We start from the raw sequence: 144,179 nt of genomic DNA, 5'->3' as shown, positions 1-144,179 counted from the left end.
ACCATACCACACCACACTATACCATACCATACCAAACCATACCATTCCATTCCATACCACACCACACCACACCACACCACACCACACCACACTATACCATATCATACCAAACCATACCATTCCATTCCATACCACACCACACCACACCACACCACACCACACCTCTCCATACCATACCATACCATACCATACCACACCATACCACACCACACCACACCACACCACACCACACCACACCACACCACACCACACCACACCATACCATACCATACATGATATGTGATATAAGCGATATGTGGCCTACTATAACAATTATGTCACAATACAGAGATTCTGCAATTCCTGATTGTTTGAAATAAATTCAATTAAATTCAAGTCATGAGTCATGAAGTAATGAAGCAATGAGCCAAACTGGCATGAAAATTAGACACGCACTGATGCATCGGTTCAACATCCATATTGGCTGATAATGTGGAATAAATCAATGTCATTGGCTAATGTTCGTTTGTTGTGCCAAATCATTTTAAAGCTGGCATTTAGTACACCTAACTACTGATTCAGAGAAGAGGTTTTTATTTGGCAGACGAATTCACCTGTTGAACAAACTCTGACTTGTTTTCATTGTCAAACATGAGAGAAAAGGATGGCATTGTGGGAGTCATTACACCAACAGAAGTCAAACATCAGTACCAGAATCAGCAAACGGCTAAATTGTTATTTCAAACATTGGTGATGGCATTGGCCCTGATTTTCCCAATCGATGCATCCCTAACGGAAATGTGTTAAGAGCGCCTCCTTCTTTTGTATTTAAATATCGATTTCTGGCACCAACGAGTTGTTAGTTGAACCACGCGAGTTGGAATGACAATATAATGCGGTATCAGTTTTGTGTCTCACCCCTATACAAATTTAAATCTGGTAAAGGAAGCAGGAGATGTTGTTACCTTTACAGTGTAGAGAGTGTAGGGATAAATGCCAGTGCCGCGCTGCTCCATTGCGTTGACGGTACCAGAAATCTGCACGTTCTGGATGTTCACCGCTGAAGCCTGGTTGTTTTGGGGATCAAAATTGCAGGGGCTTAGACAAAATCTTCTTGGAGGACTAACTGGGGATTTCTCCTGGGCTATGCCAGCCGGCCACTGGGATTCCTCAGGCACCACCACCTTTGACCCGCGATTTAACAGAGGAGCGAAGCAGCCAAAGTCTTCGTCATCCTTCAGAGGGCAGAAATTCTTTGGAGGACCACAGTCACAAAAGCCTCCAGGGAGATCATCGTCAGAATCCGAATGAATCAGGGAGTCTAAACCAATCAATTTGGAGTCTGATGAGCGGCAGTAATGCCCAGATGAGAGAGAACAGCAGCTTACTTTGCACGGTGTGAGTAAACCTGCATGGCAACCTTCTAGTCTCCCAGCAGACAACAGGCTGACCATGCTGCCCTGTGACGAATCCCTCAGACTCTGTACATCCTCACACTCTGAGGAGCTTCTGCCCGCTTGATCAGAAGAAGAATCTGACCTGCACGTTGTCCAGGACTCCTGCTGGATCGGACATCTGTAGAGAGCGTGTGCAGGGAGCTCATCCACGTTGATTGATTGGTTGATTGGTTCTCTGGACCTGGCGATTATGTCCACAATAGTCTGATTGAGCCAGTCAGGATCAGACACCCTGCTTATGAGAGGCAGCAGCACATTGCAGGTGATGAGTTCAGTAACTACGTAACCTCCAGTTCTTGTTTCCATCTGTGGGTATGGAACTAGCACATGTAGGACGAGGTTTACTAGAGCTCTGGCATAGCTGAGCTCAGCGGCTGCGCGGCTCACAGCCGGGTGAGGGGAGTCTACCTCGCTGTAGAGCTGCCATAGGCTGATTCTCTCTTTTTCAGTCGACTGTATCTGTATTGCTGTCATGTAGCTCTGCAGGTGACAGCCGTACAGCTCAAGCAGCCGTTGAACAAGCGCTTTTCTGTCCAGGCGCCTTGCACGCTCCTTTAGCTCCATTACTGACTCCAGCATGGAATTACGCACCGCACGTTCAAACTCCCCCTCCACCTCTGGCAGCAGAGTTCGATACCAGGACGACACAAAGTCGCGCACAGCTTTGTGGACGGCACTGTGGATCTCGTGGTTCAACCTCCACTCATGTTCAGGTGAATACAGAGGTGGGCTCACTTTGCCGAGAGGCAGAAAGTGTTCCAGGTGGAGAAGGCTGTTTGCATCCAGGACAGCACGGGACCCCAACCAACCCCCGAGAACCACCAGGAGGCTGGTGAAGACGCAGAGTAGCCAGACATTCACCAGGAGGTGGAAGAGGATGAGCCAGGCCAGCAGAGCTCCGAGTCCCAACAACCTCCGCTGACCCAGGACCTCTGACAGAGTCCAGTGAGTAGGCATTATTGTCTGTTATGTCCTGCTGAAAAGAAAAACAGTGCTTTATCCTGTCATAGCACAAGTAATCAGAATAAGGAAGGGGAGCTTAGAATTCCTTACTTTGATTTATTTTAATTGTAAATAATCAAACACAGCCTGAATCCGATGATGATAAAGAAGACTGCAACACTTGGTTGCACAATCTTAAGTTCACAATGTTTTTCAAAATTGAATGGACGTTTCGCTTTTGATTATGGCTGCAACTACAAAAAAGTTTTGTTTTTAAGTGACCTGAATATTTCTAAAGCATTTGTGTGATCATTTTGTCAATCGAATTTTAGAAAACATAGAAAAAGTGTACTGTTCTGTCTAAAGTTTTATGTTATTCAGAATCCATTTTGATTAGGCACGGCCAGCAGGTGAATCTGTGTCTGGCGGAACAGTAGCACAAAATATCGATTCATCAATGCGTTGCAATTATTATTTTCCCAATTCAATATCGATTCAGAAAAACCCTAAGATCGATTGTTTTTGTTGTAATGACACCCCTCTCCACTGGGGGCACTGTGAGTGCTGTGAATTCAGCTCAAGCACAATTGTTCACTTTACATATAGTTTTTGAAAACATGAGGAAAAATCTTATATGTATTATAAACTTGATGTGCACTATCACAAAACACATTTTGCTTACAAAAGTTCCGTCATATATGTGAACTTTGATATGAAACCCACCTATTTGTCAGCAGCTTAAGCAAATGGCTTTGACCCCCTGACCCCTTGGTACTAGATCTCAGTGGAGGCGTGAGGCTCTGTCGGCTCTGAGGTTGTCAAAATTAAATAACATCATGTTAACATATTACTGTGAAATGTATACATGTGGTTTTTTTTGTGAGGACAAATGTTCATATTCTGACTTCATTAATGAAAAATATAAAAAATATATATTTTTAAAGCTTTTCTGTTAAGGGTGTGTGTGTGTGTGTGTGTGTGTGTGTGTGTGTGTGTGCGTGTGTGTGTGTGTGTGTGTCTACATGTTTAAAATGATGAAAGTGATTGACATGGTGTAACTCAAAGGATTTACACCATGTGAATCACCTGTAAAGCACCCTTCAAAAAAGTACTTCCCTCATGTAGTGTATTGACAAACAGAAAGGAATACCAGTTATTATCATAGAGTACATGGTATAAAGTGAATTACTATAAATACTGTTTGCTGCAATGTTGTTTCAAAAATTGGAATAAGGGAACAAATTACAAATCTCATTCTTGCAACATGGAAGAGCTAGCTTAAATTTTGCAATTCATCAATTATAACAACTAGCACAAAGCCTACTTGTAGCTAGCTTGTTAGCCTGCAGTCTGACAGTCAGGTATCTGACGGTCCACTGCAGGTATGAGATAAATATTCTTCCTTGTTGATCGAACAGCTAGACAGTAAAATATGCATTACCTCAAAGGTTGTAGGAGCTTTATTAGCCGAGTACATGCTGTAGAAGACGTCCTCCTCCTCCTCCTCCTCCTCCTCCTCCTCCTCCTGCACATTGCTTTAATCCTCCAACAAAGATTAACTGGATCAGAGTTAGAGGACACACTTGGCCCATATGGACAGTAGGCTAGGCTAACTAGCATTTAGGTGTCCATTTGGCCTCCCTGTGTGTGGAAGAAGAACAAGTGGTTTAGTTCTTAAACAAACACTTTTTATGTAGTTTCATAGAGTTTGCCTTTGACTATATATTGAAAAACAAACAATAATATGAAACAGAAATTGATACAACTTAAGTTTGCAATATATAATGACAATATTTATATCTTAATAAATACATGCATTCATGTAAACAAACACATGATCAAATATTGTTCATCAATTAGGACATGGAGAAGTGTCTATTTATTTCCACTTTTCTTCGGCCTCAATGCATATGTTTTGTGTATTTAATGTTATTCCCTCCCTCAGGTGTAATATAAATACTAAATGTGCAGCCTTATGTGTTGACAGTGTATGAAAGACAAGCCCGAGGTGAGAGCTGGGCACAGCACAATGTACAAATATCGTATACTAATGTTTGTATTTTCACTTTATCGACTCATAAATGCACTGTTATGTAGATGTGGGAGGCTTCTTCATGAACAGGAAGTAGATTTATTTCACTCCTGGTCAAACAGGTGTGCACTGTGCAGCTCAGTAACTTTTCTGCATTACAAACACTCAATGGCTTACTTCCTCTACATGCCCAACCCTTAGGAGGCAAAGGTATTAAGCGACAGTGTCACCTAGTGGACTCCTGCAATACTCTGAATTCTCCAACATCCCTCCCCCCTTAAGCAGGTTCTATCCACCCCATGGGTTCATTATAACATTTCTTTTTATAAAACACAAAACATGACAACACTATCAGCTTTAAGCTTAGTGTCTCCATGCTGGACATGTTGCCTACTTGAATCTGTCTCTGGTGGTAAGCATGGATCCGGTCCACATGTCTCCTCACTACTCTCCCATCACAAGACTGAAGTTATTGGTCAGTCAGTACTGAGTCACCTGTTCTCGCTATTTTGATGTGCTCGCTCTTTGTCCTTCTTGTTTTTCTTGCGCCTTTCTACAGCTTGCATCTTACTGAAAAGTGACAACAGTGGTTTGGGATCTGTCACTATGGTGAACTTTCGTCTGTAAGCACTTCAGCACCAGCACTTCAGCTGACAACATCATCTTGAAAGGCTGCTTGTTGTTCCTTCCCCCACTCTTTTAGAAGCATATCGTGCACAGGAGCCAGGATTATGGAAAGATTTGACAGGAACTTGTTATGTCCTAGATATGCCTTCAGCTACGGCACATTTGGACTGTGGGTCCACCCTGTTGCATCCACCTTCTGTCCCAGGAACATCTCGTCCTTACTCATGAACAAGCACTTAGTCCTCTTGAGCCTGATACCAGCATGCTCTAGCTCAGTGGTGTCCAAACTTTTTTTCTTGAAGGCCAAAATTATTTTGTTAGAATCGCTCGCGGGCCACAGGTTTTGTTTTCTTAAATATAGTTGAAAAAGTAGTAAGGCTTTGTAGATCAGAATCAAAAGGCTCGCTAAAGAAACCCTTTAATAAAAGGAAATCAAATATCTTGAATTCTTCGTTCTACTTTATTTGTTTTTTTCTCAGAATCAAGCCTGTAACGTGGTTCATTTTTTTGAATTTTTTTTTTCATAGTTTCCAAAAAAATGTGGAAAATAGTAAAAGCTGTAAATTAAAAAAAAAAAAAAAACATACATTGTACTGAACATTTTCTATTTTTAGGAATAGTGTTCAGCCCTTGCTAACATGAAAAAGAAAAATAAGAAAATGTGCCAATCTTAATCAAGGCCTCGGGCCAAAATCTAATGATTTTTCATTTAAGTCACGGGCCGCAAAAAATCCCCTCGGGCCGCACTTTGGACACCCCTGCTCTAGCTGCTTCAACACCATGGCCAGAGTCTGCAGGTGCTCTTGCTCATTTTTCCCTGTCAGCAGGATGTCATCCAGAAAAAAATGCCTAATAAGGGATACCCCTGCAGTAGTCCCTCCATGGTAGGCCTACTTTGAAAATTGCAGGGCTAGATGATACTCCACAAGGTAACAAACTGTTCGTGAACAAGCCTTTGAGGGTATTAATGCTCACATACTTTTTTTACTTCCTCGTTCAAAGGGATTTGGTGGTATGCATGACTCGGATCAAGCTTTGTAAACTGTTGTCACTCTGAAAGGCTAGAGTAAAGAGGACCTCGATTCTGGGGATTTTGTTACCTGATTTACAGTCAGTTTGTAGTCTCTGCACAGTCTTTCTGTGTCATCTGGCTTTAACACATGGGACCACAAGTGCTGCTCACTCTGCATGTTTTATTGGTTTAATTATCTCCTCTGTAAGGAGACCGTTGAGTTCAGCCTCAACTCTTCCTCTTATGGGGCAGGCCTGGCTTTAAAACATGGGGGTTGCTTCCTTGTCCACATAAAAGTTAGCTGGGGGGGGACTCTCTGAATTTCCTGAAAACCTCCCCATATTCCCTGATTACCTCCTCTGACATGTCTTCTCTGACATGGTAGATATGTGGTTCTGGTCTCCACTGTAAGCCACTTCCAAATGCAGTACCTTCCTACCAGACTAGCGCCCAACCCATTCCACAAATACCAAAGATAGGTTTTTTTTATTAACTGTTTGTGCTGCACCTTGACCATATCTGCTCCTAAAACATTAACATACTGTGTATATTCTGAGTCACCAGAAATGGCTCTTCGGCTGATACCTCTATAGTTCATCTATCTTGTAGAATGTGAATATGACCTCATCTGCATCTTTGTCATTGTTGTCCTTCTCCGCCTGGTTGACAAAGATTGCATCCTGAGTTTTTCCATGCTTGCTTGAGTTGTTGCACTTCAGCGCCTCTGAACCTTCAAAGTGCTTGCTGAGCCTCTATAGGCTAATTAAAAATAAAAATCATAAAGTAACATAAAGATACCCAGTATAGTAAGACGCCTATTTAGAATAACCTTCAATAAGATGAAACACAAAAGTGTTGTAAGCCTCACTGCATCTACAAGTATAGTCCAATTATAGGCTATCATTTATATTGTTCTGAAATCAGACACTGCATTTGTCCATCAGCTTATGATATTTAGCCTACTGTAAGGTTATTACTATTCTACTAATTTTCTCCTACTATAGACGCAAAAACTTTGGATTCACAAGATAACGTGGGGGAGGCTAATGTGGAGTATAGATCCTGCTTATGATAAACTGATTAGACCTCCTCTGGCATCTGTTTTCATAAGAGTTATATTCTTAACTTGCTGTGTTTAAAGGGTTGGTTAACTCAGACGTGTTTATAAATACAAAGCCTATCTATAAATACTTATTGTTTTAATGAATGGAAATGTGTTAATAAAGTCTATTTTCTTATCATCTACTCAAATGTAGTGTGAATGTCTCTCCTCTGACACCGGACCAGACAGGGTTAACAAAAGTGTTGGCAGCTTAAATCTATCTCTAGATGTTTGAGTCTACAGGACAAGAAGTCCTTGTTCCACTATCGTCACATGTTATAATAATATTTTTACAGTCAATGGTTTTTAAAGTTTTTTGGGGGGGACAAAAGGCAGAAAATTACACAAATCATGCTTATAACATGTGTTTCAAACAGGTTTCAAACCTCTTGCCCCCACTGTCCCTCCCACTTATTCTTCCTCTCACTGTTTATTGTATGACGTGACCTGCGTTTAACAAGTTACGTAATAGCGTTGCTACACACACACACACACACACACACCCACAGCTGATGAATTTCTGGTCCGGCAGCGCGCAGATGCAGAGAGCAGAAGCTGTATCCATCCACGACGATATCTGCCACCATGGCCCCTGTGAAGCTCGACAGCTCAGGTTGGAAACCTCCATTTTCCCTTTTTGGTCTCCCACGCATGTACATGTGCAGAGAGGAAACAGCTCCGTGTGTTCATCTGCTCATGGTGTCACTGCGCTGAAATTACAGACACATTTTAAAGATGCATGAGAAGCGCATCACCTCATCGTTCCGGCTTCCGCACAGTCATATTTAATTATAGCTGATAGCGGATCTGTTGTTATTGGTAGTGCTTACTGGTTACGGTGGAGGAGACAGACGGAGGCTGCTTGTGTCCTTGTGGCAGTACTTACTGTACTCTCTCCATGAACTGCTGCAGGCTCAAGTTTCGTCTCCACTTGCAGCAGCTCTATTTTGTTGTTTATTATTTGCAAGCTGTAACATTCAGTGATCTTGACGACCAATACACGGTATGCACAAGATAAAAACACTTCAGTTCACTTCCGTTCAGATCAGTTTGGATTTTCTATTTATTTTAAATAAAGCTTATTATTATTATTATTATTATTATTATTATATAAAATGTGTTTTACAATGATGGTTTACTTCTGAACCAAATATTTAAGCTCTACAGGGACAGACACTGCAGCTGTTTTATTACAATGAGCGTTGATAATAAGGATGCATGTCAGCTTCATGTGGTTGAAGTGGTGTGTTGTACAGTCTCTCACAATACGCCCACATGTTGCTGGTAAAGGAAGTCTACTCGCTTCACAGAGATTAGACTCTTAAGTCTGGAGAGACGTCTCTCCTTTGAGAAAGATACAGCATGCATTCATTTTAGTTAAGGGTCTACTTTATGCCAATAGTTTATATTTTCCCTCAATGAAGGTGTTGACCATATTGTGAAGTTTTGGAAGGAAATCCAACTTTTCCTCCCAAAAAAAACTATACAAAGGGAAACACTGCTTTCAAAAGTATTAAATATTTCAATACACTCCCTTGCAGCAGTTTTGGGGTTAAAGTGGAGCTGACTGTGAACAGTAATTCAACTCATGTGTCAGTAGTATAAACTGGAATGTGCCATAAGATGCAGACGCCCTTTGGTTTTGTTCAGCTCTGTCATTGTCTGGAATTGTTTGTTTTCACACCTTTCACGCTGAGTTTCACAACAAACTGCATTTTTACCGCTGCCTTTCTGTAAACACATACCATAGACAGAGTTGAAATTCAAGTAGAGCGATATTTATTGGTTGTTGATGGGATTGAATGTTTGATCATTTAATTCATATATGTATCTACACAGCAAGTAAGATACCACTGATGTCTTTGTTTTGTGCAGATGAAACCGTGCCTGTTGAAAATGGAAAAACAAAGGCATGCATCACTTCAAAACAGAAGGGACTGGAGACGATTGCCCCTCTGGTTCGCTCCGTAGAAGAAACTCCTGAGCCCATCGCCACTGAAGTTCACGGCACCATCCCCTCCTGGATCAATGGAAACCTGCTACGCAATGGGCCGGGGAAGTTTGAGTTTGGAAACACACAGTGAGATCACCTCCACACACTGCTACACAACACACAAAATAAAACTTTTAACAGATGTGATGACATATTATCCTCCTTTTCAACCAGCTTAAATAAGTCTCAGAGCTCCACAAAACATGTCTGTGAAGTTTCTTGCCCAAAGAAATCCTGTTTTTGATCATGCCTATAAACCTCTCTGTTTCAGCCCTGTTCAAAACAGACTGTTTCTGTAGCTTTAGATGCGAATGAGATGTCTGACCACGCCCCTCTCTGGAAGGGCTTGGGTGCCTCGGGCTTTCTTGCGCCATGCCCAACTGTTGTTTACAATGGAAAGGTGGACTCATAGGACAGAACAAACACCTCGTTGTATGTGGGTCACCCATCTGGAGGAAGAGGTTACTGCCCATTGTGATGTCACAAAGGGAAACTCTCTGATCAGCCAGTTGGCCTGAAAAGTGGAGCAGGCTTAAAAAGGAGAGGATGGACTTTTCTCATATTTGGGGGGTTTATAGACAGACTAGGGACACATGTTCGTCTAAGAAAACAATGGTAAAGTTTATTTTGCACAATATGTGACCTTTAACCTTTGGGTTTTTTTTTTATCACAGCTTCAACCACTGGTTTGATGGGATGGCCATGCTGCACAAGTTCAAGATTGAAAACGGCCAGGTGACGTACATGAGTCGATTCCTACGCAGCGACGTCTACAAGAAGAACAGTGAGAGGGACCGCATTGTGATATCAGAGTTTGGAACCCTCGCCATGCCCGACCCCTGCAAGAACTTCTTCCAGCGCTTTCTGTCTCGCTTTGAGATGATCCGTGAGTACAAAAGAGAGGGAATTAGGTAGGGACAGGGAACAGGACTCATTACCAAAGCTGTACTTGGTTTGTTGACATATTGTGCCAGAACATTGCTTGACTTTATTATTACAACAAGCTCAAGATTGGGACACAGTGGGATCAGCTGAGTAAAATGAGGAGCAGCTGGACATCTGGAGGAAAAAATGTATTGGCTGCAAAAAAAACCACTCGATCATGTTATAGCTGTGTTGAGGCCTTGGTTGGAACCTCTTAAGTAAATAATGTTATGTAAACCCTGTACACGCAAGGCTTACATAATAACATGTGCAAATACAGCGGGGAACCAGAGAGGGGAGCAGGCCTCTCCTACATGGTTCACATTCCCCACTGGACTTTTATAAACCACAAATCACAGAGCAGAATGTTTAACCATTGTTTCTGTTCATTTAAACGTTGTAATTTATCCTTTGTTTCTCTCTTACAGAGCCTACTGACAATGCAAGTGTTAGCTTTGTGCAATACAAAGGTGACTACTATGTCAGCACAGAGACCAATTTCATGCACAGAGTGAACCCTGAGAATCTGGAAACTGTGGAAAAGGTACCGTCATGATCATTGTGGAATTACAGATGTAAATAGAAACGCCAGGGAGGCAATTTCATTTTGTAGCTGGGTATGAAACTGACTAAAATTAGAACGGATGCTTCTTCATAAACCACAAGAGCATCAGAGTAAAGCTTGTCTGTTTTTATATAGTTGTGATAACTGCCTGAAACAGCTGCTGTCCAGGTAGGTGTCAGACCAAGTGATTGACTGCACACTGCCAAAACAGTGTTTGTTCGTTTACATTTTCAGGCACATATGTTCTTTACTGGGTGATACATAAGAAAGAGCAGGATGAGGTGTTTTGTTACAAATCACTACCTTCACATATACAGGACAAAATTATCCAAGATATGAGAGGTACCCCTTTGTCCACAGGCGGAGCCAAAATAGACACAGACTCGAAAAAATACTCACAGAAGCTTTAAGTAGAATAATTTTTTTAAAGGTTACATATTACGCAAAATACACTTCACCATGGTCAACTAATATGTGTCCCTGGTTTGTTTACAAACCCCCCAATTATGAGAAAAGTCCATCCTCTCCGTCTTTTGCCAACTCCAAAATGTGTGCTCAAACAGGCCATTTGGAGACTTTGTGATGTCACAAAGGGAAAGTGGGAGTGTCACCCCAGGTGGGTGACACACATGTTAACAGCCTGGCACAAAAACAAAAATAATTGTATTGATTAAAACTGAACAGGGAATGATTTTGTTGTTGTTACTCATCCGCTTTGATTATATTAAGGCGAAGAGTTATGCATACATTTACATAATTAAGGGTAAGGCTGGGCTGATTGACAGGTGGATGCAATGTAACCGTTTCCCGGTTGATCAAAGGTTTGGTGGAGACAGCATTTCCAATTTGGTGGCTGCCATCATTGGCCTTCAAAACATCTTTCCAGAAACCAATGCACAAGGTCAATGAGACTACATCCATTTGTTAGTCAGTCTCTGATCTATTTTAGAGTCAACCTCCCATGGTGCACTCTGCCCATACACTAGTCAGGCACAAGTGTAATCTTGCACAAGCTCAGACAGGAGAACTAGCTGTGCAAGAATGTCTAAGCGCCTCCCCCTGACACATTTGGACAATAATTCAAGCTCAGTCTTTTTTAGTTTCTTCAGATGCCCACCCTTAGCTTTAGTATGGGTTTTTATCATTTTGCAACATTTATACATGTTTTCTTTTTTCTTCTATCCAGGTATAAAACCTATATGAATCCACTCAAACTGCAGCATCGACTGATCCCTGTCTTTTTTTCCTGTATTTTGTAGGTAGACTGGAGTAAGTTCATTGCTGTTAATGGAGCTACCGCTCATCCACACTCTGACCCTGATGGTACCACCTATAACATGGGAAACTCTTATGGAAGCAAAGGTTTGTCCCATCATACACTACACTTGGTGCGGGGCAAATTATAAGTATAAGAATATGTCATGCCTTGACTTGTGTCAAACGATAATGAATCCCTGGTGCCAAATATAGATATTTCAATATCTAATCTAAACAGATTTCCCTGCCAATTGATATTACTACTTAATATCATATATCATATCGTATGTCAGATGTGTGTACAAGCTTTTAAGAGGTACACTTTTATCCAGGGGCCCTGTACAACATCATCAGAGTCCCGCCTGAGAAGAAAGACGCCACAGACACCCTTCAAGGAGCCAAAGTACTGTGCTCCATTGTGCCTGCAGACAAGTCCCACCCCTCCTACTACCACAGCTTCGGTAAGAAAGCCCTCCTGGACATCAGAGGTTCTGCCTGTATCCTTTACGCCTCTGCTAAATAATCATCTTCTCCTGCTCACAGCCATGTCTGAGAACTACGTGGTGTTCATCGAGCAGCCGATAAAGATGGACCTGCTGAAGATAGTCACATGCAAGCTGAGGGGGAAGGCTCTGAGCGAGGGCATCTATTGGGATCCAAAGCTGCAAACTGTCTTCCACCTCGTCGACAAGCGTACAGGCGAGGTGAGAGGTCGCTCTTACTGAGTGAATACATTCCCCCTCTGTGGATCCTTGAGCATCTAATCGTTGCTACTTCACCACAGGTCAGCTCAGTGAAGTACCACACCAAAGCCATCTCTGTCTTCCACCAAATCAACGCCTTTGAGGAGGGCGGGTTCTTGATGTTGGACATGTGCTGCGCTGACGACGGCAAAGCCATCAACAACTACCTAATCCAGAACCTACGAAAGTCAGGAGACGCTTTGGATGAGGTCAGCATGTGACGATGAAACACACAGCTAACGGAAGGAAGGAATATAATGACCTCTGAGAAATCATCATGACAGTGTATTTTGTAACGTGACATTTTATTGTCTCATTGCACCAAGAAACAAACCCATATGTATAGCTACAATAACATAAATGATCACCTGCATTGTTTTTTAAATGTCTTCCACAGGTGTACAACACCGGGTGCCGGGCTTTCCCTCGCCGCTTTGTTCTTCCTCTCAATGTGACCCAGGAAACCCCGGTAGACCAAAACCTGAACACTCAGCCCTCCAGTAAGGCAACCTGTGTCAAAATCAACAAAGACAAGGTGAGTTTGAGATGAACAGTGTACTTTTCTTGTAGTTCTTTTTTTTTTGATTGACATTCAGTAAACTTCTCAATAAAGTGTATCTCTGTCACTTTAAATATTCAACAAATATGTCTGCCAAAAAAACAACCTACCAAAAGTGTTCAGAACAGGCAAAGAAGTTGCAAAGAAGCAAAGATATAAAGTTGTCCTTTTCCCCGTTTACCCCATTTAAAAAAAAAGAAGCTAAAATCTCTGCTGCTTTAATGACAGAAAGTAATGAAAGGTACCAAAGCTTTAAAAGTTAACTTCAGGCCTTCAGTCATATTTAAACAAAAGCTGAGACGGCAGCAATCGGTCCATTCATATTTACTTAAAATATGTATAAAATCCTTGAATACAGACACTTCTCAAATCCTTCTTTGATCTCATGAAAATGCTAAAGTGTTTTTAATTTCTCATACAGAGAACAGAGGATGTGACCCTGTCAAAAATACATCCGGTATTGAGTCTTGTATTTTTGATGCTGAGGTACAGTAACATAATTAGAATTTGATAATGATTAATAATCCCTTTAGAAACTGTGCAAAGAAAATATGAAAAGGTTGTTCATTTGTTCATATTCTCTTCATTATATGTCTTGAAATTGACCCATCATGCAATCCTAATGTAACTGTCTTTTTTTAAATCCCATTGGCTGGATAAAGACTCTTATTAGAAAACAGCTATGACAGGAGAGTCTCACTTCAAATGTTTAGATGGAAAACAGTTCACAATTACAAAACAAATAACAAAATGAAAAGAATAACGACAATTCACTCCCTAACTTTGCATAGTTTTACTTAATTTGCTTTTTAAGGTTGTCATAATTCCAGAAATTTAAATTTTATATAATACTAGTAAAAAAAACAAATAAGGACTATACATGCTTCATGTGCTGCAGTAACTGAGAATACATTTTAAGTTTTTCACATCTACACTCCTTTTTTGATCTGAGACCAGAAGGAAAAACACAGTTTGTTAATTATTTAATATGACTAATGTAATTGTGTAAAATCACAAGATCTTTGTCATGAAAGCAAAAGCACTGATTCAATTTATTAAGACCACACACAAAGTACACGAGTATCATAAACTGCAAGGTCAAAAACTCATGCAGCATTTCTCTACATGTTCAGTCAAATAAAAATCTGACCGAGTGACAATAAACATTCGATCCTCTGTGTAAACAGGTGTTTTGCCAACCCGAGGATCTCCATGGAGACGACCTTCAGGAGTACGGTGGCCTGGAGTTTCCACAGATAAACTACGCCAAATATAACACAAAGCCGTACCGTTATTTCTACGGCTGTGGCTTCAGACACCTGGTGGGAGACTCTCTGCTCAAAATGGACCTAAACGACAAGACGTTCAAGGTGTTGTGTGTGTGTGTGTGTGTGTGTGTGTGTGTGTGTGTGTGTGTGTGTGTGTGTGTGTGTGTGTGTGTGTGTGTTCTGCTTTTGTTTAAGTCCACATTATAGCTTCTCCTTGAAAAAACACTTCACATATGTCTTTGTTGTACATTTTATGTTTTAAATGTTTTGCTCCGCAGCACATTTAGAGGAGCATTTAACCCTTTACTCGTGTTTTTGATAAACAGACTCACTTACAGGTTCAGCCGACACAAAAACCACGCTATCCTGTTTGTCAGGATTCCCTTAAATTTACACAGGCCAACTGTGATTATTTAACCAACCATGCTGGCTGTTTCCCCTGCTATCAGTTACTATGTTAAGCTAACTGCAGACTGGCGAAAGAGACGACAAGTGTTGTTGTGAGCTGTCCTAAAATATCAAACTAGGTCAAAGGTTAAAGAACAGCATGGACACCAACAGACACCATAGTTTAACTTGTGTTTACTCCCTCAAAGATGTAAAAATACAGAAACCCACTATGACTGGACTGGACTAATAAAGCAGTAAATATACAATGCTGTCCTACCAAACTGGTTTTTGGGTGAATATAATGAAGCAGCGCCCTCTGGTGTTTTAAAAGAAGGCCAGTTGTTTATCTACTTGAAGCTGGCATTAAAAACTCCCCTTTAGGTCCCATATGAAATAAACATGTTTACAGTCTGGTACAACAAAAAGTTTCACTCTATACATCTCACTTTTTTATTGGTTAAAACTGTGCTTAGCCCCGCCTCTTTACCTGTTTCTTTATTGTTGACAGTTATTTGGTGAAAGCATTTACAATATGGTAACCGCCAAAGTTTGGCTTCATAGAGCCTCTAAAGAAACCAATAGGTGACGTCACAGAGACTGCATGTATTATAAAATCTATGGGCAGTTTTTACAGTGAATTAGGGTTGAAATAGAGAACTGAAAGAATAAGGACTGAACAATGAGTGTCTGAGAACGAACATTATTTTTCTTCATCCCCTGAAAAAAACAATTCTCTCCTCAGTCCTTCCTCTTCATCTTAGATTAACGAGTCCAGACGAGCTGCAGACAAGTCGGCCTCTTGCTCAAAGACACTTCAGCAGGGTTTAACACTCTCCGCTGACAGTAGTGTGTGTGTGTGTTCAACCTCAGGTGTGGTACCAGAAGGGTTTCTACCCGTCAGAGCCCGTGTTTGTGCCGGCACCTGATGCTGTGGAGGAGGACGATGGTGTCATCATGTCTGTGGTTCTCACCCCCTCACAGGTAAGACTGTTTCTGAAGAACAAAGATGTACAACAGGAATCATAGGAGAGCCCAAATGATGAAACTTAAACATTCTAAGATTTAAGAGTAAGGTTGCTTAACTGTCAATTCTGCCTTATGTGCAGAACAAACAGTGGACTGAAATCATTTTTCCAGACCGAGTGTAACAGAAAAAAACAGATATTTGTCAGTTTACAAATATAACTACAGTAAAAGAGCAGCAGACACACAGAACCTGCTGGAGGAAAAAGTGCTAATAGATGGTGTGAATATATTTCTTGGTGAGTTAAAATGAGCCAGTTTATAAAATGAATCTCCGGGTATGGAGCATACAAGTCCTGCTGCTTTCTGGAGTTAAAATCAACAGCAGGCAGCCGGCCTGTAAGTCCGCCTGAGCTTTGTTAGTTTTCTCTAAAGTCTACATGTACAACACTACGGCTGAATCCCGATGTCCTACCTAAACACTGAGCCCTTACTGACTTTATTGACGTCACCTGGAAAGTCAGTGAGTGCATGAGGCTGCGAGGGCTCCAATGGTTAAATACAAATGGGACAGCACTTTGCAACTCATCTGTAACCATGACTGCATGATTTCATGTAGCAAAAGCTTATTTTACGTTTTTTTTACTTAACTCACTCACTGCCATGGTACTTATAAAAAGTTCTACTCAAAATAGGCCTATATATAGGCCTAAATGTCTTTGTTGTGGGATAAATATAGGTTTATCTTATCCTAATATAACAGGACTAATATGCTCTGTCTCTCTTGTTTTTGTTTATAGACTTGCAAATGAGTTCTGAATTAGCTGTATTTTCCAAAGAAACTTTTTTAGTACACTGTAAATAGAGCGTGGTTTCACCTTCCTGTTTTTTTTACTGTCTCTACCTTTTTTCCGTTTTATGGCGTTTGTTTACCTTTCAATTGTTGTTGGCTTCCCCGGGAAATCATATGTTTCACATCACAATGCTGTGAACTATGGGTAATTCCCTCACGTTAAGTCTGCAGATATGCCCACTTACGGAGAGGGTGCATAAAGGGCTCGTATAGTCAGCGAGAGATCCCTTAAACACTTTTTGATTTCACAGTGGGACAGCACTAAGCCCTCACAGATTTATCCGGGAACGCGCACCAAAGTCAGTGAGTGTATGAGGGTGGATTGGGCCCAGGTTGTACGTCTTTTAACGTACAACATGTTTCTCTAAAGCACACAGCAGCTGGGTCTGAAGCTGTTTAGTCTAACTGAAGACTTTTTTGAAGAGTTTTAAATTCTCTAGTGTTTATTTTTTTATTTTTTTTATCTCAATTTCAGTTTAGAATAAATACGTTCAGACTGAAACACTCAGTGAAGAAAGTCAGTGAAGGCCTCTGAATATTTTTCATTTCATTTCAGAGTGTCGCTGACAATAAAGACAATCAACCAATGAAGTGATACGTGTCGGGGGGGGGGGGGGGGGGGGGACCCCAAAGGGCCAAAAGCATCTTGCAATACAAACTTATAAACATGTTAAAGAGATGTGAGGATGTGTGTCAGAAATAATAATAATAACTTTATTTATATGACACCTTTTAAAAACACAGGTTTACAAAGTGCTTTGACAAACAAGAACAAAGCAAACTAAACACAGAAGAACATAAACAAAAACAAGAACAAACTAAACCAAACACAGAAGAACATAAACAAAAACAAGAACAAACTAAACCAAACACAGAAGAACATAAACAACAGCAAGAACATAACAAATGCAAAATACTCAAAATAATTAAATACAATTCAACAGAAAAGAACCCAAAGTGCACGATACACAACAGACATATATATAACCCCGACCATCACAAGAACCATCATAAGAACCCAGGCAACACAAGAACCCAACAACACGAGCTGAGACCAAGAGGAACCAAAGATTTAAAAAGATGTAAGAAACTAAAAGAGCTGAAAAAAATAAAAAGATAACAGCAATAAGAAGGCAAGAGCAGTAAAAGAAATAGAAACAAGTGAATAAATTATCAAAAAAGTTAAGATCAGTTAAGATATGAGCATAAATAAAAGGACAGTAAGAAGTAAAAGAAGATAAAAAAATAGTAAAACCAGTAAGAAAAGACATGAAGAAGACGACATCACATAAAAGCAAGTCTGTAAAAGTACGTTTTAAGAAAGGGATTTAAAAGAGTTGAATTGTGTGCAAACTGTGCTTGTGTCATTAACAAAGACAAAGATGAAACCAAAAACTCTTTCTTTATCATTTTATTTGTATTTCACTCGTTATGTTTACACATGAAACAGTCAACTGTCTCTTTTTGTTCAGTCAACAAAAAGGTCTTGACAATCTAGTTTCTGTTCTTTAGTTATTTTCCTGTTCACAACACTTGACTGTCACTGACATTATTCTGAAGATGAACTGTCTGTTGTTTTTATAACACTTGGTGATAACTCTTCTCTGCAGGATAAAGGATCATTCCTCCTGGTTTTGGATGCCAAAACGTTCGAAGAGCTGGGCAGAGCCAACGTTCCCGTGAACATGGCTTACGGCTTCCACGGCACCTTCAGCGCCTGTGCTTGAAGCGGATACTTTGAAAGTGTTTCTGATATTCAATATAACATGAAGAATACCAGCGCAGTGTATAACCACTATACTCCTGATGGTACTGACTCACCGCTGCACTATACTAAACATTGATGCAGTGTAATGTTACTGAACTGTTACTCTGGTTTGTAGCAACACACAACTGTGATAAACTCAAAGATACTTAAAGGAAGAATGTGGGACATTTTTACACTTAAATCCAGCAGAAATCAAGAATATCCTCTGTGAATGTCTCTCTGAGTCATGACTGGCTGTATTATTGTCAGAGCCGTGTTTAAATCATGTTTACATGGACGGGTGTATAAAGCTGTTTTAGTCGAGGACTAGAGAACAGAAGAATAACATACACACTGCTCATCTGGATGTTACCTAAGCGTTTTTAGATCTCGGTCATTGTGTGTCAATTTATGTGGAATATGAAGCTATGAGTTAACCAAAGTGTGCTAGCATTAGCCTGCTAACACGACAAAGCAGGTCACAGGGGATTACAGCTCCAGCCAAACAATTTTGTCTGCCGCTTGTGCTTAATGGTGCTTAATTATGGTGCCTTCTAATTGATAACTCGTAAAGTTTGGATGTCTGGAGGAGAGCGGAGGTGTGGCCAAACAGCAGTTTGTTTTGGTTTCATGCTGGTGCTCAAGGGCGACATCTGCTGGATCAAAAAGTTGCACATTCTTCCTTTAAGTTGAGTATTCAATGACATTCCCTTGGGGTTAATAGAAGCTGAAGTTCTGCATTAAAGAGAGAGCTAATGACATGATGTTCTGTAGCATCAAACCTGTGATTTCCAGGCTGTGTGATGTTCCAGTAAAGTGCCTCATGACCTTTTCTTTTTTAAGAAATGATAATTTGTGAGGTTTGATGACTTTTGTACACTTGGCATTCATTAAACTTGTAAACTGTTTAAAGATTGTTTAACGTTTTTGTATCTTTAACACACAAACACTTTTAGAACTTTTGGCTGAAATTAAAACAGCTCTTTCAGCTGCTCACAGAACTTTACATGGAGGAGTATGGATGAGATTTCATCAGGATGTAACACAAAGAAAGCCTGAAAGCAGAAAGATAACAGATATATGTTCTAAAGCTCTAAAAGGATTTATGTATTTATTATGAAACTAGATTTGATTCACATTCTTACCAATTTAATTTTTGTACATAAATGGTGCATGACTTCTTCTGACTACTCAAAGTGCTTTTACCCAGCAGGTCACACCTACACATTCACACACTAATAACAGAGGCTGCACTGTAAAATCCCTTTTACACACATTCATACGCCCCAGACCAAGCAGAGGGAGAAACTTTGGGTTAAGTGTCTTGGCCAAGGACACATCGGGCATGTGGCTGCAGGAGCTGGGATCGAACCCCCGAGACTTACTGGTCCAGAGACGACCGACTCTACCAACTGAGCCACAGCCACCCATGACCAACATGGTCAAGGAGAGAAATGTACATCCTGTTGTAAAGGACATAAAACTGCTTTTCTGTTCTTATAAAGATTTATTTTTTCCTTTAAGCCTTTTCAAAACTCCATTTTCCATTTCTCTGCTGTTTTACACTGAATAATAATTTATTAAACAATCATCTCTTTTTTCTTTTTCCCATAATTTCAGCAGGAAAAAAAACAAAGTCAAATCATAGAGAGAACTCCTATTAATGTAGACATGTTTGATTCTGAAACAGCAAACATTAGGGTTTTTTTTAAATACCAGTGTTAAGTGTTAAAGCACAGCTGATGATTTATTTTGTTTTATAATATGGATGAATCCAAAGACAGACTAGAAATGAGCTGCTCTGCATGGACACAATATCAATGCAAGTACTACAATTAAGAAGTAAGGACTGCTTGAACAAACCAGGAGTCTGATTATATAAATATATCTTCAACTCTTCAGGGATGTACGACGGAGGATTAGGGCCACCTTAAAAAAAAATAAAAAATTTGAGATTAAAGTCGTAAATTTACGAGATTAAAGTCGTACATTTACGAGATTAAAGTCGTAAATTTACGAGAATAAACGAGTAAATTTACAATTTTAATCTCGTAAATTAACGACTTTAAAGAAGTAGAACTTCTACAAGAAGTAGAACTCTTAAAGTCTTTAAAGAATAAAAGAATAAAGTTGTTATTTGAGTCTATATCAGAAGAGCAGCAGCATCCTGTTCTCAAATGACAAACATGGAGCATCTTGTCTTAAAGGTTTCACTAATAAGGAAATAGGCTACTTCCTTGTGTAGTCGGTAAAAACAGTTAGTTCAAGAGAAGTTTTCACTTCAACTTGCAAGACCTTGTTCATCTGTAAAATGATGAACAGGACATAAACTGTCTCTGCACATGAGACACTTTAACAAGGCAGACCGATAACAGACACAAATAGTTGTGTTGGGGCTTTACTTGTGCAGATATGAAACTACACATGCTTTTGGCACATCATCATCTTCACATTGTCTTAAAATATCAGCACCCTGAAAAGATACTGCAAGAAACTGAAGAAAGAAGCACACTGACTTGGAGGAAGCTGTCTGCAGAGGAAAATATTTTAAGAGTTCTACTTTCATCATTTTGTGCAGGCTGGTCTCGAACTCGTTAATTTACGAGATTATTTTCTTACATTTACGAGTTTAATCTTGTAAATTTACGACATTAATCTCAAAATTTAATTTTTTTTTTTACGTGGCCATAATCCTCCGTCGTAGGGATGAACTTGTGGAATCTGAAAACTTCAAACTCACACAAATAGAAAAATGTGCTGAAAATCTCTGACAGTCTTTTTGTGTGAGGTAAGAAATACACACATCATCCACCAGGGGTCAGCACAGGATCTAATTTTTGACGCAGGGAGTGAGAACCAGTCAGTGAAACACAATCAGAACTAAAAGTGTCTCTATATTTTCAAAGAGCGAACATGAGTGCAATAAGAAATGTGTTAGTGTGTGTGTGTGCGTGTGTGTGTGTGTGTGTGTGCTTCTGACAACAAGAAGATCCAGGAGTGTGTGTGCACCATAAAGCAACTCCTCCATGCAGTGATCCTTGTTCTCTTTGTGTTATAACCGCTGAGAAGAGAGAAGCCTTCTCTGCTTTCAGATAGGGAATCTTAACAGATCCACTTTCTGCCTCATTCAACTGTTCCAACAAAAGGGTGAGGCAGGAGCAACGTCTCTGAGGGAGGCGGCCTCAACACGGGCGCAGCGGCCGTAAGAGGGATCAAACCTGTGACCTTCTAACTGTTGGGTGGACTGTAACCGTCAGCCCCTCAATGGCTCTTCAAAAACACACTGCAAACACTGGAGGAGCAGGGCACTGAACCTAAGAGGGGCTATTTCAAAGTCTTTGACCTTAACAACTACATTTAAAGGACACTCGAGACACACAAACACAGAGACAACATGAGAGGGAAAATCGATGTGTTCACCTCGAGTCTAAACTCAAGACAGGAGAAAAAAAATAAGAGAACATGTTGGTTAAAAATAATAATAAGATTTTGAGAAAATAGATTAGAGAAGAAGACTAACTGCAGCTTGCTTGTTCATTTTTTTTCAGCTGTGTGTGTGGTCAGAGAACAGATGCACGTTTCCATAGAGGAGTGGACAAAAGAGAGAGAGAGAGAGAGAGAAAAAAAAAACGCTCTGTGTGTTCTTGACAGCCGGTTAAAGCAACAGGAACCAATTTCTTTAGAAGAAACCTTGAAATCTGACAGTTCAGTGTAGCCAGTAGAAGTTTTTGATGTGTCAGAGAAACTGCAGAAAAATGGATTTCTTCACCAAAATGTGTGTAATCATTTTTTTTAAAATCTGGAACGCAAACTTCTCGTACACATCACCTTCGACCTGAATGTGCATTATTCAATGTGCGAAGCTCCACAATCAATTCATGTGTGTACTTAACTTTGCAAACAACTTAAGGAATGTGGCATGGCAAGAAAAAAAGTAAATCAATCAAAAAATAATTGCAGTGATTTATCAGAAGTTTGGACGTGATTTTTCATTGATCCGCTTCAGTCAGAACAGCTCAGTGAACAGGAGTCCAGCAGCTGCCTCTTTTGATTTATTCTGCAGGGAGAAGTGCTGACAGATATCTTCCTCCTGCAGCAAATCTTCAAGCAAACTCATTTCTGCTATAATCAGCATTCTTTATTTAAGATATGCAAAAAGATCTGTATTTGACAAAATAAAACTTTGCTTGGAACAATTTCCTTTGTGCTGTTGCTAAGCTCAGTCTGCTACAGTATCAACCATTGAGTGTATATACAGATGAACAAACTGTATCCACCTCCTCCTGTTGTAAAAAAGTGAAACAAAATACCCCCAACGATGGGCGCTCAGATATTCTGCTGGTGACGTCATTTGGAGCTACAGCTGTGCAGGAGAAACTCTGCGTCATTTTTGACATCCTGCCCCTTACCCCAACCAAATCAAATATTTTAAAACATATAATAAAGCAACAAAGATCCCTTAGTCAGGTACAGGTTGGTACAGTCCACAGAAGAATAGATTCTCATGTCAGTTTGAAGCAGAGACTCACCGTTATGGAAAGTTAAATGACTATCGTGCAAGTAGTTGTTACATTTTCTTTCAATGTTTCACCTCTAATCTGTTAATCTGTTGCACCTAGCAACAGGAGACACATTTGACCACTTGTATAGCATCACATTACTCTAACTACCAGAAAGAGGAACACTTTGACATAAAACAGCATGATAAGAACTTATAACTTATAAAGACAGAAACTATGTTGAGAAAAACATATTTGACATGTAGGCTATGTTTGACTGATGTCTCTCTGATGTGTGGTTAAAAAAAAAAAAATAACGAGGAGGACCCAAGAGCAGAAAACCAAAAGTATTTATTTGAACAAAAAGGCAAAATATGGCTTACTTTAAAAAAAGAAAAAGAGCCACAAGAAAACACAGGGAGTTAAGAGTTTTATCAGAGGAGCAGTTCCACCAAATTAATTGACAACAAGAGGGAAGGTACACTGAAATGAAATAGACACTGGGTGGGACACAGGTGAGACTAACGACACAGGTGAAGACGATCAGAGCTAACAAAATGGCGGGAAACCAAAAACAGGGAGGAAGTAAGACAAGTGAAGAAACACTGGGGACAAGAACTACAAAATTAAACAGGAAACTCTAAAGACACACAGAGACCTTAAGAATGTAACAGTAAAAACACACACAGGACATAGAGAAACACACAGACTAAACATGAAAATAAAGCATTAAAAAAAAACACAAAAGGGAATCAAGAAAAGCAGGAAATTAAATTCAAATACTGAAAGAAGCTAAAAAAACAAAATTAAACCAGAAATTCATGGCAGTCCCGTTTTAACAGATATATTAATGCAGCCAGTAGGGGGAGCTCCAGATGTTTTGGCTTCACTTTTTGGGAGCTTTCATGGCATCCATCTTTTTATCAATCAATTTCAATTTTTATTTGCATAGCGTCAACTCATAACAAGTGTTATCTCGAGACACTTTACAAAAAGCAGGTAAAATACCTTACTCTTTGTCTGTTAACATTACAAAAGAGCAGGTAAAAAGACCTTACTCATTGTTATGTTACAAAAAGCAGGTAAAAAGACCTTACTCATTGTTATGTTACAAAAAGCAGGTAAAAGACCTTACTTATTGCTATGTTACAAAAAGCAGGTAAAAGACCTTACTCATTGTTATATTACAAAGACCTGGCCTAGCCATCATGAGCACTTTAGCAAAGCAGCAAAAGTTACAGTGGTAAGAAAAATCTGCCTTATTAAAAGGCAGAAATCTTCAGCTGGATCCCCGGCTCATGACGAAACAGCCTTCACAGGGCTTGGAAGGGGATCGGGATAAAATGCAGGAAGAGGGAAAGGGAGCAAGGAGGTGGGGTGTTTATATAGTCTACATCAGTGGTTCTTAACTGGTGTAACATCAGGACCCATCACCAACACTTCAATGACAGCAGCCCCATTTTCAGAAAATGTTCAACCACCACCATTTTTTAAAGTAACATGGTACAGTTAGGACATCTGACCGAAAAAAAAACACAAGAGTGTGTCGAGCTCAACAGTCTTCTTTGAGACTAGTCAACAGGTTTGTCTTTATAAGCAGTGATTTGTTTCTAAATACTATGTGTGCTCTCATTAGCCGGCACTTTGCAGCACATAACATTGACTTTTTGTTCCTGGGTCCACATCCCAAACCCACAAAAAAATTGCTCTGCGTCCCACTTTTTGGGTCCCAACCCACCAGTTGAGAACCAAGGGTCTATGGTTTTTACATGTACCAGAAAATATATGTTGGAGAAGTTTTACTTTTCAGCATGGACCGACTGAACTTTATGAAGCAGCTGGCAGCAGGTTTGTAGTATTTTTAAAATCAGTCAGTGGTGTCTGGGGTCAGGAAGTGTGATTTTCTTGTGATCAACTGTGTCAAAAAAAAGCACAGCGTTTATTTTTAGCTCGTTTCTCTTTTGTGATATGAATAGCTCTGAAAGCTGCTGCCTTTTGAGTGAACTCAAGAAATGTTTAAAGTCAGACCAGACAACATCTGTACTGCTTTAGTCTCCAAACCCTTCTAAAGACCTATTTTAATATCATACTCATGATTATTGTATATCATCTGTTGTAGTCATAGATGGAGGGCTTACAGTTAACTACCAGAGAGATATCTTTACGTTTAACTCTTGAGCTCCAGAGATTAGTGATAAAGGTTAGTTTTGTAACAGCAGTACTGTCATAAAATGACCATAAAATAACCCTAACCCATCAATCAATCCATCTCTCTATTTTCTTCCGATTATCCGAGGTTGGGTCGCGGTGGCAGCAAACGCATTAAGTCAACCCAGACTTCATTACTCTTTCTTTGAGTCTACATAAATTCAACTGACACACATACAAAAAAAACTTCAAATCCACCATCTTTCTTATCGTTAGCCTCAAAGCAGAATTGCCTAAGTCATGTTTTAAGGTTTTCAGAAAAGAAAGGAAAAACACATTCCAAGTCATGTGACTCGAGTCCACACCTCTGCAGTTCATAATTCCTATCATCGACTGAAAGTACATTTACTGTAGAAAGTTGAAGAAAAATGAGCCGCCATCTTTGCATGTAGCGTCAAAAATGTCTAAGTCAAAAGAGATGACTTAAGCCTGGCTCACACTGTGCGAGTGAAATCGGGACGGAGCGTTGACAATTGTTAATAAAGTTTCATTTGAAAAAAACAAAGGACGACGGCTGGTGAAAGAGAAGGAAGTGGAACTTGTTGTAGGATATAGAAAAGTTGATATAATTGTAGATATATGGATACAAGTTTCAGTTCTGCACTGATGATCTGTACAGAAAATTAAAAGAAAAAAAAACGCTGGATTGTGTCCTGCCACTGGTCGCCATGACTACAGTCCTCCCTTGTCTCTCGTGATTATATTGTAGTCACACACAACTTCTGCCGGACCCTTTCATGACATAAACGTCAAGATTTTAAATGCTAAATATTAAACATGTTTGAAATAAATCCCCGACAATCGCCGGGCAGATCGGCCTTGAGTGTGAGCCAGGCTTTAGGCGGATGGTGATTTTGGAATGTAACAAGCATTCTGATAGGCTGAGGACATAGCCAATAATGCACAGTGAACCAGCAGGGTTAGGAGAGTAGAGTTAGGCAGATATTACAATTTGGCCAAAATATGACTTAGACAATTATGCTTTAATTATGCCCAAGTTATTTTTTGGGCTTTTTTTGCCTTCATTTTAGAGATAGGACAGTGGATAGAGTTGGAAATCAGGGTGAGAGAGATGGAGGAACATCATGCAGGAAAGGAGCCACAGGCCTGACCAGAACCCGAAGCGCACACTTTGAGGACCACACAACCAACACCAACCACCAGGCTACGTCCCCATACAAGATTCTTTAAAAAAAAACTACTAAAAAAGCATCTATTGCTGCTTTGCCATTGCAAACTCATTGAGAAGCAATTTTACAGTACTCGCACAGCCAAACAAAACATATTTTTTGTAAAACAAATACTTACATACAAAAACACTTTTTCATTGTTTGATGAATGCCTAATTATCTGCAGATATCTGTCAGCTATACTGAGCCTCAGTCAATGCATCCCTAACATTGAGACACACATCTGGACTTCATCATCTACAGACTGAACGAAAAAAGTCCCTCTTGTCAGCTGACTGAAGGTAAGACGTTAAACAAAAATATGTTGGTTTTCCTTCCTTCAGTTCTGTTGTAAGAAAGCAGAGAAGGATGTTTTCTTACATGACAGGGTAAAAAAAAAAAATAGTCTCAAAATTCCCTTGTCCGGTTTGTTTTGGGATCTGGGGCATGTTAACATCTGTACAGTGCGTTTTAAATATAATAGAGCACATAAGCCTCTTTTAAGTGCCATCAGGATACAAAAACAGTTTCACTTCTGTTTCTCTTTTGTGCGATGCATTCTCTGGATAATCATGCACATGTGAGGAGTATGATTTTCTATTTCCACTCTTTGATCGTCTGTTTTCAGTTAGGTCATTACTACAGTGAGATGTGTGTATGTTAACATTTCTCAGATTGAGAGCAACACTTGACCTCAGAGTAGAGTGTGTGATATGCCCATGTGGTGTGTTCCCCCGGCACACTTACTGTATAGACTTACACATGCGCGCACACACACACACACACACACACACACACACACACACACACACACACACACACACACACACACACACACACACACACACACACACACACACACTAAATCCACACTGCAGCCTTTTCAATACATCCAGCCTGATTCACGTTAACCCATAAAACATGTCTGACATATTAATCAGGTCTGCATGTGGGGGTAGCTCTACTATTTCTCTGCTGCTATGAGGGGGAGGGCTCTTATTGGGCCATCTTACGCATCCTAGCGGCCAATAAGAGAAGGCTGAATACCTCCTCTCCTAGCAACAAGACTCCTTTTTCTCTGTGCGGTGCAATCAGCAAATCGTCACCCGTCATTTTACAAAACGAATAATTACAACTTAGCAGCTGTGCGGCAGAATCAGGGAAACACAAGTTTATCTTTTTTCCTCATAGATAGAACATCTCTGATTTCTCCTCCTCTCCCTCCCTCTCTCCATCTTGGCGGCAGCTCCGACTGAGCGCATTCAGGCAGCTCCTGTCTAACCATCTTAAAGGCACAGCCCTGCATATTTAAGTTTTTTTTTCTCCCCCTCTGTTCAGGGGCATTGTGGGTAATGGTCTGTACTTGTTGACCTCAGAGCGCTGAATGGAGGGGCCTCTCTCAGGAGGGAGAAGGAATACCTTGGCACAGAGCTATCATTTCCCTGAGACACCACCAACCTCTCAGCAATGAGCTTCTCTCTCTTTCTCTGTGTGCAGATGTTACACTCGCTGTTTGCTTAACACCCAACACTTTGACAAAAAATAAACAAAAAATAAGGCAGAGTATGCAGAGTTAAAGGTGTCTTCTTACACGGATTTAAAAAAATGACATAAAATAGACACATCCTTGAAGGTAAAATACTATAAGAGACTTATAGACACCTTGCTTGATTGAAGGTTTGCTGCAAATGACTTGGCTGTCGCTCTGGTACAGCACCTGTTGCCAGGATACAGCAGTGCATGTGCACATGGCTGTCCGACCCCTGACCCTCGCTGCATTCCTGTTCTTGCCCCTCTGGGAGTGCGGGAGAGTCGAGCACATGTTACATGTCTGCACAGCAGCCTAAGACAAACCAGAAACATGCAGAATTTTTTTCGGCTAACGCGTTGCTCGTAGTGAGCTCAGGTACGGGTCAGAATAGTCTTCAGAATTTGAGTGAATTTTTCCTCAGCCGTGGTTTTTTGTTATGGCTCATTTGTGAACTTGCTAGGGGTTAATTGTGCGTTCAAATAAGAGGAGGAAGCTGCAGGGTTTAATATGTTAAGAGAAATGGGGGCACGTAGTACAACGTCTCCATCTCACGTCTGTGTGAAATTTGACATGGAGCAATTGTAGGGACAGTTTGACCTTACACTTGCGAGACTTCTCAAATTTAGCAGAACAATATCTCATGGTCATTATGAGTCAATTGGGGAGTGGGGATGCGGAAAGCGTCTGGCAGGTTGAGAAGCAGATAATTAACTACCGTTCTGACCTCCTGTCCTTTTCGGCATCTTCCGTCCAGTCTCTGAATTGTCTGACAGCAGGAACAAAAGCCCCCACAAAGCTCATTTAGCCCGCTTTCAATGAGGACAGACAAGGAAAGAGTGCTCTCCCTTTGAAGTGTGTTCCCTCCGTCCTGTTCCGGCCCCACCTCCTGTCTACCGGATCAGACCGTTACAGTACGAGTGGCTCGAACACACAACCGGCGTTCAACCTTAGCTGACCCTTGCTCTCGTCAGACCCGCCCTCCTCAGGGGAGGAATGCTGCTGATGGTTTTTAATATTCCCCGGCCCTGCGTGCCCTCAAATTTGGCGGTGCGGTGTTAACACAAGCTGACACCACAGATTAGCCACAGACATCAGGAATGCTGCTGCCTTTTTGTGCCACGTGGACTTTGGCCAAGAGGGTCTTTGGGTTGCAAAGGCCACAGAGACCTGCGAAAAAAACAGGTCCAACGACGGAAAGACGGACGCTTTTCGTCGTGGTCGTCTTAATGTTAGCTGGCAAGCCAGCCACAGGCCGTGGACGTCTACGACTGTTTTCTTTCACATATTTGTGTTGCGTATTACTTTTTTTACACAAGGGGTCAAAATTACAAAAGAGAAACTGCTTCACAAAATAAGAAAAGCAAAAAAAACGGAATAATTTATGAAATGTGTGAATTTTAAAATTAACTTTGAACAGAGACAGACGCCCCTAAACTACCCAAAGAGTAATCCAGACCTTCAAATGAGCATTCACAATCACACATTGAGCCTAATTTACTCTTTAGTAACTGCAGGGTTTGAACACAATCATCAATACAAAACTACCTCAGGTTATGAACACCTCATTCAGTAACAGCATAAATATATATTTAAAGAAGCCGGCGTGTTCGAAGGCCACTTGATCAAAGATGAACAAGTGTTTTGAATATTCAGGTAAAGCGATAACTTACTCTCAATGCTGCCAAGGTAAATGTGTGTATTTATGTTCATGTGAATCGAAATCATTTTCTCTTTCAATAACATAACGCACACATTGATATAAAAGCTCTGTGACGTTTGCTGTGTGACAACACCAAAATAAATCTTCTATTTAATTTACATGAACTCCACAAGACATGTCATTTAAATAACATGATTAAATACTGTAAAGTGGATTAGATATCATGAACCAGGTCTTTATTATGAGTCAGAATTTTGAACCTTGGTTTAGTCTGAATAAAATGAAAATATTCGGTTGTAGGCTCTGTCGTTCTTCTCGGTGGAATCACAGTAAACATTTGTTTTATAAGAGAGAAAATCTATATAGCAGCAGCTTCCTTTACAGCCAGACTTATAAAAGTGTAGACCCCAACACAAGCAGCTGAGGTAAACCTCAGTGGTTTTATGGCATCTTTGCATCAAATGAATAGTTTCAGTCATGTTAGTTATTTGGGAAACTTGTGGTTGTAGTCTGACAAACAGTTACTGCTAACCTCAAAAACATCTCTCATTGCAGGCAGGTTTACGTGCTGTGTTGCCTTGACTTTTTTCCAACTTGTATGAAAAACAATGTAGTAACAAAGAGGTTTGTTTCTGGCGTGAATATAAACTGTATACTCTGTTGAGGTCACTATTTATCAGCTAAAATAACACTAGTGTGCTCACAGGAGGAACTTTTTTTAAGACGTCTCTGAAGACTTGCTTAAAAGGGTGATCAACATGATGAAGTGTCAAAAACTCATGAACCAAGGATGAATCTTTCCAGGGGAAGAAGTTAATAATTCACTGATAGTAATTAATGAAATTGACTTGGTTTTACCCGGTTGTTTTCAAGAAAAATCAGGAAACAGTCTCGTGTCAAAGTCAGAAATTAACTCCATCTGATTGATCCGTCTGAAAAGTACTTCATTTACTGTGAAGTCATTTGTGTTGCAAAAAAAATACTTTTTTAGAAACTCTGAAGGACACTTTCTGCTCGCTGCTGCTGAAGCTGAATGGATGACTTTGTTTTTTTTATTCCCCTCTAAATAAACAAAGTTGTTTACTTACAACAGCATAAAACAAGCCTATTCAATGAACAGATTATTTACAGAATTTAAAGATAAAGAGCGGGGTGACTGCACATCAAAAACACTTTTTAGTGATTTTTGGAAAGGCAAAAGAAGTGAACCTTAGTCTTGCTTTAAAAACTTACAGGATGCGTTCATAAATACAAAGGTTTTGTAAATGATCTGCAGTGAAATGGTGACGGATGTGACCATATCTTTCTCCATAATCTGATAAAATAATCAGCACGCTGTCAGGTTTGTGAAGCTGCTGCAACACAATGAAACCTGTGATCGGACCACTAAGAATCCATGCCACACTTTGTTCTATAAAAGTTTCAAAACTAATGACAGAAACAGGAAGTGAAATTAACAACTAACATTTGAACATAAGTGATTAAAATGTGCAGCGTAATAACCTCATGCCCTCAGTTTTGATTCTTGTGTGGTGATGCATCTTAATGATCAAAAATATTCTATTCATGATATTTTGATGTTAAAGCACAAAGATGACCAGACCACATTATTGTTGTTCTTTTTTCTTTTACACATTTCTGTGCTAAATGATGCATTTGACAGGCGTCCACTAAACCTCTCCAACCAAACATACACATCCATACAGAAGCTTAGACGGGCAAAAAGACTGCCACAAACCAGGTATTGGATTTACTGTACACCCAACATTAATTACTCATGTTTTAATCAGTTTAAGTGAAGGAAAATGAATTCTTACAACACAGTCCTGTTCCACTCTGAGTATTGTGAAATACGTTCCTTTGCTATGTTTTTATAGTCTTTCTTGCTGTTGACTTCGTAGTGAGGATGTTTTAATTTCTTTATCTGCTTGATTTTACTGTCAATCAAATGTGATAAAACCACAAACAGACCTGATGAGGAAGATTGCTGAGTAGAGTAGTAGTGATGCATAGTAGATGCATGATAGTCTTGAAGGTAAGTTTGAGGGGTTTTGTAACAACTGATTATTTCAATTTCCTGCAAAAAAAACAAACACTTTCAGTAAAGGTCATACTTCTTATATTTTCAAGTGCACAAAAAAAATCAAGGTACATAGTTTTGACTGTGGTGGCCTAACTGGCTCGTGCTGGTGTGAACAGCTTGTATGCAGATGATCTTGTGGTATGTAATTCAAGTAGTGCTGGTTAACAGTGCATCTGTACGATCTGATGGCATGAGCAAGATATCAAATAAAATGTCAGTTAGAGAGCAGTCTTGATCTGTTAAACCATAGAGGTAAATGTCCTGTAGCCATACTGTATTTGTATTTGAAATACTGATGGCTGTTAAAATGAAGAGTGGTTCTTGGCTGCCCTTTATTTAATAAGGTTAGTACGATTGAGATCAGAGATCTCTTTTTCATGGGAGACCTGGCCAACAATAATTGTTGTTCAAAATGTCCGTATATCTGTATGTAGGTCTTTCTTATATGTAAAGTATATCAAATATTTCTTTCTAATGGAGATACTTACACATTTACATACGTTTTATCTTATTAAGTTAACACCAAGGCACCTCAGAGACCATCGTAAACTGTGTGAAACTGACAGACTGGATCAATACTTTGTGTAGCTGGAGAGCAGCTGTTTGTGCGACACTGAGATCACAAGAGCTCAATTTCAATGACCACACAGGCAGCTGCACATGAGATGCCGTCCGCTCTCCAAGTTTTGGATTTTTCTTCAGTGTCAGACAGAATTTTGAAAATCACCAGAGTGTTTGTAATCTCAACCACATTTCACCATTTAAGGCCTGTGATATAAAACCAGTCTTGACAATTGACTGTATATAAAGTTGAAAGATGCATCTCACCCTCCCTCCCATATAACAAAATTGAAGCCAACATACATCCCTTACCGGGGCTGGACAAATAATCATCCCTGGCATTTCTGCTCAGACTGGCCCCTCACAACGTGTTGAACCACACACCTGTACACCATCATTCTGACCCCTTTTACACTTTATCATTTCCCAATACCTTACAAAGCTTAAGGAAAGTACCTTAAACACATATAGATGTTTCTCTTGACTGACGCCTTGGGTTAGATGTGATTATGGAGTATACACAAAATCCTTATTAAGTTAGAAATACTTGAGTGAGCATATTTCTTTTTTAAATCGACAAACATCCAAAACAGACATGAGGTTGTTTACAGACTAGCTAATGTATCCAAGTAAAATTTACATGATGTTTTTATCACAGCAGCACATCCAGCAACAGCTAGGCAGCTTTCAGTAGCAGTTCCCGTTTTTTTTCGACGTAGCATCCTGTGTTTCTATGGCAACGATAAACATTTCATGTTTGTCGTGGTGGCTCTGGAAAGACCTGTCCCGTTAAAACTTTCAAATTTCTTTAGTGTAAAATTTGAATGCATTTCTACATATTTTACCTTTTGGCCTGTTAATTGTTAGCTCATTAACACTCATTGCTGTGACATCACACTCATTTTTTCCCATAATATTAATATTACATTTTCAGGGTGCAAGAAGAAACGGCAGTCATCGGCACAGTCATAAGTTAATGGCGGGGTGTAGAAATGTCAGAATAGGGGCAGACACCTCTTTTCAACTCAGGCTCTCATTGGCCATTATATGCTAGGAACAGTGAATGGCAGCTTGCAATTGGCCAAGAGTTGCCATTAGAAAGCTCTGAGAGCGGTCGCCATGTTGATGTCTCGGAAGGGGAGACAAATGAATCATTTTATGTTACCGAAATAGAGTGAAATATCAGGACAGCGACGGAGAATTTGAAGCAATCTGAGGATCTATATGGATGTAATGTGTTTGGATGATGAGTCAAAATACAGTCATTCATAGTTATTTGATTTTCATTGGTCTGACAGATGGGTAGATTGTTTTTTCTGTGTTAGCTGGAGCTTGAAATGGTTTACATCGCTATTATGACAGAAAGAGCAGGTTTCAAACGATACACCACATGAGTTATACGTACACACAGCTGTTGTGTACGCAATCGTCCACTTAAGACTGGACTGTTAGCAAATATTGGGAATTTACGCTGTCACACAAAGGAGAACTGAAACTGTTCTTGAATACTTGCATTTTCCCAATTTGTTTTTTTATAGCATTTTCATTACTTTCCCTTTTTTTTTTATAAGTGCACCACACCCAATGCAAAGGTTTAAACAGAGCGAGAAAAAGAAGAAATGCTGAATGAGAAGAGAGGGGGGTAAAAAGAGAAGCTGCCTGTGACATTGGAGAGGCAGAGTTCTCACAATCCTCTGTCATTTATGCTTGGAAAAGACTCACATACAGGGCCCCTGTCTCATTACTATGGCAACCTGAAGGCCATTATCATACTTTGCCATTCATTATGAAAGAAGTTCAGTGAAAAGGGAGGACAGTGTGGTGCGTTTCTCTGCTCAAAGCATAGAAAGAGAAGTAAAAGGAATGAATGAGTGGAAGAAAAATCAGACATTTATCATTGAGAGGTACAGTAACAAAGTTTATAAATGTGAGGGATTCCCTGTTATGTCGATAAGTGCCCGCATTCTGAGCCTCTGTCAAGAATAGGGAAATAGTTTGACCATGATTTAAGATTGTTTGGTCACATGTTAACTGGGAATTTCATAATATCTATGTAAAAAATGGGGTGACTTGCTTATAGTTACAAATGTACATTACAATACAGTTGTGCACAGATGATATAATATTTTTTCATACAATAGATCTTTGATTGTAGACAGTCAAGGCTTTTTCCTATTACTTTTTTTTTGATAAATAACTGTCTACAACCTAAAGGCTTTAGGAATAACATATGATGCTCATGATTAATTGAAGAAATTATGTTTGATACCCTGTAAGATCATTTCGTTGTATGACTGATAATAGCCTGAGATCACTGAGTGTGTTTCAAGGTTTAACCTCTTGTGAATCTCTAGAGGTTTTAGAAACAATCAGAACTATAAAGCCCAATGTTATTGTTTTCCTGAAGAAGGGTGAGCATTTTTTTTGAAACACTACTTTAACTAACCACAAGGCTATCAACAGTATGCATATCTGTGTGTTTTCAAATATGTTTGTTTCATATTTTATGCCCCTGGTACTACTGTATGCACTCACCTGTTTGTTTATCTTTTATGTATTTTATGTATTTATATTCTTGGTTCAACTCAAACTCTCCTAGGAGTGGATAAAGATTTCTTTCAGTCATTCTTTCTTTAACCACTTGTATCGTGAGTCTTTAATCATGAATAATTATAAAACAGGAATTAGAGACATTGCCTACCTTAGTAAAATAAATCAATTAAACAAAGTAACCCCTCAACATGAAAACTTGAAAAAAGTAAAAATAATAAAAAAAATAATATGGGGGAGGGGCATATCTGTGCTTTCATTTTCCATGCTGTATATGAAGGTTGAATAAACAAAGGAGGGTTCCTCCATTTTAACAGAATTTTAAATATAGTTACTGATTAGTTTGACTAACTGACTTTAGTGTGGCTAACGTTAGCAGTGATAGCACTGCCAGCCTTAAGTTCTCTCTGCAGGTTAACGGCCTGTGGTAAATGTGGTTACGCATTGCTGCGGTTGATATGCCAGTTTAAGCTGACACAGCCTAAACACACATTACTCCTATAAGAGGTGCAATCCATTCACTGTGCTTGTTTACATCCAGGTAATAGAGCGAGGAGAGCAAGCCCATTACCCGGAGCTACAGCCCCATCTAGGGACGGAAGGCTGCCTTTGCAATTTGATCATAACATTTGACCAGCTTTAAGGGCCAACATATAAGAATATTAGTAACATGTTTAACCAGCCGGTGATTATGAAGGGTGAAGATGTTTAACTGTTTAGTCCACGAGAATAAACAGTGAGACACTGATAAATTTGGTTTGGTGAAATGGCTATGGTTACCTTTAATTTTGGTGAACAGAGCTCAAGTTGAAGAGTTATATTGATGTAAGGATTTTTTTTTCTGTGAAAGACCCACAAAATGTTTCCTGTTTTATTGCCATTGTTTAGGGTTGCTCAGAATCTGAGCTTTTCCCTAAACCGAGCAGAGAAAGTTTGGCTTGGAATATTTTAAATTTGGCTCAACATAGCTTGTTTGTGATGATATCACTGATGTAATTTAAATTAATGTATGAACCCCTTACAGAATACTGGATGTTAAATAGTGCATATGCGAAAACTACATAGAACCTTACCTGGTACAACTCAGTTTGTAGACGCATGCATGTGGAGAGTTGAGAAAATATAACTGACTTAAATTATTCAAATGATTAAGAAAGTTGTGAGTGCAGGCAAATAGTTTTCAGTTTCTGCACAAGTGCATTGCTGCTGTTTGTGACTGTGAGAGAGAAGTGAGCCGGTTAGTGTGACAGTGCATTAGCAGCCAGGGTCTGTTCTCTGCGTCCCCAGAGAGACCAGAGCGGCCATATTAACATTCTCCTCAGAAGGGCCACAGGATCTGCCTTCAATGCCGTCTGAATCCAAACAAAGGACGGTGTGTGTGTGTGTGTGCTGGATGTGTGTGTGTTACTGTTTGTAAGATGAGGAGGAAAAAGCAGAGAGAGGGAACGAGGAAAAAGGGCTACAGTAGCAGGGGGATTGAGTTTCAGGGTGTAATTTTTGCGTCTGTGTATTAATATGCAATCCTCCTCAAGCACAAGTCAAAAACTTTGGCAGACAATTGATTTTTCTGTCACTATGCTTGGATGAAAACTTTCCTTCAAACTAAATTCTGGAACAAATCCTTCTTTTTATTTCTTCTCAGTGACATATGTGACTCTCTGTGAAGTTTTAAAGGACCAGAAACATTTCAATCATTTCATCTCAAAAACAAACATTTAACCCATCAATGTGACTTAAAGTTTGGAAAAATCTAAATCTGACTCATAGCGTTCTCGCCTTCGAGTTTTTTTTTTTTTTTTTTTTTTTTTTAAGGAATCTATTTTAGTTCAGTCTTTGACCAATCATTGTGATCCACACACTTGCCAACCAATCTGAGTCTCTTTAGCTTTGAGGATAATTTGCTTAAGAAACTGTAACCAGGGAATTCAAGAGCAACTCCTCTTACTTACTCACTTACTGTACAGTATACATTATACTGTTTCTATTTATATTCACGCATTACTGTTTATGTAATGTTCTCTGAAGTCATTTTCACTTCAGACCAAGCTCATGTATTGGTTATATCGAAGCCTTAATGAGTGATAGGGCCTTCTTAAATTGGATTAAAGAGTAGATAGCAGTGTAGACGTCTGCCTGCATCACAGTAATAACCAGAAGCAACTGTAGACAATTGACTTCCTATGCATAACTCAAACATCTGGCCTTCATCACAGAGTGCCTGAAATCTTTTCACATTCCATGTGCAAACTGCACCATGTCATGCAATCTTTCCCGACTCTGCTGCACCATCCAACATTCACTCCTCTCTTATTTCTGAAAACCAAATGACGTGTGTTTGCAGCTAGTTAACAGTTAAATCAAGAGGGAGGTCAGGAACTAATGGATCAATTTCATAATGGCCATGTGCTGCACTTAATGTTATTTATTAACACTACTGAAACTGCAGAGACCAGTATGATAGCTGCTCAGGATGTGATTATAGTTTATGCCTCTATGTTTTACCTTCTCTGCTTCACTTAAAAAAATAATGAGAAATGGATTAGCTGCATGTGCATAACATGAGGGATAGACATCAACATGTACTAAATATCAAAAAGAAAGAAAAAAAAACACATCTGAGGTTGTCTACATATGTTTGATATCACTGCATAACCACATCATTGACGTTCAATAAATGTGGCAATATACTGAGAAACATGTAGAAATAAACAATCCAAACAGGAGCAAGTCTCAGTCAGTTTAAAGTAATGTATCCTCCCAGTATAAGTAACAAGAAGTCTACAGTTATTCAAGCTTCTCTTTGTAGCTGCACAGTTAGCCAAATCATCATGCTAGCTTGCTCAGAGTGATGATTTCTAAAATGCTGATATTAGGCAGAATTAATTAGCACTGTGTTTACCATCATATTTAAGAGTCCTCTAATGTATGCTGTTGAGCGTTTAGGTTGATGGGAACATCATTAGCTTTGCAGGTGTCCGGTCAAAGAAACTTGTTTTTTGACAAATCCAAATTTGCTATGATGACGGTGCTAGATGATAAGTTAACATATTACAGAAGGACATACATTTCATGCTAATTCATTTGATAAATGTTTATTTTCCAAATACAAATGTCAACCTCAAGATGGCATTAGAAAAAATATGATTATCACGTTCAGTTAGTCAGTCATGGAATGGTAACCATGAATTTGCAAAACTTTGTGCCAGTCTTACTGATGGATGTGGGGATGTTTCACCTGATCAAAGAAAAAATGTTGTTCATGACTCTTGGTGAAAATGTAGGGAAAAACTAAAGTCATTAAGAGTCAAACTGACAAACTGACAAAGTCATACTTATTAACAGGTGATGTGACAACAATAGAACTTAAAGGGATAGTTACCCACCGGACATGCTGGTCACCTCGGCCTCTTTACTCAGAAACCTGTTGGAGTGCCAACATGAAAGCTGACTATACATGGCTGCAGAAAGGGCCGTTTGTACCGTGACAGTTTGAATATTTTAGGAAAAAACAACCTAAAAATCAATGTTGATTTACGGTAAGTGTACACTATATTTATATTTCAGTGCTTTACATTACTGTCAGAAAGCCAATTTGATTTAGCACTTCTTCGGTGCACACATAGACAAAGAAGAGGCTTAGGCATCTGTAGCTTTGCCCTCTATAGAGAAAGTGCCCTTTTAATGAATTAATAATTTCCTGTTTGCACACAGCCAGGCTCCAAACAGATATATTTGGTTTAATAAGAACATCAGGTCAGGAGATATGTGTTTCAGGCCAGCGCGATGCCCTCTTCTAAATCCTCTCCCGGCTTCAGCTGCAAGCGCGCCATCGTGTACTGCCAATAACTCTGTCCTTTAAAATAAGCTTTCTGCATAATTTTCTAAGTTAGAAAGATATAGCTGTATATCATCAGTCAATAATGAAACCTGTGGAAGAATCAGGACTCAAACTAGACCTGCAAGATAAGAGAAAAATATATGTGACATGCAATCACGTTGTTCAGCATCGCAATAACGATATAAAGCGGTGAACAATTAAAAAATAAAGGTTCATTTGATCTTTAACTCATACTGTAGGTTTTATGTCTATATGCTGTTTCTACTTTTCTACGCAATACCTGTGTTTGCAATATTTCCCTCCTTAATCTAAATTTGACCACTAAATTGGCAACAACTAATTTAAGGCTGGCATAGCTTGCTACATAGCTAGCGTGTTCCTCATCACACTGCATCACAATGGTGCAAAGGCATGGTCATTGTACCCACACCTCCATCCATCAGGTAGAACGTATGCATGGTTAGTGAGAAAGCATTGATGTTTATATGAAATCCTTTTCTTCACATGATTGTTGTTAATTCAGGTTTGTGCAATGTATTAATTGACAATGCTCACACTGCGGTGAAGATAGAATTGCTCATAATTGTACAGCCGTAGCTTTAACTGATAGAAAACACTCCTTTTCCATTTACCTACAAGCATGTAGTTGATACTGGTATCAGGATTTACTTAACCATTGGCCTGAAAAGAAGAGTGTCTGATCACAGCTGAAAGCATTTAACCTTAAACAAAGCAACCTTTAGCCTTCCATATACAGTATCACTGCAGAGCTGCAGAGCATGAATGTTGAAAGACACAAGGGGAAAGCAGAAAGTGGTAACCTCAGATGTATGGATGTATTCTTCAGGGACACTTTGTTTTTTCTTCATACTCTGTATGATTGCATTAGCATAGTTTCTTCTTGGCAGTGTCTGAGAGGATTGGAGACTTTCTGAACTCAATGCTGCATCACTCTGGCATCCACCTACACACATCCACTCGTTTCTTTTTTTTTTCTTCTTCACCACAGAACAGTTTAATAAAGCAATAACATTTCTATACTGTAAGCTGATATGAGCTTTCTGAATTGCTACCTTTTGTTTTAACCTTGATTCTACCTGCACACTAGAGGAAGGCCTTACTTTTTCAAGTAATTCACCCTATTACTGCAATTATACATTTTTTTACCCCTAAGTTTACAGTGGATTTTAATGAGGTATTGACATATATGAAAATATATCAGGATCAATTCATCCTTCACAGTTTTGTCTGTATTCCTTATACAATTCAATGTTGCAGAGATAAATATGATGAACTGTGAAGCAGAGTGTTTTACAGTAATGTAAAATAGATCAAGGTTACACAACTTCAGAAAAACTGTATATTTAAAAACAAAAAATACTGTATACAATCGAATATTTTTTGAGTTTCCAAAACACGTGCATGTTCAGACAGTAACATTTGCATATGCTCATGAGTTCAGAAATAACTGCAGAATCAGGGATAGACTGGGATGCATATTTTCTGGGATGCACAGAGTACTCCATAGCAGCATCTATGTAAATCAAAAACAAGATCTTGTACAGCTTCATTTGTTGATGATTAAAATAACCAAGTGTTTCCACGTCATCATGGCATATCATAGTTAGTTGTTAAGTTTTAACTGTGATGGTAATGTTGACTTAAAATAGTTAAGATTTGATTGATTTTGAAACGTTACAGTAAAGTTTAGTTATGGTTTTTAACCAGGCTGAGATCCACACATCCGGCTCACTCTTAAAAATATCTTACACTCCTCATGATCTCTTTTTTTCGTGGGAGTATTAAGTTGTTGTTTGTTGCGATTAAAGTGTCTGCAGCAAACACATTTCATGTATAATGCATCAGCGTTCAGAAAGCGTCCATTTCATGGCTGTGTGTCGTGATAAAGCTTTGAAAATGATCATGGAAAGGAACAACTGCGGCAGGAGCGAGACGTTGGCAAACACTTGAGGCTGGGTTCGATGATTTTGGTTCGAGTGCAGCTGAGGCAGCAGACCGGCAGCACAAGCAGTAACAAGATGGCGGCGGTCTGCAGTAGAGAAGTAAGCTATGTCCAGGGAGAAAAGAGACAGAAAGCCTGAGTAACCGAGCGGAACTTGCTCAGGGCACCCAGGGCCAAGTATCACAGTAATTTGGAGCAAGTCCCATCTACCGGTAGGGGCGGGTAGAGCGGAGACAGCACCCACATGGGCACTGATACTGTAGGTGCAGGGGGCGCGAGAACAATAGAATGGCTGCCTCCCAGACAGAGCTGCCGTACTGCAGTGATAAGGGAACAGGAAGGGAGGGGGGGGGGGGGGCGCAACACAGTAGGTAGACACACCTGCTCCTGCCGCTGGAGCAACAGCAGCCACCGTAACAAACGGCAGACAGAAAGGGGTGGTTTCAAACGCGAGTCCAGCCTCTCATGCAGCGATCAGAGGGCATGTGAGGACTCTTCCCTTGTGCCGTGAGAGTGTGAGTGAGATCAGAGCACAGGGGAAGAGCTGGAAATGACAGAAGAGGGGAGGAATAAAACTGAAAGAGCCATACTCACTGACATATGCTGTACACACACATAACAGATGTGTTTCTTCATGTATTTAGACTTAAAAACATGAAGACTGAATCTTAAATTTGAGGTTTGCACCCACTTTATTCAGCAAAGATTCCCTGAGGGGTTTGTTTTTGTAATTCAAAGAATAACCCTAATCTTTTTCGATTTTTTTCATTTTTCAAATGTTTATGAACTCCAAGACAAGCAGTCTGCCTTTATTTCATTATGTTTATGATCAAGAGTCTGCACCAAATGTCATCAGTCAGATGGTCCATGACAAAGAATTGTTCATAAACTGCCCAGCTGAAGGGGAATTGATCTTAATAACATATAGAAAAAGGCTTAATCAATAAAAGCATAAAATCTGCTGCCTAACTGTCCGTCCAAAGTCTTTCAAATTAACATTATTGCTATGTATTCATGTCAATCTGTTTCCACCACTACGGGTCCAGCTGTTTGCAGCCAAGTTTAGAATTCAATGCCAATGAAACAAAAAACATTCACACGGAGGAAGCTGTCAATGAGTTACATGGAAAGATCTGTACTCCTTTCAATGGTCGGCCATTTTGCAAGTTAATAAAAAAAAAAAAAAAAAAGCAGAGGCCGGGGGGCAAGGCTGCTGTTGGAGGTCTTAATAATGTGGTTTGTGCATGCATGTACACAGACACACACATGGATGGAGGTACAGTGTAAACGCTCGAAATGCACTCATGGAAGTTATTGCTTTCATTTTCCTCAGTAGTTACTTTTAGTCGAGCATGGATGACATTTCAGAACCAAACAGAAATTATATCAGCAACCACTCTACAAACGATCAGCATGTTTTATGCTGTCTGTCTGGATGTTATCTTTAACTGCATGTTTTTGCTGAACAAGTAAACACTGTCACCATCCCCTACTGCTTCCCCAAGAAGGAAACCCTGCTGAACTGGTATGACATCACATCACATGTTTGCATTTTACCACCAATTCAGATTCAAAAGTGGATGAACCCCTTGGCATTTTTCATATCTTAGTTGCAAATTCCAAAGAGATTGGTAGTTGCCATTGGTCAAACATTAAACCACTGCAGTTCAAACGTATCAAGATGCAAAAGATCACATGGAGCGCATGACCTCAGCAAGAGCAAATATCTGACTTTGTCCTTTAAAGCTGCATAAAAAAATGTTGATTCACACTTTATACAAGATACAGAAATCAGCTCTAAGACTCAACTGTAGTTAGGGTTGGGACAAAATATCGATACCACGTAGCCCTGACCTTCTTTTACTTATTTTATTGCTGTTGCCCAACATGGATATTTTCATTAAAAGAATGACTTACTTTAAACAGATTTCCCTGAAAAGTTGACTCTCTGTGTCGCTCCTTTATCACCCCTCATGATAGTGCTTATGACATGAATGAGTACATCGGGAACAGAACTAGAGCGGCCAAAATAAAAATTGACAGCGGGATAAAAGAAGAAGATAATGTGTTGAAGAAAAGTTAAAGGATGAAAGTAGAATTCACCAAGCGTTGGATTGTTTACCCACTGATAGGGAACGTCACATGAGCTGGGAATAGTCCATCATGAGACGAATATTATCTTCATGTGGGCCGTGTATTGGGGAGTGTTTCGTTTTTCACTTTTGTCGTGATGAATTCTGACTTTGCAATGTATTAATTGCCAAAGCTCACATTCAATAAAGATAAAATTGCTAATAAGAGCGCGGCCCTAGCTTAAACTGAAACAACTGTGACTGAACATGTACATGTTTGGGAAACTCAATACATTTACATACAAGCTTGTAGTTGACACTGGTATCAGGGGTAACGTAACCATTGGCCTGAAAAGAGGTAGGGCTGGGAATCTTTGGGTGTCTCACGATTACATTTTGATTTCGATTCTTGGGGTCACGAGTCGATTTTGGAATGAAAATGATTCTGGATTCATGATTTAAAGTCTGTTTTTGAATTAGTACATACTTCAGGATTTACTCCAGTCATCTGTGAGACTGGCTGAATTTCTTGAGGCTCCATTTGTCATTCTACTGAGTTAAAGAGCTAGCCTTAGCACTTAAGGCACTTAGCAGGGAGTGACAGATTAGCCAAAAAAACAAAATAGATTTTTGGAAGTTATGAATCGATTTAAAATCTCAGAAGATCTAAAAAGAGGCATGTCTAAAAAAAAAAAGCTGATAACATTTAACCCCAGAGCAAAGCATCCAATACCGTATCATATCGTACCGTGAGTTACCCCGTGATTCTAACCCCTAACTGTGGAACTTTTTTGTCTGTTATAGGATCTCTTGCAATATCAAGAAATCTAGATATCATTTAAGGTGTCATATTTTATCTTCCAATAAGATATCACATGCACAACAATGGGAATAGATCGCAGGTTTACACAAGTTAGCTCATTAGAAGTCTTTGACGAAATAGTAAAAATAAAAGACATTTGATGAATCTCTGAATTCTTTAAGCATGGAGCGGGCTTGTGTCAAAGAACGGCAGCTGTTTCTTCAAGCATTAATCCAACATGGCTGAAAATTCCTTCAAATGAAAGCTGAAAATAGAATAAGAGTTCAAAGCTACCTGTCCTTCATCCACACAATCACTGCATCACTTCCTGTCTAATAAAAACTAATGAAAGAATGAGGACAAAACATCACACGGCATATCGGTTCAAAAACTACTAAAGCTCTCTAAAAAGACTGAGGCTAAAGAAGAAGGAGACATGTAAAGGGTTACATACCGGAGGTGTGGATAAAGGGAGGGGGAGAGCTGGAAATGAAGCTGTTACTGTGATCACAGATCAACAACCAATTATAGAAACAGACATTTGCCTCCAGACACATTTCAACATACTGCTTTTGCAGAACAGTGGAGACTGAGACGACAGCAATCCTTAGCATGATACACTGTTCACTGGCTGATGACCTGAAGTGCCCCCATGTACGACACAGTAGTAAAAACCCCGACCGAATACTGTCCCAATTATTTTAACATTTACTAAATCACAATAAACACTACAACTGATTTTACAAATGTTGTCATGTCTGTTCAATCCTGCTTGAATCCATAATATAATGACCTGTAGGGGTGTCAGCATGCGCCACATATGTACAATTATAACTTCTCAGTCAACCATGCATTGAATTCGCCTTTTCAGTATCTTCTTCTGATATGTAACAAAGGAGCACAGTGATAGATGCGATAGGAATAATTAAGAAAGGATGAGATTTTCATGAGGTCAAACACAAGTGTACTGAGCTTTCAGTGTCACGCTCTCACCAGTACTTTGTGCTGCCCTCAAGATAAGGTGTAAAAGAGCTTGTAGAGGTGTCAAAATGAAGTTGATGACGTGTATCTGTTAAATAGGATATAATACAATTAGTCATTGAATATGATTCTCTTTAAAAGGGCTGTTTTCCCTTTGCAGCCACATTATGTATGCTACAGTATTCATCTGCAGCAAATCATTGACTTTACCTTTTTTTTTTTTCAGGGTGTTTCTAAAAAGTCTGACTTTGTGTCTGTACAGTACAGGGCAGTGTGTATATTACAGACCGAGTCAATGCGTTGTGCTGTTTGCACGTGCAACATTAGTCACTGTGGGTGTGACCTGAGTCACAAATTCCTCATTCATTTATTGTACCTGCCCAAAAAAACGAGAGTACTGTAAATGCCACAGCGTTTCGACACATCACCCCACCTTGTCTGGACATCCCTCCGACCCAGTCACATGTCCCTTACACCCACATTCCATTATCTATCGCCCCCACCCGCCGCCACACACGCTGTGCCTGCCTCTGGGTCTAGCCCGTCCATCTAATGTAAGAAACCCAGTGTTCTTCCTCTTCGATCCCCTCTTTCTCTTTTTTTTTTTTTTCTTCGCTGTGTGGGTGAATGAAGTAATAATCCCTGTCACCGTGCCTAGCTTTTAAAAAGGGAAGCCATCCCTTCTTCGCTTCACTTTGAGTCTTTCCGCCATGTTAGTCTTTTTCCTTTTTTTTAGGTGGGGGGGTGGAGGGGTTTAGGTTACATAGATGTGTGAGTGCCCCTCGCAGCTCCCAAGAACCCAACCCGTGCACATCAGAGGAAAACGTCACAAGTTAGGGTCTCAGGGAATGAGAGAGGTACAGGTTGCTTTTTTTGAATCCCCTTTCTTATGCGACATACAGTGGATCATCTGCTGCACGAGCGCTGTGGCAGAGACTGGAGCAGACAATGGCAGCTTCCCCTGTCCCTGGCTTTGTGCGGTACTCTACCCCAAGTCTCTAGTTTTGTCACTAAATCCAGACCAGGGTCAGCAAGTCGAGTCTGAATGATCCCGAACACACTTGCATTAATACATTCATAATATTTCAAACTGAAAAAGACAATAAGTAAAATTGTATGCTGTGCATGCCGATACACATCGTAAATCACAAGCAAATCACATCACGCAAACAAAACTGACTATTAACCATCACATTGCAACTGGACACACATACTGTACACACTTGTGCTGCCACTGAAAGGCCAAACACACCCAGACAGACAGACAGCACTTAATCATCACATGATGTTCTTAAGAATGGTTCTGCATCAGCGTATTTTGGCCTCCCTGTTGCTGCCACAGCCTGGCTCGGCCAAACCGTGGTATGATAATCTTTGATTTTTTTTTTTTACTTAACATGCCAAAATCCTGAACACTGCTCGCACGCAGCAGCACCAGCCAGACAACAAGGACAGCAGCAGAGACCAAATCTGGACTGCAAGGGTCTCACTCAAATAAAAATCCCTCCACATTGCAAAAAGAAAAAAAAAAAGCAGAAGCTTCCTTCCATTAACAGTCTCTTATAGAGATATATCATCTCCAGACATGCCAGACTTGTCAGCCCTATGAGACAGCTCCTGTCAATCATGCACCTCTGATTTTATGGAGGGAAAGCTCAGGTGGATAACTAAGAGGAGGAGAAATAAAAAGGAAGGTGAAGACAAGATGCGAAGAAGGAGAGGAAGAAGAAAACTCACCCAGCTGACTGTGGCGGCGGAGGCTGCTGCAGTCCTCTCTGTATGTCTGTGCCGGTAAGCGGAGCAGAGGATGTGGCCAGACAAACAGAAAGAGGGAGATCTGCGATAAAAGAAAAGCTGGAAAGAGCGAGAGAGAGAGAGAGAGAGAGAGAGAGAGGCAGAGGAAGAGGTTTTAGTGCTGCTAGCTCAGGCTTTGTTGAATGGATCATTCGCACTAGCACATGAGGCTGTTGTAGCAGATTGCTGCTGTCTAGCCGTCTGCTGTTCAGACATGCAAGACTATACCATGTGCAGTGAGAGCGAGAGGGAGATACAGAGACAGAGAGATGAAGGGGAGGGCAGGTGTGAGGTGAAAGGGTTATTTTAGGTGAGCGAGAAATGTAGCCAAGATAGGATTAAAAGAGAAAATGACACTGCAGTACATTTTAGGAAAAAAAAGCCAACATATACATCATAAAACAGCAATAGGTAATAAAGACATAAGAGAGAAATGTTATTTTTTTTAAGTCTTAAAGAGATAGAAATGCAAAAGATGCTTTATAGTAGGCATAAGTAGAACAGTGGCACGCAAAAGGAAAGAATGAGCAGATCAATTGGCCTGTACGGCTACATGCCTGCTTCCTTGTAAAGGGAGGCAGGAACTAATGAAAAATTAGAAACACATTGACAAAGAAAGACACGAAGAAAGGAGTCCACTTAGGTCAGTATTAAGTAAGGGTAAGTTAGAGTAAAAAGTGTGAAAACTTAACACACTAACTAGTCACATATGATACAATAAAGTATGCTCTAACTTAGTACTAAGTTAAAGTTTTACAGGTGAAACAAAGCTTTATATAAGTCCCTAAAAAAACTAAACAAAAGATAAACATTAGCTGTTACTGTCTGAAATGAGCAGATATGGTTCAAAGCTCTGAAAATAAACTCAGACAGTGTGTCCAAACAGCCACAGCAGTGAATAATAGGAAAAAATGTGAAACGCCTGTTGCTGTAGTGCCCCTAAAGCCGCTGCTACTCACCCCTCCATGTGACACTACCCATCGTTTCCTTCCCCTGTCTGTCTGCCTCCTTGCTCCATCTGTGTCACATTTTCTATCTGCTCCTGCTCGCCGCTTTAGTCTCACAACATCACACCTCTCTGTCTGTATCTGTGCCTGTGTGTTTTCTTTCCCTCCTCTGCCTTGCATGCTTCATGGATTGCAGGCTCAAGTCCCCAGGGCAGGGGAACAGTAGAGCTTCGGTTTGCCTCTCTGCCTGTTTCATACAGCTATGAAAGAGCAGAAGCAGAGCGGGGGGGGGGGAAGGGGGAGAGGAGGAAGAGAAATAAATATCCCCCATTCATTTCCCCTAACAGCTGAAATCACAGACTCTAAAGGCCCGCTATATGCCGAGAAAATGAGATAAGAAAAAGGTAAAGAGCGAGGAGGGAGAAAGTGGTGGAGATAAAAGACAAACACTAGCAGAGGGAAAAAGAGAGAAGGCAGAGATAGTTAATCACATTTTATCTTACAATGTCTCTTTTCAAGCTCCTTTTCATTTAAGAAATGAAAAAAAAAAAAAAATCCTTCTTCAGTCGGCAAGTCCGGTATTCTGTTCCTGTCTCTCTCCCCTCTGTGTCTGCGAGAGTGACTGGGTATTACAGCGTGCAATCATGGAGGAAAAGGAGGGTGGGACAAGAGAAGATTGAAAGAGGAAAGGAGCAGAAGGGGAGGGGGGGGGAGCGGGGCGCTGTTGAGCCGAAGAGATGTAGGCGAATGAGGTGACTTTCTCATTTTGATACAAACAGCAAATTCCAACCTCCATGCCTTGTTAAACAATGTTTCCCATTGTATCAAATTACCACGGCACAGACTGACTGACTTCTGAAGAGAACCATGAGGACTCCGATCAAAAAACCTGTTGAATAACAGGTCTACTTGTCATGCCAATGTTAGCTTGTCAGGAGAGATTCTACAAAGTCCCAGAATATATTTACAAAGGCCCTGCGCTCCTAAAAAGTGACATTTACACAAAGATATTTTACAGACATACCCTTGCTGTTAGGCATGAGCATACTTCATTGAGAGCTACCAAATAAAAGGATAAGACAGACAGAAGCTAAAAAGAATGAGAAACGGCAGTTTGTAATCTATATTCATTGTCAAAGTCTTCAGATCTAAAGAGCAAAAAGATTTTTTTTTACAAAGCAGGAGGATTTTTTTTTGTGTAACTGAACAGCTATCATCATGGGTTTTTATAAGTCCCCCAACTAATCATTTGCCATGCTCGTTAGATGGGAAAACACATTATTATACGGTGTATCTTTACTAACTTTATTAACAGCATGGTAAAGAAGTTACTGTGGAGGAGCAGCTCACTGAATTCAGAGGCACCTTCTTTAGCTTTTGTTGTCAAGAGAAGTTCTACAAGGTGAAGTATTAGTACTAGCAACGGACTATGTGACTATGTGACCTCCAGAGGGCTGCTGCCACCAAGCAACAAAAGAGGGTATGCATGTGACGTCACGGTAGGCGGAGTCACTACACTTCGAGTCAGTGAGTGGCAGAAAGTATTTACTGCGGGCCAGGAGTCATTAAGAAAGAAGCATTCAACGTCTTTAAATCAGCTGAAAAGTGCCATCTTTACAGTTACGAGTTCTTGAAGATGTTCTCTCAATAGATCCTCAGCTGATTTAATATGTTTATAGAAAGTTTTGGATTCCTGATGTTCTGTTAATAAACCATGCAGTTCAGTAGGCCTACACATGCTGTTAACGGTGTGTATACATCACAACACGGAGCCTACATGTTCAGTTAGTGATCTGAACTCCCTCCATTCTCCCTCCTCTCCCTTTTACCTTTGTGTTTCCGGGAAAAGTAAGACCTTAAAGATCCTATAATATTACCCTAATTTTCATCTTAAATGTTCTGTTTAGTTTTAGTCTATTTTCGATCATGTTCTCGGGCTGGTTAAAAAAATCGATTCATCAATGCATTGCAATTATTATTTTCCCAATTCAATATCGATTCTGGGAAATCCTGATATACTTTTTGTTTTTCTCATTGTAATGACACCCCTCTCCACTGGGGGCACTGTGGGTGTTGTGAATTCAGGTCTGGCACAATTGTGCACTTCAAATCAATAATGCAATGATAAAATACATTTTTGAGACGTTTTGTTAAAAAAATAAATAAATAAATACAAACACATATTTATCTAACAAATATAAGAAGGTAATGTGAGTAGAATCTGGGTATTTCTCTCATCTATGTGTAATATTGAATAGATATCGAAGCATATTGATCTTATCGAATCGACTCCATATTGAATCGAATTGTGACCAAATAATCGAAATCGAATTGAATTGTGAGGTTGTGGACCCAGCTTTATCATCTTCCAACGTATAAAAACTCAGAGGCAGTGATAGATGGACAATAACTAAACATTTAGTTAAAGCTTTTTTAAGCAACAAGTACAGAAGATAAGCAAGATCAGAACAAGAAAGTTGTAGGCTAATCCTACCCTTTTTACATATGTTGTTAGTCTGTGAAACCTATAGAGTAGCTTTGCATGATTTGAAAACTCCTTATTTAACTTATAGTGGCGTTATTAAAAATCCTGATTTCAGCCTCTGCCTGAAACAGTTCGTTTTAGCTGCTGTCTCTTTAAGGCCCCCTAAACATGCCTATACTCTCTTCTGATTGGCCAGCTCTCTGGAAGCCTTCTAGGGTGGCAGAACACTGCAGGGTTGCTAGGGAAGGGATGCTTGTGTGCTGGTAGAACAGCCAATGAGTACGGCTCCACCTGCCGCCATGAAAGTCTCGCGGAGCTCCTATGTGTTTAACAGAACAAGCCGTTTAGCGAACACTGCAGACTTGCTGCTGAATTCCACCAGATACTTGTTCAGTCCGTCTCAGCTTCACCAGGGCACAAAGGTTTTTACTTGTGTGTGTCAATGTGTGTGCTTCTGCTGGCTCCGCAGCACTCTAGTCCTTCCAGAAATTTTCGATGTTGCCATCACAACTATTAGTGCAAATTCAACCAATCACCCCAAATTCAGTGCAACCCTGCAATTTTGTCCAACCACTACAACAGTTCTGCAATTTGATGAAAGTGAATTGTAGCACCGCAATCAGCTAAACATGTATTCTCTCTGCTACTCAAATAACAACTTTAGGTGGGTGTGCTCGCCTGCAGCGAGTCTCTGACACAGGTTTTGTGCTGGAATGGATTTGCATTTCCATTACAACAGTTCTACCTGCTTAAACACGTGTTTTAACTGATGTCTCACTTACATTAAGTCCAAGATGGTTAAAAGAAGCGGACTGTGGCTGTGACTCGTGGTGATAGGAGCGTCTCAAAGACTAAAACTGATGAAAGTGTTGTTTAAAATCTCCGCTAATTGTAACTCGGTTAAAGCTTAAATGATAGGCACATTCCATTTCCGTCAAATCTTTCACGATCAATACAGGTCCATACTTTTGAAGCTGCTGGGACGCTTTTATTATGAAAGAGTTATATCAGGAAATGTGGTCATTTTGGGCAGCAGCTTAACACAACTCAGCAGGAGAAATACAAAACTTAAAACCACACAGATTCAGTCAGAAGCTCCTCAGATCTAGACGCACTGAGACTTTGAAAAACATCGTTCTCTGGTCTCGTGCAGAGAAATTAGTTAGGTAACCCATCAAGCAGGCTTCTTTGAGGGGGAGAAAGGGGGTCTTAGTGTGTGAATATGTTATGATTATAATACTGTAATACCGTGATATAATAAATTACAGTTATCAGAAGAAAAATATAGTGATATGAATCTGAGGTACTGGCCACCTCTATTAAACGAACAACTGTCTCTCTGCATGTGCAATTTCAAATTCAATAGTTAAATAGTTATAATAGTTAAATTATGTATTTTTTTAAAAACATTTTTAGATTGAACTTAAAGAGCAGGTTTGTCATTGTAACTGGAACGTGTTCATGTTTTTTACACTTTCAGCCTTCATATGCATATTTAACTATTGTATTTCTGAGCCTTTTTTGTTTGGCTACAAAAAACCTAAAAGGAAGTTGCAACTTTTTTTTGCTAAGGAACTCGCTCCTTCAATGTCATGGAAAAAACAAGGCCTGAAAATATCTTAATTAAAAAATCGAATAAAAAAAAAAATGCTGACTCAAGATCAGCCATTTTAGGCTGCAACAAACCCTCAATAAGCCAGAGAAATCCTGAAGGGACCGATCGATATGCAGCCGAGCTGATCGAGTATAGGACAGAAAATCAGACACAGAAACAACATTAAAACATCCAGCCCATTTCAGTTTTAAACACTGCCTTTTGACGGTTCAGAACAATTACTTTACGTGTGTTTGTTGATGTGTTTATAAGGGTTTTATTCCACATCGTTTGTATTATCTTACACTGTTGTGTGTTATTCTGTAGTTCTCACGACTCCAGCTGCTTGATGGTGCTGCTCTGCCATTCAGAGAAAAACTAGATCCCTACACTCTCACTACGAAGTTTATTCGGTTTCACAGTCATCACTGATCCAACCGGGCTTATTTGTGTAATCAGGCTTTGCTTCATGTACTTCTCTGCTTTGAAATCAGTTACATATAAAAGTCATGAAACCCAATTCTGGCCAAATGTAAATATCAACAGACCAGTGTGTCTTTAGAGAACAGTGTGGATCTCTGTTGAGTCCAAACGAAGATATTCGTCTGTTTTACTGCAGACACTCGACACTCAGTCTGACTGAGGGGGCGTGGTCCAGGGGTGAAGTGATGTCAATGCATATCCTCTACAGTAAGGCTGCTGGCAGAGTGAGAAGTACAGATTGAGCAGGTTAGAGCTAATCACTTTTACCAAAACCTTACAGGTATACAAAACCTGCCATATTAGAACACTGCGATACTAAAAGTAATTTTTTTTTTTCTATTTTAGTAATCATCTCGTTCATCAGGAACTCTTTCAATAAAAATACCTCTAATTCTCAATTAACAAAGATAATGCTTGTCTTAACGTTAAGACTGATAGATAACAGCTCATCTTTCCTTATTCATATCTTTCAAAGTTGCAGCTGAGGCGACGGATAGTTTAGCGGTTATTTTGCATTCCTCACAAACAGAGGCTACAGTCTTTGTCACAGCGGTTGTAGGTTTGAATCCGACCTCAGCTCCTTGTTATGTCATCCCCCGCTCTCTCCTTCCAACCGTTCCTGTCTCTCTTCAGCTATCATCGGAGTCTCTTATTTTATAGGTATCTCCCATTTACTGGAAGTAGACATTTTTTTTCTCTGTTTGTTTTCTATATTGTAAAATTGTGTTTGTATTATGGAATGCCTTTTCTTCTCTACGTTATGTAAAAACTCTATGATGGAACATTTATCCTCCTCTTAAAATCATTAAATCTGATGATTCCTGAAGACGTTTATTTTGTCTGTGATTTTTACACAAAAAATGGCCCATTCTCCCAATCTTCATACAATCCATGTTATTGTCTCTTGAGCGGCCTCTATCACTCACAGGTAGAATTTCAACAAGCACAATCTTCAAGGTGTATTACTCATACGGTCTCTGATTTGAGGACACACCTCCTCAAACTGATCTGAAAGAATTGGAGGAAATATGCAAAGTTATGAAAAAAGGAGAAAAAGAGGTAGTAAGGGAGGGATATAAACAAGGTTTTGAGGATGTTAAATAAATGTAACTCATAAACGTATTAAGTATGAGCTTGTTTTAAGCAGCAGAAGAGGCCAGTGAAAGGGGTGAGCGACAAGAAGTTAAGACAGCGAGACAAATGGGAAGAAAAGGAAATCACTGGGACAGGGTTTCTCTGACTGACAACACACAATGGGCTCACATAATTGACAGCAGGAAAATGGTGTGTGGTCCCCCACTATCAACCCCCATTTCCTCACATCGTCAAATGGATCTATTTGGAAATATTCCGTCTTTGATGTAAAGGGCGATCAGAATAACACAAGGAAAAACAAACACCAAACTACTTTTTACATTTCTTATTTGTGCGTTGAACAACTTTTCCATGTTTAACTCTGTAAGAGCAAGGAGCTGTGGTGTCTCAACACAGCACATGCACATCAGTGCAGTGAGGGGTCAAGATCACTTAATATCCCTTTTAAAAACTGCCTTTCTGTACTTCTACTTCCGTTACAGTGATGCTTATACTTTACTATAAAGCAGCCACACAGAGCTAGCAAACAGCTAAGCAAACTATTTAAAGATATTCATTGAAGACAAAATCACCTTCAATTCCCCAAGGAAGGCGGGTGCCTGTACTGGGGGGGTCACCAGGGAGCGCTCCTGTATGCCTCCTGCTGTATACTATGACACACTACCCCAAAGCCACAACAAACTATCACGGATATGGGGGGAAGAAAATTACACTTCGCTCATACAAGGAAGAACAGACTAAGCAGGGAACTTCTTCACTGAGGAGAAACATTTTCAAAATGTTTTCTCTCATTTCTTTTCTCCTTAGTTAGTGTTTGCTCTCTCATACTGTAGAGGCTGCCCCGTACTAAAGGTGCCTGCTTCATTCTGGCCCACAGAGGTCTTTACTCCGCCTCCATCTCCTTCGAACCCGTTGGCCTCGGGACACAGAGCGAAAGTTTTAAGTGGAAACAGTCTTTTTTCACCATAACACTCGTAGCCTTAAAGATCTGCTCACAGCAGCAAACTGCAAGACAGGGATGTCATTTTCAACTGCATCCACATTTTATTTATTAAATTTGTTCGATTGAATACTGTTAATGCACTTTAAAAGCAGTATATAAAAATTTTACTCATGGATGAAATGCCGCCATTGAATTATGTACTGCACATTATGATCCATCTGACCTTCTGAACATAAAAATAATTCAATCAAAACCTTTTTAAAAAGCAGAAGATGTTTTTATATTAATAGTTTGTCACGTTTTGGTGTCTTCTGAGAAAAGCCTATAACTGATTAAAATATGATTATAATAAGCAGCTTCAAGTTTCATGGATTCTGAAGAAATCCCATGTCCGGAATATGTGTCAAATAAAGCAATGAACTAGCGTATTTTACGTTAATGATCTGAGGGGCCTGTGGTTTGAAGAAGTGAAAGTCGTTCATGGCTGTATTCATCACAGCAGTGTCTTTACCACACAGCTGAGCAGAGGAACTATATCATTTTGGTTAAGTGACACTGAACTTTGTACATAATTGGCTGCATAGACCGTGTTCTTCCCATGCGGCTGTATGGCGTTTCCCTTCAGTGGCATCTCTTTCATTAGAGCGGCCCACAGCCCTCACTGCAGCAGCACGTTGGTGCTGTTCACACAACTCTGAATCGTTTTCTGTCCTCGTTGTCCTCTGGTTCTTTAATTATTTCATTTTTTTATTTTGCCCAAAATAAAGTCATTTTGGGAAACAATGTTTGTCTTTTGAATGCTAGTCCGTGCCACTTTACTCTGTAAAAACTGTGAAATGTTGAATTAAATAAAAAAACGGAAAATTTTGTATCAATGTTTAAGGGCTAAAAACAACAAACAACCCCCGGATATTAGACAATGCATTTTCAAACAACCAACAATCTAGTCCCAAATACTGTAGCATATGAAAGTGAATGATGGGTAAAATAATCCAGTAGTGTCCAGGCTGTGTGGTGTTTCCTCAGGGAAAGCTAGGAGGCTGTACAGTTATCTCCTGTGGTGTCACTCTGAACTATACAACCTACTACCTCAACCTGCGAAAACACTGGAGGAAACTGCGGGTTGGCTGCTGTGTACCAAAACCTACCAGGCGTCATACAAACTTTACAGCATAGTGTCAACGCTTTCTATTTGATGAGAAATCAACTTTTCAAATATTTATTTACAAAAAAAATGTATAATTAAAAACGCAGAAGAGAAAGTCTGCTTGATCCTTATATTCATGCATCCTGTTAAAACCTGAATTGAAGTAGATCAGTTCATTGATGTGCAGCGCTGCCCAAGGACATCAGGGCGGTTTTGTGTTGTGTCACATCGTCATACAGTCCAACCCTCCTACTTGGGTGGGGTTACTGCATAAAGATGGGACGCAAGGGAGAAGTTTAGAGGACAATATTCTACTCTGACAAGGAGCTTGTTTTTCAGTCATACCAATACAATCAAAAGCTTTGTGTTTAAAACGACTTACAGTATAGTCACGATTGTGATAAAGTCTGACATTTCCATTCGTTTTGACTAACGAGTCTGCTTCAAATATTATTACAATGCGGTACTTTTCTTAGTCGTAATGTAGGGCAGGAGCTGTGTTTGCCTGGAAGACACATACCTATAGATACGAGCTTGTGCAGCCAGTCACCACAAGTTCGGATCTACGGGTTTGTGGCAGCTAGCATTACCCCTTTAAGAGCAAAAACAAAAGCAAGGTGAGACTCACAATGTATGAAAACAGAAACCATTCTACTACCTCGACCTGTAAACACCACTCAGTCCCAATCCAAGCCCTCTCAGTGGGCGTTCATGCCCACGTGTCAAAATGAAAAACACAGAATTGGTCAAGAACTACAGTTAAATCTTTGTGTATTTTTAAAATAAAATACTTAATGTATGTTACAAGATTTAAGAAGGAAGTCTGTTTTAACTTTCAATTTTTAAGGTATTGACTAAATTAATCGTTTTCGAAAACGGTCACATTAGATACTGTTCCTATCATGTAATTAAAATGTTTTTGTTTTTTTTATAACAACTTTTCAGGGTGGCTATAAAACACTTTCCTGTTTGTGTATCTTGAGTACTGTGAAGTCAAACCATGGTCCATTGAACAGGCTAAAAGCACATGACTGTGCGAGGGACGTGGTGTTTGTGTAACCTACTGATCACATTCTTCTGAGGTCAACATTTATTTTCAAAATGTCAGACAGTATAATATACTACATGTTCTTTTTTCCCCCAGACATAAACATCCTAAATGAAATCCACTTAACAACACTTTGATTTCTGTAAACACATTTGGTTTACAAATTTGAATTCAGGCTGTATTTTCAATAATTTACCACAAAAAAATTTCCAACACCACAAGGTGAACATTTGTATGATGCAAAAGGATCGAGTAGACTGCGATGTTCCAAAGACACAAAAATCCGACATCTTCAGGTAAATATTGTAAAAAAAAAAAGTCCAGGGGCGTGTGAAATCATATTAAATCACCTTTACAGAATGCAAAATATGACGGCGGTTTAATAATGAAAAAAGAATTGGTGGTTTATAAACATCCTCAGTGCAACTATTTGATAAAATATGCATTTCAATACAGCCTCTTGACCTTCCTACCCTTCAATAACACCATATCACAAGAACCATGAGCAAAACATCAGGTATGCACCAAATGGTGTGGGTTAGAAACAACACTGAACGACGCTTACAAAAAAATAACTTAAAAGTATTATAAATCGCCAACGTACCAGCAAGGGACACTCCAGATTTGATGGTCAAGACATCCTCTGGAATCAGATGGCGTTAGGTATGAGGAGCAGTGTAGGCCAATACTTCAACATAAAGCAGGACACCTATAAAAAAGACATTTACAAATCATTAGTGGAACAGAACAGAATGTCTAGTACTGACAGACTAGATTCCCGTGCACACACATTCCTTAAACCACACACTTAGAAACACGTGGTGATCCGAGCACACCCTTACAACACATACAAACTTAACACTACTAGCACTACAACAACAATCCAAAAACATTTACAGTGAAACAAAAAAATACAAAAAAGTACAAGTAGGAAATTAACATCCCCTCGTTCTTTCCCTGTTAGCCCATCTGACCCGTTGTCCGGTTCCCATTTTCCGGGGTACAAAAACCTCAAATCGCCTTTAAAAAAAAAAAAAAAAGGTACGGCAAAAGGTTGAACGCGATGAGATGTGGATGAGGAGGAGTCGCAGCGCAGGGCTTGCTACAGAAAAAGTGGAATTTGTGATCAGGCAAAGGAATGGGTGGTGTTTTCTTTTTTTCTTTTTTTTTTTTTGGTGCTTCATTCTGCCTGGCTTCTTTGGATCCCAGCAGGATCTCTGGCTGCGGCTCTGTCTGTCCGTAGTGCTGCCAAAATTTGTATATGTCCTTTTTGTCTTAAACTCAAATTGAGAGATGAGAACAGATATAATTTTAAAAAAGACGGGGGGATAGCACGGGAAAACTAAACTAGAGTGCAAGTTATGAAAGAAAAGGACCCAGCATGAGTGAAAGTGCATAGCAAAGAGAAGAGAGGCTTAGCAGTTGAATGCAAGGGTAACGAAAATACATTAAAAAAAAAGTCACGATGGAAGAACGTTGTTTTTCTCGTCAGAATGTTTTCTCTACAAACATATTATCCCCCAAATGCGAGCTGCAAAATGTCCCTTCTCCTACAACACAGCAGCCAAAACCTTTCCAAAGCTATGCCACGTAGCGTGAGAGGGAGAGAGAAAGCAGCCACTTTTTCCTCTCTCCAAAATGGCTGAGGGCCGGGGGAAAGCAGCTATGAGCAGAGACGAAGAGTGGTGCTCCCCGTCCTGCTCAGGGGAGGGCTGGGCGATGCAGCGAGCATCTCTCCCTCGCTTCCCTCGTCTCACTCGTGCCCTTTGTCCCAGTAGCCGTCTTTCAGACCGGACGATTGGCATACAGCTGTGTTGTGAGTCCATTAGAAACTCTACTTGGGCCACCATGCAGGGGAAGGCTACGACTGTACACGAGTAAGGCTGATATGGCTGAGTGTGTGTCCCTCACATGCCCACATCCTGATGCTCAAACACTGCTGTCCGTGCTGATATGTCCTCCCCATGAATTAATTTCTCCTAACCGGATAACTAATTATTTTACTCCTTTTAAGAAAAAAATGACATGATAGTGACAATAAGTCACAGTATATGTAATGTTTTATCTTTTTTATTTCACCACTGAGTACCAAAACCATTTTCAAAAAAATTCCTTCACCAACATTTTTTCGTTTTGTGAGCATTGTTTTCTCATAGTTCCCTCACATTTTTTAAATGCTTTTATGAATGTCCTTGTCACAATCATAATCATTCATTAACTCATCTTGTCCTTCTTACTGTATCTTAAGCACCCCTTCTGGCATCACAACAAATAGTGATTGAAGTCAGAATGCTGCATACTACATCCTCATCTGCACAATTTTGATTGAGAATCTCAAGGATCTATTCTCGGACCCCTTCCATTTATTGGCTATTTGTTCCTAAAAGACTCAATATATCTGAAAAAATAAATTTTCAAAAGAAAACACTAAAGCTCTGAACATGTACTACTGCCAAGTTGACACTTCATTGATTGCTAAGAGAATTATAGTACTTTGCCTCAAATCGCATTTCATGAATTTAACAGAAAAAAAACGTAATTTCAAACAAGGGTGGTGCAAATGGTGGTCCACTTCCATTCACTTGACGTTGATGTTCTTACTTAACAGTAAAAGACCTCTGATTCATTCAGTGCTATACCTGTTCCTTGTGGAATATATATAGATAAGAGTGTCCACTGTTTCCACACAAATACAACAATATGTGTGTGTATACATATATATATATATATATATATATATTTTTTTTTTTTTTTTTTCAAAATATTCCATCCCTTATATGCACCAACACTTGAGGGATTATTATCTGTCACCATACTTGAAGTACCTATTTTATACTCTTGTTCATTTTGAATGTATTTAAGCCCTGTAACAGTAAACAGCTGGCCGAAGTATCAGTAATTATCTGGCTGATCGTGACTTGTCACCACCTTCAATCGAATCCTGAGCAGCTACAAAATGCCCAAGAAGTCACAGTATTTATTTGCCATTTTAAAGAAACACAAGGACAACCTTCCTTGTGTTTAGAGCCTTGGATGCTAGTTTTGCCACAGCATGCCGATGGGCTGCTGTCTGCTCCATGGTCACTCCTTGAATCTTAATGACCCGATTTAACTGTGCACATATTGCCAAGAAACCTGTGTTTCTGTGTGGACACAGAAAAAAGGGTTCTCAAAAACAGAGGTTTTAAGAAAACAGATTGACTGACATGGGCATAACCCCAAACCTCTATCAAGGTAACCCCATTAAAGCCACTCTCAGAGCCTGGGAAAGTTAGGGGGAGGGAGTAAGCTGCCAACAAGGGGGGGAAATCATTACCGTCTATTTTTATTCTTAATGTAGAGGAAGCTATAGTGATGACTGAGCACAAGATTACAGTAAAAGATTCAAGTTCAGCATCACAGGAACACTTACAGGCAGATAAACACCTGTGTTACTGCTTTAAACTTCTTTTCTTAAATGTTTCCCTTTTTCTTTCTGAGTCACCTTTCATAACAGACAGCTGTATTACAAATCCCCCCACGCCTGGTTAATCTGTTTTAATCACACAATATGACATAGCCTCAGCTTCTGCTGTATTTCTTCTTATAGTCTTCTAACATTATTGAACTCAATTCAGCCGTCCAACACTCTTGACACATGATTTTAACTTTTATCATTTATCAATTTTGTACCATTAAGTATATCATTATATAATATTAGTCTATTAGTCATTTTTACATGGTTTATTATTCCCCTTGTACATACAGAATATTACAGGAAAGGCTACAACCAGCACCAATAGTTTAACTTCTAGTTGTAATGTTGATTTGTATTACTTTTTTGTAATTCTCTGTTTGTTTAAAGGCGGTTTTTCACATATGAATCAAAATAGTGTCTACAATGCAGGTTGTTTGCATTTCTACAAAAGCATATATGTCACAGTTTGTCATACCTAGAGACTTCCAATGTGTCTCTTTCAGACCTTGTTTGTGTTAACACGTCTTAATAAAAGTCAGAATCTTTTGTGATTGCCGTAGCATAACTCAACATCTGAGAGGGCAGGCAGCAATAATGGTTTATAATACAAATTGTTTGGTTGCAGCTGTGGTAACATGAGGGGTGGGGAAAACCCGGCAGTCCAGACTGTCTGTTGTATTAGCTCAGAGGTTTGCAAATATCAGCTAAACCTCTCAAATTAACAGCGCTTAGATTTTAGAAAAATAATGGCTCAATGTTGGTAAAACCTGTCAAATGTATATGCTGGGTATAGCATGTTTTTTTAGATTGAATTTGGTGGATGGAAGTTTCTTAATTCAGTTCATACTAAAATAGCCACACAATACAGATGTTACAACTCAAACTAGAATATATTAATTACAAAAAATATTAAGATCAGAGGACTGGGGAGTATGTAAATCCATTAGAACATCAGAGGTATCAATCCGTCTGCTAGATACATAATAATACAAATGTATAGCACTTAAAATACTTTACAGAACCACATTATAAAAGGAAAACAACATACTATACCAAAGACTGGCTAGAAGAACAAGAGACAACAGAAGAATAAAAAAGTCACTTCATGGGGTGCTGGTGGTGCAGTGGTTAGTGCGCACGCCATGTATGGAGGCTACAGTCTTCCAAGTGGGTGGTCCAGGTTCAAATCCAGCCTGTGGATCCTTTCCCACATGTCATTCCCTGATTTCGGACTCTATCCTCTGTCCTATCGCTCCATTAAAGGCACAAAAAGCCCCAAAAAAAAAAAAAAAAAAAAAGTGACTTCATGATGGTATTAAAGTAGCTGTACGCCTCAGAGATTTAAAGTAGGAATGTAAGTAATACAAAATACAATTGAAAATGATTCTCAGTCTGTAATCCTAAAATCTTTCTTGCTTTCTTCACTCTCTTATCCATTTTGGTCCCTTCAGTGTTGTATTGAGAGAAATCTAAACCTGGCTGAGGCGTGTATTTCAGCTGTGTGAGAAGGCCTTTATGTAGATTTTATCCCCATGTCGAGCTCAGTGCAACAGAATAAATGTGTAAAGCGCACACTGGGAAGTGCAATCAGACAAGATAAAGCACCAGTGGGAGACGCCAGACAGCAGCACTATTTAATACTGTAGATTTTGATTCATGTTCATACATCTTGATGTTTCAGTCCAATTTTTATCTGTTTCCCCCCATTTCATCTCGCCCATCTCTTGCAGTTGCTTGTCCCTCACTCTTCCCTCCTCTCGCTTTTCCCATCAAATATTCTGCTCACGCACAACTGCGGCACCCTTTCTCCAGTCCTCCCCATTAATCCACACCACAGACATCTTGGCCCACTGTCTCGTCTCTCTCTCAACGTGCACTCAAGGCTCTCAAAGTCTGGGCCGTTTCAGCAGAGTGCCTGAGCATTTTTCAAAGGCCATGAGGCCCACTGCTGAACATGCTTTTTACTGTACAGACAGACTAGTATATCATGTCTCCCTCCCACTTTAAATACCACTGATTAGAAGACAGCATCCCATTCAAAGCAGAGGTCATATCAGGATAAGCAGCACTCCAGTCCTTACTCACACAGTATAAAACCTCTATGTTCAGCCATGCCTAACATTTACTTTCACTACAGCAGGAAAAACATCACAAAACAAACGGATGGCCTGCTTCAGCCGGCTCCGACCAGCCTGAGATATGTGGCTGGCTCTTCCCTGTTTGAGCTAGTTTCTAAAGGCATTGAAGACGCTGGCCCGATGATCACAAACTAAATCAATGGCAGCTGGCTTTGTATGTTTGATTTGACAGCCGATTTAGTACTCACTTCTATTCTTTTTAAAGTATACATACCTTAATCCATATTGTGAATTTATTAGATGAAACTAGTTTTGGTACTGCTACAATAAACCTGAGTCACATCAAAATGCTTCACATTATGTGCTTAATTATTCTATTGCAGTGACGCAGTCTGAAGTCCTAGCTTTGTATTTATGAAAGTTGAGAGTAGTGTTTATCAGGGCTGGAAAACGCCAGATTCGATATTGTACAATACATCATGATATGATACAATACCCCTTAAAGCTTGAATACAGTGTGTGTTAAAGATAATCAACTTCCCCTTTTCTTACAATGTACATTAAGAGGGATAGTGGTGTAATATGAAGTGATTTTATACAGGGAACACGCTTTTACAGAGAACAGTGATAGCTTCTGTTAAATGCTAAAGTGGCATTTTCCAACAAGCAGCACAAAATCAGGTCTTTTTAGTCAGCTTCCATTCCACCGTAGTCTTAAAACTCCTGTCGAATGAGCACGAGTACGAGTCTAGTAGCACGTAGATACATACAATAGGCAGGAATTGTCATGTTTGACTCTGTGGGTAGTGAAGTCCATCCATTGCTGAGGATTGAAACTTTCTCTGCAGTCTGGAGTGCATCTTTCACCATCCCTCTAGATTATATTGACATAACCCTGCTGTCTTCTTCTACTCTTGTCCTGCTGTGAAACCTCCTCTCTGGCATATGAAGTTCTGTTCGCATTACCCAGATTAATGTTAAAGTATTGACACGGGGCAAATTACCATGGAAATCTGTTTAGCGCACCGTTTTAAAAAAGAAAAGAAAATTCCAATATTTATATTTGGGGCCAGCAAATCCATTATTGGATTACTAAATTCAAGACGATGATATTAACCTTCTCTTTTATCTGCTGGTTTGGGTCTCTCAATCTGAATAAAAGGGAAGAGGTTGGAACAAGTAGAGAGAATGTGCAGTAAAATAGCTGGCACTAGTTTGGATGAACCTGCCCTTTTACATAGAGCCAGAGCTACAAAGAAAGCACAGGCTATCCTTGGTGACCGCACTCACACCCTTTATACAGAGTACAAACTGCTGCCATGCGGCCGCAGACGTACTCTACCCCTGTACAGGAACGAACAGATTTAAAAAACGAATTTGTCCCTGGTACCATTGGTCTCCTCAAAAGCATGATCATCATGAAACATCACAACAATCTGATTTAATTGAGGTTGAAATTGATAAAGTGCAATTTTTATATATTTTTTTATACCTCTGTCAACGTCTTTGGTCAATTAACTTCTGTAGACATTACTAGGGCTGGGAATCATTGGGTGTCTCGCGAATCGATTCGATTTCGATTCATGGGGTCACAATTCGATTAAGAATTTAGTTTCGATTCAAAAAGATTCTGGATTCATGATTCAAAGTCTATTTTTGAATTGGAACATACTTCAGGATTTACTCCAGTCATCTGTGAGACTGGTTAAAATTCTTGCAGCTCCATTTGTCATTCTACTGAGTTAAAGAGCTAGCCTTAGCACTTAGCAGGGAGTGACTGATTAGTCAAAAAAACTATTTTGGAAGTTATGAATCTATGAATCTAAGATTAGTATCTCGATTTTTTCCATTACCCTCATCTAAGTACATCATAAGTGCCATTATGGAGTTATAGTCATGTGTGCCAAATGGTCAGAAAATGGTTTTCAATTATTATATCACATGATGTTAGCCAGTCTTATTAATACATAAAGGCAAATTAATGAAAATACTTTGAGTTGAAACTTTTCACAACTCTTGAAAAGTTACTTTTTGTCTTTCAACATGGCTATAATCTTAATAGAAAAATATTGGTTAAACTTTCTAGTGTATAAATACTTCTGGTTTGACAGTACTTCCGTTTTTTACCAACACTGCAGTAAAATGTTTTCACCAGACGCAGACAAAACGCAAAGTAAGACCATCCATCATGGGGGGCACACTGCTTCTTAACATGCTTTATGCACAGGGAGTTAAGAAAGGAGCGAGCACAATGACATAGCAGGGGTAAAGCTGTAGGAAGGAGGAAAAGATCTAATTACTGTATTAATTACTTAATTTCTTTTCATCTGCTGGATCCACTGGCTTGAACTAATCACTTTAAGAATGCGGCCAAATGCTCAATATTAACACATCTTCCATGACAGGGGGAAGAGTGTGGGTCTAGGAGAGGATGAAAGGATGAGATTTTCAGGAACATTTAAGCCACTAATGCCGTCAGACTTGCAAAGGAAGAAGCTCAACGTGAATATCAAGGGGGAAAAAAACTCAGGGAGGTTACATTCTTTTCCTTTCTTTGTGAAGAGCACTTGTTCTTTACTGACATGCAGGAAGTGCAGGTATATTACAAAAGTATTTTCAGATATTCCAGGGTAAAAAGATCCCAGGTGGATTTGAGTTTCCCCTCAATCATCCTCCTTTGAAATGAGGCTGAAGTTAAATTTTCCAGCAGTGCTTAGAAATAGCCCACAGAGCCTCATCAACCTCCCTCCTCTCCTGCACATTTCTTTCTTTCTATCACCCTCCACTCCTGCCATTTCAGACCCTTCTTTCCCCTCCCTCCTCTCTCTCTCTCTCTCTCTCTCTCTCTCTCTCTCTCGCTTTCATTCATTCAGTTTAATTTTGAACTCTGTGCTGGTAGACAGGCAGAGAGGGTAGCTCCATGGTTACCTGGCACCAGGCCATCTCATTACACTGCCAATTGATTCTGGCCTGCCGCCACGTCCGCTGCCCCCCCCTCCCCCTGCACACGCACACACACACACACACACACACACACACACACACACACGCACACACACACACACACATATACACACACCATCCACCATCTCTGCACCCCAGACTGTCTGCAGCAGAGGAGATTTCAGAACACACAGGAGGGAGAAGCAAACAGATTCACTTACGTACATCGTACTCATGCACTGCTGCACAAACTTATAGCACGAGCATTAGATCCAGTCCGAAAGAATATTAATTATATAAGGATAGCTCTGACATTTCAAGCTTTTTAAAGGTGGATCCTATTAAGATGATTAATTGAATCATCAATTTGATTTTCCTTCTACTCAAAGTCAAAGCTTGTTTCTCAAGGATAAAGAGATGAGCTGTGAGCAAATAGAAATGACACTACAGTCTGCAAAAACCCTGATCATTGACACAATATATTATAATAATAATAACATGTAACTTCTAGTTAAATTAATAAAACATGAAGGTTAAATATGTGCAAAATTATGCAACGAAACCAAATTTTCCAAATTATAGTTTTGATTTCCTGGATGGTAGACAGATGGGGAAAAATGTCAATTTGAACTTTCTTTTATAAGTCAGGCCATCAAGTATTGAATTCTAATGGTGACCCTGATGACTGAGGATGGCTTTATTGATGGACTTTTTTAATAATCTGGGTTTTCTGTTGTTTCTGTTGGGTTTTCTTGATGTATTTAAGTATTGAATGTTGTTTCTAATGTCTGAGTCTATGTGCCTGTGTTTCCTACATGTCTCTTGTCTTGTCACCTGTGAGCAAAACAAATTTCCCTTTGAGGAAACAGAGATTAAGTTTAGGTTGAATGCTGCTTATAAAAAGTACTCTTAACCATGTTTAAACAGCTCCTTGAGTCAACATGAGTGCAAGATGTTGGACCTTCATGCACATGTAATGAAGCTGCTTTGTGCTCCCCAGCATGTACTTTTCCACTTATTTGTTAATACTGTCAATCTATTTTCCACATAATATTGATATAAAGGCAACTTTACATGTATTACAGCAATACGAGTTACAAAGCATTGTGTATTTCTAACTGTAACACATATCCAACTCTTCTCTGTCTCAGTGGCTTACTGATACAAGTTCTCACATAACAACAAATCATACTATTGTAACTGACTCTAAATGAAACCCCTTATTAGGCTTTACTGAACTAACACTATAAAGTTCAAAAGTTTGGCTCCAGACCCAGACCTACATATTATACTCTGTGACACACATTTCATTGCAGTATTAGACCAAACAGAATCTTTGTGGGCCGTTCCTGATATCTCAAGTGTCTGCTTCAAATCATTTGTGCTGCTTGGAGGCAAAGAAGCCAGGATCGATGTCTAATGACTCATCTTGCCCTGTGAGACTTTCAGTGGTAGAGATTGTACGGGAGGTTTCACTACTTCATCTAACAGAGCATCTGTCTAGGTACAGTTGGAGCTCGCCTCCCCTTCTGCTGCTGCTGGCAGATGCAGGGGTCATGGCCTCATGGTCACCAGGGATTTGAGGGGATCAGGAGTCAAATGGATCATAAATCCATATGACAGTGTTTCTACTGTGACTTCATGATCCCCATAACTCCATTCATTCATTCGGTCATAATCTGGATATTAGAGTAAAAGGCAGGTCAGGGTATTTTTGTAGTGTGACCAGGGACCACATTGTTCTCTAGACAGTTGTAAGTGGGACAATGACCAATGGTTATTTTTCATAATTTATAGGTTTAAACCAAACTGCATCTCTTAATGTGGCTTAGAGATGCAAGCAAGTTGCTGCAGACTTTATCTACCCGAGCAGTCCACCGCTCTAATTGAATGGCAGGGGAAACACTGCCATTCCATGTGTGTGACTGAGATAATAAATGATGACATCACCATTACATTTTTGGTCTCCTATAACAGATTTCTCATTTTTATAAAGCCCAGTTTTACTTGGGTTACAATTCAAAACGGTCCTTTCATGATACAACTTTGTTGTTATCATTAAAGTAGGCTGATTTCAATAAGTCCTTACTTGGAGTGCACACTAAAACATCTGCAAATCAAACTCAATCAAAGGGTGCTCTTGTCTTCATTTTCGAAGGTTAATCCACCTAATTTGAGATTCAGCACTGGAATGGTTGTAAAAGTTTCTGACAGCACGTGAATTAATCAGATGTTGTAATTATCTACAGTTACATTTTCAGCTTTGCAATCAAGGTGGACAATGTAGTACTTTATTTTCAGCTTTTTAGCTACACATCAATCAGCTGAACTACAGTATTGCATTCCTAACAAAAATCATCTTTATCTCTCAATTATGCATTTTGTTGCCTTTTTAAATAATTTATAGCACAAGTTAAACACCCCTAATCTATCCAGCTGTTAGAATTTCATATACTGTACAGCTATATTGGTGGAGTCCATTTTAAACCAGTGAGCTTGCTCAAATCCTCTTTTTGTGTGTAATCATCTCATAGGGTGACCCTGACTAAGGATTGACAAAATTGAACCTGATTCTTTAGATTTTGCCTTTCGTCGACTAATGGTCGAATGTCATCTTCTTCTTTTTGCGCTCAATGATCCAGATTCTAATTTGCAACATAGCAGACAAACCAAGTCTTGTAGTCAATTCATTCTGTACAAGTGGATATCTGCTTGTGGTGATTTCTTAACGCACACACTTAGGACATTGATTAAAAGTATGATATATTCTCAGAATTGCATTAAAAGTATTGCAGTTGATATTTACTAAGATAGGCTATGAGTCATGATTTATTTGGAGATAACAGACAGATAACTGTATAAATAGACATTGAACACCCACATATAGCTGGAATGGAATGATCCTTATGTCATTATCTGTGTGCAACTGAGAGATTGGCAGTCTGCTAAGGCTCTTTGGAACAAATCTTTCAAGAGTTAACTCTATGGGGTCACCCCTAATTTCATGGCTTTTGTGGAAATGGACGGAGAAACAACATCTTTTACATCTTTTATTGGTAAGTTTTCACACACCTCTCTTGTACAAAATAGAGGTTGAAATTGTGTCTCATACAAATCCCTAACAAGTGAAAAACCAGTGATTCATCACTAGAAAACAACCATATGATACATGTGAAGAAAACTACTACTGGTACACATACAAACAGTGACAAGTTGGTTGTATCTCTGTGGCCTTCAGATGTAAAACTGATGATGCCTAGCTCTACCTGAATCATTCACAACAATACTACACACATCATCTCAAACATCATGTGTCTGCTATCAATTTTTTGGTGTCTTCACACTCATGCTTTGTGACTCAGCACAGTCTGAACAAGGCCATCCATTTCTAGCAAGTAGCCATCCGTCACTCGACCTATCAATTCATCCACCCATCCATCCATCTATCTCAGAACAGACCGGCGCCCCATGTGAGGAGGCACAACATCAATGAAGAGAGGGATGGAGGAGCAAATTCTCTTTGAGTTGAGATAGTTTGAGGTAGTTAGTTAAAAGTAATATTCACTTCAAGACATTCCTCAAACACTTGGAAGAAAGTTGGAATCTTAAAATCAATCCATCATTTCCTACATAAACTTGTATTTTGTCTGCGCTGTTAAAAGGTTTTCAGAACTCGTAAAGCTGCTACCTAAAGACTAAGGGACTTATTTTTTCAGGGTTTTCATGAGGAAACTTACTGAGAGTTTTAAGGAAACTTGAATTTACCCACCACGATGGGCGGTGGATTGGGCAAATTCACCTGACACTGCACAAAAACACCTGCATTTGGCCCGTGGCAGATGCTAATTTCCAACCCTGAAACAAACACACACAAATACTCACAGTCACACCTCCATCTCACAAAAAAGAGACTCTCTGTCTCTCACTACACTGGTGCAATGAGGTAAATACTTTGTAGCACAGTCCAATGTTTGCACTGTACAGTCCTGTATGTACATTTACTCTTCATCTATTCCACAGACAACACATATATTATAGTCTATGGTGACGATGCAAATTACAACATGACATTCATGGAAAATAAAAAGGCAGTGTAGAAATGTTCTAGTATGAGTTTGTCTCCCAAAAAATGAAAGGTTACAGATGAGCCTCCCCACTTTGGGGCCCCTTTCCTGTACATGCATAAGGGTTGTTTAAGGACACAGTGAACCAGGCTACCCGATCTAGGGAAGGGGCCAGGCAAGGGGAGCAGTGACAGGACGGCCAAGTGGAAGAAACTCTGATGGAATCCTAGAGCTCGAGCTGCTGGCGCAAAGCAGGAGGGAGTGGAGAATGCTGCAGGAGAGCGACAGGATTGGCTGATGTAAAAAGCAGAGGCAGGACCAGTTAAGGAGGAGAGTCGTGGTAGATATATGGACTACGCAGACAGCACAGGAAAAAAAGAATAAAGGTGACGGTGACGGTGAGGGGCGGGTTGAGCAAGTGTCTTCCAATATTGCAATTTCTTCAATAAATCAAGCGGCATTTGTGACTGTTATAACTCTTAAGTCTGAAATATGTAACATATCACTCTAAGGGCAATTAACAAGTTATTTCAACTATGTTTTTTTTTAAACATTCTGAACGGAGAGCAGGTTTGTACAGTTTTAAATCGCAATCCATCACACCTGCAGTTTTATGGGAATAGGACCTGGCGCACATTTGGTCCCTTTTTCGCCCCTTCTCCATTTTCTCCCTCCTTGTAACCTTGTCTCCCCAAATCCTGTGTCCCTCTCCTTCTGTCGCTCCCCTTTCTGTGTGAGTGTGTCTGGGTCCTGCTGGAGAGGCTTTGTCTGTGAACACTGGAGCCCGGACCGGCCCACAGGGGCCAGATCCATGAATACCCACACTGTGAGAGCCGCTTTTTCTCTTCACACCACTTTCTCTATTGGAATGCCTGAGCAGTGAGGTAAGAAATGCACGCACGCGCAGCCATGTGTGCACACACACACATGCATACAGTACACACACATTTTCTCACTTTCTCTGCGTCACGCACACGCATCCACACATACACTGCACTTTACACACAAACTGAGTGAGTCATGCGGTGATGAAAAGCCAGTGTTTTGTGTGTGAACCCTCTCACCCTGGACTCACATCCTGAGAGCCTTTCTCCTCCATCAGTCCCTGCCAAGCTCTCCCTCTAATTAAAGACCATCGGGTCCAATAGCATTGGCCCAGACCATGCCCCATCCTCGGCTCATGGAGGTCCTGAGCAGAGCAGAGTCTATGTGGAATGTGAATGACTGCGGTGATTAACAACTTCTCAGGGTTTCTAATTCCACAGTTAATGGTGTGCTTGGCCACAAGAATCTGCCAGCTTTAAAGAGAGGCTGCTCTAATGTATAGACTACAGCTGACAAGGCTAAGTCTACAAAAACATCTCAAAAGATCGTCTCCAAAGACTTTAAAGGGGTTGGATCTGTTTCTAAATCAACAACGGTACTGCACAGAAAGAGCAAATCTCATCACTGAAAAACTAACCAAAAAAGCAAACGGTTATTTTTTTTGTCTTCGTAGTCCAATTTAAGTTTAAATTTAGAATTGCCTGACTTAGTTATCGAGTTAGTGCCTGCACCTTTCTCCAAAGCAGATTGAAATCTATTGCATTCAATACTACAATGGTGTCAGGTACTGTGAGTAATTGAAGCAGAAGAAAGGGTACAAGCGACAGCTCAGTTTTTATTTTAACTGTTATTATAATCACAACAGGGCTTCCATCTGTGCTTAACCTATGAAGCGATTGTTCTGTTCACATATTTCAGGGGACTATATGTAGGAATCAACAGGTGAGCTTGTGAAATCGAGTTTCAACCAACTAGGGGCAATTTGGACAACTACAGAGCATTATAATAAAACCTGGTAGGACCTATTCCTCAAATCAAAATGTTAAAGAGACAATATATAAAAAAAAAGCCATTCAAATAGACACAATATCATGGCTACAGGTAAAACGTCAGAGCAGCAGGGTGCTTTCACCTGGCAGCATTGAGTCCTTATCACATGCTTCATTTCATTCCCTCTTACTCCCCCATTCCTCCTGTCTCTGTTCTGTTTCTACTATCAGAAAAGGCAGAATGTCCATTAATAAACAAAGTTGATTTTTATATAACTCTGCTGGGTGATGATGAATGAAGAGTTTGATTAAGCTGCACGTTTGGAATAAACAACAGGAATGCAAGCGTTGTGGTAAAGACGGGTCTGAAGGCAAAGCTCTCGATTTACCGGTCGATCTTCGTTCCAAACCTCGACTACGGTCATGATCTATGGGTAGTGACCGAAAGAATAAGTCTGCAGAAACAAGCGGCCGAAATGAGTTTCCTCCGGTGGGGGACTGGGCTTCGCTTTAGAAAGAGGGTCAGGAGCTCGGAGTAGAGCTGCTACTCCTTCGCATCGAAGGGAGTCAGTTGAGGTGGTTCAGGCATCTGATTAGGAAGCCTCCTGGACGCCTCTCTTTGGAGGTTTTCGGGGGAACGTCCAACGGAGAGGAGACCCCAGATTTCGCTAGAGGGATTATATATCCTGGCCTGGGAACGCCCTGGAAACCCCCAAGAGGAGCTAGAAAACGTTGCTGGGGAGAGGGAAGTCTGGGTTGACTTACTGCGCTTGCTGCCACCGCGACCCGACCTCGGATAAGCAGACAGAAAATGGATAGATGGATTGATTTTGGAATGATCCGACAGAGCACAACAGATCCACAGGAAGATCAAATAGCTAATATATGAGACGTGCAACATTTAATGTGAAGAAACAAAACAGGTTTGGAATCAGGTATGATCTGCTTAATAGTTTTTTTTTTTAACATGGGAATAAACATCTGCCTGGATCTTTCAATATGTGCATCCCTACCATCTTGTCACAGCAGACTGCCTCTTTGGGTTAACCCAAATGAAGGCTTGATCCTCCTCCTCAGACACCAGGCAGTGACGTCACAGACACAGCCTCCTCTAAATGTCTACAGTCTGTGGTCACCCCATTCACTTATAACAAGGTATTATTTTTCATTTTGGGCATCGCTCTCTGGAAGCTGCGTCAATGAGACACTTTAATAAACAAATAGCAGGGCACTCTGGTTTGGAAAATGGCAAATATTACCCACACACACACACACACACACACACACACACACACACATTACCAGACTGTTACACATGTCTGATGCAGAGGAGGGAAAGGACAGGCAATGAGCTGAATCAACAAAATGGCAGCAATTATTCTGAAAACATAGACTCAACAAATAAGTTGCAATTCACTTATGAAATTAGTCTGAAATTAAAAGTGCAATGCCTTCAAAATAAACTCACAAAAAGATACCTGCATCATGAAACCAAACTGGATTTTTTTTATTCAACAATTTTCAGCTTTTGATTTTGATTTTGTATTCAAATGTAGTATTCATCTGACAAATGATCATTTGCTTAAAGGTCCAATATCTTTGAATCTATGTGATCATAATCAGGAAGACGAGGGGTTGTAGCAGATCTGAAGAGGACATCAGTCTTTACAGTGCTGCAACATGGTCTTTAATATGGTCCATCTTGGTTTTGTGATCTATATATAATCTGCATTGTCAGTGTTAACAGGCTTGTGGCAGAGGTTCCTTGCACGTGTGTTTGAGTGTGTGTGTGTGTGTGTGTGTGTGTGTGTGTGTGTGTGTGTGATTGAGCGTGTATAGTATGAAAGGAGACGCATTAACAGACAGGTAATTGGTCATCTTGATAGCTGGTTGTGCAGGTGCCCCCAGATGACAGTCAACTATAAATCATCTTTTCTTTTTTTCCACCAGCCACACTGCATGATTTCTCAGTTGCACTATCATCTGTGTTAATAGCTTTTTCTTTCAGCAGTCTGTCGGGGCATGATGCCAATTTTGTTAAACTTTATTTCATTTTATTTAATTTGGAGGTTAAGAAAAGATTTTATTTAATTGTGTGATCTTCCACGTTGCCAGCGGAAGAACAAATATGTGATGTGCTACATGGAGGTAGTGCAAATAGTAAAACAAAGTGGCTTGCTAGCAGGAAAGTGAAGCGATGATCATTTTTTCAATATAGTGTTCATTTACCTGACACTGTTTTTAGCTTGTCCCTGTCTGCTACAATCTATGTAATGCTAAGCTTCCATTCCAGCACTGCTTTTTAGCAATAGAGGGACTGAGCTGACCAATATCTCTGTTGATTAATATACTTACAATCGACAAGTACCTCATGCATCCCCTCTTCAAACATACACAATGATCCCTTTAAGGAAGACAGGTTGATCATGTCTTTTTGTCTTTTTCCCTTTGTCTTTTTTTAATAGCGTTTTGTGGTCCTGTAAGTTTGGTAACTAGTTTTGGGTGAAGTAGGCAGCTTTAAATCTTGATAATGGCTCAAGGATCGATGGGTGCTACTCATCCGGGGTGCAACTAGAGCAGGAACAAACAGCTTTCAAGATCAGAGTAATCCAGCGCAACATTAAAGTCATCAACGCGTTACTCATTGCGTGTTCTGCAGGTTTGCTCTTCACTTGATGAGCGTCAAGTGTTGGTTTATAAGACTTTTCTATGTCTACAGGTGGTGATAATAACAGGTCATGTGACAACTAAGGTCATCTTAATACATAAAATATCAACTTTCATATTATTTAATATGTCAGATGATTTTGAGTGTTTGGTTCATATAGATATTTGTTCGCTCCAAATGCGATGTTTTATATGCATTAAACTGTAAAGACAATTTTAGCAATCCTGGTGAGAGCTGGATTACTCTGATCTTGAAAGTTAACTTAGTGGCTCATTTGCTTTTACTGTTTACAAACACCTGTTTAGAAGATTTGATTTAAAGTGGTGTAACAAGACTGAGAGACATTTGTGTTCGACTCAAAGTACACGCTGACAAATTGATTACAAACACAAAATCGAATGTCTGTTTCTGTCATCCTGTCAAAGCTTGTGTCTACAAACATTATTGCCTCTCTTTCCAGTGACAAGATATTCAAATGAGAAAAAGAACTTGGAGCTAACTGAACAGGTAAAGACATGGTATTGTATTTATTCCACCAAGATTAAGTTTTAACAGCTTTTACAGATTGTTTAAAAGCACATATTCACACAAATGGCCTGTTTTAGCAATAACCCATTAAGATCCAATGTTAAGTGAAAAAACATGCATTTGAAAACATGTCACGTTTCCTCTCCATCCTTTATTAATTCTAAAAATATAATTAAAAAAGTACAAACTGTTCAGTCTATCAGTGTCTTCTATTCAATTCTATCAAAATTGTTAAGTTTTAACTGCAACAATGATTGTATTATGAAATGAGTGATAAACAAATGAAACTAATTAACTGTCATACTGTTTGATTGATGGGGTAACAGGTACAAAGAGGTAGGTACATATATATTGGGATATTAGCTTTTCTATACATGTTGTTATTCATAATCAAGACACGACTTAAGTAGCACAACTGGTGTTACTGTCCTCCTCTTCAACTGTGGGTCAGTAGTTCAGAGAAATGACTCAGCACTGACTGTGTCTCTTCTACTTTCTTGTCAAAGCTATGAATCAGAAAAGTCACCAAGGTGTGTCTTTCCAGAACCACCAGAGACGTCATTCAGGACTGTGCTAAGCCATTATGAGCAGGAAAAAATACCCTAATTTCATCAATCAAGGAACTGATTTTTTTGTGTTGCTTGTTTGAATGTATCGATGTGTGTGTGCGCTTACACCATAAGGGTGTGTGGACAATGCTGTGGTTTCCTGAACCATTGTGTTCGTCTGATGACTCAGATTGAACTTTCACTCGTGGTGAGCATGAATCACGTCCCTGACCACAACCACATTACACACAATCAGGAAGAATCTATCACAATCCCTGTCATCGTCGTGTAGTGATGAGGACAAGAGACACAGATCCATCCAAGTCTACACAATACAGTACGCTGCTAAGCGTTTCCAGAGCAGGCGTACGACGCAAAAAAATCACACACGTACATCACAGTGTGAGTCATGAACTAAGACTGTGACAGACAGTGGGCTGACAGACAGTGGTGGTCTGCAGTCTCCCTCCTCAATGAGACTCTAACACAAGCTGCATTCATCAATCACGTTTTTCAAACTTAAATCTAAATAAAGCCGGAATGAGGATGTTAGACAAACAATTTTATTTGGGTAACTTAAATTTGGCCTTTTTTCAAACATTGTCCTGGAGGTGGGATATCACATTGTCTTCGTAGCTTCAAGGAGCACAAAGAATATGCATTATAAGGAACCTATTACAGCAGTTTGTGCGGACAGTAGCTTTACTGATATAGAAGAAAATCAGTCAGATCTAAACCAGTTTGCTTGCCTGCTTTCATCCCTGCGACACCTGTTGGTTTGCCGTGACAACTGGTCTCATATCTGGCAATCTGAGGGGGGTCCAAAGCGACTGTGGGGGTTGCCTTAAAACCGCCTACTTCCTCTGGTCAAAACAAAAGCAAACCGTTCCGGACATATTGGCTGCATCATTGTTGTCAGAGAAGTCAACACTTCAACAAAGCATGTTTGATATATTACGGGAAATTCTATGAGTTAATTCAGTTGGTATCTTACATACTGCTCCTTTTATGCAACACACCAGATTCAACAACTGAAATTGGTGCATGCCACATGTTTTGGCCAATGTGCCGATGTCTATCGATAAGGCAAGCATCGTCTGTTGAATTTTTGGCAACAAAAAAAAAGATCAGTAGATTATTTTATTTTTTTATAGCACCAAATCACACCAAAATAAAATGACTCGAAGATACACAGTGCTCTTGAAATGTCATATTTGAACAATGTAATAAACTTATGTCCATCTGGTGCAACACCAACATAGAACCATACAAGGTAAAGCTGTGCAGCAACTCATTTAAGCTCACATGACACATTCTCCTCTCATTTATTCGTTACACTGCACAGGAACATCAGCCCTGGGGGAAAAGTGACATATACGCTGATAGAGAGGTCCTCTGTTGGCTGTCTACTGCTGTCTGGCTAGCATATGTCTGCAGCAGTGAAGACAGTACTGCCACACAGTGTCAGACAAAGTCATAGGCTTTTTCTGACTTGGCAGACACTAAAGCTGGAGTACAACACAGCAACAATGCAGTCCACATCAAAGTTTGTCTCTGATGGAATAAAGCTTTATGGGTCAATTGTACAGCAGAAAAAGATTGACCTCTTTCATAGTGCCCCTACCACTTCTATTCTTCCTCTCCTCAATCAAAAGCACGGATTGCTGTCACATTTTGGATGATCATGTGGCTGTCATTCATGTTTGTTGTGCAAGACAATCATATGATTCTCTTCAAGATCAAGGTGAGATGAGGATCAACAGTAAGATTAAATACAAAGGAGATGGAAATGAAGAAGTAAATGAGTGGGAGAGACTAAAGATCCCCTCTCAAATGTGTCTTCCTTTGTCCGCCCTTAATAATGAAAGGAAGAATACTCCGCAGGCAACCAAGGTCAGGCAGGTGAGGTGTTGATTGTACAGTAGGCCTGATTTTAATTACAGTGTGAACTTATAAACAAAAAGGTATTGCCATATAAACAAAGAGAATATTCAAACATCTACTGTAATATGGAAATGTTACATTGTTTCACTTGAGTTTCTGTCACTACATTCAAATGTTGAAGCCAAATACTGAACACTGTGAAATGCAGGGGTACAGCATCCACACAGAAAATTCCCTCTTTGAATAAAATCTTACTGCACTTACTCTTTTCTTTTTTTTTTTTTTTTTTTTACAACTCTTTTTTTTTTTTTTGTACAACTGCTTTCTTTGCTGCAGTGCTCTCTGATTGGTTAAGCACATGTGTCAAATCACTCCAACGCTGTCACGATTAGGCGCGCGATTGGCTGGCGCTCGGACCCCACTCCACCCCCACCAATCACCCACCAATGCTGTGGCGTAGATGAGTGGGCAAGCAGATGTGTGCATCAGGTGGGACTGCGCTTGTAAAAGGGGGGGGGGGGAGGAGGGGGAGGAGGAGGAGGAGAAAGTAGGGGCCATCCCAGGTAACAGAGAGGCAGAATGGGGACAGTGGAGCAAGTGGATGCCTTTCAGTACCCTTGATTTTCATTCAGTTAGTCAAGTGAAACCGATGGCTAAAAGATCTGTGCTTAGTTTGTGTTTGTGCTGTATTAAGCAAAATGTGTCGCGTAAATTTATACCAACAAGAATCATCAAAACGGTAAAACTAGGTCATATGAGGATAAAGTATTTTAAGGAAAAAGGGATTTTGAAAAGCTGTTCATTTAAGCTTACTCTGAGGGTTTATCTGCCTTATGATGATCACAGAACAGGGGTCATAGCACTCCATAATAGGAAGAGAGACATGTTTAAATCAAATCCACTTTTTTAAGATAAGTCAAAGTCATGGCCTCGCTGAAGTCTCAATCATTCACTGAACATACTCTCTCCAGACCCACTTCAGGGCAGTACATCAAAGCTTTACAGTAGGCTGGCAGTGCACAGAGACACAGAGACCTCACAATGACACCGTGGTACGAAAAAAAAAAAAAAAAAAAAATAGGTCATGCCAGTGCTGTGAGTCACTCTGCTGTACACTACTGACATAAATAGCGTCAACAACACTGAGAGAAAACAAAAACACAAAGATGCTCACTCACACAGACTCGTATAAAGGTGGCGGGGGTCTCAACAAACTGTCCCTTTGTCACATCACACCCAACCTGGCAGCAACAACTGCTAAAAATGGGAGTGGAGATTTGGGTTTTGGTGCTATCACACTGTGTATAGAGCACACACTGCAGTGGGTGTGACTTCCACCTGCAGGCCAGCTGCGGGAATTAATGCTCAAAGTCCCGACTTACCGGTTAGAACACGATGTCTTCTTTCCATGCCATACAAAATTTCATCCAGCCACCTAAGGGAGGCAAAAACAATAATGAATACAGCATCCGTGCAACACTAAGCTGGCCAGTTCATCAAACACTGCCTTACAACAACAATGCTCTATGGCTGACTATTTTTTGCTCTGGTGCTCCACATGCTTCAGAGCAGATATGAAGTCTAATATTTTTATCACAGCTAAGTGTGGCTGTTTAACAGATTGAGGTCAGGGTTTGGCTTGGCATGTTATGTAATCTGGTATATGGGCCAAAATAATAGTATTACATATGAGATTGCAGTTCAAACGGGAGTCACGCTGGTGAAAGGCAGGCTGGTGCAGACTGCGGCAGCTTCTGTGTTTTCAGGCTTGTTACAGAAAGATGTGCCCCAGAGAGTAGTCCGAGGCTTTTTCTTCTTGCCTTGTTTCATTTCTCCAAACCCATGAGTTTGAGCTCACCCCCCTTTTCTCACCCACACTCTGCTATTCTATTTCTTATATTGTGTTTTTTTTTTTTTTTTTTCAGATTTCCCGAAGTCGCCATCGTCGCACTTTGATGCCTCCACTTCCCCATTTAGTCTCACTGTGACAAACTGCCAGAGAAGCTAAAGGACAGAATAGTAGATAGACAGACAGACAGACAAACAGATGGAAAAATGGAAAGATAGACAAACAGGCGGAAAGATGGACAGACAGACAGACGGACAGACAGACGGAAAGATGCAAGACAGAGAGACAGAGAGACAGACATACAGACAGACAGACAGACAGACAGACAGACAGATAGATAGATAGATAGATAGATTTTGTTCATGTCTATGAGTAGGATCTCATTAAGGTCTTGTCAATCTGTCATTGCCACTTCTGTTTTTTTTTTCTCATCACTCTAGCAGGGTGGGATATCCGCATTGGTTGCTATGGCACCAGACAGCTCCTCGTTTCCTCAGACAACGGCTAACTGTGATTGTGTCTCTGTGAGCGCATGTGTGTCCATGCACATGCAATCTGTGTGTATGAGACTTGCACCCGTGTGTCAGGCCCCTTGTGTTTAATGTGATGCGGTGCAGCAGAGTGTTAATCACCAGTGTTTGGTTTGGCTTTTTCTTCACTGCAATCAGTGATTACATCCATTTAATGGGGTAACAGCTGGTATTCAACTTTTAGAGATAACAATAGAATTTCTATCAGTCCTGGGTTTCAGTCTGTCTGCATGTGTTCCTCATTACTCTGCGTGTGACTTAATAAAACCAACATCTTTTCTCAGTCCACCTGCCCTTTCTTCTATGTTTGCTCTCCAGCAGAGGGCAGTGTCTGCTTGACACTACAAATACTTTGCCTTTCCAAACTACAGTACATGTATGGGATGATTAGTTTAGTGACAAAATAACCTATTTTTTTTTAGGAAAATATAGAATGACCTTGCCTTTTCTTTAACTTGTGTTTTTTGCTGTTCATTTCAAATATTGACATAAAAGAGATAAGGAGCTGACAAGCTTACAAATGAAATGCATGTGTTTTCAATGAATGTCTATAAAGCAATTGTATTATTACAATTTGCAGGATTTGTTCACTCTGCAAGATGATCATTGAAGGAGAAGGCTGTAAGTTCCAAGAAAACTTCAAAAGACAAGGCTGTCGAAGCTACAAGAACTTACACCTCTGACAGCTGGGGGGGGGGGGGGGGTTAAAGAAAGGGAGTACTTGAGCACTTGTCTGTCTTGATGTGTGCGTGTGTGTGGTATGTGTGTGTCTGTTCATGTTTGCGTATGTGCATGTATGTGAGGAAGCTGTTGTGTTGGTTGAGGGAGGTGTGTTTTTTCCCCCCCTGTGGGGCCTCAGGCTGGGATAGGGTGAGGCGGAGCTTTGGGGAGGCGCAGCATGGGACGGGCTGAACTCAATGCACTGTAACAGCACTCGGGGCAGGGGGGTCACAGAGTCCAGCATTCCTCCAGAACGCTGTGTGTTTACATGACTGACGCTGTGCCGGGGGGGAGGTGGCAGCGCTGCATAACTACACCATCAGATAACACTCATTGCTTGTATTTATGTTCATCATCTACCAGGGAGATAAGAATCCTTTATTCATTGTTTCAACTTCAAGTTTTTAACTTCATTTAACCCCTTCATGTACATAAATCCTGACAGTCACAGAGACATAATGGTAAAAGTAAAGAAACCGGATTCTTGCCTTCTTGTATAACCAGTCAAACCTTTTGTTTATCTAGTAATATAGGTATAGTGATAATCTGCTTTTCCCTTTCACTTTATGTCCATCATGCGCAGAGATACTGAAGAATCACATGTGATAACTGTATGGACTCAGTCTGATCTAAACATAGCAGTCAGCACCTGTAATGTAGCACATGTATGTAGAGGCTAATGTCTTGTTATAATGAGTAGTAGAAGACAACACTGTTGTAAAAAAAAATCAATGTAAATGTAATTTCAAAGCTTTTCTTGGATTCCACTTACTTTTGTTAGGGCGTTATGTAAATATATTGTTTTGTAAAACACGCACTATATGTGAAATGAAAAATGTAAAGATTATTTTTCACCATGAGCCAAAGAAAACCCATGAAGTTGTGTTAAAATATTTGTGCTTAAAGGGCTTTTAAATATTCTCAATCATCCTACCTCATAAATTCAATGTTAAATATAGACTCAAGTTGACTTTATATATCAAAATATATATTTTTTAAATTGCATACATTTGTAATTGAAATGTGTGCACAATGTTGGATGTAAAACTAGCAGTACCCACAGAGCAGCCAAAGTCAAAGTCCCAAGTCTACCTGAGTAGGACCAAGGGGCCAGACCAGAGCTGAGATTATCCAGGAAAGGTCAGACTAAAAAGGACCGGTTCAACCTCCTCTCAAGTGGCCAAGCTTATCAGGTTATTCATGCAGGAATAGCCTGGACTCAGCTGGGCTGGGCTGCTGGCCCCTTTTCTGGGCTAATCTGGTCTGAACTTTGACTGTAGCTCCTCTGTGCTGCTGCTCTCACATCCCAGAGCCTAGAAGCCAGCTGGTCAGCTCCAGGGCAGCACAGCAGAGATGTGGAGTGACACCCAAGCCCTGGAGAGACAGTGCTCTGACTGTACTGTGGATGAGGGAGGGGGGTGGTATGATCGTCAAAGGCTCCATTGTTTGACAGGCAAGCATGGTTTCACGTGCAGCGCATGATTCCCGCTGCAGGTCTGAACTGTGGTCCAGTCTGACCTAAACTGTCCGGGAGGATGTAGCTGTGGCCTCCCTGGGCAGGTTAAAGTGTAACTGTGTCCGTGTTTTCTCAGGAAAGTGTGTTTGTCTAGAGGACCAACATGGAGGCCCTTTTGTTTAACTAAGTAGTGAGGCTCGCCCTAAAAGTAAAGCTCTTTGAAACACACAGGAACCAGGTGGCCCATCTCTGTTCCATTTACTGCCAGTTAGGTACAGCTTGCATAAGTGCGAGTGATTGTTTACATTTGCGTGAAAAGCAGAATGCGCCTACGCAGACAATTGTATCTCTGTAAGATGATGAAGAAACATACGCTGAGATTTTTCATCCAACACATTCAGCTGACAGTTCAGTGCCAAAAACGAGAGGCACCTATCTTCTGCAGAGGGTGAAACAGCTGCAGCCAATTATGTCTAAATACTGTGAGAGGTAAATGATCAGGCACAATGTGGCCCTGTTCAGGGAAAATTCTGGTACTCTTCAATCTGCGACTTGTTGTCGGTAATTGTGGCCATTGCGACTTCAGATCACAACTACTTCGTTTCACAGATTCAACATTCACAACTATTGTAAAATAACTCACATCCAAACTTACCAAATCCAATTTGTCAATGTTTTGTCAATGATATTTGTAAAAAAAAAAAAAAAGAAGTAATAGTACTAAAAGAAGATTAGTATTCCTTATTATTGAAGAAAAAAAGAGGGACACAGTGAACAATAGAAGCAGAAGAAGAAAGGAAGGAAGGGTGTTGCAGTGTGAGAGGACATAAATGTGCTAAATGCTTCAATCAGTAGGTTTAAACACTCGTAGTGGTTACAGTGACATTCAGCAGGGTTCATGTTGATCATGTTTAACATCCTCATTAACATGTTAGCATCTAAATTGACATTCTGTATCCATGCTGATACTAGATGAAAAATTAAGGGATCACCAGAGTTAATATGAGCCCCTTTCCCACATGCACACCAAATAGTTTCAGGAAGGAAAGGGGTTCTCGGGGGGAAAGGCCATGACATAAAAATGACTGCTGAAGTCAGAGTGAAATATTTGAACTCATCCAAGATGGCAGACGAAGCAGCAGTGTCCAGTGCTATTGTGACAGTTGTTGCCTTTATATCAGTGCTACAGAAAAGAGTAATCTGACATATTCAAAGTAAGAGCAAATAAGTGAAAAAGAACATACTGGCAAGCAGATAGAGTAAAAAAACAGTTTCATTATGTGAAAGGGTCTATAGTTTATTCTGAGGGGGGCTTGAATGCCTAAAGTATTTCTCCATGCCCCAAACTCATGACAGTACATTTAATATCTGATTAGATCTTTTGATAGAAAATGTTTGAACTTTATTTTTAGCAATGCATCAGTGTAATGGTTGAACATCAGTATTGGCTGATATCTGCCCTGCTGACAAACATCACTGATGCTCTGATGATATCGACAGAAATGTCCCAAAGAACAGCAACGTGATGAGAAGACATGAAAGTACAGACAGAGGCCAGGGTCTGTGCTGATACAGACACCACCACAATTCAACTGAGATATATCTTCAATCCTCCTAATTTAAGAATTTTGAAAATGTTAACAGTATTTCAAATGAGTTGGTGTGCTAAGTGCTTTTTTTTTTTCTGTACCAGCATTGTGTGCAGACTGGTAATTAAAAACAAGAATGTTCTGAATTTTGGGTTTCCAGAACTGATTTTTGTTGCCCTTGTACTGAAATATTGTTTAATTGTTACAAGATTACAATTCCCATCGTAATAAATTAAAATAGAAATTCTGAATTAAATAGCTTTGACTCAATAATACAGCAAAATGTATCCTGGTACCACTTTTAATTGTTTTGTCAAATATGCAGCGTATTGGAAAGTATTGTATACATATCATATCATTGGGTCCTTTCCAAAACCCATCTCTATTGCAGTCCTGCAATGAAATTTCTTCCTTGATACTGTGTGGTCTTTACCTATAAAAACAACTGCTAATAATATCTAACTAAACATGTCAATGGATCTTCAGCCACAGTTCCCAGGGTTAGGGTTTGTTGTTTACAATGTCTCTCTGCAGCCTTGCACGATTTCAGGATGCCAAGTGCTGTCAATCAAACACAAACAACAACACAACACTGGGGCAAAGAGAGAGCAGTTTAGATTTCTTCATAGAATATTCCATAAATAGTAGTGTTAAAATAGGCTCTTCAGAATGTGGGGCATACAGTGTGCAGTTTTATTCAAAATTGCTCCAAGCCAAAAACTGTAGAAAGCATCTGAGAAGTTCTCAAGGATTTGTCTGTGCTTTGACCACAAGTCACAGCCATAGCTGCTTCTTTTAATTAGGCCATATTGGATTCAAGACAGGCAACTAAGACATCAGACAAAACACTTGTTCAGCAGATTGAGCAGTTGTAATGGAGATGCAAATCTGTGCAGCACTGGGCTCAAGTGACACAGAATCAAGCCATTTCAGCACATTGCCTATGTTAAAGCTCCAGACAGACAGAAAGCGCAATACTGCAGCACCAGAGCACACTCACTTATTGTTGCTAAAAACTTTGACTGGGGCAGAATTCACATTTACCAAATTCCTCTGCCAGATTTCCCTTTCATTGTAAACACCGACAATCGCTCTGACACGACGAGGAGGCTGTGCGCTTTGGTCAGCGAGCATGTGAGATCGCTGGCTTCACTGTGAGCTTCAGAGCAAAGCATGTAAAAGACTGAGGCACTCAATCTGAGCCATTGTCTGTCACAAATCACTATTTAATCTGTGTTACATCGTGTGTGCACTACAACCAAACGTATGTTTTTAAACCGGTAACGATAATGTTATACCGGTTCTGGTATTAATATAGTTTTACCACACACCCCTACTTCAGATTGGATGCTGCATATAGAGAGTACCTGTGTTTGGTTTCATAAAGTTTATAATGCTGACCTAACAGAAGTTTGTGACCCTGAAGTAAACTTTGGTTTCATGCAAATTTGAAGTTGCATAGACTTTCCCGGCATGAGGGAACACTGGTCAGTATAAAACTCTGGGTCAGGGTGGTCCTGATGGCAGAGTGAATGACTACAACTTCCCTGATTTGTGTTTCAGTAGGAGATTGTTTCTACCTATTTGCCTATATTTTTTAAAATGTACACTGCAACCATATCCCACATGTTGGAAGCAGATCAAATTCCTTACTCTAGCACAAGGGTCTGTATTTTCACTCTTGGATCAGGCACAATGCAGAGGCTAACCATGGCCAATTGGTAGTAATGATATGATGCTGACTCTGCTGCTGTATTCTCACTCCTGAGACTGACACACATGTGACATTGCAGCATATATCAATATTTGTTTTTTCCTCATGACTATTACAGATGCCAATCTTTTCTTTGTGTGCATAGTGATTTACACAGGAAAAACTTAGACCGGTGTTTTAATCCAGGAATTAATTTGAAATGAGGTTTGTTGTACCAACTCTGAATTCTTTAAAAGACTATGACCAGAGTTGGGATTGGAGTAAGAAGTCCCAGAGTATCTGCCGACGAGTATACTGTGACTTTAGAGAATACGTTTTGGTGGTTACTGTTATTTGTCAGGACACAACCATTTATCCAATTAGACATTTTTGGGAAGGTGTCATAATGTGTGCGGTTTCTTGGACAATGCACCTTGTGTTATGACTTTCACTTACAGTCCAATCAGCTCCCCTTGAGTACAAAAGGAGGTTTGGTCCCAAATTGAATCTAAATTCTCTTAAAGTGTTGCTGTGACAGAATTTAAATTAGTAGATTTTCTCTCCAGACTATTTTATATTTATAATTATGCAATGGATTAACAGACTAATGGATGACAGATACACAACCCAACAAAAAAGCCTTTACCACAATTGTAGGCAAAACTGGTGCATACAATGATACAAAGGGATGCAAGTCATAACCATGTCCTACATTTCCCATAATGCAACCCCAACCACCACAGTTATGTCATTATTTTTCCTCTTTAAACTTGCTTTAGCTCAGTGGTTGATTGCACACCTGATATACAAACGCTTTAGTGCTCAGTGCAGCAACCATGGGTTCGAATCTGACCTTGCTTCTCTGCTGCATGTCATCATCCTTAACTCTCTCTTCACATTGTTTCATATTATGACGTCCATCTATTGTATAACCCTTCTCATTAATTTGCAAACGATTCAGGGCTAACTTGTGCCATTAGTTATCACCAGAGTGTTTTATTTTCATGTATTTCAAGTTAGTTTAATAGTTCAAACCTTTTAGTTTCGCAAGACAGAACACAAAAAAAACTAAATGCTTTCCAGTTTTCCCTCAAAAAAAGCAGGATTAAAAAACAATACATGTTGATGAGTGTGTTATAATTAATAATCTCAGTTGTATTTTTTCATACTAGTGTTTCCTCTGTATTTTTCACCAGGTCAGAATGTGATCCGCAGCAGACACAGAGCTGTTCTGCTCCACCCTGTGAGAGCCTCTGTCTCCAGCAGGTTGATCACAGCAGCTGGAGTCCAGCATGGAAAAAAAATGTGAAGAGGTTCACCCGGGGGGCTCTGCAGGGGCCGCTCTCGCCTCTTTGGGCCGCTCCACACACTACGGCTCTGTCACGTGCGTTACCTGAGGAGGATGAGGACAGCAACATCTGGATATGTTCTGAGGGCTGTAATTTTAGAAGCTCTCAGACACTCTTAATCCCTCTCAGTATGTTGTTTATTTTGGTCCCGTTCTCTGGTCAATAGCCAGATTTCTAAGAAGCAAACACCAGGTTACTGGGACTGAGACAGTGAGGCCCCACAGAGCCGAAAATGATCAGGCTTGTAATAAAGACCTCTTCAACTGCAGTGAATGCAGCTATCGGTCCAGTGAACGGATAACACACAGTCAATAGGCCTATCTTTCACAGCAATTTCTGTCTCGAAGGTGTTTCTGCATTCTACGAAAATCACTTGGTGTCAACACAATGACATGTTAAACATAATCCCCACTAGATATTTCATAGAAATATATAACTCATCACTACCCAGTCAGGGCTTTTTTTCCAGTCTCAATCCCTGTTTCCAACCATTTCAAAAACTGAATATACATCACAGGAGACAATACTGTGTGAACATAGTAATGAGTTATTCACTGGATGTTTCAAACTATTGGAATAGACTTTCCAAGGTTTAAGAAATTGCATAAGGTTTAGAATAATCACTGCTTGCAAATTTTAATGGATAGCAGAGATTGTAAGGATAGTTGGAAAAATACATATTTTTTTGCGAATATAAGCGAAGGTATTGCACCTTTTAAATTATCACTGTAATCATCTTATGCAAGTTGACAATAAAAAACATGTTTTAATCATCTGACAAATGGACAGTTGTTAATAAATGGAAAGGAAGTGCTCATCAGAACAGACAGAAAAGGAAAAGAAAAGCAAAAGACAGAAGGATGGATCGAAAAAAAGAAGAGAGGAGAGCAGGTCAAAAGGGCAGAGAGTGAGAAGAGAAAAAGGGAAGCAGTACGGTCGTATTTTTAAGATGACAGCAAGCGTGTGGTCTGGCAGGCACACCAGGAGTTAGTTTATTGGAGTCGTTTCTTTTACGAGGGGCTGTCCTGCCTCAACAAATGAGCAGGCTCAGACCAGCCATCTTTACCCCCTGTCTTAACACAAAGCACATAACCAATCCACGCAGTCACAAGGCATTAATATGCACTATTTGCACAGATATCCATTAATACTTGGGGTGTCAGGTCGAAGGCAATTCTGAATGCAATATCTCTAAATATGAATATGAAGCACCAGCGCCAATGTGTCTCTCGCATGTAAATGAGTTTACACTTCCTCTGCAATAAAATCAAATCTAAGATAGACAGATTCAATGTTCTATAAACAGGATTACCACTCTCAGCTTTTTTTAAATGTGACATTGACATCTCGGAAGTTAAAATATGTGAGCTTTATAAAGGTTTTTATTACATTGCTTTTATCACAGAGCTGCACAATTATGAATGAATGAGACTGATTCCACTTACTCTAATGAAAACCTGATTCTAAACTCACAAAAAAAAAAAAAGGAAAATGAAAATAGCGTCATTCACTTTCTGTTTTGACCAAGCAGCAACCTCTGTTCTTGAGAAATTAAGCAAATGCAGTAGTGAAAAATCCTGCAGTTAGTCGAGTGTCCGCTTGAGGCTGGCTCCAGGAACATGGTAATTCAAATACACGCCACAGCCCAAAAAGCCTGTTTTTACATCAGAAATTAACATTTCTACAACCTGGTACAAAAAACAAAATAGGTCTGATTAGTTATCGTTTTGATTTTATGAAAGATATGTGTTATCCATGGTTAGGCGCTTAGCTGACATGATTGACAGGTGGGCGTGATGTAACGGTTTAGTCTTAGAACCCGCCTCAGCTCCAGCTCTCAGCCTGTCGTCAGGTTGACTGAAAGTTAGGCTGAGACAGGATTTCCAACATGGCGGCTGCTGCCGATGAGCCTGCGGAGCCCCCTGCAGTAACAGATGGCTGACGTCACTCAGGCTTCATATTTAAAGTACAGTACGGTTTTGACACAGACACAACTTAAAATGTATGCTTGTAACTTATCCTTGAATATTATGTTCAAAAACCATTTGATTGTTATTTTCATTTTCCAGATCTAGAAACAAAATAAATTCCACAACCAAACCAACAGTCAAATGTGACAGTTATGCTTTTGAAAATGTGGACATTATTAGGTGTTTTAGGAGAAGCTATGAGCAGAGAAAGTGGAGGAAAGTAATAAACTTTCACTATTTCCCTTGAACGCTTAATCACGATATTGGAATACACACAAAACCTTCTATGAAAGAGTTTTTTCCTTCATACGCAATCAGCCCACGCTGAAGTATTCACTTCTACTAATGCTTTGGTCTATGTTTGGTCTAGGGATAAATCTGAAATGCTGTTTGTTTTAAATTGTTCTTTAGCTGCTGTCTCAGCTTTAAACAGGCTTATGATGGTTTACTACGTCCTTTACTTTACACAAATTCATATTACCTTTAAGTGTTTGGCCTGATTTCTTTACTGTCATTTTGCTTGTAATAATAAATGCTCCTCCTGAAGTGAGCACCTTCTTCATTCCATACAATATCTGTCCACCCTGAAAATGCCACATATGGAGTTTGAGCGTTGGCGTCCTAATGACAATACGCTCCAATATCTCGATATCAAAACACGATAGCCAACACTGTCAGTGCCAACATGCAAGCTAGACAATTTAAAGGGAAAAGGTGTCCTTCAACACTGCCAGACTTGAAGACTCAGCGGAGCAATATGGAAAATATAGTGTTTACTTAGTAGGTGACTGTGTGTGGTATGCATTTTCCTCAACATTGTGCAATTTTCTCCTCAACAGATCCTATAATGCAGAGCAGAATAGGCTCACAAACATCAAGTGTGGTACCACTAACCACTCAGCCTCAGCCACTGGCCACTGCAGCATGACCTTCAAGCCCGGCTGTTGTTATTTTCCACAGAGGTCAGCAGCTAAGAATGTGAAACACGCAGAGCCTCAAACATGCCCTTCTCTTCAAAACAACCCCCACAACTTTTTTGTAAATCATTTTTGCTGTTACTTATTTGCAGTGCCTCTAATACATTTTTTTTAAGATACAATATGAACATTTTCTTCACTAAAATATCCAAATTAATGACAAATTGACTAAACCTATGTTATTTATATTTTATTGTTGAGTACTTACATTACCTCAGATATTTCCAACATTACGACAAAGCCGGAGAAATAATTCATTTTACAGTTGTAACGGGACTTTTATCGTTGCCGTGGAAACACTGAATGTTATGTCAAAGACTGCTACATAAGGAAGCAGGAACTGCTACTGAAAGCTCCTGAACTGTTGATGTATGTGCTGGTAAAAAACGTAATGTAAATTATACTTGAATCATTAACTCGTAGGTAAACATTTTTCTCTTCCTCCGGTCTGTTTTGCCCATTCGTATTGACTACGGTCAACTCAGAGTTCGTTTTCATCGAGGCTTTGATAATTGGTTGAATACAGACAGAAATGAGGTTTCAATGTCCAGGACCTCTTTTCAACTAACATTGTGTTTTATAATTTTGATAATTAGTTCATTTAAATGTTGAAATGATGATGAAAACTGATGAGGTCTATTTTTGACACAATAAACCGGACAGCCCAGCCGGACAGAATAGAATGACCCTGCTCATTTAGAGTACAGGTCTCTTTCTCTGTCCCTCAACCTGTCTGCTCAGGTAGTCCTTTAGTGTCGAGACTGGCCCACTGATGCTGGCCTTGTACTTTATCATACAGTAGAGGGATCTGACCTTAAAGACAAAGAGTAAAGCCACTGCTCCCACAAATCACCTAAGACCTCGTGAGGTGATGGGCAACACAAAAAAAGATTCCTCCTGTGAGCCACCATTTGGAACTTTAAAGAACAAGTCCATCTGGTAAGGGAGCACATGAAAGACCCAGAACCTTCTGAAGGGATAATATATCTCATACAGTCTGGGAAAACTCAGGATTTAGGAGCTGGAGAGAGTTTCTACGGAGAGAAATATCAAAAGTCACCTACTCTGCATATCGACACCACCATGGACTCACCAGTCCCAAATAAGAACAAGACCTGAATGACGGAAGGACAGATCGCTTGACTGACAGGTCTTTTTGTGAATCACATCTCCATTTGGAAATGTATTAATGTTCAGATATCATATTCCACAGCTCTATGTTATGTCTAGACACTATTGAGTCTGGAAAAGTGTATTTAGACCAAAATAACTTTTACTCAGTTGTTTTGTTTTACTGCAGGAACTTCATTGAAAGCTTTGTATGATGACTTGTCCTAACGTGAGTGTCTCTGTTCATTACATGGACCAAGGCAGCAACAGAAAACGACATCTTTAAAACCTTTGTAGCAGATTAAAAAAGTAGGCTTACAAGTTTGACTAAAAAACAAACCAATGGACCGTCAGTGGAGTCTGAATTCACTCTCTGCTTTTAGCAATAATCATGCAACCTTCCACACATGACATGCTTACAGCTTCAACTACAACGTCTCTCCATCTTTATTTTCTTTGCCTTATATATCAAAACCAAATCCAAACAAAAAACACATGTGGCTCTCTAGGGAGTTCCCATGTGGGCTTTTCCACTCAGAGAGTCCTCGGAACAGTTTAGTCCAAAAATTACTGTTGGTGAACCGACTCTACAGCTGTGTTTAGGTCGGAGTAACTTTTATACAGCCAAAACACAGAAAACCAAGGATGCTGATTTAAATTTGAACTACTGTCAGTGTGATCAATTCTGGCCTTGTCTATCAAGATCCATTTATGCTGTCAATAAGGCCTGCAAGATAAAATTACTGTGAAATAACATTACTTACTTAATTAAATTGTTACATTTAAAAAAATCAAAGAGTTCATTCAGCTATAACTCTGACTATGTACATCTGCTGTGTGTTTCTAACATGTCCCCACTGGATCCAAAAACCTTTCTTTTTCACCCCTACATTAAAACTGAATAATCTAAAGGTAGCTGATGGCTGGCTTGAGCGTCATCTGACAGCATCAAAATGACAAAACGTGCACATTAGGGCTGAGGCGATTCCTAAACAGCCTCTGTACCATTAAGTGCTTTAACATTGACTTGAGTATCCCGGTTTTGATCTGTTTTTTTATGTATCCCGTTTCTGTATTTGTGCATGTGAACATTGTATCCTGATTTCAGAAATCCTGATGTGCTTGCAAGTGCTTTGGTTCAACAAGCAGGGACGAATCCAGAATAATTTGGCTGGGGTGGCTCTAGGCCTGTGCTCAAACATTGATAAGGCAATATATCTTCATTGGCTCTTTGCCAATATGTGAACCGATACAGATTTTATAGTATCGATACAGCCGCGAAGCTGTGATGGTAGTTTGGAAAGACCCATTGCCAATGATGCATTTCCCAATAAAGCCAATAGGGGGCAGTAGAAGCAAAACTACATATGTAGGCAGTCCCAAATCAAAACAAACAAGCATGGATAAGAAACGCCGAGTTTTTATGGTATTTATATAGGCCTACTAAGACAAGATAAGATCATCCCGTGTTTATCAAAAAGGGAAATTAAGTTTATGGTCAATAAAGAGACCTTCTTATAATCTCTTTTATATATTATTATTTCTCTTGAATAAAGCAAGTGATTTAATGAAAAAAACAAAATGGCCGACCTTGCAATATTTCTTATCTGATTGCTCGATTAATCGCCAAACTAAAATAATCTGTTACTGCAGCCCTATGACACATGCTGAGAGAGAAAGTTTGGGGATTTTTTTGCTTTTTAAGGCATGGACAGAAAAGTTCACAGTAATATGTGTGGATCAGTGCGATGAGGACTGTAGCTTCTGTACATTCGATGCCTGCTCTACCAACTGAGCTATACGTACAGGTTTACTGTTATATAACTGCAGCTTTAGAAAGTACTGCAACTTTAAAAGCAAACGGTCTGAGATAATCTACCTCAAAAACTACAGACTTAATGATATTCTGTCCGAAATTGAGTTAGGGTGCGAGAGGCGATTGGTTTTCGAGAGGACTGCTGTTATCTAAACTAGGAGGAGTTAATCCTGTTGGCTGTGGAGTGAAGACATCACACTGTCCTGTCGCTTCCTGTGTGTGGAAGAGTGTGTGTGTGTGTGTGTGTGTGTGTGTGTGTGTGTGTGTTTATTTCTGGACATGTGAGATGTCTGAACAAAAGAAAACAAGACATACTATATGAGAGAACCTGAGCAGCTTAGTCTGATCCAAAGAAGAACCACAGAGCAGCCAACTCATGATAAAGTTCAACAAAGTAACACGCGCCGGTGCATACACACATACACAAAGAGAGGAATAGCAGCTCATGTTAGACACCCTGTATGTTTGTTACAGTCGTGCAAAGTTTACTGGAGCAAATTATGGCAAGATCAAAATGGGGAAACTTTTCTACTGATCCTGGTTGGGACCAAACAAACGTCAGTAACGTCAGCTGTTTGTGAGTGACTCACCTTTGTCCACACCAGTCTGCTTGCTGTCAGCCCTTCATTCCAGGTAGGTAAGTTTGTTGTTCAAAGATTTCTTTCGTCTCAAGATGGAGGCAGGAACTCACCAAACACAAATCCTTTGCTCTGAGTTATTGTTGTTTTGAGTCTAGCAGGTTCACTTCTGCTTCTCTCCTGCTGATTGCTGCACGAACTGCAGACATGACAGCGTTGACAAATAGCCAGTTGGACTGTGAGTAACCAGTTCTGAAACACAGGTGCAGTGACTCTCAGTGAATACAAACAGCTCAGTATGAAACAACTTCTTTGCCAGTGGTTCCCCTCCAACCTTTCTCCACCTCCCTCCTCCTCCTCCTCCTCCTCCTCCTTCTCCTCCCTGCGTCTCCCCTCCCTCTCTTCCAAACAGCTCAAAGACAGAACAGTGCAGGGCTCAAAGAGTTGTCGTTTCTTCAGTTTTTCATGTAAGCAGTGAAGGTAACACACGCGCTTTCCTTTTGGCTTGCCAAGTTTAGGACAAGAAGTCCAGAACAAAATCATTTTACAGATTACAAACAATGGCACCTCTGTTTTTGAGCCAATGACCTGAACAGCGGTGAAAACTGAGCGACAGAAATGCAAAATATAGCTGTGCTCAAACAAATGTTTCTGAGCCGCATTATATCATGACCTAACTTTCTCAAAAATCATTAAAAATTCATTAAAAAATGTTCTTCGGAAAGACATTTCTATACAACAGACAGTTTTTATGCATAATGAACTCAGAAAGACACTGCACGAATCCCTATCATGGTGATATTTAAGCTTTATAAAAACAAGAGGCAAAGGGGGAGGGCCCATGCAGACGTTGAGAAACATTACTTCGAGCCTCCCTTGGGCTAAAGTTGGCCTCAAACTGCTCCTGCCAGCTCTCACTTGTCTCATTTCTGTAAAACTAAGTGATGTCCATGTCCATAGGGGCAGACGGGATTTTTGGCCACACCATCAAACAAGTCGATAATTTGTCCATACTTTGGCATCTGAATATCAATAACAGTAAATCAAGAAATTGGGAGTTACATAAAAGTGACACGGACTGTTTTATTTGCTAAATGAGGCAAATAATACTCGATATTATTATTATTATAGTTGTTGTTTCTGTTTTACCTGGCTGCAAAGTTTCTGATTTGATGCAACACACTCACATTCCCTTCTTCTTGCAGTCTGAAGTCAGTTAAACCCATCTCAACACTATGAGGTGGCCTCACTAACTCGTGACAGCTGTCTCAAACCCTGTTCGTTGTCAGTATGACTAGCTCTGTTGTTCAAAGGCAAACTGCTGAATCTGAAATCATCAAAATAATTAAGAAATGATTTGCACCATCTACAGATTATTTGTTTTTGACTGCCTATTAACTGCCTACTTAACTGACTATTAAGTAGGCCTGTCATTCTTCTAAATTCTCTATATAGAAATGACTTGATACAACCAATGAAGCCTCATTCTACACAGTCTTGTGTTTTAAAATTGACATTCACTAAATTGTTCACACTCGTAAGCTGTTATGCAACAAGTGTTGACAGCTGTATTGATTATAGAAGCATAGCAATAAGGGGTAGGACTGAAAAACAAGACTGTCACATGTTCTGTGCAAACATAACGTCATGCAGTTTGCATTTTTTAAATCAGCAAACAGACTTATGGTCATTCCTTGATCTATTAAATCATGTTTTTCAATCCAAATTATTTCCTCCTATTACTTCTCGATTGTAAAATCCTCACAGCACGGATTCTGCTCACCTCAGCTCACTTGATAAGAAAACAACTATAACCTAGTTTACTGATAGGACAAACAAACTCTGTGCAAGCCTTAGTTCAGAGATGACACATTTCAAACGGGAGGACAAGGCACAGTCTGGAAAGTTTTGTAATACAAATAATTTTAAATCAATCATCGAAATGTGGTTTGCACGGTTGTCTCACAGCGAGTTGATTCCTGGTTTAAACCTGCAGGCTAACTGGGTCAATTCTGAGTGGAGTTTTGCTTGTTCTCCACGCCCATTCCTCAAAGGTTTTTCTTTCTGGACAGTCAGGCTTCCTCCCACAGGCCATGAAAATACACATTAAGTTAATTGCGGCCTCTTCACACTGCCTGTAGGTGTGAATATGATTATGAATGGTTGTCTGTCTTCACACTCGCCCACTGTCAGCTTAAACCGGCTACATCAACCTTCTACGAATAAGACTTCTAGGTAAAGGATGAATAGGTTATTATCACGTGGTTTTACAGTTACCCCTAAACCTACAAAGAGTTTTGGCATCTTTAAGATCATAATTATGGTTTTACAGCATGCATAATTTCTGAAATCACTGTCAATGCTCTCATCGACCTGTTTGCAGCTGCAGCAGGTAGCAATAAAAGCAATGATGATCACCTGCTCAACACCAAACAGCAGAGGGACGCAGTTAGCAACTGGCTGGTAAGGTGGACCATCTAGTGACTCAAGACTAGGACATGTCCAAAAAGATATGACGAAGACTAAAGCAGAGCTCAATGGACAGTGAATAATATACTCGTATTTGTTGGTTGGACAGGTACACAGCTCTTTATGAATGTTCAGTATCAGATGGATGTGTAAATATGTCTGTGTTACTATCATGTACTTTGTGAGTCGACAGTATATTTGCTCAATAGTGGCTTAAAAATCAGTTTGGATCATAGAGCTCAGAAGACATGGCTGGGAGGGCAATATTTCTGAGCCAGTGACAGTCAGATATAAAAAATGATACCATGTGGAGTCACAACAGGCAATGAAATTAGCACCTGCCGCCTGCAAAATGCAGGGTAAATATTGGCTGGGGCTGGTAAAATGCTCAGGTCACCTGCCATCAGGTGTTTACACAGTGTTTACAGCTTCAAAGTAGATTTCAGATGTGCTAGACAAAATAACTAAGCAGCCAGTTGAACGATCAGTGACCTGTATCACATGTATCAAAATATTTTTTTTTTTTAATTTACTTGTATAAAATACAGAACAATAAATAACTTTAAAATGGCCTTTGTCGGGTTATCAGATAACTTGCATCATTTTATTTTTTTTATCATGTGAAGGCTCTTTAATGGTTTATATATGTAAAAAATGTCAAATAAAAATGTTGTACCATGTAAATGAGTGAATCAAAAGGACACATACCTGCTGTCTGCTGGGGTCTTGGTCTTCACAGCTCACTGACCCCTGAAGGGAAACACACGGATAAATTAAGTATAGCTGGTTTATGTTACTGATTTTAATTCATGAGCAATGCATGTCATATTTTGACAGCAGGTTATCGAAGAACTGATCTCAAAACAATTCTCCACACTACCAGCGAGATAATAATCTAGATAACTATTTCAGAATTAATTTGCTGATGTTGGCTAAAAAGTCTTCTTTTTTTTTTTAAAGCCAACAACATCTGGTTCTTTGCTATTTGCTCTGAGCAGTGTTGTAAAAAACGTCTTGCCAGTTGGATGAAAAGGCAACTCTATCAGATCACCAAATATACAATCAGAATTAACTTTTAGTTTCATTAAATTAAATTAAGAGCCACATGGAAAAGTTTATAAATTGCTGGTTCACAGTTCAATTGTGCTGGTTTTATAGTTTACGATGAAGGACAGAAGATAATATTGGTGATCAAACAGCACCATCTAGTGTTTGTCTCACATCATCTCTGAGTATGAGCTGGAAAAGTTTTTGAAGCAACTACTAACACCATGGCTACTCAACTTACTTTTCCAAGAGTAACTTACTCTGATTCCTCTATTATTCTATAAAAATCGTGTTTTGAAATAGTAGTTTGTAGCTTGTAGTTCATATTCAAAAGTGCATGGTTGGATCTTTTATTTAAAAAGCATCAAAGTGTTTTTGAACAGAGTCAGTGTGGCTGCCACCAAAAGTGAGAGCACTGCTCTCATATTAATTCATAATAAAATATTCTAATACAAACCTTCATACAAAAATAAAGTGGTACAAATCCTGCCTCTTCTACGATCAATTGAAGAGCATGTTAAAGTAGAACTTACCCCGAGCAAAATAGATAAGTATATGAACAACATGTGAGCATGTTGGATCTAACAGAGGGACACTGTTAAAACATGTTGTGACTAAAGTGGCTTTATATGTTTATCTTCTTCAAACCACCTCCTACATTTATCATACTGTCTTCAAATGATAGCTCTTTGACAAAAAATGTGCGTTACCTTAAAGAGCTTAGGTTTCTAAAGTTGAACATTTTGAAGATAAAGATTGACATTTTTTTTTTACCATTTCATAATTAACATGAACACACGTGACTGTCTCAATTTAGTAGACTCTCCTGCTAGAATACATTTAAGCTAGAAACGGTTATGCTTAAAAAAAGAAAAAAAAAGTCTTACATTGCCTTTTTTTTGTTCCTTATCACACACGAGTCGCCTCATTCCGTATTAATAACTTCTTTTTCGTTTTCACCTTTTTTTATGGAGGCAGTTATACCGCTAAGTGTCCCAACTGTCGGTGCGTCTTCTTGAACCGGCTGCTCAGACGGTAGTCATGGTAACGACTTGGTGGACTTAGACTTGGTGGACTAAGACTTGGTGGTACATTTCTAAAAAAAAAAAATTCTGATGCCACTTTAAATTGCTCTGTTAAAGCGAGAAATAAAAACTCAACATCCAGAATTATATCGTTACATACATTCACATATTTTACGGAGTCCCTGAAGTCACAAAGAGTGAAAATTGTATTTGTGCAGGTAATAGGCCAATATAAGGTATTACCTGCACAAGGTAAGGTATTTTATAATAACTTGTATCCTTTGCATACAGCATCATTTTAATTTCCCTCCTGATCAATAAAGTATCTATCCATCCATCCATCCATCTACCTACCTATCCATCTATCTATCTATCTATCTATCTATCATCTATCATCTATCTATCATTATCTTTTTTGTGCTTTAACAAATATTGCATGCACAAGAGAAAATTCTGTGTACATATTCAATTCAATTCAATTCAATTTATTTTGTATAGCGTCAACTCATAACAAGTGTTATCTCAAGACACTTTACAAAAAGCAGGTAAAAGACCTTACTCTTTGTCTGTTAACATTACAAAAGAGCAGGTAGAAAGACCTTACTCATTGTTATGTTACAAAGACATATGATAATAACTTGTTCACACAAGGTAAAGTTCCTTTTTTTTAATTTTTTTTTACTTTTTTGGGCTTCAGGGGATCCGTAGTAATTAAACAAATATAACAACTATTTACTTCATTTCTTTTTTATGTTAATGCTGGCACACTGTGATGAAGCTCAGCGCTTCCCTTCTTTAAGTGAGGGTTGGGACAAAAGGAACCCACTGGGAGGTTGAGACATTGAGAGGGCGGATCCAGAGGAGCCTTCCAAACACACTAATAGATATTTAGAATGACTGACAATTGTATTATTGGGAAAATAAGCCAAAACAAAAAAAGCTGTTCAAATCAAAACAAAGCCATGGTCGTTGAGCAAGATTTCTAGTGACATTAAAGCAATGTGTGAAAATTCTTCAAAAGTAAGTAAGCGCATGACTTCAATGTCTGTTGGTCCTAACCTATAAAAAACAGACATCACCTGCTACAGTCTATACATGGAGATTACTTGTCTTCTGCTTCTAGCGTTTCTTACAATGAATGACTAAAATAATATCAATGTTTCTGAGATGCTGTGTTCTTCTTGTGTTGTTCTAATACCAGTGTTTGGATAGGCCTATTAGTAAGTGTGTCTGGCTGTGCTCAACGTTATATGCTTTAACAAGCTCAAAGGACAGCGGGGGTCCCCGGTCTCTAACAATGTTATTTTGATGGTAGTGAGCCAAAACGTTTGGGAACCCCTGTAGCTTACTCTGACAACTGAGCCACTGTTAAGTTTTAATTTCCACATGTGCTGTTCAGGCTATAAGTCAAAATCTCTGCTTCTGTGAGAAAAGGTCTTAGTCCACTTCCCTTTCAATACGTTGCCACGATAGGGTACCACATGTGACCGATACTGCTACTAAAATAGTTAGTAGTCTCATATTATACATATATTGTTCTGCTTACTTCACAGTTTGTTTATGGGGTACAAGGCAGCATACTCAAATCCTAAGAACCTCCTATTTGTATTTTGTGTAAAAATAAAACATAAAAGAAAAAAGAAAGAAAGAAAAATAGATCAACTTTCACCTGGGTGCACAGCACAGCATTCAAAGTTGTGTTCTTACAGAAGACATTGCAGTTGCTGATATGTATAAGCCTTTCAAACTCCCAAACGTTGCTTTATTCATTTTTTTGAAAGTGTAAATACATTTTCTGAGTCATACAACAAACAACTGGTCGAGGCAGTAAGCACTTATCATCATCTGTCATAGCCGAAAAAGAAAAAGTCTTTGAAAAGCAGTGTGGTTATCAGGCTTACATAGAGCGTGTGGGTCATGATAAAGAAGCAAGAGTTCAATGTGTCTGCATTAAATTAACAACCTAACTGCAATCTTTATTCCATCGCACTTCTTTCTCTTTTGTCATTTTCACTCATATGCACCTGTGCCTGTAATCAAAACCGTGTAACAGGAATGTTAAAAGATTCATGTGGGCACATAAATGTTAACAGAGCGGGGCACACGTCCGTTAATCCGTTAATTATTGCAGATTTGTATTCATTTTTTTTAACATGGTTGTTAATTTGAAAAATGATTATCTGAACATTTAATTTCAGTCAAATTTGGTATCGGTTAACGTCTTTTCCGTTACTTGAGTTCACTTCACCCAACTCAAGTCAGCCGACCTCTTTTGCTCCTGACTCTCCAAAGAGACAAGACTGCCGACCGTGTTGTCGTCCCTTTTTTTTCTCAACTGACACATCTCCATCATGTGTCATTTTATGTAATAACACCGGCCATGGAGGGAAGCGAGAGAAAGTCCTGTTTCTACTCGCGCTCTCATTGGCTAAAGTAGGGGAACAGTGAATGGAGGGTCCTGATTGGTCAAAATGAGGTGTCATTCAAAAGTTCAGCATGCTTAGAACACAAATGGCTGAAAAGGCACGCCAGTTTTGAATCACTCTGTGGCTCTTAAGATGTAACGTGGACTGCAGCGGGACTGTTTATGATGGAATATTTATGAGGTGTAGCCTAGCTCACATAAGACCTTCAGAGGGTAAGACAAATGAATCTGAAAGACGTGGTCTGACAGATGTGTAGATTGTGGCTGCTGTGCTGGCCGAATCTTGAAACGGTGTACATGGTCAGAGTCACAAGAACCCAAGCTTTCTATCGTTTTAGCTTGAGTGATATACTCCGAACATCAGGTGTTAACATGACGGTGTTAATACACAAAACACACAGACAGCTCTGCGGGTGCGGAGGTGATGAATGAAAATTTGTAGATATCCAACAAAGACACGTGTGGGATTTCAGGGCCTCTTAAGAACTCACATATTGATTTTGGAATAAGCTGATGTCTTTGTTCTTTACTGATATGACCGGTTAACGTTCACTTTTTAACTTTAAGTTGAATATTAATGGAATAATTCACGGATTAACTGATATCTATGTTAACGTCTTTGTTAACAGATTAAAAATGTGAATTAACTGTGCCCAACTCTGAATGTTAACTGAAAAGAATCACCTCATTATGTGACATTTACAGGAATAAAACAGGAATCATAAACTCCCCTCCTAAGCACCAGAAACAATGAAGATCAGTTCTTCCCATGTCTGATTGTCAGCATTTCTTTTGTGCTTTCTTCCGCCGGAGGGTCATAGCTACAAGTTAAATAGTTTCTGACACGTGGAAAAAATACTTCTGTCTTACCAGCTTCTCTCATCTAATTCTTGTCACAGTGTGTGAGAAGGCTGCAGAAAAAATAAGTCTTGACAACACCTTCTTGTGTCATAAAAACTTGATTCATCATCAGCAACCTTCAAGAAACATCCAGGCTTCTAGTAGCATCTCCACATTCAGGGATAAGAAACACAACATTGAGGGGAAACGTGACAAAGTGCTTATAATCTCTAGTTCATTTACGCTGTGATCTCCACATAAAACTGACATTTCTCCTTCCTGAGCAGTGCCTTTGAATACATTTGCTTCATTTAATGTGCAATTTTTTTGCATGTCGTCTTTGTAGGAAGCCAGACGTGTGTTTTTTTGTTGTTGTTGGGTTTTTTTTGGTAGAAGGGCTGAATTTAGAACAGTGTGGGTTAAAAATAAATATTTTTTTGGGCAGTTCAGGTCTGCGGAAACATAGAGAGCCAAAAAAAAAAAAAAAAATCACATCCTTTAGTCTTGCATCAGCATTTCCCTCCAGTTGAAACTGTGATTGGGTCCATGTGTGAGAGGCAAGATGGGTGGGTCGACCAGCTGCCACACCCCGGTCTCTCCCAGTTCTTCACTAGCACAAAACCCCAAGTAAGGAATCTGCACAAAGCGGAGACAGATGTACTTGTTAATACATAAAAAGAGATAAGGGGAGGATAGAAATGAAAGGAGCATTGTGAGGAAAGCAGAAAAACTGACCTTTCGGACCACTTGGACAAAGTCCTTGGCGTTCTGGGGGCTGAGGCCTTGAATCTGGCGAGTGCAAGCCTCCAGGGAGGAAGCATGGGCCACAATCAAGACCGTGTTTCCTGTGTGAAAGAGGTATGGAGCAGAGAACCACATTCCATGGATACCATTAGCTCTCTTTATGGACACTCAGCAGGTGATAATGTGCAGCTTGAAATCTTCTATTGGAGACAAGGCGTGTAGCATAAGTCACTTCTTTCAAATCGCTACTTAAACCTCACTTTTACAGACCTGCTTTTATGTAATGTCACTTTTTTAAATGTTGTTATTCCTCTTTTTTATTTGTTTAGCAAGCACCAGATTCAGGCAGGTCACACTGCTTTGTTGTTGTTGTTTTTAAGTTGGTGACTCGTGTTCGCCCACTAGATTTAATTAAAATGAGAAGCATTAAAATATTATTATCCGTAAAATAAAATAGGCCATGGTAGCCAGCGACTGTGTCAACATTTTTTGCTGTTTTGTATTCATTTAAAAGCGTGGATGTTATGTTAAAAAGTTCACTTTACCCAGGTTTTTGCACTCTGCCAGAATCTCTCTCGTTACTTGGAAGCTCCGGCTGATGTAGGTATCGTAGGACTCAGACACAGCCAATTTACTAATGGGAATATGAGGTCTGGGGACAAGAGAGATATAGGTCAAGTGAAGCACGAGACTTAAAATGGTATGCTTGCTGTTGTGGTTTTTTGAGTGTAAATATGTACCTGTATGTTGTGTCCACGCTCAGGTTAGCAGCAGCCAAGTCAGCTGGGGGGATCCAGGTGGGCAGAGATGTGCCTGACACCCACTTTGTCCATTCAAACAATCCGGGCTCCACGCGGATTTTTGTTTTTCCGTCCTGCAGCAGGCCTGACGTGGAGTGAAACACACACAGAGACTGTCAGGGGGGGGGAAGACAACACTTGACTCGGTGCTATGCGAGCAATCCTCTTGATCTCCTGTGCCATAAGTGAATAACTTAATGGGCATTGGAAGTTTAAAAGTTTCGACAAAGACAAACACACAGAGTGCTGATTTAGCTCAGTGGTTGGTTACACTGCGACTACTGAGGCTGTAGCTGTCAGAGCGGCGGCCCAGAGCTCGCCTCCAAGCCTCATCCCACGTTTCCGACTATCCACCGACCTGTCGTCTCGCTTCAGGCATGAAAAGCCTGACACATCTTTCAAATGATTCATTCATTAGGCAGTTTTCTGTGTTTTTCTGTGTTCAATCATTCGGTAGTTTTTTTCTTTGTTGGAAAAAAAAAAAAAAATTAGTTGAAGGAAAAAAAAAAAAGTTGGACAAAGTTTGACAATCCAGTCATTTTTCTTTTCTTATCCTTTCAGTTTCCTAATGATGTCTCTTGGCACCACAGAGCTTTTTGTTGTTGTTCATTAGAAACTTGTTTTGTGATACAGGACAAATCCTTCAGAAATCTCAGACAAGACCACAAACTATCACGAAAAACCTCCGACAGTATTATTATCCATGGGTTCATGTTTGTTCATGCGTTATAAGAAATAGCTTCCTCATTATACTCTAATGTATGACGCAGTTATTTTATGTAATGCTTCAGCAACATGCCTGCTGAAGAACCTGAACACGTGGAGAGTAAACATTGATTAGGGCGATGGAGACGAGGTCCTACCCTGCAGAATGTGCTGTGCAGTCTGGACGCAGCGAAGTGAAGGCGAGCAGTAAACAAAGTCTATTTTGGCGTGACTTTCCAACAAGGCTTCACCTGAGAAGGACAAAAAAACAAAGAGTGTTTTATGTTTGTATCTTTTATTGAGTTTGAATTGATTTTTACTCTCTCTCCACAACTTTTTATCTTCCTTGAAAACATGAACCCCATCAGTTAAACCCACAACAAAATAAGATGAATATAATCCTATGATATATACTCACCTACAAGACGGGCCTGGGTGGAGCCAAACACAGTAATCGGACAGTCTTTGTCATAGTCCCGGTGACCTCCGCTTCTAGCTGGCAGGCTGGATGGCATGTTGAGATTAGAGCGAATGTATCGGCCTACACACAAACAGGAACACAGAATCTCACATCAAGTGCCAAATGTTAGTTTCATTGAATATTTGTGGTCTTAATCCTTCTTGCTGGGCTAACCTTTGGAGTCAAAGCACTGGGTGACCCAGTGTTTCCCAAACACCACATCCATCCTCTCTCCATGGCGACACACAAACAGTCTCATCTTGGACAGAGACGGCTCAGTGGTTTGCCTCGACACCTGAGGTGAAGAATTATTAAAAAATAATGGCATGATTGGACGTTTTAAAAGGGATAGTTTGTTTGTCTTGTTCTGTTTTGGGTGGGGTTAAACGAGGTACTTATCAACAGTAAGTACACTATGCACAGTAGATAACAGTCAGCATGGTCCCATGATGGAGAGGCTGACTTTGGCTCCTGCACAGAAGCTATGCTAAGCTTGTTATACGGATAGAAACATAGTCTCAAAGGAAAGGGCTGTCCACGTCATAGTGACGGCTGAACATGCATCCATGTGTAAAAGCGTGACATGACATATTGGCTTATATGTAATACTTTATTTGTGGGTAGAGTATGTGTTTTAACTGACCCCGTCTGCAGCAATACACAGCTCATCTCCATTTTAACCCTCTTAGAAAACATAATTGATCAGAAACAGTAAGGTTCAAGGTGATTATGAACAAGCCGTAAAAAAAAAGTCAAGCTGCTGTACCTGCATGGGGGAACAGAGGCCGGTGAGGCTGGGAGGATCCATGAGACTGTCTAGCAGACTGTCATTCAGCTGTCCCTCAAATAGTAACCCACCCACAGTGCTGCCAGAGATGGACGGGGAGGCACAGTTGAGAATAGACTGAGACCTGCGGATCAGACAGAGACAAGAAAAAAACCTTTATTCATCCTAGAACATTTGAGTTTTAAATACCACACACAGTTTATCCACAGAACAAACACAAGAAGAAGCAGGGGAAGGTCACAGGAAGGTGGTGGAAGGGGGCTGGCCAAGAAGGTGAATCTTTCATATTTCAAGTCAGCAAAGAAACATCCAGTGAATTGTTTGCATGCTACTCACTCTAAAAGGATTCATGGATTTTCAGTCTGAGGTAAAAACCAATGATTTATCTTATTGCTAAAAGAAGATACTAAGAGGTAATCTGATAATCCAATACTCCCAATCGCTACTAATGATGTTCCCTCAGCACTGTTATTTTTTTTTTTTATTTAAAAGGCCTTTTCACACTGGACAAATTTAAAGAAAATTTCCGGACAGCCTGCTCCTAACATTTTCCTGAGTCACCCATGTCCCTCACATCATCACCCTGCACTTGCTCGTGGGGAACATTCCTGAAGGTTACCTGCTGTGATCTTGAGGAAACAAAGCGAGGAGGCTGTCTGGAAAGATTCAGATTAATGTCTGGGGTGAAGAATTCGGCTGGTCACACAGGCAGCCCATTCAGACGATTTAGACGATTTTTTTTCAGGTGTGCATGGCATGTGCCGAAAAGGAACTTAAGAAAAGCACAATGATGGCATTCCTTACCCATGAACGACCCAGGTGTCGGACTCATCAGCACGGTTGACGTAGTTCTCGGGCAGCAGGCCAGACATCCCGGTACCCAGCGAGGTGCCGTACACCCAGCCCTCACTGGCACTGCTCTGCTCCACCGGAGACATGAAGATAAAATCTCCTGGCACCAACTCCAGCTCATCGTCATTCTGAGGCGCATACGGGTACATGACCTGCAGTGTCTACAGGGGGGCAGAGAGAAAACAGCTGCTAGAAAAAAGGGGGACTACAGATGACACACCTGCGGTTTTCACGAGTGACATTTCTTTTATTATCGAGCTGTAAGGTCAGAACTTCTTTGACCTGGAGCTGGAGTCAAATCTACCTCGTGATTCGCAAACCGAATATCCCGGGAGAAGAGCACGGCCAGCCAGTCGCAGCCTGAAGATACATCCACGTTTTTGGCCAACTTCTCCAGAATGGGAAGGTGACTGGCTTGGAAGTGGTACGCCAAGGTAACATGAAGCTGTTTCTTGTGCGGCTCGATGTGAACATCTGGAAAACAAAAAGGAGAGAAACATAATCCACCAGATGTTTATATTTACAACAGACCAATGAAAGTAGTGTAAAAATGTGCTCCCCATTTATGGCAACTAGAGCAGTTTTCTGACTTACAGCTAAGCCTCAGTCTCTGAACATTAACCCTGTGTTCATGTGCCTAAAAGACAAGGGACTTCTATTTAGTCTACACATCGATGACCTTCTACAACAGCATCATGGGATAGGTCTGTATGTATGCTGATGACACTGTTTGACAGCTGAGCTAGCAGCTAAGATAAGGCTAACAAATAAATGCAATATCATCACTATGGGATACTAGAGAAGTCTCATCTTCTGAGCTTTGATAATTTAAGATTATTTTCAACTTCTGAGTCCCACGTTCATAAAGAGAAGTCTACAGAATACACAGGAACATCTTCATTACAAGACTATTCTGAACCCTTTCAATGCACTTCAGCCGTCAGTTTACTCTGTGAAAGCCACAATTGTGTAAAACGCACGGCCAGATGACTTTAAGATTGACTGTTTGATAGAACTACTTTCATCTTTTCAAACATATTGGTGTTGCTGGTGAGTATTTGTGTCTTTGTGAAGTTCTGCTTTGTGATATTGTGAGTATTTTTGCCTTGTGATATTGTTAGCGCCTCTGCTGTAAGCATCATATGGCAACATTTATGTGAAATATCGATCCGGCACGATCCCTTTACGTAATGAATGAACGATTTAATTAATTCAAACCTGCTTTCGCGGCAGCCTCAGCTGCAAAATCCGAAGCAAAACTCTTCAGCACTTCGGCCACCTGCTCCTCCACGAAGAGACCAATGAAGGTGGACGAGGTGTAGAGCTCCAGTGGGAGGGGCGCGGGTATACGAGACTTCCACTTGGCAGCGGTGGTCTGGAGAGCGTCGGAGAGAGCCTCCACCTTCCCATCTGCACACTGACAGGGAGAAAAGATGGACGGCTTTATAAAAAAAAAACCCTCATAAATAAGACAGATCCACGATTACTGATTTGCACTTTTGGCATAGAATAAGGCTGACACTGACCACGAAGAACTGGCAGAGGGTGATGTGGGGGAAGATGTTGTGGGCCTTATTCTTGCCGCAGGAGAGGCGGGACTGCTGCCAGAAGAGCGAGAGCTGCTGAAGCAGAGGCCCACTGGGTCGCAGGTACAACACGTACTCTCTAGGAAGAGGGTCATCCAGGAACGGGTCGTCCACGTGGGAGAAGAGCCTGGTGGGACAGACAAGGAAAAGAAAAAAATGAAATAAGAGTCAGGATTGTTGATGTCCAGCAGAGGGCAGCACTGTCGTTAAAACACAGTGACAGGTCAACGCAATGTTAAAGAGTAGATGTTTTATTTACCATTACTCAAGTTTCTGTTTGCATTCCAGCTGTGCATTAATGAATGTGTTACAGCATGTGGGTAAAAATGTGCGTCGTTCTCACCAGTCACAAGCTGCCTGCACGTTTTTCCCTCCTGTTGAAACCAGAGCTTTCAGGCTGAAAGTAAAAGAGAGAGAAAAGGGAGATCAAAGCACAGTCACAAAATCAATAGTTTCTCTTCCGGACTGTGTTTATTAGAAGGAGACTGCAGCAGCGCTTCCACATGACAGTGAACAAAGAGCAAAACATCCCAAGAGAGCAGTAAAGAAAAAAAAAAATACAACAAGCTCGACTTGCAACAGGAGTTCATTAAATATAGCAGAGATCCATGAAACAGCAGCAGGCCTCACCTAACGCAGTCACATCTCTGCTATGGAAACATTTTAATCATGTGAGCATGCGGTGCACTGTGGGTTTAAAAGGAAGCTGCATCTGGGACTGAATTCTGTTGAAAAAGCGACTCAGTCAAATGATTAAAAAAAAAAAAAACACGCACTGTGCACGAGGACAAGGGTTTTAGTTAACAAGTCACTTCTGCGGCAGCCAAATGTTAAAATATCAAGAAGCTCTAAATATAACCTCGACACTGAGAAAATACAACACGGGCCTTTTGTTTTTGGTTTTAAACAGAAAATGAAAGAGACAATAATAATTCCACGTCCTATCTGGTACATTTTAAACGTTTTCATTTCAGAAACACGAGTGAGATGATGGCATAGTTGCTCTCAAGTGCTCAAAATCTAATTAGCGTCTTTTTATAAAACCTCTGGGCCGCCTCTGAAGGGATTCACTGCCTCGCGCAGCTTTCTCTGGCAGTGCGACGCAGACTGAGAGAATCTCGACATTACTGTCATTCTTACATTTAACAATAACACCATCCCTGCCCTTCTCTCAGTCATGTAGCATACCAGTGACAAATGTAGAGCACTGGACTCTTAGAGCCTTGACAGCTGAGATGAGCACAAACCTTTTCAATACTACATCTTAAATATTTGATAAGAGCTTGTGGCAAGAGACAAGTATGTGTGCCTGTAAGTAAGGTTTTAGAAACAGTGAGGTTATTTTAAGATTTCTCTTATTAAGATTTCGTCTCTGATTTAGACTTCTAATTGTTTTGTGAATTATTGAAGTTAATGTGTGTGCAGAGTAGAATTGTACCTTTGATTTGTAGTTAATCTGGAAAAATAATAAAAACTTAACTCAACACCTGAGGTTAAAATAGCTGAAAGCCAATAATGTGGAAGGTCAAAGGTCAAAGGTATCTTTGTTGTCCCCAAAGTCCCGTTTGCAGCCGGAAACATACAATACACAGACAACACTAAGAAATAATCCAACTAACTTTAAGTGCATAAACACATAAAACATGAAAACCCAGCAGAGATGCTCCAGCATCCAGATAAAAGTGAAAAACAACAACACTGCAGTTCCTCGAGTGCCCACTTGAGGCTGGCTCCAAAAGCTGAGGAATAAATCCGACTAAAACCTGACTTTCTTTATTATTATTTTAATCAGATGGTTTTTAGAATTAAAGTTTGAAGTTGTTTGAATGACATACATCTGTTCAGATAAGATCTTAATGAGCGCAACACTGAAGCTTGTATTATATAAGAAACAGCATATTTATAAGGATCCCTACGACACATTTTTCCAAACTGAACCCGAACCCGAGCTGTTTGGCATTTGTAAGCTGTGATTTAAGGTTCTGTTTGATGTGACCTCAAGACCAACCCTGTCTGATCTGGACCCAATGGTTGGGGGGGGATCCTGGCCCGACCCCACTTCGGGCCAAAGGCCAAGGGATTGGGCTCGGGCAGAGAATTTGACCTCTAATCCACATAAGAGCCCATTTCAAAATGACCAGAAGAAATAAACATGTTTACAGCCTGTTGTGTTTAACCCAGCTCGTTCTTATTGGTGAAATCTGAACCATGTTTTTTTTTTTTTTTAAATCATACTCAGAAACCAATGGGTGACCTCACTGAGATTACGTCCATGTTTCATACAGTCTATTGTCCAAGCAGAAGTTTACCTGAGGACGTTTAAGAGACAAGAGTCGGGGGGAAATTATTTTTAAGCAACAGAAAATGGGCTTTGAGTCTTAAAAATCAACAACACCACTCAGTCCCATCTTTGTGTGAAAATAAACAACATTCTTCTTCATCATGATATCAAATAAGAAATCCTCATAAATGCTTACTTATAACTCAACAGCAACTTTTCTCTCCCTGAACACACCACTGCTTCTCCCTGCTCTGAATGTCCAACCAGTTGTGTAGAAACAGCCAAGTGTCGCTTTCTGCAGCATCATAGAGCCTTTTGATATAAATACAGACATGATGCAGCTGCTCTTTATGCCGCTCTGTTGACAGGGCTCAGTGTGCCACTCTACAATCCAAACTCAATGAGCTATTTTTAAATGTGTCCCACTGAAAGGGTCCTAGATACGGCACAGTCACTGAAACCCCGGGGGCAACAGGCGGTGTGGCCTGACCGAGCGCAGCGAGCAGGAAGGGAACGCCTACGCAACAGCATTGTAACAGATGGCTCACACAGTTCTACTACAACACACACACACACACACAAATATATGCAGGGCGAACATGTATTTAATACGAGCTACAAAGACAGAGAGTCATTTGTGGGCTCGACTCGTCCAACTTCGGCACCTGGAGTTTTGCAGAGGAGGAAAAGAAGGGGATTTTCTCTCAGATGACGGGATTACAAGCAGATGTGTCTGAGACGTCACAAAAGCAAATCCTGGATATAACACTGGATTGCTTCTTTCTTATCTCTGCCGCAGTGTGAGTGAACCCTTGAGACATGAAATATTACAGAAGGTCAAACCACTGTCACAGAGAGGATATGAGGTTTACTTGAATGTAATCTGCTTCTTTTGGGTTTTAGGCTACTGAAATGACCAGAAATCCTGTTCCAGATATGAATAATAACAGAAGATCAGGCAGGATATACGGCTTGGTTTTACTTGCCATTTTTATTTACTAATGTGGGACCTAGTTCTTCTGCAGGAATAGAAATAAAAGCCTTTTTTTTTTTTTTTTTTTTGAAAGTAGGCCGTAGAGTAATCTTTCAAAATGAATTCAGGAGGTTGGAGTTTAGCCTTTTGTGCTGTAGATGTGTCAGACTTCAAATTAAATAAGCTTTGGGCATGGTTGGTCGTGGCAAAAATGAAAATAAAAAAAGGTTTTGCTCCGTCTCTGGCAACATTTAGAGTTGTAAAAACAAAAAAAAATGAAGGAATGATTAGAGCTTTTAATGTATAAGCCTATTTGGAAGTCTTATGCAGTATTTAAAGTACACTTTAATCAAAAATATACAACTGAACAGTGAAAATCTTTACTGCAGAGACACACATCCATTCATATCTTTGTATAGCATCTTAGACTGCTTTGTATTTCAGGAATTTCAGCATTATCAAGATGATCTTTGTTTAAACTAGAACGTGATACTAAGGTTTAAGGGCAGATTTAACAGAGAGAGGAACATATACATTTGACTGGTTTCAATCCGTCCATTCCTGTTGTATCATCTCGCTCAGACTCGCTGTTCCATCAGATGACGAGTAGAGTGGACAAAGCATCATGTGACCCAGGTTCCCACAGGACACCTGCCTGATACCAGTCAGTGCACCTTACATCCTAATTCTGCTTCAGCCAACTTCCCCTTTTTCACTTCTGAATCTCACTTCAACGTTTTTCCTCAATGTACTCTTTGACAGGAGAGGACAGCATGATTGACTGTACGATGAAGTGACCTTCTTTTGGACCCATACAGTGCGTCGCGACAGCAGGAAGACAAATAGCCACCGACTGAAGTGACAAACAGAGAGGAAGTCTGAGCAAACCACAAGACACAAACTCAGAAGCGATATGTAAAGTTTGTTCTTTCAAAAGAGAACAACGTTGAGTGTGAATGTTCAGCGAACCGATCTGATAGAATGGACCTTTTACCACTTACAACATCAATTTGGTAAAATTACTGAAATGATTACTTAACACTCATGATATATACAACATAGTAAAATGTATTTTAAACCCTGTGAATTCTTTTTGACCAATTATCAAACAGACAGACATTAAGAGTGACGCATCCTTATGACCTGAACAAGCAAGCCAGACCATCAGTGATATTATTGACAAATTCTTTATTGTAAATGTCAATTCCAGTAACTGCTGATCATGGTAGATGTCAGATAAGACAATTATCAGCACGCTGAAGGCCGCCTTTTGACATGTCAAACAACAGACACGATGAGTCACACATTTGACACATTTGAGAAATCAGAATGAGATCTTTTGAATACACTATTTACAATTGTACAAAACAAAATCAAGAAAGAAAAGAACATGTAGCACTTTGTCCACAGGGGGATGCCAGACACGAAAAAGTTCCTCAAGGGAGCTTTAAGTATTACCCACAAAAACGGTTGTGTTTGAGTCAGCACATTTGGAAACTTGAGAGAAGAATTCACCTCTATTTTCGGCAGATGTTGACACTGCTCTGCTCTCAGACACTGAGGACAATGTACATTGTAATGGTTAAATAGTAGATGTGTGTAACATTTTAAAATAGCAATGGAGTAATAAAAATGTGTCCAGGCAAAGGAAGGTGTGACACCAACAAATATGTCAGCCTCACAGAGCAGGAGAGGTGCAACAGGAAGTTTCACTGTTGCTTTTCTCACTTTGGAGTCAGCTTTTCGATGTTTCTGGGCGGGAAGAAAGCTGAACCAAATATAGTGTACCTTTGTTTTACAAATAGATGGTAAATGGTAATAAAAATTACCTATTCTAATACAAAGCAGCAGGAGAAACTTGGGGTTAAGTGTCTTGTTCAGTAACATATCGGTGGCTGCAGGAGCTGGGGATCTAACCCCAGACTCTAGCCACAGCCGCCCACATAGACAATATAAAACCTAGACGTCACCCATTGGTTACTAAAGAGGTGAAATGAGGCCAAACGATGGCAGCCGCCATATTGGAAATGCTACCTCGACCTAACTTTCAATCAATCTAGAAACAAGCAACAAGGTGAAGCTGAGGAGGAACTTAAGCCTCTGGACAGACAGCAACAAAGCCCCAGAGTTATATATATATTTTTAAAACATTTCAAGATAATAGATGAACAAATGAGCTATAGAGACAAAAATCACTTTTATACCAGGTTGTTATCATGTTGATTTCTGCTGTAAAAATGGCATTTTGATATGGGCTCCAATGGGGATTTGTTGGTTTTGAACCAGCTCCAAGAGGACACTTGAGGAAGTGCACTGGCTTGATTTCTCCACACCAAAGGCTGCCACTTGTTTTTACATCCGGCGCCAAAAGTTTGCCTTTGCTGCCGTAAATATTCATGTTTTCTTTTCCGAGATAAACGAAACAGCAATCTGTCATCCATTACCGCATCTAACCCTGATGGCCTCTGAGCGATGAACTGAGCGAGTTATTTATAAACTGCATTTTCTCTTCACAGCTCCACAAAGATTAGCTAGTGAGAGGGAAGACAACTCACTCTGGATTCAGTATGGCTGCAAACTGGCAGTGCTGTTTGCATAAATGACAGTGACCATTATCAGATGAGGCCCCTCGCTTACACACGCCCCACTGCTGCGGGCCATATTGGAAACAGCCTTTTAATCATTTCACCCACACATGGGAAGTGTTTTCATTTCCACTTTCCACATTTAACCCTTCTCTTGATAAAAAAAATGTTCCGGCAGGCCGCTCTGTGTTTAAACCGCAGCTTTTGGTTTTTCATGTATGTAAACATTCTTTGGTCTGTTTATTGCAGCTGACCTTTTTGCTCAACTCGAATGACCCACCTAATAGCTTTATGTCAGGCAATCTGTACCTCATGAGCACTTTGAATCTCTGTAAACATCATGTTTGAAGTCATTGTGACCAAACTGGACTCAATAAATGTTATGCCTTTAAAAGGAAATTGTGAACTCTTGCCAAGTGACAAACATAGAGAAGTAACATACAGAAGACCATGCCACCCTGTCGCAACACACACAGATGTGTAGACATGCTAACAGTCGCAGCTTCAACCTCCCAATGGCCCCTCCCTGACTAAGCTCTATGGGTGAAAAAACATTTCCTGTTTACAGGCCGGCGGCGAACCCTCATCACTAACCACTTATCGCTCTAACAGTGCTGAGAGAAATGCTTCTGCCCAACACCAGACTGCACCCAAAGGAGAGAACCCATCAGAAGAGGATATTTGCTTCCCTATGTCCCGTCTGGTCGGCTCTGGGGAGCCTCCGATGAGCCAAGCACCAGACACTGAAGCCATTTAGATTTATGGGAAAAGCATGACAGTTTGAATCCAGCATGGGGCTGACTGAAAATGAGATCAATATTTTCACCTCAAAATTACATTTATTGGTCACATACACAATATACATAGTATATGTTTGTGATACCTGCCCTGCCAAATAAATGTACGCATTATTTACATAAAATAGTTCAATAAAATGCATAAAATATCAAAATGTATGAATACAAAATAAAGAGTAGAAATGTGTATTTTTGATAATTGGTTATAACAAAACAATATAGGGGAAAGGGTTGTAAGATTTACCCTTTTTATTATTAAAGCTACATTAAATACATGACCACTCTTGTATGCATGTCATTGTTTAAAACATGGATGTAGTGTCAGTGACGTCTCCCATTGATTTCTTGAAGAGGCGTGATGAAGCCTAACAATGGCAGCTGCCATATTGGATTTGCTGACTCAAACTCATTTCCGGCTAATTGAGCTGCAGGCAAAGAGAGGGCTGGCCAAATGAATACGCCCATCTCTCTCGTCAGCGTATTCTAGATAAAAACAACATGAACAGAGCTGACGGTTTAAGGTCAGTAATAGGATTTAGCTTAAGCGAAGCAGACTCCTGGCTAACGGCTACAAAGCGAAGTCCTGCCTGTTAGTCCAAACAGATAAGTTATTAAAACACAAAAAAATATGCACAGCTTTTAACATTAAATAAATAAGATACAAAGAACAAAAATGATTTTTGTGCCGAGCTTGTAACGTGAAATTCTGCTGTAAACATTGAGCATTTTAAGATGGGCTATTGTGGATTCCTTCTTTTTTCAACACCAGGTGCGAATTAATGAGCTAGAATTTGGAGGCTGTTAGTTCAGCTAGCATTTAGACAGTAAGCACAGGGGAAACAGCTAGCTAGCTAATGCTAAAGCTCGTAAAGTCACCTGAATGAAAGGAAAAATGAAACACCATGAGTAAAACCAACATGAACAAAAATACATTTGAATACTGCTAGTGTTTGTTTTGTGGGGAGTTGGGTGCTGTAATGTTGTTGTTGTTTTTTTGTTGGTTATTTTTGCTAATAGCAGCGCAGTATTCAGAGTCTATGCTAGTCAAACTAAGCAACTTGCTATTTAAACTGTTTCTCTACGTCTTGTTCAAAACTGTTAAGGACTGTTAAGTAAAAAAGCATGTATGCAGATATATATTTTCATTTTGGACCATGCTCATGCTAACTGTTTCCCTCTATTTGTACTAACTACGCTAAGAAGCTACTAGTGCTAGCTTCATATCTACTGCACAGATATGGGAGATGTATTTATCTCCACTGACTTAAAAGTGCATTTCACATTCTGTCAAACTATTCCATCAATAGTTGGGGTGACTTGTGGTATTATTTACTGCCACATGTTATTGAGGGTCGTATCATAAGCTTTTCTTTTCAGCTAACAAGGCAACGCTCAGTCACTCTAACATAGCTAGCTGTGTACAGCCTGTGTCTTAATTCCTAACTTCATTATTTCTGGAGAAGAACTCTGAAAACAACTGCTATCAGGGCAGACAGAGCAAGTCGGAGACTGACACCATTTAATGAACTGCGTGGTCCTTTGTGGGACTAAATAATACCATTCTTTGCTTGTGCACATCAAGTTAATCACGCAAAGGATTATGAAAGCTTCTGTCAAATAAAACATGAAGTGTGTCGTTTAAGTACGAGGGTTATTCTTGGCTCGGCCTGACGTCAGTGAAACAAGTCAAAGTGCACAAAGCAAATGTTTCTCTGAAAATAAAGAGGCACAGAGCCAGAAAATATGATGCATCACACAGCACTCCTTAAAGTCACAGGATGTGTCATAGGAAGAAGCTAAAAGCAGAAGTTTGAGAGTCACTATGGTTGAGGACATGTTAATATCTTTAAAAAACACCCAACCATTAACACCCAAATTAAACCAATATCATTTAAATTACAAAAGTCAGCCGTCAAAAGATTATGACAGAAAACATTTAGGCTTTTATCGTTTGTTTGTGGGAGCACAATCTGCAGTCTTCAGGCCTGTGAGAGCTCAGTAAGTACACCAAACTTTTTCCTGCTTCAGCCGCTCTCAAACTGCCTTCTCAACAAAGCGCTCAGTAAAGGTCACAAGCCACTTCCGGAAATAGGCGACTTCCTGCTGGCAGTCTTGAACAAAAATGTAGAGTTTGTTATGGTGATGAACACAGATTCACTAACGACCTCCTAAACACACCTCAAGCTTCACAGATTGGCATGGGGAACTTTCCCCCCCCCCATGTCAAAATGTCTTTTTTTTTTTTTTAAGTACCAAACAGAACGTTATTGTGGTCAATGTGTTACAGCTCCGGAAACACGCTGACTTTGAAGTATTCGAGAAGCACAAAAAACATGTTTTTTTAAGGGGAGAAAAATTACATTCTAACTTTTTTTTAATTATTCGTGCTCACTATCAGCCAAAATTAGGTTGAAAATATAATATTAAGTGTAACTTTTTTCAATACCAATACAAATTGGATTCAAATATGCATAAACAAAGTTATTTTTGCAACTTAAGAAATGTTCAGTTTTGCGGATGTTCCCTGCTTCACTGAATCTCTTTTAGGGCTGTGGCTGCATGTCTTGGCCAGGGCACTCTTGTAAAAAGAGATTCTTTATCTGAATGAGTTATCGCACGGTTAAATGAACTTTAAATAAATGTCAAATAAATTTAAAAGCATCACATTGGACTCTACAAAAACTACTGTTTAACAGTTACCCATTTTGGGTAAATGATAAATATCCCTAAATGCCTCAAAAGGATAAAGGGCCAATAATTCCAGGTTAAGATGAGCATTGGTATTTTGACAGTTTGTAAAGATGGACGTCATGCCTCAACCTCCTCCCATCGACAAAAGCGAAAAGAAGAAATGCGCCCCTTTGACAAGTGCTGACACATTGTCCCGCTAACGTCATTTAAATCAGAGTTGCGTCATAGACTCTGCTGCAGTTTTCACATCATTCCCTTGGGGCTTACTAAGCTTATATTTAAATTACCAGTATAGAAAGACTTTTTTGTTCAAATTCACTTCCTTTTTACCATTCTTCCTCTTTGCTAAGCCAGTTCACACCCATGGTGTGTTACCCCTTTTTATAGCATCCAATAACTAATCAGAGCTAAACTTCTCAGAAAAATAAACACTATGGCATAAATTAGAATGTAACAAACTAACTTTAAAGATAGAAACCATGATTAAAAAAGATGTATCTGACGTGTATTGCCGTCTAATAATTTGACCCTTGTTAACACGGAGCATAAGGAGTTACGAGTATGAACAATACAGCAGCCAGTCACCTCTATTATTTTAGGGCTCTAAATGTTTTGGCTTCACTTTTAGGGTGCTATCATGTCGCCAAAGCCAATCTTTAAAATTTTTTCACATCAATCAACGAGTCCTGAATTATGGTGTAACTTGAGAGGTACGCTGTTTCAATTTCAAGAAACGGATCTCTTAGAAATGGCTTGGGTCATATTCTAGTTTAAAAAAACAGGAACCAGCTCTCAGAACAAACTACAGTAGTATTTAAGTTTTCCACACACCAGCATCACTGTTACAACATCCCTGATTGGCCTTAAACATCACATGGCATTGCAGAATTGCCTTTTGGAAAATGTCTTCTGCTCTAGTGCAACTTTCTGCATCCTGTAAGAACCAGAAACAGTAAAAAAAAAAAAAAAAAAGGTCTCAATCCTGAATTTCCCTCCTATGTCTTAGTCACTGGAGCCAATGTTCTGGTCCATTTTGGTCACCAACATCCTGTTTGCCTGGTTCACAATTCCCACTTTATTCCTGCGTTACTAAAGAAAAGAGGCTGCTGTAGCTGAAGTGTTTCCTGCATCATTTTCGAAGGTGTTTTTTTTTCTGTCAAATCTTTTGTACACAGCTGCTTTGGGACAGCTTTGTTCTTCATGCATGGCTGACAAGAAGCAGCCGCAGACCAGCCGTCTGTTTACTCCGGTGTTGTAATCTTTCTTATGTTTCTTATAACCACTCAGCACCTCGTTTGCTTAAATTACAGGTGAAATTCAGATCTTCATTTTAAAAACAAACCATCAATACAGTACCAGGTCCCTGTGTTCATCCAACCAGCACTGCAACTCTTGAAGTTATTTGTGTGGTTTCCAATTCTCAGGTGTGTATCGCTCAGTCATTATTTTACCAACAAGCACGACCTTTAAAAACTGCACATGCACACCGTCATGTGTGTTTCTATAATTTGTCTATACAAGCATCAAAACCAATATAAACATTGCACAAAAAGTAAGGAAATTTGAGTAGGAGAGAACACTGTGGCTGCAAGCCATTCAGAGGGTGGACGAGCTTTTAGTCGCCTGTGGGATCCAAAATATAAATGTGTGGATGTCTGAAGTCAGCACTTCAGTACACTTAACTTTAATGTGAAAGGTTGTTTCATGGGACAATAAATGTTGGATTAATTCGTCCAGTCTTTTCAAATGAATGGACAAAAATCTGCTCCCATATTCTGTTCAGTTTATTTATATATCTTAGTAACTATAGGTGGTTCTCAATGCAGCAGACTGACAAACCAATATTGTTTGGAGGTCTGGGCAGCTTCAAAACTTTACAATCGAGATAAACGGGGAATGATAAATCCAAGACCATTTAGGGAGTTTGGATACAATGGTAAGAACAAGCTCACTGATGTCAGGGCTGAAAATGTCAAGGTAAGTAAGGAATTAATATTTAACCATGGTCACAATGGTACGAGGAAGTCCCCTTCAATGAGGTAAAAATAAACTTTGTTTTATTTAATCATTAATAAAAAGGTTTTCAGGAGTGAAAGACACTACAATCAAACAAAGATATAGCTTCACAACAGTGCCTGGCTCTTCTTAGAGGAAATGAGTTCAAAAGACGGTGTGAAGAAAAAAGTTATAGGCAATTGTAATAAAGGTGAAGCCATTGAAGACAATCTTGTCTTGTCTTCTTTATTTTATGGGAATATTTGTTTGGTTAGCAATCCAAGGGAATTTAAACTTTCTCCATTTCAGTATCTACAATGTAGGTTTTAGGAAAACTACTACCCAAAGATATATTTTTTTCACAAGCTCTAAGTCCCTTTGAAGGACAGCAAACCTTGGGAAATGACGTTTTAACTTCATGAGACCAATGGGTGAAAAGCACACGTCTTAATGCACATTGTTCATCACATAAAATTGATCCCTACACCACAGACTAATCCACTTTCTCTGTAAATACTACAACCATCTTAACCTGATCCAATGCACTAATTTCTCCTTTCTTCAAGTGTAATTGTTTTTTTTTTTTATATGCATATAAGCCCTGCAGAACCAATTTACTATTTTAGTTCCTAGAACTCCGTTTAGAGGAACCTTTTAGTTCCTGTTTCAGAGTAGGTACTCTCGCAGCACAGGACAGACTTTTAGAGGGATGTAGTGGCAGTGTGCAGACAGAAAAACAGTCATGGTCATCGTGTGTGGTTCTCAGGGAACTCCCTAGTTCCTCTTCAGAAAGTCCCCAGAACTGTTTGGCCTATGGTAACAGCCCAGATCAACTAAAAACTTATTCTGAGCCTCTTTCACACATGCACGACTCAAATTTTATAGAATATTTTAGAACATACTGCCCCTACATTTTTCCAAAGTTTCCTTTTCACTCACGCCACAAATAGTGGGAGATTTTCCCTGTGAGACAGGGTGGTCATCAGGAGGTAAGACAGCAGACAAAGCAACAGAGTCTGACACTATGAGCACAGTTTCTGCCTTTATACGTTATGTGTCATTGGACAAATTTACATCATATAAAGTCTATAAAGGTGAAAATTCTGCTGTTTGTGTTCATGCATGCAACTGAATTTTCAGGAGTTAGGTGCATGTGTGAAAAGGACTTAAGTCCAGACAAAGATTACCCAATTCTACTTTGTCCTGTCCGAGCATTAGACAGCTTCCAAAACAAAACTGGATCCAAATAAAGAACAGCGAGCTTCATTTTCTGCTTCTGATTATCAGATAAGATCAGATCAGAGAGAGAGCCCACTGTCCATCCAGCTCCTATCAGATGACACCATTCAATTCCTAAATGACTCAGCAGAAAATATCCCCAATTAAAAAGAGAGAGAGAGAGAGAGAGAGGCTGTCTGTGAGTGTGTGGGCTTTGTGTATGTGTGTTGTTGTGTGTGTGTTTGTGTACATGAATTATGTTCCCTTCTGGCAGGAAAAAAACCCTCAAACACAATGAAGGCCTTGTTGCCTGAAGCTATGACTGATAACTGATTTTCCTATTATTCCTTCTTCCTCTCCCACCACAGTTTAGGGAAGGGCCTGATGGTATAAAGTTCAATTAGATGTTTATTTTTACATTTACTACAATGTGAGTTAGTTGCTGAGCAGAAGACGCAGAACAAGACAATGAGGAGAAAACGTGCGTTCAGAATCGTTCTCTACTTGGATATTAAGATCAGCCACTTTGTGATTAAAATAATATTTGTGCTCATTTCAGATGCATTTCAAGTTGAAAATGTTTCTGAATAGCCATTTGGGGCATTGGAAATGATTGAGCAACGACTGGTCTGTTTATACGTTGAAATGGGACAACAAAAGAATACATTCAGAGTTTATTTCAAATCCATTGTTCTCCTTTCGGCTCAGTGTTGGTCTGCACCATAGACTGTATTGTGTATAAAGATGGATGACATAAGAGTTCCCAAAAAGTAAGGCCAAAACATTTGGAGCTCCCCCTGCTGGCATGCTGCAGTACAGGTCATGAGATCTGCCTCCTCCATGCTAACAGATGCGACATAGGTCACGCTAGACAATTAAAATACACATTAAATAGTTTTATTCTCAAACATGGGCTTTATTGTTTTATGTCTAAGTGTTTATTTTTCCACAAAGTTTTAACTAGGCATGTTAAGTCGACTAACCAGTTAGATCACACTCGCAAGACAACACAAGAATTTCTAGTCGTAAAAACAAATTAATAATATTTTTTTTGTTGGTCAAATGTTCTCCTCAAACTCGATACAGCTGCCAGCCACTAGATGGGGCTGTAGCCGTTGACTGGCTGTAGCTCCGGTTAATGAGCGCACTCTCACCTGCTCTTCTACCCAGATGTAAACAAGCACAGTGAGATAGCATCTCATAGGAGCAGCGCAGTTAGGCTGTATTTTGATCAAGAAAATTGAGATAAAATTTTGTATTTTGTAGAGTATGTCAGGTTAAACTGGCATATAGACCGGAGCAACGTGTAACTACAGGAATGTGGACGTTACCGTGCAAGGAGGGCCCGAACGTTGGTGGCCCTAGCAATGCTAATGTTAGCCCCCACTCAGCAAACCAAATAACATTGTTTACCAGCAGCCAATTTTAAATAAATCATGCTCAATATTGATTAAAACTGAATTTAAATTTCCATTTAATCGACTAGAAGAACAGTCAGTGAGGAACATCCCTATTTTTAATCGGTTATTTGCGCCGCATTAGCTGAGTAGAGGAGGAATGGGAGGGGAATCGCAACAACTACCAACACAAGAGTCTGAGTGCTTTCAAACCAACACAAGAATCTGTTCTGCTGCAGACTTCGCTGACCGGAGGGGTTTTTTTGCCTTTTTATCTGTAACTTGAATGAGGGGTTCCAGTAAGCAAGACCGGCGGGACATTAAAAATTGCTGCCGTGTCCCTACTTAGCATCTGTGGCTCCAAATGACATCACCAGAACAATACTGTAGTCAGTGCCTGTCAGATAGTTTGGCTTCACTTTTGGTAAACAGAACGAAGGATGACACGTCCATCTTCACACAGTCAATCGTCTACACTGGTTTAAAAAGAGATATACCCAGCCCTACTCATTGCACAGTTCTTCATTCTGAATATTGTCTCTGAAATAGGTAGTGTGCGTTAAGCTGTTATGAGATGAGTTGAGCTGAACCAACACAAAGAAATGTCATGCAGTCTCACCAATGTTGCATTTACATATTCTGTTTTACATAACTATGTATTTCTCATATCATTCCTGTTGTATCTCCACCGTCCGGTCCAGACAGCACAAAAGGTAATGCTGGTAAATTATTCTGCCTCATTATAAATGTATAACCTCAATCAAATCAAAGTGTATTAGTCTGGCATCAATAATGGATGTGAGGCTGCAAATATAACCAAACCCAGTCGCTCATTTTGTCTGCAGAGGTTCATTAAGCAGGAGAAGAGAGAGCTGCAGTCTGAGACGATGAAAGCCTGGATGACCTTAGTCAGTGTGCAGAGGATAAAAGGGCTTCATTTTTGCGAGACTGTTTCTGTCTGATTGAGAGATGAAAATACTTCTGGCCTACTTAGCAAAACTTAGATAACTGGAGAAATACTGCTCTTTTGTTTTCACATGGAGACACAGTTTTATGTCCCGCAACTCAGACACTGAAAGAAGTAACGATCTGGGAGTGAATCTCTGCGCTCAGAGATTACTGCTGCCGCTAACAAAGACTCAAAGTGAACAATTTCAGATGTCTTTTGTGACCGTGCACACACAATGTTGCGGCTTGCTCCACGCGCAGAAAGGCTTTGTGTGAAATGCGGCTGTTCAAATTATAAGTGTGATAACTTTTTATTATGTGGGAGTCAATGACAAAACACAGACAATGAGAAGGGACATCATGATTATAGATGATATGATTAGGCAGAGCTCGGAGAGGCTAGGAGGCTGAAATGTAAAAAGAGCTGAGCAGATATTTAATTTAAATCCATGCGTATTCTGTTTCCATGTTTCATAGCAAGGGTAGTATTGAAATGTAAATGAATTCCCTTTGCATTAAAAAAGGATTGGTAATAATAGTTCTGACTCAAAAGCAATACACTGTCTCTGCTCACAGGCTTAGATGTAACCACTGAAAGGTTTGACGATGAATATTTTACACCATAAACGATCCATTCTGCATGCTTATCAAGTAACCCTGCAATTCAACGACAAAGCCGCATGTTTTGATTTAAAATTTTAATTATCTCAATTTTCTGTTGAACCGTGGTCATAAAAATTTAATCTTCCAGCCCCAATACTGCTTCAAATGCTGAAGCGTCCTTGTGAAATTCTTAAAGCAACCAACTCAAGTCCAGCTGCGTTAACCTGATACTCCAATTATGCTCAATAATTACGATCTGTTAAAAAGGAGATGTTGTGTTTAGCCAACAAACACCAGTAAAAACAGACCATGACACGTCTTTTCTTTTCCCTTCTTATTACATAATCCATAGACACCATTCACTGCTTGTTTCCTGGCAACTTCTCTCCTCTCAGGGATGAATGAGAAGAAGTGTGGAGGAGAACGAAGAAATACACACAGGATCAGGTCTTCATTGAAAAACCAAGAAGAGACTGCAAAGTGGAATGCATGACTCAAAATACAGAGTATCTCTGGATTCATCTTTTGTAGTTGGCAGTTGGTACACATCAAAACATTTTATGGACAGGTGTGCTATACACACACAGACACACACACACACACACACACACACACACACACACACACACACACAAGCACACACACAGACCTGCAAACACCATATCTTTACAAGCAATGCTGCTGAACTAAAGTACTGTAATACGTGAGCAAATATTTACCAAATATTTAAGTCATTGTGAGTTTCTTTTTACCCGACTTGTGCACTAAATTTACAGGAAGTTGGAAACTTTGCAAGGTTATTTTTAATGTGTTAACTACACATATAAGATATAATGCATGGCTATGGAGTATATTTAACTGGATGAAGAAATTATTTAATCAATTTAAAAAAGCTACCAGCTCTCTAACTTCAGCTTTCAATAGTACTTTAATGTTAATAATTGTAGTTAATGAAGGTAGCAGGTTATCCAACACACAATATGAGTAAAAAACACAATGTTAACAAATCTAAACATAATATAATATTAAATACAAAGTAAATAAGCACTAAAAATATCAAAACTAAGAATGTGAATATATACAACCAGGATTTAACTAAGCATTACTAGTCTTAAATAGGAAGATTAAATATGGAAGATTAAATGTAAATGTGCAAAAACAGAGTTGTAAATGGACAGTATTGACATAAGTTAAAGTGCAGGAGTGTAGACATATTATAAGCAGAAACTATTCAATATAACGGCGAGTAGACAGACAAATGAAGTGAACATGAGTGCAGGGAAAATATAGAACTTCCTGCCTTTATGTACAATTATAGTACATTTTACTGACATCTGCATACTTCGTTCCTAAATGCAGAAAGTGTTTTTGCATAGTCAAATTGTACAAGGGTCAGAATACCTCATTGTGTCTCTACAGGATACAAACTAATGGGAATTTTGTTTAATGTCTGTAATATCAAACTAAGCATTAGACCTCATATTCTGTAGCATTATCCTAGGATGTCACATTCAATATGTCTGTGGATTTAAGAGAAAAAAAATGCAGTTATAAGGTTTTACAGTAATCCTATTAATAACACAACATTATTTTGCAGCAGAGTAGTCATACAGTCTACTTTAGATGATTAAAAAAAATCTGATGCTGAAACTTAAACACTGCAGACAAACAGAGAAAGACGCATGAAACTTCTGCTGCCTCATTTAACCTGATTAACGTTGTGTGTGTTGATGTGTGTGTGTGTGTATGTGTGTGTGTGTGAGACTGTGTGTCCTGGGACAGTGCAGCTGTGTACTCACGCCCTGGTCTTGGGGAAGCCCATGGACAGCAGCACGTCCAGAGCGGACCCATGTTTGACTGTGCTCGGCCGGGTCTGGCGCTGCCTCCGCGGGGTCACTTTGGCGTACAGTTCCTCTTTCGCTGCCATAACTCACTGCTCCATCGGTATGTCAGCTCCTCGGCTCCACTGAGAGATTATCATTTATTGAATTACAAATTACAAAAAAATTACAAAAAAAATTACAAAAAAAAAGGTTGTAAGAGGTTGACTTTTTTTTTTTTTTTAATCTCGAACTATTTGTGTTGAGCGGAAACACGTAGAAAACATCAAACCCTGCGAGGAAAAGAGCATTTTTTTTCTGGGCTGGACAAATATTCTGATCTGGATCAAGCTGCCTCCTGACGGCTCGCACATGAAGTCAAAACCATCAGCAGGGGGGTCAGCCATGGGAGAAGTCAGTCCTGCTCTCTCGGCCGTGCCCCCGACTCGCATCCACTGACCGAAGTGGACATTGTCTGGTCCGAAAAGCTTGTAAAACAGCTATCAGACAGCGATTACATGAGCATCCTCCTCCAACGATGTCTTATTTATGAATGGATCCCGAGTGAGCGCGCGCGGGGGGGGGCTCAGCCTGTCTACGGTCGCGGCTCACACAGAGCGCGGCCCCATTTACTTTTAAAGGGACAGTGCACTGGAAATAAAGACGAACCGACAGTATCACAGTCTTCTCGATCGGGCGAGTTGCGCGGATATTAATCACATAAGGGAAGCAGAGTGTGTGTGTGTGTGTGTGTGTGTGTGGGGGGGGCAAAAAAAGTGTCGAGGTAGATAGAGCTGGTTGGTGGAAAAAGTTGGTCACACTTCCTGTCTACGTAAATGGGTGTCGACATTCCTCGCATGCGCAGTGCTGCCCGACGAGGACAGCAGCGAAGCCATCATCAGTTGCCATGGCGACGTAGGAGCGACTTTGCAAAACAGGTTTCTGTAACTTTTGCCTCTTGTTTTTTTTTTTTGTTTTTTTAAGATCAAAGAAACATAAAACTTTGCTTTTAACAACATAGCAACCACAGCCCGTGGCTTTCCTTTGCTTTTCTTCATTAAAGTAACATATTAAAACAGGCACAAATAAGCAGCCTAAGCTATGAGGTTCTGTTTATAATAAGAGAAATGTATCTCCATAGAAAAAAAAAAAGATTTTGACAAGAAATTAAAACACATAGGCTATTTTATTCTATTATTCTTTGTGTTCTGGTAGTCTAATGTTGGAAATGTTAAAGCAAAACGAGTTTTCTTCATACTACAATGCTGTACAGATGTAGCATATCTGTATAGGCCTTCTTCGTGCTTATTTACTTTTTACAAATAAGTGCAATTATTTAGGCTACTATTAAGACTTCTCTATGGTAGCATCATGGACCACTGCGAATTTTATTCCTTAAATATGGAGGGTGTATTTGCATTTTTTTTAACAGCTGGACTCCTGCTGGTGTGGATACATTATACTTCATTAAGATCAGAGGAGTCAATATGCAAGTATTGCATAATCAATGCAACTGTGCACATTAACACCTATATGATACGAAAAGATTAGTGTTTGTTTGGATTCATAACAAAGCTTCAACATGTTTATGCAGAGGGAAATATGATCTTGCTGAGACATGACTGTAGATTCAAAACATTTTATTAAACAAATATAAATCAAAGTTACAACCATCAGCTGATTCATCAGCTTTACATTTTCTAAAAAAAAGAAAGGTCAAACAATGTAGAACAATGTGCCTTTTGCCCAATATAAATATTGATTAATTGGTGTCCAACTTCATCAAACCAGTAAAAGTCAACCTGAGAGCCAGTGGATGTAAAGGATATTCGAAACCATCAAGTGATTTGAGTGTCTAGAGGTAGACGATATTCGGACAAATATATCAGAACAGTCAGTGTTTTCAATGATTAAGCTACACACGATAAACATGATGATGCACCTTTCAAAAATTGTGAAACAAAATGTCACAATCACAAGTTTCTAATTCATAACAGGACACATGACAGCTGACATGTGTCTGCTTTAAGAGGAAGTGTACCTTTCTCACCATTAATCAACTCAGTCAACGTCATTCAAATGATTACAAACCTCTTGGACAACATTACTGAAATTGTAAAGCTACCTCTTAAAGTGAGTGTGCACCTTCAATGGTGTTGCCATTAAACACAGTAATAGAGGAAAATGTCAGGAAGCTCATAGAAAACTTAAGAGATTTTTCAATGTTTCAGGCGTAAAAGCATTTTATTTACAAGAAAGAGAAAGTGACAGATTTGTTAGCAAGAGTACTGTACATAAAAAAAACGCTTTGTTTGTTAGAAAAAGTTAAACATTCTCAGAGCAACTCGGCCGTGTTATTCTGGGCACATCAGTGTTTCAGAGAAGATAAACACGTATAAAACAATTAAGGTGATGTGTCAATAAATATGATACAACTCTATTGACATTGTTTTTCATGGTACTGTGTTCCTAGAGGAAATTCTGTCTATTCAAAGGGATGTGCTTGACTTTCATGAGAAACTAAAATTTCTCTTTCTGTTCTTCTTACCGTTATAGGTACATGGTTCTTTACTTGTTTTTTGACATGTTAGCGTTAAGATGAATCATTGTAACACTTACAAAAATAGCTGTGTTTTTTTTTTTTTTCAGAAGAAACAGAATAGACACACACACCAACAACTTAGAAGTCAAATGTCCATGGCTAAGAATGTGTGAATAGCCAAAGGCCCTCCAACAGTATTTTGCACATATAAAAGACGTCACATTACCCTGTTTGCAGTAAGTTATTTCATATAACCTTGAAGCTCAAGTCAATGTTTCCGAGACACTAAAGCACAAAGTTCAGGTCAGCTTAAACAATCACACTGGTCTATAAAAACAGAAACTCCAAATTAATCATCAACCAAAAGCACACGAAACACTTGAGGGAAATCCCACGCTGACAGACATTTAAAACAGAGTTGTTCTCCTGTTGGGGCTGTTCGTTGTTGACTATACCACGAAGGATGACTTCTGTTTGAATTCCCCCTGGAAATAAACACATCAAAAATCACAACTGGAACATTTTTCCTACAACTCTCACACTGTCTGGGCCTGTGTTCACTAGCACTGCATTTAAGGAAATATCACCAATTTAACATGAACTGCCAGACTTCTCTTCTTGATTTTCATTGTTCAATGAGGGAGAAGTGCTGTTCCAAAAGTTGACCTTTTTTTATTTTAATCGGAGTGCTCTGAGCGAAGCAACAACAATAACTCGGGACACTCAGCGAGAAAAGCAGAACTGCATTGGTTATATTGAAAATAGCCAGTGCAAAAAAAATGGCCTAAGTGGACACAGGCCCTTGACCCAAGCTGGGGGAGTGTCAGGAGGCAGAACATGAGTTAAAAAGGATACCACAAGAGTCACAGCAGATTATGAAGCAGTCTCATATGTGCACATGGATCAAACCAGCTGCACAGTGGTCTCATGATATTAACGGTATCACACCCTTCCACTTGATCGTGGTGAATTCTCCTGATTATCTGCTGTGCTCAAACATCGGTTCTTCTTCAACAAATTTTTACTAGTAGGCTGTCAGGAAAACCTCTGGGTAAAATATGGCCGTTTGCGTTCACACATACAGGTCACACGTTTTGTGCATGTGTGAAAAGGCGTATACATAACAAGAGTGTGATCCAAACTCAACAATGCTTCAAACTGAAAAAGAGACAGCCCCATACTTACATCATCATCATCATCACCACCACCACCGTACATTGATGTGGGCTGGTACACCACGCTGGGCTTTGGTTTGCTGCAGGAAGAATAAATGGAGAAAAAAAAAACATGCTGAGATAGTCACAGAGAGATCAGAAGAGTTTATGCATGTAATCTGAGGACAGAGAAAAATCTGTAATGGATTTTTATCAGATAATCCATAGACTGGTTTGTTGCTTCAGAGTATAAAAAAAGAGAAAATCCTCTTACCTTTCGCTCTTCTCTGTGAAGGGAAGAGAAGAAAGAACATCAGTGGGATAGAGCATATACAGATGTGCAAATGATACGCAACAGACTGTATTTTTGGTAGAAACTTAGGAACTGTTTAGTAATATTGAATTATTTTTATAAGGGAAAACCACTTATTGATTTACTTATTCGGGTTATACTTCTGCCAGAATGTTGAGTTAAATGCTGGGGGATTATTTAAGAATAAAAGTTAAAGCTTATGTAGTCCTAAGTGACGTTGATCTGATACTGGCATCAATAAAATCCCTCATTTCAGCCTCCGCCTAAAACAGTTAATTTCAGCTGCTGTCTCTTTAAGGCCCCGCCTTCCCCACATTCCCACACTTGATTGGCCAGCTCTGTTTGCAGTCGCAGGGAAATTTGAGTGAGCTTCCGAGTCGCCGTGGCCTTGAAAATAGCAATCAGGGTGGGTGTGTTCTACAACTTTGCTCCACGCTTTGCTCCAAAACGTCAGCAGAACCTGACGTCAGCTTCTAGGCCAAGTCTCGCAAAGTTCTCGTATTGTCTGGTTCAGAGCAGCAGGAAACCACGTCAGACGATGAGGCCAACAACTGTGTACCTTGCGTTTAAAAAAAAAACTTTGCCGTGGTTTAAAATGGACATCCAACATTGCATCATCATGGATCATCATAATATATCTCCTTTAAACTATCCATCAGAGATTATTCAATTGTTACGTTATCCAATGTATGATTTGTTTTTGTTGATTTTAAGATTATGGAAAATATCGTTGGGATACTCAAATTGACTTGAACATATTTTGTACTCCTGATCCTGTTTTTTTTTTTTCTAGGAATTATCAGTCAGTTATCACAGCTTTTACAATGTTAAGCATCTTCACATATTTCGGTTTAGCTTCTTTGATTTCACGGCTTTGATCTTTTTATGTACATCAGCCATTGATGTTAATAAAAGGCTTGGGACTGGACTCAGCTTTAAATCACTGCAGCTTGTAGACACTGAGATTTTAACACACCTATAACCAGGACATAGATTATCCATGATTTTTGTCTTGGAAATGTGTTTTAAACGAGGCAACAATCTCTCGGTAATGTCTGGATCCTAGCTATGTGCTACTTAAGATGAAAGCTATTTCTTTCAGTTCATTTGAATTCCTTTAATGTAAAAAAATAAAAAAAATACTCAGAGATTAAACGATCCTGATAACTTCAACACTTGATTTAAAAATATAGACAATCACTGTATGACTTGTATGTGTATTACTCACTTGGCAGGTATCCTTTCTTGTTTGCGTACCAAATACCAAAAACCAGCAGAGCCACTAGCAGCAGAGCCACGATCACACCAGCTACAATTCCTCCAGTGTTGAGGTCACCTTCAGAAAAACATCACGTTATAGTTCATTAGATGAAGAACAGTCTAATATTATTGTGTGGTTAATTTGATAATCTACATCAATTAAAAATGATGACGATGATGATCCTTTGATGCGGCCAAACCAGTTTACAGTGCTTTAAAAAGTCTGTGTGCAGCATATACAGGTTTAACAATAACCCTTTTCTTTCATAAGTAACTAACTGATGATGAATTTGTGTCATTCAATTTCAAAGGGGTTTTATTGGCGTGGGAGACATGTTTAAGTTGCCAAATCAAACTTGTATTTATATGCATGTATAGTTTCTATAAACTAAATGTAGTTTTGCAAATGGTCATTGCAGGAATACACATATGAATGACAGATTGTTTAAAAAAAAAAAAAAGCAGACCCTAAAGCCAGTTTTTAATCCAAAAAAAAAAAAGAGTACTTACGGATTTCCATATTTCCTCCTCTGCAGCGCTGAGGAGGACCTGCTTCGTTGGAAGCCTCACAGTAGTACTGACCTAAGTCCGTCTTGACGGTTTTGGGAAACTCCTGAGGAGACAGACAGGTTTCATTTTTCATTTAAAGAGCACATAAAGTGTCATAGTGAAGATGATGCAAAGTAAAAGCTTGGAGCTGACCAGGTTGCCGTTGTTAACATTGAGCTTGTAGGTGGAGTTTTTGAAGCTTGCGATCTTGCCGGGTTCAGCGGGCAGAGGCACATCGTTTTTGAACCACCTGTATTTGGGTGGAGGTGAGCCATCCGTGTCATGGCAGGTCAAGAGGGCTGACTTGCCAGTCGTCACTGAGGAGGGGATCCTACACAAGGGTGCAGAGGGAGGCACTGAAAGGACAAAAAAAGAAAAGTTTTTAAGAGGGTCACGTCCTTCATTACTGTACTTAAATTGGTTTATTTGGCAGGGACAGATTTACTGTAATAGTTCTACTATTTACCAGAGTACTGGTTATTTTATTGCAGTGGTCATAGTCTGGCTGGATTATAAATGAGAAGATGGGTATGTGAAATTTAATTAGAAAGGAATCCTTACCAAGCACAGTCAGCTTCACTCTGGCTTCCCCAAACTGTCCGTTTCCAGACACCTCACAATCATACATCCCGTTGTCATCGCGGGTCACAGTTGCAAATCTCAGATTGCTGTTGTACATTGTGACTCTGCTGGCATATGATGCTGAGGAAGAATTGCAGCATTACACAACAGTCACAAAAGCATTCAGACAACACATTTCTCCATAGGCTGAAGGTGATGAAGACTTTCACTCTGCATCAGAAACAAACAGTGACAAGGAATCCTCTTAAAGGGACTAAGAGGACATTTTAAATTGTCCCTGCCTTCAAGTCTGAAAGAGACACACAACACACTGAAAGAGACACACAACACACTGAAGAGACACACACACTGAAGAGACACACACACAACACACTGAAGAGACACACAACACACTGAAGAGACACAACACACTGAAGAGACACACAACACACAACACACTGAAAGAGACACACAACACACTGAAGAGACACACACACACTGAAGAGACACACACACACACTGAAGAGACACACACACACTGAAGAGACACACACACACACAACACACTGAAGAGACACACACAACACACTGAAGAGACACACACACACACTGAAGAGACACACACAACACACTGAAGAGACACACACACACAACACACTGAAGAGACACACAACACACTGAAGAGACACACACACAACACACTGAAGAGACACACACACAACACACTGAAGAGACACACACACAACACACTGAAGAGACACACACACAACACACTGAAGAGACACACACACAACACACTGAAGAGACACACACACACACTGAAGAGACACAACACACTGAAGAGACACACACACACACTGAAGAGACACACACACACACACTGAAGAGACACACACACACAACACACTGAAGAGACACACACACAACACACTGAAGAGACACACACACAACACACTGAAGAGACACACACACAACACACAACACACTGAAGAGACACACACAACACACTGAAGAGACACACACAACACACTGAAGAGACACACACACAACACACTGAAGAGACACACAACACACTGAAGAGACACACAACACACTGAAGAGACACACACACAACACACTGGAGACACACACACAACACACTGAAGAGACACACACACAACACACTGAAGAGACACACACACAACACACTGAAGAGACACACACACAACACACTGAAGAGACACACACAACACCGAAGAGACACACACAACACACCGAAGAGACACACAACACACTGAAGAGACACACACAACACACCGAAGAGACACACACACAACACACTGAAGAGACACACACACAACACACCGAAGAGACACACAACACACTGAAGAGACACACACAACACACTGAAGAGACACACACAACACACTGAAGAGACACACAACACACTGAAGAGACACACACAACACACTGAAGAGACACACACAACACACTGAAGAGACACACAACACACTGAAGAGACACAACACACTGAAGAGACACACACACACACTGAAGAGACACACACACACTGAAGCGACACACACAACACACTGAAGAGACACACACACACAACACACTGAAGAGACACAACACACCGAAGAGACACACACACACACACACAACACACTGAAGAGACACACACACAACACACTGAAGAGACACAACACACTGAAGAGACACACACAACACACTGAAGAGACACAACACACTGAAGAGACACACACAACACACTGAAGAGACACACACACACACTGAAGAGACACACACACAACACACTGAAGAGACACACACACTGAAGAGACACACACACACACTGAAGAGACACACACACAACACACTGAAGAGACACAACACACCGAAGAGACACACACACACACACAACACACTGAAGAGACACACACACAACACACTGAAGAGACACACAACACACTGAAGAGACACAACACACTGAAGAGACACACACAACACACTGAAGAGACACACACACACACTGAAGAGACACACACACAACACACTGAAGAGACACACACACTGAAGAGACACACACACACACTGAAGAGACACACACACAACACACTGAAGAGACACAACACACTGAAGAGACACACACACACACACACTGAAGAGACACACACACACAACACACTGAAGAGACACACACACACTGAAGAGACACACACAACACACTGAAGAGACACACACAACACACTGAAGAGACACACAACACACTGAAGAGACACACAACACACTGAAGAGACACACACAACACACTGAAGAGACACACACACTGAAGAGACACACACACACACTGAAGAGACACACACACAACACACTGAAGAGACACAACACACTGAAGAGACACAACACACTGAAGAGACACACACACACACACTGAAGAGACACACACACACAACACACTGAAGAGACACACACACACTGAAGAGACACACACACACACACACTGAAGAGACACACAACACACTGAAGAGACACAACACACAACACACTGAAGAGACACACACAACACACTGAAGAGACACACACAACACACTGAAGAGACACACACAACACACTGAAGAGACACACACACAACACACTGAAGAGACACACACAACACACTGAAGAGACACACAACACACTGAAGAGACACAACACACTGAAGAGACACACACAACACACTCAAGAGACACACAACACACTGAAGAGACACAACACACCGAAGAGACACACACACACAACACACTGAAGAGACACACACACAACACACTGAAGAGACACAACACACTGAAGAGACACACACACAACACACTGAAGAGACACACACACAACACACTGAAGAGACACACACAACACACTGAAGAGACACACACACACACTGAAGAGACACACACACTGAAGAGACACACAACACACTGAAGAGACACACACACTGAAGAGACACACAACACACTGAAGAGACACACACAACACACTGAAGAGACACACACACTGAAGAGACACACAACACACTGAAGAGACACACACACTGAAGAGACACACAACACACTGAAGAGACACACACACTGAAGAGACACACAACACACTGAAGAGACACACACAACACACTGAAGAGACACACACACTGAAGAGACACACAACACACTGAAGAGACACACACACTGAAGAGACACACAACACACTGAAGAGACACACACACAACACACTGAAGAGACACAACACACACAACACACTGAAGAGACACACACACTGAAGAGACACACAACACACTGAAGAGACACACACACAACACACTGAAGAGACACAACACACACAACACACTGAAGAGACACACACACACTGAAGAGACACACACACACACACACTGAAGAGACACACAACACACTGAAGAGACACACACACAACACACTGAAGAGACACAACACACTGAAGAGACACACACACACACACTGAAGAGACACACACACACACAGAAGAGACACACACACACACACTGAAGAGACACACAACACACTGAAGAGACACACAACACACTGAAGAGACACACACAACACACTGAAGAGACACACACACAACACACTGAAGAGACACACAACACACTGAAGAGACACACACACACTGAAGAGACACACACACACTGAAGAGACACACACACACTGAAGAGACACACACAACACACTGAAGAGACACACACACACTGAAGAGACACACACACACTGAAGAGACACACAACACACTGAAGAGACACACACACACACTGAAGAGACACACACACACTGAAGAGACACACACACACTGAAGAGACACACACACACTGAAGAGACACACACACACTGAAGAGACACACACAACACACTGAAGAGACACACACACACTGAAGAGACACACACAACACACTGAAGAGACACACAACACACTGAAGAGACACACACAACACACTGGAGACACACACACAACACACTGAAGAGACACACACAACACACTGAAGAGACACACACAACACACTGAAGAGACACACACAACACACTGAAGAGACACACACAACACACTGAAGAGACACACACAACACACTGAAGAGACACACAACACACTGAAAGAGACACAACACACTGAAAGAGAGACACACAACACACAACACACTGAAGAGACACACAACACACTGAAGAGACACACACAACACACTGAAGAGACACACACACACACTGAAGAGACACACACACACACTGAAGAGACACACACACACACACTGAAGAGACACACACACACACTGAAGAGACACACACACAACACACTGAAGAGACACACACACACACTGAAGAGACACACACACACACTGAAGAGACACACACACACAACACACTGAAGAGACAGGGACACAAAGATTAGAAATCTACGTACTTGTTGGTTTCCCATCAAAAATCACGTACACCTGTGACTGCTTCAGGTTTTTAAACTTCCACTCCACTCTGGGATTTGAACCAAAGTCACCAGAAAAGGTGCATGAAAGGTCGATCCCTGAAATGTCAAAAAACGTAAATCAATACAAAAAGAAACATAACTATTGGGATATTTACTTCACTTTTAATTTGCAGTACAATGTTTTAGACTGAAATAACCCGTAACTAAACTCTGCTCCAAGAGTTAAAATCACAGACATTCACTCCTAATGATAAGAAATAAAGAGATTCACAGATAACCTTGACAACATGAAGTGTCAAGAAAGTTTCCCTCAGTCAGGATCCAGTTTTCCTGTAAATTTGCCTACTCTAGGTCATACACATTTAGTAATGCCTGTTCCGTCTTAGAGCATTACTCACCATCACTGACTTGATAACAGATTATGAGCAGGATTACGACGCAGCACAAATCTTTAGAGCTGCGTGCGTGAACACAAACGGCAAAATTTCAGCCAAACTTTATCCAGACTTTTTCCTGCCAGCTCCCTAATGTGAAGTTGAAGTGAGCTGATGTGTAAACACAGCAGACACATTTCAGGAACATTTACTGCGAGTGAGTGGGAAGGGGTGATGATGACCTTTATTCTCTGCTTGCCATCTTATTATTTTCCACTTACATCGATACAGTGAAGATGTCCATTTACATTTAAGAAATAACAAAGAATAGTATTCTATAACTCATTAACTTTTAGAGGAGGTGTTCGCACATCCAACTATCAAAAGAAGTAGGACATCAAACTATCACATTAGGGAGAAAAAATCCAGCACACTTCTCTCACTCGTGAATTCAAATTGAATCCAGAATCATTTTGAATTGAAAATCGATTCTGAATCAAATCGTGGCCCCAAGAATCGAAATCGACTCGAGAGACACCCAATGTAATTCAAATCAGAAGAAAACAGCCGTGCATGAAAGGTAACACACTGACCTTATTAAACATTAGAACATATTGATATGGTTCATCCTTACACTAATTGAAACGTAAAGCAACTACAGACCACTTTACCAAAGCTAGTTCCAGCTTTGTCGTACTTGATATCTTCTATTTAAAAAAATGTCGTATCTTTTTTTCAACTGTTCAGCAAACACTCAACTGATGAAATATTGATGTATTCATTTAACATTATTTATTATAGTTGGGACTCACCTAAATTCTCTTTCACCCGCACATCGGCTTTGTTGGTACTGACTGTGAAGCCCCTCACACCTGGACACACAGAATATAATACAACAATCAATTAGACAATTTAACAGCATGCTGTGGCTATAAACACAGCCGATACTTTCTACTGATGAACAGACGATACAGAAAACTTAAGATAAATAGTAGAGGAGGGAAAAAAATGGAAATAATATAAACATTTTGTACAGGAGGGATGGGAAAGCATGAATTATTGAACAGATTCAAAAGATCGGTTCTTTACTGATTCAGTCTTTGTTCTAGATTATTAGGATATAATACTACCTCTAAAGATTTAAACATCAGACACTAAAAGGAACTGAGAATTTAAGACTCAGCACTTTTCACTTCTGCTTTTGCATTCAGTCTGGACTAAAGTGAAATCCGTGGTTACACCAGTCCAAAGAACACAGCGCAGTTACATGTTATGATTACTGGTATGTCATGTTTTATTAAATATAATGAAGTCAAAGAGAAATAAGTCGTGAAAACCACCATCTGAAATCAAGATTTGATGTAGAGAAGTTATGTTATCTCACTCACCATGTGTAAATTACACCTGTCAGATGAAGTCCTGTGTATAATGAACACACTTTTATACCATGCAGTCAGAATACGCTTAAGCTAGCTATAAACTAGGGCTGGTTCAAAAAATTGATTCATAATGAAGTGCAATTATTATTTTCACAATTCAATAGACTGAGATTTTTTTTCGTTGTAATGACACCCCTCTCCACTGGGGGCACTGTGAATTCAGATCAGGCACAAATGTGCACTTTACATCATACTGTACTTAAATGTTTTATTCTTTGTGTATTAAAGAATAATGCAACGATAAAATTGATTTTGGAGTCAATGTGTTCTAAACATATACAAACCATGCACACATAATTATTTAACAAATATCAGAAGGCACTGTGATGAGTTATCTGAGTATTCCTGTCATCTGTATGTATTATTCAATCAATATTGAAGCATATTGATCAATATCCAATCGAATCGTTACCCAATGAATTGAAATAGAATTGAATTGTGAGGTTGTAGACAATACCCAGCTCCACTAGAAGCTCCACTCAGATCTGCACTTTTGTTTTGGTGGGAAAAAAAAACTTCTTGAAATTATTTTGAATTATTATTCATGTAAAAATCATCAGATAAAAGAAAACACAACTTGTCAAACTCTCTGAGCATGTGCACAAGCCTTCAGGCTGCGGACAAACAATAAATCGTGTCTCATTCCTGACTGCTGAGTCAGAAAACTTCAGGTGAAACTGCCATGTTGAGGCAGAAACCCGGAACAGACACACACACACACACACACGACTAATCCATTATGGAGTCACTGACCTGACTGACACGTCACAGTTACATCCTTTGAATGCAACGTTACCAGACTGCTATTATTTTAATTGTTGGGTGTATAAGGACTTAACCATTAGCTTGTCTGGTAGTCCTCCTATGACATTCAGAGAAACGTCCTCTGCAGAGATAAGCAGCAAAGCAACTCTAAAGCAAGCTCATTAAATGAAATATATGTGCCATTTTAGTAGCCTACTTTATATTTGTATTCAAGTTTACAAACAGCAACACTTGAATGACATTCTTCTACACGCTGCAGTTGTTTCTCAGAGGAGATAAAGCAGCACAGTCACAGTTTTGGTTTGGCGAGATAAGCCGCTGGTGTAAAATGAAACCAGAGCTCTGCATGACTTCTTTGTTTGCATACTCTGCGAGTTTCTGGGTTGACGTAATGACACACGTCTCCCGAGGTAAAGAAGGGTGAATGTCTAGGGCTCAGGGTGCTCGGGGAAACTCGGCTTGCTGCATGTCTGTGTTTTAGTGCAACAAGTCTAAAGAGGTCTGCCTGTGAGCAGCTATTTACAACGTCTCCTCCACACAGCAGACTGGGCTGCAGGTGTGCGGATGAGACTTAAGGCAGAGAGACCAGTCTGAGGTGCAGCAGAAGGAATTTTCACTTTATCAAAACAAAACCAGTTGAAGTACTCTGCTATGTAGCCTTCAAGACAAAGCCCCAAACTGGGCTTTTTGCCACCAAGAAGAGATAAGTGAGGGATTACACTGCAGGTTTCACAATGTTTATGGGGTTCATTGGTACCAGTTATACAGGGTCATATTTGATGCTGCAAGTTTACAGTCAAAAATCTCAATGACACAAAGATTGGCTGATGAGTTTGTGAACTCTTGGAATTCATTAAATATGGATGTTATTGTAATACAGACAAAAAATAAAATAAAAGCTGCACTAAACTGCCGTCAGAATTATCCATAACATGAAACTTTTTTACACCAGGTGTTTGAATAGGGTCAACTATCTTGATTATTTTAATGATTGATAGTATGGAAAAGTATGAGGGCTCTAAAAAATGTATCCATCATATGAAAGGTGCATCAATCAATTTAATCTTTCATATTTAATTTACAACCATTTACGACTCTGTTTTTGCACATCCTGGAAGTATATATTCACATTCTTAGTTTGGATATTTTTAGTACTTATTTACTTTGTATTTAATATTATATTATGTTTAGATTTGCTAACATTGTGTGTTTTACTCATTGTGTGTTGGATAACCTGCTGCAGTAACACCACAATTTCCCAGTTTGGGATCAGTAAAGTAATTCTATTCTATCAAAAAAATGTGTACAATTTACGAAACTTTGCGTAAGTTGTGTACACTTAAAGATTTTTATATCTGTAATCAAGAAATGACCCATTTTTGGGGTACATAGGAATTCTATTTTTCTGTTACTGTGACACCCAAAGGCCGACTGCGTTGATCAGTTCATGGAAAGCCAAAAGAAAGTGGGATTGCTTCAATCATACTGAATGTTACTTTCTGAATTAACGCTCAGAAATTGCACAAAAAAAACATTTATAATTATGTTAACATTTCTCTATAATACTATTATATTTTAAAGGTTATTACAGGTGCAGGCATTTTAATTAATTTAACACAATAGAAGGAGGTAACATGTTTTTTCTCCACATGTTCCACATTTTAATGGTTCCTTGTTTCACAGCAGCTTCTTACACCTGCTGTGCGACTGTAGTTTAATTAATTAAAAAAAATAATAACAAACTTAAGGTTAATTAAAAAGTTTCAAATCTTCTGCAACTGGCTGACTTCGAAACAGAACCATGTTAATGTTTCCTTGTGACAAACTTGCTGAACTCACACAGAAAGCCTACAGAACAGGCCCATTGTAATGTCAAGGCCCGAGGTTTATATTTGAGGATAAATACAGCAACGACATAAATGCTAGTTTTGAATTTGGTGGACAAGAAGCTTATTGCATTGTTGTTTTGGTTGAATCTCACAAAAAGGTGAAACTATCGCGCTCTTTAAATCAAATAAACGGTAATGCTTCAGTTACTCACCTGTCGCTGCGAGGAGGAACAAAGCCACCGAAACCAGCCCGCTGACAAACATGTCGACCCGCTCGGTTCTTCTCTTCTCACTGCTTCACCTCAAATGAACCAAAAACCACACAAAATGTGTCTGGCGTCGAGTAAACAGACAGTCGATTATATTTCCAACTCTTTTTAAAAAAAAACTGTGTCGTTGTTTCTCTCTGTAACGATTGAGTGCCCTCACCTGAAAGTGTCCGCCCAGGTGATAACAAGCTCGGTAACTTCCGGTATTAAGATCCTCTCAGGTGCCTGAGTGACGACAGAGTGGAAAAACAGGTTCGACGGTGAGAAAGAAAGCGCATTTACATCACGAGTTACATTCAAAGAAAACAGGAGGAGGTGGGTACAAGAGTGTTGGTAGTTTATTAACCAGCCAATAAGCTAAACAGACACAGAACAGCTGGGGTTACTGACCTCTCTCTCATTGGAGGGTATAACCACAGTCTGCCTTTGGGAATTTAGTTCTGTCTTTCAGTTTCATCTTCATTCATGGTAAGGTATTCGCCATGATGGGGGCTTTTTGGGGCCCCATGAGAAAAGCAACAACCTTGTTCATGGATATGAGCATTTACAAATCCTAAATTATTCAAACATTATTTTCTAATCTACAAAACACAAACATAAAAATGTCTATTTAATTATTATTTGTCAGGCTATTACTGATAAGACATTGAGCTTGTTCAAAATATTAGTCTTTAAGATCCTCCCTTTATTGGGATGTCTGAAAAGGAAGGACGTTACATCCAAAATGACTGACCAGGAGTTAGAAGGAACAGTGAACGCACCAGCTCTGTCACATCTTCCTCTGAGGAGAAATATAAAGTGGATCTTCCAACAAAAGTTAAGATTGGTATTGATTTAACCTCGTCTCTTGAATTTTTTTTTTTGTCTCTGGAATTTTAACTCATTATTACTCTGTAAATAATAATAATAACATCTCTGCACATGTAGTCCCTTTAACTGAGCATGTTGCTCTCAGTTTATGTTTAAACATGGAGGGAGCATATCAGATAAAATATGCATGTTGAAATGTGACTGCTGAATTAGTTAAGCTAATGTTTTGTCTTTGAAAAATGCCCCAGAGTACGCTGCATACAGACAGTATTAATGAATGAATGAAAACATAAACTATGCCACTACAAAGATCAAACATGTCACATTTTCATCTGTATGACACTTCTATACTACTGTGTGATAAATGACTTTAAAGAATACGGTACTTGTTGCCTAAAATGAAATCAGCAGTGCACATTTAATTTGTTACCTATAAATGAGCCAACCTAAAGCATGTTTGAACATTGGGGGAATTAAATATTAGCACTCAGCTTCCACAATGTCGTTGTTTTTTGGCTTTTTGTGCCTTTATTCAGTGGCGGATCTAGACCACTTTTACTGAGGGGGCCAAACTGGGGCCAGTTGTTTAGTCAGCGGCGAACATTAAACCAAAGTGAAAAATAGACAAAGATGATTGCTTTAAAAAATATATATATATTATGCCAAAAATAGCGCACATCATTAAATACCATGATTTATATTTGTTTCAGTAACAGTATTTAATACTAGATTGTCAGTCCGGTTGTTGAGTCAAATACTGTTTATGTTCACTCCTTTTGGAGGGGTGGCCACAGGGGGGACCAAGCTCGGTGTTACAGGCGCACTGGCCCCTGTTGGCCCCTGCCTAGAACCGCCCATGCCTTTATTGGAGATAGGACAGTGGATAGAGTTGGAAATCAGTGAGAGAGAGAGTTGGGAATGACATGCGGGAAAGGAGAAAAGACAAATTAAATTGAAGCATCCCTCCACTTTTTTTATCAACCTCTTACTTCTTCTGCAAACAACAGCAGCATTGTTTTTCCACTCAAACACCCAAATTCTACATTAAAAATGTGTGCACATGAACACAACTTTATCTCTGCAGGTAAATACCATTATGCTGAGGAGTGGTGGTGGCATTACAGGTTTCATTTATGATGGCGGTTAGTAAGAACTTTCATGAATTCATTCATCTTGGTAATTTTGTGGATATATCATTTAATTGTGTTCAACCATCTTAGGTGAATTCTTCTTTAAGGATTGTGTAGCAGTAATACATATCTGTAAGAGACCTCACAGCAGCAGAGTTATATTTGGATTGGAGCCAAGTGTATGTTGTGAGCTGAAAAGGAAATGTGATTCAATAAGACTGTAAGATAAGATGTATGTCTGACATTCACATGTCAAGCTAATGTCTTCTTTCTAGCCTATTAGAGATGCACCCAAATGGAAAAGAATTTGTAGGCTGTACCTTCTAACAGAATATAAACAACGCTGTGAAGATGAATACTTGGTCAGCAATTTGTCAGCCATGTGTGTTCTGTTGCTGTGTTGTCTGACCATGGCCACAGTCTGTTTCATGATTTCATCATTAAACTTCTACAGCAGAGACAACCCCAACCTAACGATGACCATCATGTTGAATTGTTTTCAGGATATTAAAAGAAACAAGAGAACAGATGATTAACCTGTCTGTGCAGTAAAATTGTCTCAAAGTTTCTGATGATTGTGGTCCTTGCAGTCATTTCCTTTATGTCTTCATGAAGTTTTAAAGGACAATCTACTTTGATGCAATGCTGCCCTCTGCTGGACATTCAAAGCACTTTCCATATCATGCATTTATAGTCACAAGAGTTAAAAGCATGCATACATACATAAACATATTTAACTAAATGTTCTGTTTCAATTGATATGCACTGTTCTCCATCGAGTGGCTGCATGGTGGGTCAGTGGTTAGTGCTGTTTCCTCACAGTGAGGCGGTTCCTGGTTCGAATCCCTGTTGGGCCGGCTGTTTCTGTGTGGAGTTTGCATGTTCTCCCCGTTGCATACATGGGGTTAGTCTTAGGTGTGAATGTGAGTGTGTCTGTCTGCCTTGTGATTGGCTGGCAACCAGTCCAGGGTGTATCCCCACTTCTCGTCCAAAGACAGCTGGGATCGGCTCCAGCCCCCCCCCGCAAACCCAAACAGTAAAAAGCAGTGTTGATAATGGATGACCGTTCTTCATTGACATGATTAAGTTTCAGTTCAGTTTATTGTCATTATACAGTACATAGTACAGCAGTGCTTTTCAGTGCAATTAAATGATTGTGCTTTAGCTACACACCACCTACTCAACTATATACACAAGTAAAAATCCTTTACATTATTACCAGAGAAATCAGTGCATCATAAAAAGCATATTCAGTGTTAATCTATAAACAGAGCCATCAGTGTGAATCTGACTTAGTTTACAGCGTTCAGAGACAAACTGTGTATTCATGACAACAAGCCTCAGCTGAACATGGATCATGTGTCTCAGGCACAAGTGAAAGGCAAAATAAAAACTTTGGGTTCTCTTTGTTACAGTAGTTGAGGAACTTAATACATTGTCTTGTCACAATAGAGTAAAATAGAATACAGACTTTATTGCTCATGCATCAAATAGTCAAGAACCTGTTTAAAAGTGTTCAGTTCTCTGCCTTACATTAGAGGACTCTTTGCCAGAGCTATCTCTCATCCCCTTCCAGGTTGGTATCGACAGATACAACACAATCTTCCACTGGCGGACCTGTGAGACACAAGGTCTCCTCTAGCTGCCCTCCTCATTTGGCAGCCAAGAAGAGACACAGGGGACACATTTAAGTCAGGCAAAATAGATTGCCTGCTCTAAAGAGTGATGAAACTCAGCATTAAAGTGGCTTTGCGGTGTACAACATTACATCACTTTTTGAGCAGGATACTTTCAAATCTCCAGACGGTTTTCATCCCTCTATAAAAATCAGATTTATTCACCACCTTCATTCATATTTCCTCGACCTATACTTCGTTATTAAGACGTGAGGTTAAAGCTCAATATCATGACTACAATCACACAAAATACTGAGTGTAAATATTGACTATAACAGAATATAGATCTTTAGTTATACCTGTAAAGTCACATTCATGCGTTTTACTCGTCACTGTCGGGCACATCTGCCAGAAACCAACGTGGATCCAACAGATTTTCTACCGTACAATCAGACAGCTGTTTTATATGTGAGAGTATTGTAGAGTATAAAGTATATGCATAGGTACATGTGCTTAGTATTGAGTGCAGACATATGCAGAGTAAGCAGGCCTGTGACATACCAGATTAATACTGTATACGGACATTCAGTTCATCTCGTTGCACTTTGTGCATACACACAACTTCAGGAGCATCCCAACAGCAGTCGCCAGGTAATTATGGGTGCAATGTTAACGTATGCAGCAATTTGGCGCCTCATTCACAGCCAGTGAATTTCCAGCAGCACTGGAAGTGTCATCAAGGTCAGCAGTAGGCCACTGCAGCTCTGTAACAGGACACTCCACGCTGAGCAGGGGAGGAGGAGCTCTGCAATAAGAACAATAATGCAGGTTCAGAAGGAGCGGAGGGGGGGGGGGGGGGGGTTCTGGTTGGCAGTCAATCAAATATATATATTGTGTGTACAATAAAACAAAACTGACACGAGCTTACTTTTCTCAACCACTGAGGTTTTGGTTGCTGTGACGGAGTTAGCGTATTTGATGTTGCACGTGAAGTTGGACTTGCCAGGGGGCAGGGTTTTGAACAGCAGGCGACAGTTGTTGCCTGGAAAGATGCGGACTTTGGCGCGTTTCCTGAAGGGGGCATGCTGCTCCTCCTCTGGGTCCGTGGTGTCAAAGAGCCTCTCACCGTTGGTATACTTGCAGAACGGTTCTGGTGACTCAGCGGGAAGCGCATATTTGCAGTCCATCCTGAGGTTGTGCTCATCTAACGAGCAGTAGGCTAACTGGATTATTTTCTGGGCTGAGGCCAAGCCTATCAAAGCATGACATAAAGACATCACCACATATTCAACAAAAAAACATTAAAAACACCTACTTATGAATGAAATGTGCGGTGAACAATAATGAGAAGCTCACTCAAAGGAGAAATTAATTCATAGTTTGAGGGAAAAAAAACATGCAAATATGAGGAAAAATCCTGTAAAAAATCAACATGATTTAAGTAAACAATGAGATCTTACCGAAAAGTAATACTATGGTAAAAAAGAACATTATCCAGTCTTTCCTGCAAAAAAAAGGAAAAAATATGAATTCAGAGCAAACACCGTCAACTATACCAGAACCTAACAATGAGCCCATTCAATTTTTTCATTCATGTCTTGACAATACTGAAGTTTTTCATCAAATAAAGCTGACTGTGCTGAAAAGAGCCGGCTCAGATTTCAGAGACATGAATACCACATTTCTTGCAGCTCAATGAAAGCCCTCGGGGGGGTTACTGTAGAAAAGTCACTGGACCATAATACTAAACAACAGTACAGCCTCTAGTGTTCACGCTGCAAAGACATGAACTGAAAACTTCTCTGGTGAAATGCCAACATTGACACATTTCTGTCCTCAGCCTCCCTGGAGACCACGAGCTGGTTGTTTGCGTATACTTGTATTGAATATGTAAAGGAAAGAAAAAAAAAACATAAAACGGTTCAGCTCTGTTTGGTTTGCTTGATGCAAACCTACTCTCGCCTTCATTCAAATAATTTGCTCTAGTGCTGACTCCAGTGTTAAGGCAATTAATTCACCCAGGCTAAGAGAAAACCATTGTGCACAATAGAACAGTTCAGTATTTTACCATCCAGCAAACAGAGGTATATAAATCAATCTCACCTTGTCTGATGCAGTTTGAGCTTCCCTCACAGCTCTGCAGTGTGATGCCAGGGGTAGATACAGTAGAGGTCGGCTTATAGAAGAAACGGAGGAGGGAGGGAGGGTGGGAGGGGGACAGAGAAGGAGGGGAGGGGGGAGTAAATGCTGCTCCGCTGGACTTTGGGGACATCTCTCAGTATTGTAGTAGGCTTCTTCTTCTTTTTTTTTTTTTTTTTGTATTGATCTTTACCTGCTGTTTCACCACAGAACAGAGGATCACATGTCAGTACAGGAACATAGAAGTGAATTCAAACCGCTGAATGAGAAAGAAACAGGAACTATTGTGACGAGGGTTTGATTAGCTGAGACGCCTCGGCAGCTGCTCTACAGTGTGCCAGTCCATTATGTGTCAGCAGTTTTTTCAGCCACTATTATCAACATAAATTTAAATACATACATATAAGATACGGATAAACAGATGTTCATTGAAGATCTATACTACATTAACATCTGC

The 144,179-nt window shown here is 39.9% G+C and overlaps 5 protein-coding genes and 3 long non-coding RNA genes across 12 annotated transcripts in view; 3 read left to right on the top strand and 5 right to left on the bottom strand.

The window, feature by feature from the left end:
• The window catches only part of snx19a (sorting nexin 19a), an 11,847-nt gene extending 7,960 nt beyond the window's left edge, over positions 1 to 3,887 (bottom strand). For 2 of the 3 annotated variants that reach the window (XR_010668713.1, XM_065963357.1), the window contains exons 1-2: positions 3,820 to 3,887; positions 945 to 2,409 (exon numbers count right to left, since the gene is read on the bottom strand). Coding sequence is in view for 2 of the 3 variants with exons in the window: in XM_065963357.1 (XP_065819429.1) it covers positions 945 to 2,393 (1,449 nt within the window). In the remaining variant the exon portion in view is untranslated. Of the gene's footprint in view, positions 1 to 944; positions 2,413 to 3,819 lie in introns of all 3 variants that reach the window. The other variant, XM_065963358.1, reaches the window with a different exon arrangement.
• A 3,712-nt stretch (positions 3,888 to 7,599) lies between these two features.
• LOC109993291 (carotenoid-cleaving dioxygenase, mitochondrial) lies at positions 7,600 to 19,325 on the top strand. The gene is made up of 12 exons (XM_020646198.3): positions 7,600 to 7,764; positions 9,027 to 9,231; positions 9,819 to 10,030; positions 10,497 to 10,612; positions 11,893 to 11,995; positions 12,223 to 12,351; positions 12,434 to 12,594; positions 12,675 to 12,842; positions 13,031 to 13,168; positions 14,380 to 14,562; positions 15,721 to 15,831; positions 18,277 to 19,325. The coding sequence occupies exons 1-12, from the start codon at positions 7,737 to 7,739 to the stop codon at positions 18,391 to 18,393; spliced, it is 1,671 nt and encodes a 556-aa protein (XP_020501854.2). The 5' UTR covers positions 7,600 to 7,736; the 3' UTR covers positions 18,394 to 19,325.
• Positions 19,326 to 22,373: 3,048 nt separating this feature from the next.
• On the top strand, positions 22,374 to 27,155 carry LOC136182404 (uncharacterized). Its single transcript, XR_010668669.1, has 2 exons — positions 22,374 to 23,994; positions 24,034 to 27,155. It is a non-coding gene; the product is annotated as an uncharacterized lncRNA (long non-coding RNA).
• An 18,039-nt stretch (positions 27,156 to 45,194) lies between these two features.
• Positions 45,195 to 91,836, bottom strand: LOC114920941 (uncharacterized). The gene is made up of 4 exons (XR_003809230.2): positions 91,500 to 91,836; positions 77,233 to 77,285; positions 56,471 to 56,575; positions 45,195 to 46,184 (listed from the first exon to the last, which is right to left on the bottom strand). It is a non-coding gene; the product is annotated as an uncharacterized lncRNA (long non-coding RNA).
• Positions 91,837 to 97,764: 5,928 nt separating this feature from the next.
• Positions 97,765 to 123,274, bottom strand: ubash3ba (ubiquitin associated and SH3 domain containing Ba). Its single transcript, XM_020646178.3, has 14 exons — positions 122,515 to 123,274; positions 105,571 to 105,624; positions 105,168 to 105,354; positions 104,860 to 105,058; positions 103,946 to 104,115; positions 103,594 to 103,802; positions 102,769 to 102,913; positions 102,177 to 102,297; positions 101,961 to 102,083; positions 101,701 to 101,793; positions 100,778 to 100,922; positions 100,583 to 100,689; positions 100,029 to 100,138; positions 97,765 to 99,929 (listed from the first exon to the last, which is right to left on the bottom strand). The coding sequence occupies exons 1-14, from the start codon at positions 122,640 to 122,642 to the stop codon at positions 99,792 to 99,794; spliced, it is 1,929 nt and encodes a 642-aa protein (XP_020501834.1). The 5' UTR covers positions 122,643 to 123,274; the 3' UTR covers positions 97,765 to 99,791.
• On the top strand, positions 107,906 to 109,564 carry LOC136182398 (uncharacterized). 2 transcript variants are annotated; one of them, XR_010668662.1, is made up of 3 exons: positions 107,907 to 108,308; positions 109,064 to 109,145; positions 109,244 to 109,564. It is a non-coding gene; the product is annotated as an uncharacterized lncRNA (long non-coding RNA). The 2 variants fall into 2 exon arrangements; XR_010668661.1 differs by having other exon boundaries at positions 107,906 to 109,145.
• An 884-nt stretch (positions 123,275 to 124,158) lies between the features above and the next one.
• Positions 124,159 to 138,327, bottom strand: f11r.1 (F11 receptor, tandem duplicate 1). Of its 2 annotated transcripts, none has more exons than XM_020646205.3 (11): positions 138,188 to 138,327; positions 137,971 to 138,091; positions 134,538 to 134,597; positions 133,331 to 133,447; positions 128,915 to 129,055; positions 128,507 to 128,709; positions 128,315 to 128,417; positions 127,773 to 127,880; positions 126,506 to 126,518; positions 126,263 to 126,332; positions 124,159 to 125,562 (listed from the first exon to the last, which is right to left on the bottom strand). In XM_020646205.3, exons 2-11 carry the CDS (start codon positions 138,020 to 138,022, stop codon positions 125,527 to 125,529), a joined length of 903 nt encoding a protein of 300 aa, XP_020501861.2. In that variant the 5' UTR covers positions 138,023 to 138,091; positions 138,188 to 138,327; the 3' UTR covers positions 124,159 to 125,526. The 2 variants fall into 2 exon arrangements, with proteins under 2 accessions (XP_020501861.2, XP_065819165.1); XM_065963093.1 differs by having other exon boundaries at positions 137,971 to 138,059; positions 138,189 to 138,207.
• A 2,726-nt stretch (positions 138,328 to 141,053) lies between these two features.
• On the bottom strand, positions 141,054 to 143,789 carry thy1 (Thy-1 cell surface antigen). Its single transcript, XM_065962996.1, has 4 exons — positions 143,687 to 143,789; positions 143,044 to 143,087; positions 142,512 to 142,835; positions 141,054 to 142,388 (listed from the first exon to the last, which is right to left on the bottom strand). Exons 2-4 carry the CDS (start codon positions 143,072 to 143,074, stop codon positions 142,282 to 142,284), a joined length of 462 nt encoding a protein of 153 aa, XP_065819068.1. The 5' UTR covers positions 143,075 to 143,087; positions 143,687 to 143,789; the 3' UTR covers positions 141,054 to 142,281.
• Between the last annotated feature and the right edge of the window lie 390 nt (positions 143,790 to 144,179).

This window comes from Labrus bergylta, chromosome 14, assembly GCF_963930695.1.
Source record: "Labrus bergylta chromosome 14, fLabBer1.1, whole genome shotgun sequence".
Classification (NCBI taxonomy): domain Eukaryota; kingdom Metazoa; phylum Chordata; class Actinopteri; order Labriformes; family Labridae; genus Labrus; species Labrus bergylta.
Note: the sequence above shows the minus strand (reverse complement) of the source record. Positions and strands in the feature narration are given on the sequence as shown.

Bases quoted from the DNA above. Each gene is read 5' to 3' on its own strand.
- f11r.1 (XM_020646205.3), bottom strand. From the start codon at position 138,022: ATGTTTGTCAGCGGGCTGGTTTCGGTGGCTTTGTTCCTCCTCGCAGCG. The intron at 128,710-128,914 runs GTAAGGATTCCT...TTGTCCTTTCAG, and splicing joins AGTGAAGCTGACTGTGCTTG to TGCCTCCCTCTGCACCCTTG. The intron at 128,418-128,506 runs GTCAGCTCCAAG...CTGTCTCCTCAG, and splicing joins ATGTTAACAACGGCAACCTG to GAGTTTCCCAAAACCGTCAA.
- LOC109993291 (XM_020646198.3), top strand. From the start codon at position 7,737: ATGGCCCCTGTGAAGCTCGACAGCTCAG. The intron at 10,613-11,892 runs GTACCGTCATGA...TGTATTTTGTAG, and splicing joins ATCTGGAAACTGTGGAAAAG to GTAGACTGGAGTAAGTTCAT. The intron at 12,352-12,433 runs GTAAGAAAGCCC...TCCTGCTCACAG, and splicing joins CTCCTACTACCACAGCTTCG to CCATGTCTGAGAACTACGTG.
- thy1 (XM_065962996.1), bottom strand. From the start codon at position 143,074: ATGTTCTTTTTTACCATAGTATTACTTTTCG. The intron at 142,836-143,043 runs GTAAGATCTCAT...ATGCTTTGATAG, and splicing joins TACCATAGTATTACTTTTCG to GCTTGGCCTCAGCCCAGAAA. The intron at 142,389-142,511 runs GTAAGCTCGTGT...TTCTTATTGCAG, and splicing joins AACCTCAGTGGTTGAGAAAA to AGCTCCTCCTCCCCTGCTCA.
- ubash3ba (XM_020646178.3), bottom strand. From the start codon at position 122,642: ATGGCAGCGAAAGAGGAACTGTACGCCAAAGTGACCCCGCGGAGGCAG. The intron at 105,355-105,570 runs GTGAGAACGACG...CTGTCCCACCAG, and splicing joins GTGCAGGCAGCTTGTGACTG to GCTCTTCTCCCACGTGGACG. The intron at 103,803-103,945 runs GTAGATTTGACT...GCCCCCCTGTAG, and splicing joins TTCGGTTTGCGAATCACGAG to ACACTGCAGGTCATGTACCC.